The sequence below is a fragment of the Rutidosis leptorrhynchoides genome, chromosome 8, assembly GCF_046630445.1.
Source record: "Rutidosis leptorrhynchoides isolate AG116_Rl617_1_P2 chromosome 8, CSIRO_AGI_Rlap_v1, whole genome shotgun sequence".
Lineage (NCBI taxonomy): Eukaryota > Viridiplantae > Streptophyta > Magnoliopsida > Asterales > Asteraceae > Rutidosis > Rutidosis leptorrhynchoides.
In genome coordinates this window covers 50,285,468-50,429,646 of record NC_092340.1, presented here as the reverse complement: position 1 = coordinate 50,429,646, position 144,179 = coordinate 50,285,468, and the positions used below count along the sequence as shown (strand labels likewise).

The window sequence follows — 144,179 nt, the reverse complement described above, 5'->3', positions numbered from 1 at the left end:
CAATTAATCACTTATAACCTAAGTTAACTAGTGATATTAACACCCGAACATGATTACCAACTAATCAATTTCATCATCCAACCCAAAACCCACCAACAATGGTTATCAACACCATTTACTAGCTTAATCACCCATTTATCAACTAGTGGGTTTACTCAAGAACACCTAAATCAAAACCCCAATTATGAACACTAATCAAACTATGAAAACTCGGAGTTAGAACTTACCAACACTACTACAACATAGCTAGGAGCGAGATGAACAACTTTAACACTCGATCTTTTGATCGATTCAAGCTCCTTCTTCTCCAAATCAAGCTCTCTCTCTCTCTCTAACACTTTCTCACTCTAGGGTTGGAGGTTGAAGATGAGAGATTGAAGATAAGATTGTGGACTTGAATGAGTCCACCAACCTGCCATTTAGTGGCCTAAAACCGACCCTCAAGTGAAAAGACCAACATGCCCTTCATTAAACTTAATTAGAAAAAGCAGAATTCTGTCGCAGGAACAGTGCGCGGAGCTCATCCCTGAATGTGCGCGGCGCGCGCACACACTCAAAATCAGTCTGTGAGTTCCAGTTTAATACAGTTTGATTATTCGATGTTTATGTACACATGTACACTTGGGTTTAGGGTCTTACAACTCTCCCCCACTTAAATTGGATCACGTCCCCGTGATCCTCGCCACTTTACCAATGGACCCACGCTCTATGGTCCTTCGACATATGTCCAAACTCGATGTCCACCACCAATTCCATCAAATCCGAAGATTTCACACAACTCCTTTAGGCAACTTTACTCAAAAGTTACCCTTCCGATTTAAATCATCAATCGTGATTTTCCAAATATACCAAACCGAGCTCTAAGTCTCGCCTCAATTCTAAATCGGAACGAACTCACGACTCGATCGCGTGACAAACACATGCTAACATTCCAAATCTCGTACCGAGTTAGCAATCCTTTTAGCGTACCCTTACCATGTACATCGCTAAAATAACAACTCACCAATAATATGGCCGACAAATAACACAATGGAGCCGACGAAAAGTGAATCCTCACGGTTGGATACCACTTGCCCCACATCGTCACGCGTACGTGGCCGACGAAAAGCGGTAGATCAAACGTTAACCACTTACCACTACGCAACAAGAGGCGTACAACAAGCGCATCCTTACGGATCACACACTTACCTCTCCCCACACATGGCCAAACAAAAGCGATTCCTAATGGAAAACGAATTTCCCACAACAATAAGTAGCCGACGAAAAGTGAATCCTAACGGATAACACTTACTACTTATCGCACCTCAACCTTGGCCAACGAAAAGTGAATCCTCACAATTAGATAGCACTTGCCACAATACACACAACAAGCTAAGTATATACGCATACTTAGAATCATTCCACTCAACTTGGAATCTCCCGCACACGAACCATACGTATGCACAAACATCGCTATCACGATCGCGCAAATCATAACCTATATCACGCATAGGTTCAAGAATACATTTCTCTAAAAGAGAAATTGGCATACCATCCCTCGATTACGGGATCCTACCTTGCTCAACGAGCCCACCCATTTGTCTCTTAATGAGCTTAACCGCATTACCGCCTCAAGTAGTAATTAACATCCAAACCAATAAATACAATTTAACCAAAATTGTACTTTACCACAAATTGACCAATCTAGGTCCCGACACTAATTTCTGGATCTACCATGAGCATTATCCGAAATTTCACACTAAAAACTCCTCGTGTGGGAGTGTAACTCCCCCACTTGGAACTAAGTTCCATAACCACATCGTCGTGGTAACAACATCCGGCGATAATTATGAGATGACCCGTCCTAATCCATCTGGACGAATACATTACATTTGGTTACATCGCGAGGTACTTGACCTCTATATGATACATTTTACAAACATTGCATTCGTTTTCAAAAGACAAACTTTTATTTCATCGAAAGTTGACGGCATGTATACCATTTCATACTATATCCAACTATAAATGACTTAATAATATTCTTGATGAACTCAACGACTCGAATGCAACGTCTTTTGAAATATGTCATGAATGACTCCAAGTAATATCTCTAATATGAGCAAATGCACAGCGGAAGATTTCTTTCATACCTGAGAATAAACATGCTTTCAAGTGTCAACCAAAAGGTTGGTGAGTTCATTAGTTTATCATAAATAATCATTTTCAATAATATAATAGACCATAAGATTTCCTTTATTCAATAATCATACACTCGCAAGTGTTTAAAAATCATTCATATGGATTGAACACCTGGTAACCGACGTTAACATAATGCATATAGAATATCCCCAAAATAGAAATCCATCTGTATAATATAACTTGAAGTACTAAAGCATACCATTTTCCAGTATGGGGGGAGTTAGTGCCCGTAGATCTACCTTTAGGATTCGTGTCAATTAGGGTGTCTGTTCCCTAATTCTTAGGCTACCAAGATAAAAGGGGTGATATTCGATTCGATAATCCAACCATAGAATGTAGTTTCGATTACTTGTGTCTATTTCGTAAAATATTTATAAAAGCAGCGCATGTATTCTCAGTCCCAAAATATATATTGCAAAAGCATTTAAAAAGGGAGCAAATGAAACTCACCTAATGTATTTTGTAGTTAAAATACATATGACTATATTGAACAATGCAGGGTTGGCCTCGGATTCACAAACCATTTATAAAAAAAGCCATCCTAAAAAGAATTGCCCAAGGCCAGGCTCAAACCCGCAACCACTCGCTCACCCGCTAACAACCTAAACCACCCATCTGTTCTTGTTTATCTGATGAGATTTGTATTCAAGTTTTATTTATACCATCTTTTATGTTAACCACTTCTTCTTCTTCAAATTTACAACGAACAGAGAACAAACAGAAATCAAAACCAGAGAATTAGAGGTTCTACTTCAGACTAACAATTGGGTTATAATCAACCTGTTTGTGGGGTTTAATTAACAGCCAAACAAAAATAAGAGAAACAAAAAAAAACCGTCGTGATGAACATAATGGAAACTCATACATTGATTTTGAATTTTAGCTCGTTTCAGATTACGTTTCCAACATGAAAAAGGTTCTAAATTGCCATTGAAAACTTTCTGAATACTCAGTTTGACCAGAATCATCAACATGACTTCTTATTTGTGGATGAACAAATAAGTTGACTTTTTAATCCTAATCTTTGACTCGAAAATTCGTAATGAATATGAGGAATTGAAACCTATAAATTTGCAGATAGTTTTAGTAAAGGATTACTAACACTTCTGCATTTATGGATTTTGAGAATCAATTTGAAATCGAGCTTTTGCTAAAATGGGTCAAGAACAGGGAACGAGTCTGTTTCCTTTAGGATTTTTCTGTTTTTTTTTAAAAAATATTGCAGTAATGGGTATTGGTAGTTGATAATGTGAGTCAATTGGATTCCCTAAAACTGAATGTGGTCGTTCATAAATCGAATTAGTGGTCGACAGAATTGTACATCAGGTACAAAAATAAAATAAAAAAATAAAGGAGAAAGGGATTGTAAACCGATTTTGGTTGCTTCTGTGTTTGATTTCGAATATTATTATAGAATTGGAGACAAAAACAAAGTTTTGATACAGGTTGATAGGTACATCAAACAGATTAAATCCCTAATTCGCGTGATTTTATATAAATAATAATATTAATTGATAATTATAATTATATTAATAATCTAAATAGAATTAATACTGATTTCCTATATATTTTTTATATACTGTGTATGTACATTATATATTTTTGTATATACCTATCTCTATATATGTATATCTATTATATCTATGTATTTTTTTTATAGATTATAATTAATATTATTAATAAATATAAATATTATAATAATAGTACTCTTAATATTATACATAATAATAATACAAATTAATATTGATATAATAGTAATAATAATATTATTAATGATAATGATATCAATTACCATGGATGTATAGCAATAATATTATTAATAACAATAATACTAATAATACTAATATTATTAATAATAACAATAATATTAATAGTAATAATAATATATCAAATCAAATGTATCAATTTTCATATCCATATATTATCTTTTGAAAATAATAATAATTCTATCACTAAATTTTAATATTAATATTAGTATTAATATTGATATTAGTATAACAATCATATTTGTAATTACATTCATCATATTAATATTATATATTTTAATTATACCATGTATATTATATGATAACATATGTGTATTATTTATACATTTTAATATAGATACATTATATAATATGTGTTTGCATATTAAATATAAGTGTCTTATATATTCATAAGTATTATATATATTTACTTGATATATTATTTCCTTTTAGTAAAATAAATTTCAATATATAGTCTCTATAACTTTCATATATATATATATATATATATATATATATATATATATATATATATATATATATATATATATATATTCCAATATACATATGATAATAATTATTATAGAAATCATTTATACATAGATTTATTTTAGTAACAACTTATTTTGTATAATATTTTACATTTTTAATTTTAATGAGTTAATAATATTTTATAATTTCTAATACTTACGTTTATAATTATATATTTATTTATATCTATATATTTAGTTGTTTACAAACAATTGTTCGTGAATCGTCGAGTACAGTCAAAGGGTAAATGAACAGTTCAAAAACTTTGAGACTCAACATTACAGACTTTGCTTATCGTGTCGAAATCATTATAAGATTAAGTTTAAATTTGTTCGGAAATTTCCGGGTCGTCACAGTACCTACCCGTTAAAGAAATTTCGTCCCGAAATTTGAGTGGGATCGTCATGACTGACATTAAGTATGTTTTCATGACCCATATGAGTTGGAATTTAGAGTATTATCATCATTGAGTAATATGGATAAAACAATTCGATTACTCGAAGCGTACGAGTGAAGCTATTACAAAAGAGTGAAAAGTTTCGTCTTAACTTTTGACGTAGTCATGATTGAATTCCGGAATTCAAGGGTATTTCAAAGAAAATCTTCGTTATCTATATAAGATTTGATTCGTCAGTGATTAAGGAAATTAAGATCTCTTTAATTAAATGCGATCATCTGCCTCGATTGCCCTGTCGGATATTTCACTATAAATCCACTCCTTTCGTTTCTTTTATATTATGGAGTTCCGTTGTAACGACCCGGATTTTTCCAATCGTTTTATACTTATGAGATTAATATTTACATAAATTAAACCTTACCAACATGATAAGCAATAAAATTGTTGAGACTTGTGTTTTTGAAAAGAGTTTTACACAACGTTTGACCGTCCAATTTGACCGATGATATCACGAACTATATAACATACGATAATTATACGTTTGTGTATATATATGTATTTATATATATTTAACATGATCTAAGCATGGTTTAACATCTCATTGTGTACTAATGACAATGAGTTATAAGTATATTTTGAAACTACTAACTTAAGTTTTTAAAACGATAACTATACGTAACATTCTTTGATATATATACTTATAACCTATAATGCTTATACATGTATCGTATATATAATGTATTTAATCACTTTTTAAGGACTTAAATACATAAAACAATATAAGTATATTCACAAAAGATAGCTATATTTGAATTCTCATTCCGTTTCCTCAAGATTTCTATACGTATATCTAGGGTATATATACCCGTATCATACCCAGCTTCTATATGTATTTACTATTAGTATATACACATCAAATCAACATCCTAATCAACATTATTACTGCCCTAGATATGAGGTAACTAGAATTTGTCAAGTATCATGAATTATTAGTAAGAAAACAAAATTAGGAATCCTTTTCTTTCTTTATAAACTAAAAACGTTTTTATGAATGAACACCATTTCTTTACTCCATTTTCTCATACCTACACCCTCATTTCTCTCTCAAAATACTCCTAACTTCATACTTGATCATCTCCAAGCATTTTCCCCATCATTTAGTTTCAATTACAAGCCTTAAACACCATAAAAAAACTCTTTCAAGAAGATATCAAAATAACCACCCATTTGAAGAAGTATACTTCCAACCTTTTGATCTAACTCCACCACTCTTTGATTCCAAGATTTTTTCTTATCTCTTACAGTAACTTTGTCCAAGTAACTTGAGGTAGTAACCTTGTTCATAATCTTGTTCGATTCATAATTATATAGCTATCTTATTTTATGCTGTAAAATTTTAACAACAAGAACATAGTTTGAATGATTTCAAACTTGTTTGCAAACTAAATAGATCCTTCTAACTTAACTTTTAAAACAATTCAAGACCTGTAATATATCATAATGATATGCTAACTTAACAAGATATAACTTGGTTTTACAAAGAACACCTTAAACACTGAATCTACGTCGTCGGAGTGCAACCGGGGGCTGTTTTGGGTTGGATAATTAAAAACCATCTTGAACTATGAATTGGAAGTTTATATTCTGGAAAAATGATATTTCTTATGAATATGTTAATATATAAAAATCTCATGGTATAACTCAAAGTGTAAGTATTTTTATAAAAATGATCATCTAGATGTTGTTTTTACAACGGAAATGATCACTTTCATAAGATTAACTAAAGTTTGACCTATAACCTATGATTTCGAATGCAAACTAAGGTATTTACAGTTCATATTCATAAATAATAACTCGATCCAAGGAAGTGGCAAGTTGAACCAACAAAAACGGAGTTATATTGAAGAAACTACGGCTAAAACAAAATTGGGTATCCGAAGCTAGTTTAGCTACAAAAGTATTTGGAGATAAAGTAAATTAATCATATCTTTTCTAATTAATATGATATTTTATATATAATTACTTATGATTTGATTTTATATATTTCAGGACCACCCGTAAACAACACGAGAAGATTAATCATAAGACCTCATGATTGTACGCAACACGTCATTTGACAACACGGTACTTTATGTACGCAACACGTCATTTGACAACATGGTACCATGGGTCGAGATTAATTCTGATTAATACGAATACGATGGGGTCTTTATTTATTTTATTGAGCAACTAATTGTGGACCACTAACATCGGACTGCTAACTACGAACTAAGAAAATATTAAAAGTATTATAAGTATATATATATATATATATATATATATATATATATATATATATATATATATATATATATATATATATATATATATATATATATATAACGATTACTTGAAAAGAAAATATATTGATATATTATATATATGGTTAGGTTCGTGATATCTATCGGAGACCAAGTCGAGTTAAATACCTTCAAGGCAAAAGTGAGTATATAGTCTCATTTTTAAACTCTAAATATTTCGGGATGAGAATACATGCATTTTATGATTTACGTTATAGACACAAGTGACTAAAAATATATTCTACGTTGAGTTGTACCACTGGCATACTTCCCTGTAACTTGGTAACTACTATTTACATTCGGTATTGTAAACGCGAATCCTGTTGATAGATCTATCGGGCCTGACAACCCCAACCGGACTGGACGACCAGTATTCAACGGTTGCACAGTACTTCGTTTTGGTGACTACACTTGGTACGGTGTAGTGAGATATCATAATAAAGGGAATATGCGACGTTGATTAAATGTTAAGTATGGTTATCAAGTGCTCAACCACTTAAAATATTTTTATTAAAACGTTTATGTATATGAAATCTTGTGGTCTATATTTATAACGCTGCTAGCATTAAACCTATATCTCACCAACTTTATGTTGACGTTTAAAGCATGTTTATTCTCAAGTTCCTAGAAGTCTTCCGCTGTTTGAATATATATTAGAGAAACCATGTGCATGGAATCATACATGTTTTATTCAAGGAAGCATTGCATTCACAAAATCATCACCGTGTATTTATTTTGACTGCATTGTCAACGGAAGTATTCTTGTAAACTGTTATTTACGGTGATTGTCTATATGTAGAAATCATCAGATGTCAAAAACATTGAATTTTAAATATTCATTTATGGTATATCTTTTCAAAAGAATGCAATGTTTATAAAACGTATCATATAGAGGTCAAATGCCTCGCGATGTAATCATATGTTATTGTATTCGTCCCTATGGATTGGGTCGGGTCGTTTCATGTGGTATCAGAGCGGTGGTCTTAGCGAACCAGGTCTGCATTAGTGTGTCTAACTGATAAGTCGTTAGGTTGCATTAGTGAGTCTGGACTTCGACCGTGTCTGCATGTCAAAATTTTGCTTATCATTTTGTGTTGAAAATCATCTACTTATCATCCGTAGGAAATTACCTGCTTATCATCTTAAGTCTAAACGCGTCTTACTGCATTCATTGCATGAATGGTGTATAGACAAAATTCATATCTTAGCGTATTTGCTAATTCATATCTACGCGTATCTGTTACTGTAAACTTTGTTTGACATATTCCGTAAATCCCTCCATAATCTACGAGATCTTTTGTTCTATATATGTGGATATTCTATATAATTAGAATACCACCCGATAGCCGGAAAATCATTTCATATCGAAAAATCCTTTATTCAATCATATGAAATGGAACTCGTCACTAGTTGAAGTCCCTCGGATTCCGATATGGAATACCACTCAAGCTCCGAAAGCAGTGTGACCGGAATGGATCAACCAATCAGTCATCATCTATTTTGGATGGATTGGGGATGGGTTCGTAGCCTCCTCAATCATTGGAGACAAGAAGAAGGTGATCCCTTCCATCCACCAAATTGCCCTCTTGACGATGAACCTGAAGCACTTACCGGCGAACCTGTTCGAGAAACTATTTTCTCTCTCATTTCCAGAGTATCTCGTCACGATTATATACTACATCAAATTCTAAATTTTATTTATCCGCTCGTCCGAACCGACAATCACCCCGGTGTAATAGAAGAAGTCAACGAGCTTCGCACTCGGGTAGTGGCTTTGGAGAATACGGTACGAAGGTTACAAACACCATCAGCAGCATAACCAGTACCGTCAATAACATCAACATCGCAAGCCTCAATACCCTAAGCACCAGCAGCATCACCAGCATCAACGTTATCACCATCATCAACATCAACAGGATCATTACCACCACCAACAATCACATCTACATCACACGCCTCAATATCACCATCCGTACCTCGGATATCAACGTCACACGCACCATAGATACCAAGAAGTACCAACGACAACAAACGATGAAGTATTGATTCATAACTTCATCAGAGAAACATTCTATGGTGATTATGTAATCTCTAAAGACATAGAGATTACCTATTTCTGCCTTAACCATAAATCAGATGAGTGGACAGAAATGATAAAAGGAAGAGTAGAAACCCCGACAAGAATGATGCGTAAGGTACAAGCTAGACTTGTTTTACCAACAGCATCAGCAGTACCCTTAGCCTCACCAACACAGTCAGTGCTGTCAACATCGTTAGAATCATCAGCAACTTTAACATCTCAAGCTCCACCAGTTCAAGAATCACCGTGGACATCATCAATAACGCGTATATTGCATCAACGAGTTATGAAGTATTAACTCATTCTTCTGAAGAATTTATATAAATATTTTATATATATGAATTCGGAAACCAAAATAAATCTTTTCGTACTAAGCTATTAAGTATGAATTGAAAAAGGGTAGATACTACTCGTTTAAATTCATACTACAAATATGCAATGATATACGTCCTTCGTCAGCAACTTAATCATCGTTAACTACAATCCCTGTTTCAATTCAATGAATTTCGTTTTATAATAAACCAAGTGTATTATTCAATAATATGTTTGATTTTACACTTTCATCTTCAATGTACTCGAAGCTTACTGGGAAACAACATTCATATCTTGCGAAGTTAGCAAGAGTTCAATGAGTATCAGCATGATTTACTAAGGAAATATATATAAGAATAAATAATGAAGTATTGATCCATAACTTCATTAATATTCTGTGAAGAATATGTGGTTCCTAATCGTTTTAGAGATTACTTATTCTAGCTCAAACCGAAAATCAAATGAGTCTAATATTATATTGACTTATTAAATTCATGATTACATCTGAAGAAGATATATATGTACATATATTTTCATAAAGATTGTAATAAAATTCTCTGGTACAAAACATTACTTGTGAAATATTTTTTTTAACGGGTAGGTAATACCCGAGAGATATATAAATTCACAATTAATATGATTATATTCTTCAACTCTGATTCAACAATCATCAACTATACTCACTACCTTCACAATAATATACATTCTTTCATAGAAATCAAAACAACCATTCTCATCCAAATTTGATTACGACAAAACGAAATCCAAGTCAAGACTTAACAGAAGACATCACTCTTAGGACTCTTACATCTTTCAAAACTATACTTTTACTTCAAAACTATGCTAGAACATCATTCGATTCTTGGGACCCAGAAAAATATTTGTATCATTCAAAGTCCTAAAACATCATATGTATATTAACAATTACAATCTATGATCAAACCCTTCGAAATTCCTGAAGACACTTCAAATAATGGAAAATCGAGATGATGATCCAACCACACATTACCCGCAGTCTTGCACCTGAAAAGCTCTCGAAACCAAGGACATAATTTAACACGTATCCGCGTTAAATCTTTTAGCATTTATTAGCAAAAATAACCTTGCGATTCCTTTTCAAAATAGCAAATTTTGTCACAGTTTCAGCAAGTCAACCTCGACTTTCCATTCGAAGTAGCCTTATTATAACCTGTAGTACATATGATTACCCTTTTGTTACCAGGGAACCTTTTATATTCCACGACATTATCAGCAGATGTACCAGCAACTCGTTACCCCTTTGGCGGAATCAACAATTGGAATTTTGAAATCTCGTAGCATTTCTATTTCGGCAGTTATATATATATATATATATATATATATATATATATATATATATATATATATATATATATATATATATATATATACATCGTCTATCCACAAGAATTACATATTTCAAATGTGAAGTTTCTGAAAAATGCTCCAGTCTACGAATTAGTGCTATTAAGTTTTGGAAAAGACTGATAAAGTGGTAAAGACAGTAGACAACAATTACGGTCAGAAGTTTGACAATAAAGAATAATAGATTGGAAAAGCTCGAACGAAAAATTTGGTACTGGAAAACGGATTGAGCAAAGTATAAAGGAGGTCGTGGACAAATCACAATGACGAAATCTACCTTCAAAGGATTCAAATGATTCAGTGTGTGCTGAAACCGTTAGTAAGAACCTTACTCCTTATTCTAAACCTTCACAGACAGATTTTCCGCGTCATTCCCTGATCTTAGATATTCTAAGATATCATCGTATTTTTCATTATAAATATCTCCGATATTCTTGAAGATATATTCCCAACTATCATCATCAAAAATCATTTATCTCTTCACAATATTTGCGTTACAACATAAAAGAAACTGTGTTAGTTTCTAAATTCTAAAAAATTCGAGTTTAAAATATGAATGTTTTGAAGTAGTGTTGGAAACTGAAGCATGAATTAGTATAATATAATGACACTTGATCAACGTGATTATATTACAGTAATTCATGCTGAGTTTCTAAATGGAACATAATGATTCACAGACCATAACGTCATCATGTGCCATGTTACACAACTCTTACATTCTACCCAATCTCCAAACATATTAAGAACATATCTCCTTGATAATTCTATCTTTTTGGACATTCTGGTAACTTACCAAATCAAGATCGTGTAATTACTATTTCCTTCTTAGAACATTAACTATGTTTATTTCAAAATCCATACCTACGAATTCCGGATCATTATTCGCTTGACTCGAAGTCGGGAAGAGGAAACAGAAGTATGGAACTGTTGAATATAAAAGAAAATATAAAGCTCGACAACAACAAATAAATTACAAACCGTGTATATCAATACGTATTGCAACGTAAAGGCACGGGAGAATTAACAATACTATAACCCTAAGGTAATAGTAGAAATAAATAAAATCCTCCGGAAGTAGACGAAAAAGAAGAATGACAGAGATGAAAGTTAAGAGTATATCCAGGATCAGTACTGGATGAAGCATACTGATAAATGTTTTAAAGTATGAATTGAGGGAGGAAGAATAGAAGGTATGAGTTGTAAGGAAATGAAAGGAGGTGGATTTATAGTAAAAGATCAGACAGAGCAATTAAAATAGATGATCGCATTTAAAGCGAATTCTAATTTCCTTGATTATCGAAGAATCAAATCTCATTATGAAGATTTTACTCCAAATCTCTTGAACTTGGAAATCAATCCTATCTACGTCAAAAGATATGACGAATCTATACCTACTCATTTCACCCTTTGGTGATAGCCTCACTCGTACTCTTCACAAAAATCAAATTGCTTTATCAATATTACTTGATGATAATAAAACTCTAATTTCCAACTCGTATACGTCATGAAAACATACTTATTGTCAGCCATGACCATCCCATTCAAATTTCGGGACGAAATTTATTTAACGGGTAGGTACTGTAACGACCCGGATTTTTCCAATCGTTTTATACTTATGAGATTAATATTAACATAAATTAAACCTTACCAACATAATAAGCAATACAAATTGTTGAGACTTGTGTTTTTGAAAAGAGTTTTACACAACGTTTGACCGTCCAATTTGACCGATGATATCACGAACTATATAACATACGATAATTATATGTTTGTGTATATATATGTATTTATATATATTTAACATGATCTAAGGATGGTTTAACATCTCATTGTGTACTAATGACAATGAGTTATAAGTATATTTTGAAACTACTAACTTAAGTTTTCAAAACGATAACTATACGTAACATTCTTTGATATATATACTTATAACCTATAATGCTTATACATGTATCGTATATATAATGTATTTAATCACTTTTTAAGGACTTAAATACATAAAACAATATAAGTATATTCACAAAAGATAGCTATATTTGAATTCTCATTCCGTTTCCTCAAGATTTGTATACGTATATCTAGGGTATATATACCCATATCATACCCAGCTTCTATATGTATTTACTATTGGTATATACACATCAAATCAACATCCTAATCAACATTATTACTGCCCTAGATATGAGGTAACTAGAATTTGTCAAGTAGCATGAATTATTAGTAAGAAAACAAAATTAGGAATCCTTTTCTTTCTTTATAAACTAAAAACGTTTTTATGAATGAACACCATTTCTTCACTCCATTTTCTCATACCTACACCCTCATTTCTCTCTCAAAATACTCCTAACTTCATACTTGATCATCTCCAAGCATTTTTCTCATCATTTAGTTTCAATTACAAGCCTTAAACACCATAAGAAAACTCTTTCAAGAAGATATCAAAATAACCACCCATTTGAAGAAGTATACTTCCAACCTTTTGATCTAACTCCACCACTCTTTGATTCCAATATTTTTTCTTATCTCTTACAGTAACTTTGTCCAAGTAACTTGAGGTAGTAACCTTGTTCATAATCTTGTTCGATTCATAATTATATAGCTATCTTATTTTATGCTGTAAAATTTTAACAACAAGAACATAGTTTGAATGATTTCAAACTTGTTTGCAAACTAAATAGATCCTTCTAACTTAACTTTTAAAACACTTCAAGACCTGTAATATATCATAATGATATGCTAACTTAACAAGATATAACTTGGTTTTACAAAGAACACCTTAAACACTGAATCTACGTCGTCGGAGTGCAACCGGGGGCTGTTTTGGGTTGGATAATTAAAAACCATCTTGAACTATGAATTGGAAGTTTATATTCTGGAAAAATGATATTTCTTATGAATATGTTAATATATAAAAATCTCATGGTATAACTCAAAGTGTAAGTATTTTTATAAAAATGATCATCTAGATGTTGTTTTTACAACGGAAATGATCACTTTCATAAGATTAACCAAAGTTTGACCTATAACCTGTGATTTCGAATGCAAACTAAGGTATTTACAGTTCATATTCGTAAATAATGACTCGATCCAAGGAAGTGGCAAGTTGAACCAACAAAAACGGAGTTATATTGAAGAAACTACGGCTAAAACAAAATTGGGTATCCGAAGCTAGTTTAGCTACGAAAGTATTTGGAGATAAAGTAAATTAATCATATCTTTTCTAATTAATATGATATTTTATATATAATTACTTATGATTTGATTTTATATATTTCAGGACCACCCGTAAACAACACGAGAAGATTAATCATAAGACCTCATGATTGTACGCAACACGTCATTTGACAACACGGTACTTTATGTACGCAACACGTCATTTGACAACATGGTACCATGGGTCGAGATTAATTCTGATCAATACGAATACGATAGGGTCTTTATTTATTTTATTGAGCAACTAATCGTGGACCACTAACATCGGACTGCTAACTACGGACTAAGAAAATATTAAAAGTATTATAAGTATATATATATATATATATATATATATATATATATATATATATATATATATATATATATATATATATATATATATATATATATATATATATATATATATGTAACGATTACTTGAAAAGAAAATATGTTGATATATTATATATATGGTTAGGTTCGTGATATCTATCGGAGACCAAGTCGAGTTAAATACCTTCAAGGTAAAAGTGAGTATATAGTCTCATTTTTAAACTCTAAATATTTCGGGATGAGAATACATGCATTTTATGATTTACGTTATAGACACAAGTGACTAAAAATATATTCTACGTTGAGTTGTACTACTGGCATACTTCCCTGTAACTTGGTAACTACTATTTACATTCGGTATTGTAAACGTGAATCCTGTTGATAGATCTATCGGGCCTGACAACCCCAACCGGACTGGACGACCAGTATTCAACGGTTGCACAGTACTTCGTTTTGGTGACTACACTTGGTATAGTGTAGTGAGATTTCATAATAAAGGGAATATGCGACGTTGATTAAATGTTAAGTATGGTTATCAAGTGCTCATCCACTTAGAATATTTTTATTAAAACGTTTATGTATATGAAATCTTGTGGTCTATATTTATAATGCTGCTAGCATTAAACCTATATCTCACCAACTTTATGTTGACGTTTAAAGCATGTTTATTCTCAGGTTCCTAGAAGTCTTCCGCTGTTTGAATATATGTTAGAGAAACAATGTGCATAGAGTCATACATGTTTTATTCGAGGAAGCATTGCATTCACAAAATCATCACCGTGTATTTATTTTGACTGCATTGTCAACGGAAGTATTCTTGTAAACTGTTATTTACGGTGATTGTCTATATGTAGAAATCATCAGATGTCAAAAATATTGAATTTTAAAGATTCATTTATGGTATATCTTTTCAAAAGAATGCAATGTTTATAAAACGTATCATATAGAGGTCAAATGTCTCGCGATGTAATCATATGTTATTGTATTCGTCCCTATGGATTGGGTCGGGTCGTTTCATCCGTCCTTTTGTTTTCTCTTCCTGACTTTAAGTCAAGTGAATAATGGTCCAGAATTCGTAGGTAGGAAGTTTCGAATGAACATGACTAACGTTCTAAGAGAGAGATTGTAGCAGCACGATCTTGATTGATTAAATTACCAGAATTCCAGAAAAAAGATAGAACTATCAAGAAATTATGTTCTTGGTATGTTTGTATATTAGATAGAATGTAAGAGTCGTGTAACATGGCACATGATGACGTTATAGTCTGTGAATCATCACGTTCCATTAGAAACTCAGCATGACTTACTATAATATAATCACGTTGATCAAGTGTCATTATATTATACTAACTCATGCTTCAGTTCCCAACACTACTTCAGAATTCATTCATAGTTTATACTTAGATTTTACAAAAATTTCCAATATAATGTATTACAGATAGCACGAAGAGGTACATAATTTCGGACGAAAATATTTATGAAAATATCTTCAGAAATATCGAAGATATTTATGATGATATTTTGGAATTTATAAGTTCGAAAGTTGATAAGAAAAAATTTTCCGCAAGATTTTAACATGACTTCGGAGCAGGACATTCTCTAAAGATTTCATCTGATCCAGAATTACCTGGATTCTTTGAATATAGGGTTTGGTCCTTGTATTTGTCCTTGGTCTCCTTCATGGTTAGCTCAATATGTTTTTCAGTACCACATTTTCTATCGAGCGTTCCCAACATTCCATTCTTTATAATCAAATTTTTGGCCGTTTAGACCATCTACGATTTTGCTGTTTCCTCTGCATTTAATGCTACCATATCTGGATCATCGGTTATCAATCCGAGGTGGTTTCAAGAGAATTGTGTTTTTGGATGATTAAACGCTGATGGTAATATGGTGGAATATAAAAGGTTCCCCGGTAACAATAAAAGAGCACGCATATATATCAAAGTTATAATAAGGTTGTTTCGAATGAAAAGTCGAAGTTGATTTACTGGAGCTATGACAAAATTGACTAATTTGGAGAGGGATTGTAAAATTATTTTCGGTAAGAACAACGCCAAAGGAGCTATCACATATACTTGTTAATGTTTATTTAGTTTCCAAGAGTTTTTCAGGTGCATAACTATATGCATAAATCTTTCCTTCCGTAGATGAAGTGCGGTTGGTTCATCCTATCGATTGAGGTGTTTTCAAGAATCATGAAAGGTTTGAACGCAGATTGTAATCGTCAAGATACAAACGATGTTTAAGATGAAATCAAGTGGCAAACTTGAAGAATTTGTTTAGTTTCATGTGTTATAATCAATATTTTAATTCATTTTAATTGTCCAATATTGGTAGTTCACAGTTAGTAATTCAATAATTCATATATAGTTTAATATATAATATTTGAATTAATTAGTACGTTTTGTGACCCGTGTACATGTCTCAGACTCGATCACAACTCAAAGTATATATATTATTTTAGAATCAACCTCAACCCTGTATAGTGAACTCGAGCATTACATCATATAGAGTGTCTATGATGATTCCAAATAATATATATAGATGCGTCGATATGATATGTCAAAACCTTGTATACGTGTCCCGATATTTAAAGTGCGTAAAATAAATAACAGAAATTAAATGACGATAAATAAATTGCGAGAATTAAAATTGCGATAAATAAAGTGTAATCAGTTAGCTATGAACAGTTATCTAGGATTTTGTTAGCGTGGATTCTTAACAAAATTTCTCATAGTTAATTGGTTTGTTTCTAACAAATTTTTTTTTGTCCAATGTTTTCTTCATTATGCCACTTGTTGGATTATGATAAGTCAAAATTCAAATATGAAATTGAATGAAATTGGTTATTCTGTGGTGAACGGATTCGTATATCTATGGATGTAAGTAGGATAGTAAATGATCGTTGAATCAGATTTGAAGAATGTACAGTGTAACTTATTAATGTGGAATCTAAATATTCCTCGGGTATTACCTACCCGTTAAAATATTTTCATCATAACAGTTTGTACAAAAGAATTTTTAATTACAATCTTTATGAGAATATATATACATATATATTTTCTTCAGATGTAATCATGGATTTAATGGGTTAATATGATATTAAACTCATATAATTTTCGGTTTGAGCTAGAATAAGTAATCTCTAAAACTATTAGGAACCACATATTCTTCGCAGAATATTAGTGAAGTTATGGATCAATACTTCATCGTTAATTATTAGGTACCACATATTCTTTGCAGAATATTTCTTCAATGAAGTTATGGATCAATACTTCATCGTTCATTGTTGTTGGTACTCCTTGGTATCTATGGTGCGTATGATGTTGATGTTCGAGCTATAGATTGTGATGTAGAGACGTGTGATGCGGATGTTGCTGTTGGTGGTGGTGATGATACTGTTGGTGTTGTTGATGCTGCTGGTGCTTGTAACCTTTGCACCATATTCTCTAAAATCACTACTCGAGCGCGAAGCTCGTTGACTTCTTCTATCACACCGGGATGATTGTCGGTTCGGACGAGCGGATGAATAAGATCTAGAATTTGAGATAGTATGTAATCATGACAAGATATTCTGGAAATGAGAGAGAAAATGATATTACAAACATGTTCACTGGTAAGTGCTTCAGGTTCTTTGCCAAGAGGGAAATGTGCGGAATGGAAGGGATCGCCTTCTTCTTGTCTCTAGTGATTTAGTTTACTTCGAACCCATCCCCAATTCATTCAGAATTGATGATGACTAATTGGTTGATCCATTCCGATCACACTGCTCTTAGAGCTCGAGTGAAACTCCATTTCTAAATCCGAGGGACTTGATCTAGTGGCGAGTTCCATCTCGTACGATTGAATAAAGGATTTTTCGATATGAAAGGATTTCCGGCTATTGAATGGTATTCTATTTACATAATATATATATATATACATATATATATATATATATATATATATATATATATATATATATATATATATATATATATATATATATATATATATATATATATATATATATATATATATATATATATATATATATATTTATATAGAACAAAAGATTCCGTAGATTACGGAGGAATTTACGGAATATGTTAGGCAAAGTTTACCGTAACAGATACGCTAAGATATAAATTTTATCTATACACTATTCATGCAATCAATGCAATAAGATGTGTCTAGACTAAGAATGATAAGCAGGTAATTTTCTAAGGATGATAAGCAGATGATTTCCGACTAGAAATGATAAGCAAAACTTTTGACATGCAGACACGGTCGAAGTCCAGACTCATTAATGCATCCTAACAACTACTAGTTAGACACACTAATGCAAAACCTGATTCGCTAAGACCACCACTCTGATACCACATGAGACGGCCCGTCCTAATCCATCTGGACGAATACATTACATTTGGTTACATCGCGAGGTACTTGACCTCTATATGATACATTTTACAAACATTGCATTCGTTTTCAAAAGACAAACTTTTATTTCATCGAAAGTTGACGGCATGCATACCATTTCATACTATATCCAACTATAAATGACTTAATAATATTCTTGAGGAACTCAACGACTCGAATGCAACGTCTTTTGAAATATGTCATGAATGACTCCAAGTAATATCTCTAATATGAGCAAATGCACAGCGGAAGATTTCTTTCATACCTGAGAATAAACACGCTTTCAAGTGTCAACCAAAAGGTTGGTGAGTTCATTAGTTTATCATAAACAATCATTTTCAATAATATAATAGACCACAAGATTTCCTTTATTCAATAATCATACACTCGCAAGTGTTTAAAAATCATTCATATGGATTGAACACCTGGTAACCGACGTTAACATAATGCATATAGAATATCCCCAAAACAGAAATCCATCTGTATAATATAACTCGAAGTACTAAAGCATACCATTTTACAGTATGGAGGGAGTTAGTGCCCGTAGATCTACCTTTAGGATTCGAGTCAATTAGGGTGTCTGTTCCCTAATTCTTAGGCTATCAAGCTAAAAGGGGTGATATTCGATTCGATAATCTAACCATAGAATGTAGTTTCGATTACTTGTGTCTATTTCGTAAAACATTTATAAAAGCAGCGCATGTATTCTCAGTCCCAAAATATATATTGCAAAAGCATTTAAAAGGGGAGCAAATGAAACTCACCTAATGTATTTTGTAGTTAAAATACATATGACTATATTGAACAATGCAGGGTTGGCCTCGGATTCACAAACCATTTATAAAAAAAGCCATCCTAAAAAGAATTGCCCAAGGCCAGGCTCGAACCCGTAACCACTCGCTCACCCGCTAACAACCTAAACCACCCGTCTGTTCTTGTTTATCTGATGAGATTTGTATTCAAGTTTTATTTATACCATCTTTTATGTTAACCACTTCTTCTTCTTCTTCAAATTTACAACGAACAGAGAACAAACATAAATCAAAACCAGAGAATTAGAGGTTCTACTTCAGACTAACAATTGGGTTATAATCGACCTGTTTGTGGGGTTTAATTAACAGCCAAACAAAAATAAGAAAAACAAAATAAAACCGTCGTGATGAACATAATGGAAACTCATACATTGATTTTGAATTTTAGCTCGTTTTAGATTACGTTTCCAACATGAAAAAGGTTCTGAATTGCCATTGAAAACTTTTTGAATACTCAATTTGACCAGAATCATCAACATGACTTCTAATTTGTGGATGAACAAATAAGTTGACTTTTTGATCCTAATCTTTGACTCAAAAATTCGTAATGAATATGAGGAATTGAAACCTATAAATTTGCAGATAGTTTTAGTAAAGGATTAGTAACACTTCTGCATTTATGGATTTTGAGAATCAATTTGAAATCGAGCTTTTGCTAAAATGGGTCAAGAACAGGGAACGAGTTTGTTTCCTTTAGGATTTTTCTTTTTTTTAAAAAAAAAAATTGCAGTAATGGGTATTGGTAGTTGATAATGCGAGTAAATTGGATTCCCTAACACTGAATGTGGTCGTTCATAAATCGAATTAATGGTCGACAGAATTGTACATCAGGTACAAAAATAAAATAAAAAAAATAAAGGAGAAAGGGATTGTAAACCGATTTTGGTTGCTTCTCTGTTTGATTTCGAATATTATTACAGAATTGGAGACAAAAACAAAGTTTTGATACAGGTTGATAGGTACATCAAACAGATTAAATCCCTAATTCGCGTGATTTTATATAAATAATAATATTAATTAATAATTATAATTATATTAATAATCTAAATAGAATTAATACTGATTTCCTATATAATTGTTTATATACTGCGTATGTACATTATATATTTCTGTATATACCTATCTCTATATATGTATATCTATGTATCTATGTATCTATTTTTATTTTTTTATAGATTATAATTAATATTATTAATAAATATAAATATTATAATAATAGTACTCTTAATATTATACATAATAATAATAATAATACAAATTTATATTGATATAATAGTAATAATAATATTACTAATGATAATGATATCAATTACCATGGATGTATAACAATAATATTATTAATAACAATAATACTAATTATACTAATATTATTAATAATAACAATAATATTAATAGTAATAATAATATATCAAATCAAATGTATCAATTTTCATATCCATATATTATCTTTTGAAAATAATAATAATAATAATAATACTATCACTAAATTTTAATATTAATATTAGTATTAATATTGATATTAGTATAACAATCATATTTGTAATTACATTCATCATATTAATATTATATATTTTAATTATACCATGTATATTATATGATAACATATGTGTATTATTGATACATTTTAATATAGATACATTATACATTATATAATATGTGTTTGCATATTAAATATAAGTGTCTTATATATTCATAAGTATTATATATATTTACTTGATATATTATTTCCTTTTAGTAAAATAAATTTCAACATATAGTCCCTATAACTTTCATATATATATTCCAATACACATATGATAATAATTATTATAGAAATCATTTATACATAGATTTATTTTAGTAACAACTTATTTTGTATAATATTTTACATTTTTAATTTTAATGAGTTAATAATATTTTATAATTTCTAATACTTACGTTTATAATTATATATTTATTTATATCTATATATTTAGTTGTTTACAAACAATTGTTCGTGAATCGTCGAGTAAAGTCAAAGGGTAAATGAACAGTTCAAAAACTTTGAGACTCAACATTACAGACTTTGCTTATCGTGTCGAAATCATTATAAGATTAAGTTTAAATTTGGTCGGAAATTTCCGGGTCGTCACAAATTACCACTCCCCGATATACGTGACCAATCTCTCCATCGGTCGTAGCACTAGAATTTCCAAGAATTCATTTCGCACACTAAAAATTGACACTCACCGTCACCCGTTGGCGTCATTTAAGCAACGACAAAAAGTCAACACAACACGCACCTTGTACAACTGTACAATGCTACCAAAAGGTAGACTTTTCTAACCATTGGGTTCACACGGCTCATCACCACATATTGCTCCAACCTTGAGCATACAAAGGATCTTAACCTATCCTTAATCACTTCGAACGAAGAGTTCATCACCAATTACACAAACTTTATTCTTGCAATCCTCCGATTGCCATAGCTTGTTAAAGTTCCACCTAGTCACTACCTAAGGGTTTCTCTCCGGTACCCTAAGTACAATGTAACCACAACGTCGTCGGAGTCGAACATTACGCTTGCAGGTATGAAAGAGGCACCTGACATCGCGTCACATAGACTCCACTATCAACATTCATCGAGACCGAAAAGCTCGACCTCGAGGGTTCCATTCATCCGATGTCACCCATCACAACACTAAAGTGATCTTAAGTCATCCGTACCCGACGAAAGTCATGTTTCATCAATTACGACACAAAAGCGACTACGCGCAACCAAAACAACACCAAAGCCCATCCTCATGGCTTTGTAAAATCTTTCGCCCAACACTAAGGAATGCTTGGAAGCACCAAGTCATACGCCCTTCGCCCGTCAATCCGACCATCATCATAGGGTAATTCCATAAGGAACGATAACCTTCATTACACTACGCACTAACACAAAATGCATCAAACAAAATCATAAGTACATTTCGAAAGAAATATCGAAAAGTACCTGAACATCGTCGTCAGGTTCTCATGCATCACCAACTAGTTCCGGACACGCCGACTTTCAGTGTCCCTCCTTTCGACAATTAAAACATGTAACCTTGTTAGACTTCGCATTCGTACATTCACGCGATAAATGACCCCGTTGTCCGCAATTATAACACGTGGGTATTGATCAATCCATAATTAATGATGTTACTTAATTACGGATTGAGTGCAATAAGATTATAATGGAGGATGGAATGTTTGATGATTATTTTGGGCTCCGATGATCGTCTTTCACTTTAACTATCAAGTGATCAACCACCCCGACCCGGTCTTGATTGTTAATTAGCTTAATTCACCTTTGCGCGGTGTAAAAATCCCTTGGGCAAGATCACAAGTGGAAATTACAAAGGCTTAGGCAAAATGGCAGAGAATCAACAACCTATAAATGAGAGGCCAAGCTCTCTATTTATAGTATTCGAGATATCCGCGGTCTGTGAATTTCCTAACCGTCCGCGGAAACTCAGCGGATTAAACCGCAGTCCTTTATTTGTGCGGATATATAGCTGCTATTCTTATTTTCAGCGAATATTGCATATCTTGACTTTAAAGTCCGCGCAATTCTGCTTTTGGCCTGTAGCAAACAAAATATACATATACAATGCTATGTATATGATCAAGTCCCCCCAGTTTATTATGATACAATTTCGCGAAGCAAGTGTATCATGATAAACTCGTAAAATAAAGAAGTGCATATCTAAAATATCTCACAAGCAATATTTTATAATTTTTACCGTTCATTTATTACCGTTGCTTTTATTAAGCCCAACGCGTAATTACAACGGTAACTTTTCGCCCCTCTGTCAAATCAATTCGCTGTGACGGCTACAAAATTACCGTTTACACGTTGCGGTAATTTTAGCCGTTTAAATGTAATCATTACCTTTCCATCTTATTCGCCCTACTTCCATTTATAAATAACGCAATAATCCGCATAAAAACTTTACTCTTTCTCTTTCAATTTTCATCTGCAATCAAATTCGTCGAATCACAATCGTACCGTGCAATTAACAATTCCAACCTTTAATTTCTTCAATTTTATCATCCAATTTATCTTCCTTATTGCAAATGGCGTCGTCTTCTTCGATGCATACTCCCGGAGGCTATGTTTCCTATATGACGGAAGCAAAACTTCATACCCTGCAAGAATGGTATCCGCCACTTGCCCAATTTGTTCCTACCAGGCTGCGGCAGAACAGCGAGCCGATACTCCCCCTTAAAGGGATGATTTCTGTTTACGAGGCTGCCATTTCTCAAGGCAACCTTCGATTTCCACTTACCCGCTTTTTTCGCAGCGTTTGCGAATACTATAATATCGCGATGGCACAGTTGCATCCCAACGTGATTAACAAGATTGTGCTGTTCGAGATGTACTGCAATGCCACCAACTAACCACTACTGCTGAACGTTTTTCATATGTGCAATAGCCTGGTGCTATATGATGTGGGGTGGTTTTCTTTCCGCAGTAAACTTGGCGTTATGACTTCACCAAAAGATTCAATTGGGAATTGGCGCAGTTCTTTCTTTTATATTAACGATACCGCGTATGTGAACAGCAACATACCGAAAACGTGGTGTACAGAGCTTAATCCCGACCTCAATGAGAGGCCTGTACTCGATGATCTTGAGAATGACACTCTCAAGACACTAAAAAACGCGGGCATATTTCTGCGACCTTACTCGAATGTACCACTGTACATTGGCAGAGTGTCTATTCAATGGCCGTGGAGCGACCATGATGCGCTTTTGGTTGATCAATCAAAAAATGGTATGCAGCTTAAATTTATCGCAGTGTATTAACGTACTTACATTTTTCGCAATTTTTTTTTTTTTTTTTTTGCTTTGCATAACACTATGCGCTTTTATTTTTTCAGCGGTTGCACTTGACCTTGTCATGAGGTCCGCTGATATAAGCAGGATTAGCCCTGCCCGTCGTCTAAAGAATGGCGACGGTGACATTATTCTTATTGATGAACCGATCATCAATACATGCTACATCGCTGGAGGAGAGGACCGCGGTAAGCGTAAGGTTGCGGAAACTACCCCCACTCCACGCAAGAAACGTCTGCGCACTCATTCTGAACAAGAAACAAGTAAGCAAATGCTATTTCGCAGTATTTATTTGATTACGCATTGTTTGTTTTAGCATAAACTTGCTATATTTGCTTATCTGTTTATAGCTATTCTTCCAGGGTCATCCGCTGAAGCTACACCACTTTACAACATTAGAGGGAGAATCCCTACAGATGTTCTTAATAAACCCGGGAATGAAGATCTATCTCTTCCATCTGACGCAGAAGCATCCAACCAGGAAGAGGAAGGAGAAGCCGATGCGGAAGAAACTGCCGCAGCAAATCGGGCCTTTAAACTATACCAAAGGCTTTATAAATTTGTTCCTGCAGAAATAAGAGAGCAATATCGCAAATTGTCTTATCCCGAGGCTGCCAGACAACGACTGCATAATTGCTACAATGCAATTTATCTGACAGTCGACAACATGGAGCATTTCACGGAAATGTCAGACGAGTATGAGAAAGCAGTGAAGGGTGCCAACGCACAAGAGAGAAGGGCGCGAAAGGCTGAATCGCGTCTTGAAAAGGTGATGGAAGAGAACGCCTGACTTAAAAGAAGGGCAGAGGTCACGGAACACGAGTTCGCACAGCTAGTCAAATATCTCCCTACATTTGCGGATAAAGTGATGGACTCCGAGCCAGTCGCTGAAAAATTTCAAACATATGCTCAAGCAGCAAAGCTCGCCACTCGCTACGAGTGGTATGATTTATTATGCAAACTCGACGATCTTTCGCAACCTCTTCCTTCTGACATGGCGAAAGAAATATGCGCCACCGATGATGCCCGCGAAATACTCGAGAGGGCGAAGAAGGAGGTTGAGAAGATTAGCATACCTGTGCTTGAGGAGCTCAGTCAGCGGGAAGGCGTTTCATTTGCAGATATTAAAACATTAGAACTTTAGTTTTGCCTTGACTAATTTGTTTTTGAATGTATTTTCGCAATTACAAATTGCGTTTGCTGTAAGAATCCGCGTTGCGTACTCGCTTAATATTATTCACTTTTTTCACAGTCCGCAGTTGCAACTTCTTTTATTTATATAGCGCTTTATTATCAATATTCATAACACGGACTTGTCCTTTGCAATTTCCAACTTTTATTATTGTGCACAAAATAAATGTGTACTTTTGCGAAACAATCTGTATGCGTATATACTTATACATTATGAATCTTCTAAGTCCGCCATAACGATCCTTAGGAAAATTTAGCATTGCGAAGCATCTAAGTATTGGCAAGATCAAATACTTAGGAAGTGTTATCCTTTCGCAATTATTTTCAAATTAACACAAGTGGGCAATTTCATCACTTTGTTTTTAACAGATTCTGTCATAATGCATTCTTGCATTATTATATCATTTAAGTAGGCCACGCTTAGCGAAAATCATGCCACCTTACTTAAAATATCCGCAGAACAAACATTAACTTAGTGTTGTAAAAGACAAATAATTGTATTCTGCGAAAAAAGCACTACGCGTGGCCACACGCAGTGTTTTCGCTTTGTAAAGAAACAATTACTAACACTGAAATTAACTTTGCTTTATTCATTATTATTTTGCATTCGAAACATAAACACAACTATCAAATTCGCATCTTAATATCATGCATTTATAAATTTTGCCTTAGCATCTTATTACAACTTTTTAAATTTTCGCACTATTCAGGATTAACTGATCATCCTTCAATACCCAAATTCGCATTTGCCATAATCATAGCGCAGAATGGCTAAACTTCCGCAGAAATCAGCGAGCCAATGCCCTTGTTGGCAGAAAATTTTAACATACCATGTATGGTAGACGGTATAGCGCCAAACATGCGCAAAGCTGTGCGCCCAAGTATCATATTGAATCGCGATTGATATCACATTATGTACAGATTCAATAAAGCTTGGCGCCTTAGCGACTCATCGCTGTCATCAACTAACTCCATCTGTAATTCCAGCTGACCAACGGGCCAATATGACTCTCCTGAGAACCCGGTAAGTGAAACCGCAGTAGGTTTCATCAAAGCTTGAATGTTCACGGGCAACTTGCTAAAGCATTGTTCGTACATGACGTCGACACTGCTACCAGTGTCCACATGTACCTTCATTATCATTATTCCAGTATTTGCAATGCGACATGAAACCACTACAGGCTTATCATCATCCGCAGTCAAACTTGCAGGAGGAAACGCAATAGAAGGACATTTCCAACTGACAATCTGTTCTGAAATTTGCATTATCGACGTGTCGCCCTGCACTTCTACCACGTTGATTACCTGGATTCCGCGCTGATTTTCTTTTTTGCTCACCATTTTTACTCCCAGATTTTTTACTGCGGGAGCCTTTCGCTCAACCGCGTTTGACGCATTCGAGGTATTAGCTTCTGTAGGCATTAAAATCGCATTCGTGGTGTTTTGTGCGATTAAATGGTCCAGCTTGCCTTGCTCGTATGCTTCCGCAATGAATTCCGCCAAATCTCTACAACGATTGGTGTCATGACCGTAATCGTCATGGAAAACACAAAATTTTGATCTATCGCGCCTGCTATTTTCTCCCAAAGGCTACGGATCAGGAAAAGACTTGGCAACTCTTTCTTGCAACAAAATTTCCTTGGGCGTTTTTGTTAGCGTCTGAATGATGTTGAATGATTCATTGCTCCACTTTCGCGTAGAATAGCGATCACGGCGTCCATATCCATGGTTATCATTTTGGCTTTGAAACCTGTCATTTCGCGGGTATCCACCGCCGCCATTTCTTCGCTGAAAACCTGATCCGCGGTAATTATCACTGTTACCATCGCGAAAAGAGTCATTATCATCTCGCCAACTTTTATCTCTACCCCACCCACACGCAGGAGTTATAGTGCTATCCTATCCACCATGGAGGTAATCATATGTTTCCTGTTGAACTTTAGCAAAAGTGTGCGGAACATCTCTTCGCAGCCTTCGCACCAGAGTTGGATGTCTCTGCGGATTAATAGCATGCAAAAATCCAGAGATTTTTTGATCTTCATGCAGGCTTGGAATCTTTTAACATTCGTAGATGTACCGCGTAAGTAATGCGTTCAAAGTCTCCTTGTTGCCTTGCTTAATATCGTGACATTCTATGTGCGTCTTTTTCTGCGGTAATAGATTTTGAAACTGCAGCAAAAAAAAATCGCGCAAATCTACGAAGCCAATGATACTGCGAGATTGCAAACTATGGAACCATTCCCTTGCTGACCCTTGCAAGGCCATGGGGAATACTCTACACGCGACTGGTTCATCCCAGTTATAAGTGCTCACAACGCCTTCGAAGCGTTGTAGAAAATCCAAAGGATCAGTTAGACCCGAATAGACTCCCAGAGTTGCCGGCACGATCGGCGGAGAAACAATTAGATAGTCAGAAATATGCTGGGCAAACTTGTCCGCAGCAGTAGTGATTTCTGTTGCCTTCTTTGTGCGAGTATCTGCATTCTTCGCACAAAACTTGGTAAGCATGTCTTGCAAAAAGTTTGGCTGATCAAACTTATGTTGCATTGACTTTGGCGAAATGCTTCTGAAAGCATCCGCCAAAAAATTCTGGGCATTTTCTCTGCGAGCAGCGTCAGATGCATCGCCCTCTTCCCCATAGCGAGGGAAAGGTGTTGGTGGTCGCTTTCGCTTAATTTGTGGATTTTTAACAAACTCTTCTACGCTGTCCGAATCATCAGAAAATTCGCACTCTTCTCTTGGCATTTTTTCCATTTTTGATTTATACACAGAGTTCAAATGAATGCGATCTTCTGCATTATCACTATCACTATCATTATGCTCAATAACTAGACGATCAACTTGTGATCCTGAATCATTCAATGGCCAAAAGTAAGTGCGCGGTATGCGACATTCACAATTACGCTTAGCATCTCTCTTAGCTTGCTCGATTGCAGTACCAACAATCTTGTCAGTTCGTAAACTAGATTTTCCAGCCAAAGCTTTTGGTCGCTTCCCATCAGCGGTTATTTCACTGCGATTTTGTAGCAAATTTCTTCACGCAATCATTTTTTTAGCAGCAACTTCTGGCTGCGAGTCACTAGCATTGTTTTCAGCAGATGTTTTAGCGATCGGATCTTGAACCGATTTTCCCGCGGTTATACTACCATTTGTTTGTAATGGAAATATCACAACATTCTGCGAATCACCAGGCAGTGCATCAGCATTCGCAGAACCACCAGTTTGCTTTGCATTTGTCATCATGATTGTCGAGTAGATCGACTGATTGCGTATTGTAAAAGCACCTGCAATTCATCACAACAAAAACACGATTGCATTTAAACCGTCAAATTAATTGTTTAACGGCACGAAACAAAAAAATTTCAGGTTAATTTGTAAAACGTGTCCCACGGATGGCGCCAATTGATCAATCCATAATTAATGATGTTACTTAATTACGGATTGAGTGCAATAAGATTGTAATGGAGGATGGAATGTTTGATGATTATTTTGGGCCCCGATGATCGTCTTTCACTTTAACTATCAAGTGATCAACCACCCCGACCCGGTCTTGATTGTTAATTTGCTTAATTCACCTTTGCGCGGTGTAAAAATCCCTTGGGCAAGATCACAAGTGGAAATTACAAAGGCTTAGGCAAAATGGCAGAGAATCAACAACCTATAAATGAGAGGCCAATGTCACAATCCAACAATTTTATGGCCCAACCCACTAAGTTTATGGCCCAATATGTGAAAATCAAAGAAGGCCCAAGAACCTCATGGAAGTTCACTAGAACTTTCCCATGAGTTCTTCCATGGAATGGTATAGAATGTCCATGGAAATATCTAGATACATGAAGCTTCTAGTTCTTAGATCTTAGCCATCCATTGTATTTAATCCTAGCCATCCATTTTGTGATATGAGTAGTATAAATAGGGGTGGCCTCATTTGGCACAACACACCTCAAATCTCAAACATTCTCTCTTGTAAAGCATTCTCAAGCAATATAAGTATTTTCTTTAATTCCACTTGTTCTATAATATTTTCTCTTTTGGTTACTTGAATCGTTATAAGGTCCGAGTAAGGCTGACTTAGTAGAGACTAAGTGCCGCACGTGAGCTTATCGAGATAAGTCCGTGACATTTGGTATCAAGAGCAAGGTCGATTCAAGGAGATGGCAACCGAGACCGAGAAGAATGTGAGCGCAACAAGTGGTGTGATGGGTGATGAGACTCGTGGTCGGGTAGAGACTCGCCATGGAGCCAAGAAGAACCGAGGTACGTCCAAAGACTTTGTCACAAACTTAGACAAGAGGATCATGGATGTAGAGACATCCATGGACGACGTGAAAGCAAAGGTCGAAGACGTCCACCAACATTTGGATGGTTTGGACGGGGACTTTGACGAACTGAAAGATGATTGCAAGAGTGCAATCAACGTGCTAGACGTTGATATGCGACGTGAGATCCATGACTTAAGGGGTATGCTCATGGGTGAGATTACGAAGTTGCGAGGCGAAATGGAGGGGGAGGTCTCCACTATTCACCAACGCCTCGTGGATTTACAAACCAACATGAACTCTTGTTTGAGATTCATGGCTAGTGGGGGTAGCAACACTGGATGCAATGATCCGAAGGTGGACGTTCCCAAGCCGTCACCGTTCGTGGGGAAGCGGGAAGCCCGAGCGGTTGATGATTTTATATGGGAGATGGAACAATACTTGGAGGGAGTCAACATAGTGGATGATGCAATGAAGATCAAGACGGCAACCCGTTACCTGAAGGATACCGCAGCGTTATGGTGGCGTCGTCGATATGGAGATATCGAGAAAGGTACGGTTACTATTGATACTTGGGATGATTTCCTTACTGAACTTAAGAATCAATTCTACCCCAAGAATGCTCAAAAGGATGCGATGAGTCGTCTACGTAAATTACATCATTTCGGGACGATTCGGGAGTATATTAAAGAATTCACGAACCTTAGCCTGGAGGTCCCAGATATTCCCGATGATATTCTCCTCTTCTATTTTCTCGATGGTTTGCAACCTTGGGCTAAAACGGAGTTGGAGAGACGAGGAGTCCAAGACCTTGCCACCGCTATTGCTCAAGCGGAGGCACTAGTCGACCATGCTAATAGGAAAGATTCGTTCAAGTCAAAAGATAAGAAGGTGAGCCATGAGAAAGGTGGGGGAGATAAGCCCGCCCAATCAAGGAATAATAATACACGTAAGCCACCAACCGGGAATAACAAGAGCATAAAAACTTCTTACAAGAATGATGGATGTTTCATATGCGATGGACCTCATAGAGCCCGAGATTGTCCGAAGAAAGCTAGCCTTCATGCTATGGAAGCTCAAAAGGCGGGTTGTCAGGATGAGGAGCGGTGCATAGGATCAATGCATATCCTCAACGCAATCAAGGCCAAGACGGAGATACCCAAGGTAGTGGCTAAAGGACTCCAATTCATAGATATTAACATTTGTGGAGATCGGGTACGAGCTTTGGTGGATACAGGAGCAACTCATAACTTTATCTCCACCGATGAAGCCAAAAGGCTAGGACTTAAGGAAACAAAAGAGAGTGGCATGATGAAGACGGTGAACACGAGTGCCAGGCCGATTAGTGGGGTGGCTAAAGACGTATATGTGAAGATTGGAGAATGGGAAGGAATGATTGATCTCTCAGTCGTGCCTATGGACGACTTCAAGTTGGTACTTGGGATGGAGTTCCTAGATAAGGTACGCGGTTTTCCTATGCCGTTCGCTAATTCACTGTGTATCTTGGATGGTGAGAAGACTTGTATGGTGTCAACCGAACGTGGAAGCAAGAGTGCATCCAAGTCACTTTCGGCCATGCAATTCAAGAAGGGGTACAACAAGAATGAGACATGCTATTTAGCGGTAGCAAAGCAAGAGACGGTTGAAGATAAGGGAAAACTAGAGGTACCCAAGGAAATTGAGAAGGTCCTTGATGAGTTCAAGGATGTCATGCCCAAGGAGTTACCAAAGAAGTTACCACCTAGAAGGGAGGTTGACCATGTGATTGAGTTGGAGCCGGGATCAAAACCACCTTCCAAAGCCCCATACCGAATGCCACCACCCGAGTTAGAGGAGTTGCGAAGACAACTCAAGGAGTTGATGGATGCGGGATACATCCGACCGTCAAAATCCCCGTATGGTGCTCCGGTGCTATTTCAAAGAAAGAAGGATGGGTCCTTGCGGATGTGTATAGATTACCGAGCACTCAACAAGGTAACTATCAAGAACAAATACCCAATCCCACTTATTGCTGATTTGTTCGATCAACTTGGGAAGGCGAGATACTTCTCCAAGTTAGACTTGAGATCGGGATATTATCAAGTCCGAATTGCCGAAGGAGATGAGGCTAAGACCACATGCGTGACGAGGTATGGCGCTTATGAATTCCTAGTCATGCCCTTTGGTTTAACCAATGCCCCTGCCACATTCTGTACTTTGATGAACAAATTATTCCACCCGTTCCTCGACAAGTTCGTCGTGGTGTACTTGGATGACATAGTCGTGTATAGCGACACCATGGAAGATCATGTGAGGCACTTGAAGCAAGTATTTCAAGTACTAAGGGACAACGAGTTGTATGTGAAGCTAGAGAAATGTTCATTCGGATTAGAGGAGGTGGATTTTCTTGGACATAGAATTAAAAATGGGAAGTTACTCATGGATGGGGCTAAGGTCAAGGCAATTCAAGAGTGGGAGGCACCAACGAAGGTGACTGATTTACGATCTTTCCTTGGTTTAGTAAACTACTATCGTCGTTTTATCAAGGGATACTCGGCGAAAGCGGCTCCATTGACAGAATTGTTAAAGAAGAATAAAGCTTGGTTGTGGGATGAGAAATGTCAAGCAGCATTCGAGGAGTTAAAAGGAGCTGTCATGGAAGAACCGGTGTTGAGACTTCCGGATGTGACCATTCCGTTCGAGTTACACACAGACGCATCGGACTTTGCTATTGGAGGAGTTCTAATGCAAGAAGGTCACCCAATCGCGTTCGAAAGTCGAAAACTTAACGAGGCGGAAAGGAAGTACACTGTGCAAGAGAAAGAGATGACAGCGATTATTCATTGTTTGAGGACATGGAGGCATTATCTTTTGGGATCAAGGTTCGTGATCAAGACGGATAATGTGGCAACGAGTTATTTTCAAACCCAAAAGAAGTTGAGTCCCAAACAAGCTCGTTGGCAAGACTTCTTAGCCGAATTTGACTATGTGTTGGAGTATAAGCCTGGGAAAGCCAATGTGGTAGCTGATGCCCTAAGTCGTAAGGCGGAGTTTGCAGCGATCACAAAACCACAATTCTTCCTTCAAGATCGTATAAAGGAGGGATTAGAGCATGATTCTATAGCCAAAAACCTTGTTGGATTGGCTCGAGATGGGAAAACGCCAAGGTTTTGGCTCAAGGGTGATCTATTATTCACCAAAGGAGACCGGTTATATGTGCCTAGGTGGGGTGATCTTAGACGGACAATCTTGAAGGAGTGTCATGATTCAAAGTGGGCTGGTCATCCAGGTATCAAGAGGACACTGGCATTAGTAGAAGGCACTTATTATTGGCCAAGGATGGAAGACGACGTAGAGACGTACGTGCGGACATGCCTAATATGCCAACAAGACAAGATAGAGCAACGCCAACCAGGAGGACTATTACAGCCGCTACCTACACCGAAAGGACCATGGGAGAGTGTTTCCATGGACTTCATTACTTGCTTACCCAAGTCGGAAGGGTGTGGGAGTATTATAGTCGTGGTAGACCGGTTTTCTAAGTATGGTACCTTCATAGCCGCATCATCCGAAGTTACCGCAGATGAAACCGCAAAACTATTTTTCAAGAATGTGGTGAAGTATTGGGGGATACCACATGTGATAGTAAGTGATCGAGATCCGAGGTTCACAGGGCGTTTTTGGACAGAGTTGTTCAAGATCATGGGGACGGACTTGAATTTCTCCACGAGTTTTCATCCCCAAACGGACGGACAAACAGAAAGGGTGAATGCACTATTGGAGCTCTATCTTCGACACTATGTAAGTGCAAATCAACATGATTGGGCTAAGCTCCTTGATATTGCTCAGTTCTCTTATAACATGCAAAGGAGTGAGTCCACGGGGAAGAGTCCTTTTGAGTTGGTGACAGGACGCCAACTTTGACCCCAAATGCTTTGGCCGCTTCATATGATGGAAGCAGCCCAGCCGCTTATAGAACGATGAAGGAGTGGCACGAACAAGCCGACTTGGTCCGAGCATCACTAGATAAGGCGGCCAAGAAAATGAAGAAATGGGCGGATGAGAAAAGGCGACATGTTGAGTTCAAAGTTGGGGACCAAGTGATGGTGAAGCTTTTACCTCAACAATTCAAAACATTTAGGAAGGTGCACAAAGGATTGATCCGGAGATATGAAGGCCCATTCCCAGTAATTGGACGTGTTGGGAACGTATCTTATCGAGTCCAACTACCGCCCAAGTTAAAGATTCATCCAGTCTTCCACATAAGTTTTCTAAAACCTTATCATGGGGACGAGGAAGAACCAGAACGAGGAGTTTCCAAACGAGCACCAATGGCAGTTGCGACTTCGTTTGATCGTGAGGTGGAAGATATCTTGTTACATCGAACGGTACGAAGACGAGGTGTGCCGAGCTATAGAGAATACCTAGTTAAGTGGCGTAACTTACCCGATAGTGAAGCAAGCTGGGAGGCCGAAGACCTATTGTGGCAGTTCACAGACAAAATCAAGAAGTATCACGAGGATCACACGACGAGGACGTCGTGAGCTTAGGTGGGGGAGAATGTCACAATCCAACAATTTTATGGCCCAACCCACTAAGTTTATGGCCCAATATGTGAAAATCAAAGAAGGCCCAAGAACCTCATGGAAGTTCACTAGAACTTTCCCATGAGTTCTTCCATGGAATGGTATAGAATGTCCATGGAAATATCTAGATACATGAAGCTTCTAGTTCTTAGATCTTAGCCATCCATTGTATTTAATCCTAGCCATCCATTTTGTGATATGAGTAGTATAAATAGGGGTGGCCTCATTTGGCACAACACACCTCAAATCTCAAACATTCTCTCTTGTAAAGCATTCTCAAGCAATATAAGTATTTTCTTTAATTCCACTTGTTCTATAATATTTTCTCTTTTGGTTACTTGAATCGTTATAAGGTCCGAGTAAGGCTGACTTAGTAGAGACTAAGTGCCGCACGTGAGCTTATCGAGATAAGTCCGTGACACCAAGCTCTCTATTTATAGTATTCGAGATATCCGCGGTCTGCGAATTTCCTAACCGTCCGCGGAAACTCAGCGGATTAAACCGCAGTCCTTTATTTGTGCAGATATATAGCTGCTATTCTTATTTTCAGCGAATATTGCATATCTTGACTTTAAAGTCCGCGCAATTCTGCTTTTGGCCTGTAGCAAACAAAATATACATATACAATGCTATGTATATGATCAGGTATAAAACCACTGGTACCACTCTTCTTCACGCCTCCGACACCCTCGGAAACACTCTTACTCTTTTTGTTCGAAAGCATCGTATTTTCGGACTTCCGCTTACTAACATCGGAACCACTCTTCTTCAGGACAAGCGTCTCAAAACCCTTCGCCATGTCAAACAACTCGTCAAAAGTTTTCACCGAATTCCTACTAACCTTTTCTTGGTAATGATCGTTCAAGGTTCGATAAAAGTCTTCCTTCAACATGTGGCTATTCCCGACATATTCCGGGCAAAATTGGGTCTTTGATAAGAAAATTGATTTGAGAGTGTTTAAATCCATTGACCCTTGCCTCAAAGCACGCAACTCGTCTTTAAGCTTAGAAAGATCGGCCGAAGTTCGGTATTCCTTGAAAAATTCCGCTTTGAACTCGTCCCATGTGAACTCCATACATTGTTCCTCACCATAGAGTTGAATTTTCGCATCTCACCACAACTTGGCGCCACCCCTTAGCATACTGCTACCATACCTCATCTTCTTATCGAGAGGGCACTCACTAGTACGAAAGGACCCCTCCATATCGGAGATCCATCGAGCACTCTTGAGTGGGTCTCGTTCGCCCTCAAAAGTGGGAGGTTGAGTATCCTTGAAGTTTTTGTAGTAGAAGTCTCGCTTTCCCATATTATCTTCGTGAAGGACAATCTTAACTTGTTCCTTAACTAGATCAACTACTTGCTCGTTAATCGAATCTAGGAACATCTTCCTAACGTCCTCTAGAAAGGCCGCACGAAGCCTTTGTATAATGGCCTCAACCTTGGCCGTGAACTCGGAGTCTTCGCCTTGATCATCATTATCATGTCCGTTCCTCATCTTCATTCTAAGAAATGAACTCGGTTAGGAACGCAACACAAGTGAATTACATACACCGCCAAGATCTATATTCACAATCATATAAATATGCCACCGTTCGTACATCCCATCTAGTTCACACGCCATGCCGAGCTCATGAATACAACAACCATCTCGCTAGATGCTCAACACAAAACAACATGATTAGTAACAACATAACCAAAACATAGCTAGTTCACCTATTCTCTAAGGCACTAACTAAAACCCGAACCGACCCGTAATCCTACAAGTCCCGCAACAAATAAGCACACACAAAAAGTCTAAGTCTAGGCGCCTATCTCAAGTCTCCTAAATCCCTTAGACCATGCTCTGATACCACTTGTAACGACCCAACCCGTTACCAAACCGAAAACGCGAAATAATTTTTTTTATGCAATAAGGGTGCGCGGCGCGCAACCCCATCTTTGCGCGGCGCGCACAAGCCATTTCAGGTTCTGTCCGGATTTTCCATTTTTCGTTTAATGATCTCCCACTTCCCGACACTTTTAGACTAAACGCTTTTCACAACATATTATAATATGTAAAACTAACACGTTTCAATAATAAAACAAGATTTACGACATCGGGCCCACATCAGCCGTTTTACGACTTTCGTACAAAATACAAGTTTTCGACTACATGAGTTTAAGTTCCAAACAAAACTAAGAGCATGATGTTTGGGGATAAACTACCCAATCCTAAGTCGAAACCAAAAGTAATCCAAGCAAGAATCAAAAGGGAAATCGTCTAATCCCGAGCATACCCTTGCCACATCCGCTTCCGAACCTAAAAATGTAAACAACGAGAGGGTAAGCTAATGCTTAGTGAATGCAATACTTATATGCATACATACATAATTTAATCACTTGCATACACCTACACAAACAACACAATATCATTAGCAAACCGCAATAAACGTATAATCGTACATACAATAAGTCAATACCATTAGCATATAGACCTCAACAATAATACGTGCCAACAACAAAATACGTACAATGCTAGTGAAACTTACACACCCCAACATACACAATGTCGACATTCGACTCGATGGTGGCCGACGAAGAGCGGTAGGTCAAATACGTTAACCACTCACCACCCATCGCAACGCGTACGTGGCCGACAAAGAGCGGTAGGTCAAATACGTTAACCACTCACCACTACGCACCATGAGGCCGACGAAAAGTGCAACCGAAACGTTAACACTTACCTCAATCACAGGGATGACTGACGAAAAGTGTAACTGCTTACCATCCTATGATAAGTGGCCAACGAAGAGCGGATCCCTAAACGGATAACACTCACCACTTACCTCAACACACATATGTGGTCGACGAAGACCGATAGGTCAAACATTAATCACTCGCCACATAACCAAACAAACACATGTGACCGACGAAGAGTGATAGGTCAAGGATTAATCACTCGTCACATAACCAAACGCACACATGTAGCCGACGAAGAGTGATAGGTCAACCATTAATCACTCGCTACATAACCAAACACACACACACATATGTGACCAACGAAGAGCGATAGGTCAAACATTAATCACTCGTCACATGCCACACCTCCAATCGTGGTCGACAAAGAGTTATTCCTTCCGGATATCACTCACCACATATCGCAACCAAATATAGCCAACGAAGAGCTATCTACACTGATATCACTCACTATATTTTCCAACCCAATTGTGGTCCCCGAAAAGTGAATCCTAACGGATGTCACTTACCACGCCGCACACAAGCAATCAAATTATATACATAAACGTATAAATATTCCACTCACCTTGATTACTTGAAGAGCAATCCCGCTTGAGCTCCTAAACGTCCAAATGCAAATCACCTAAGTAATTTACAAACAAATAAGCTAAACACTCTAGCTTATGCCCAAAACACCATAAGTGCAATTTCGACCCATTAGCACTTACTTCCACTTTGACCAAGTCAAATCTCCCCTGAAAACCCTCATAATCACAATCGACTAATGATTATGTTCCAACAACTCATTTTACTCAAGGTTTCATCATCAAAACATATTACTTGCATCAATTTACACAAAATCCACTTTGACCTAATCTCAAGTCAAAACACCCCTTTTGCAAGCTTACACAATTAATCACTTATAACCTAAGTTAACTAGTGATATTAACACCCGAACATGATTATCAACTAATCAATTTCATCATCCAACCCAAAATCCACCAACAATGGTTATCAACACCATTTACTAGCTTAATCACCCATTTATCAACTAGTGGGTTTACTCAAGAACACCCAAATCAAAACCCTAATTATGAACACTAATCAAACTATGAAAACTCGGAGTTAGAACTTACCAACACTACCACAACGTAGCTAGGAGCGAGATGAACAACTTTAACACTCGAACTTTTGATCGATTCAAACTCCTTCTTCTCCAAATCAAGCTCTCTCTCTCTCTCTCTAACACTTTCTCACTCTAGGGTTGGAGGTTGAAGATGAGAGATTGAAGATAAGATTGTGGACTTGAATGAGTCCACCAACCTGCCATTTTAGTGGCCTAAAACCGACCCTCAAGTGAAAATACCAACATGCCCTTCATTAAACTTAATTAGAAAAAGCAGAATTCTGTAGCAGGAACAGTGCGCGGAGCGCACCCCTGAATGTGCGCGACGCGCACACACTTAAAATCAGTCTGTGAGTTCTAGTTTAATACAGTTTGATTATTCGACGTTTATGTACACATGTACACTTGGGTTTAGGGTCTTACAATCACTGAAACTGATACCTTTATTGATCTGATTAACCAATTCCTCATTATCATTCGAGTCAATATGCAATTTGGGTTCAAATTCATCACCAACCTCATGAACCCATAAAGAAATTTTTCTCTTATCTTTTAACTCAACCACCACCTCTCTGTCAATACAGTTAGCTTCAAATACCTCAATGAATACAAACATTGAGGCAACTTGTGTAAGATCGTATGAAACTTTAGAGATAAATAGGACATCTCCTAAACATTTAACCACCGCCGAGACATTCTCCATTCCACCATAGTCCACTGGAATGCCTGCAACTTCCATCCAGGTTGCCCCCAAGTACCTACCACGTCTGTCACACATGGAAGTAACTCGCAAAAACTCACCATTATTGAACCCCATAGCTGGACCATGGCATAATTTTTGAAAACTGTTATCATTAGCACATGTTACTACAGCTCCATACTTTCCCCAGAAGTATATTTTATCAACCAGTGCGTTTCTTCTACTAACCCATTCAACAAGCTTCTCTTTATCCAAATCCACCTTATCAATAATGAGGACCGACCTCACCATGGCTTCACTAATTTCTTCATTAGGTTGAATCTGAATGAGGTTACCATTTTCGTTCCTATGATGAAATTCATTCCTTTGTGGTTCATTAAAGTGCCCCCTTCTATTCGATTGTCTTGGAAATTTGTTGTGAAAATTCTCCTTTGAATTAGCCGGATTTGATTCCTTAATAAACTTTGCAAAGCCCATTCTTAATCTCTTGCCATGTAAGATCTTACCATTCATGGAGGAGACCGCATCCATGGCTTGTGTGTGGTTAGCAAATTTGATGAATGCATAATTTCTCCCATTACGCCAAGCTATATTTTGAATCCACCCTTTTAACACGCTTATCTTCATTGTTTGTTGACGTGTGTTGATCTCCATAAACTCAACGAGCAGGTACATTCGCCTTAACAAGGGAATTTCTTATGACAGCCTCGGCATAAGAATGGGCTAACGGCGAGGAATTAAGTTGTATAGTGACCGGAAATTGAGAATGATTGGAAACGGAAACGGAGTTTGGAATTGGGTATCGTTTTTCTACCTTTATGTTAAATGGGCCTTATTATTATAATGTGTTCAATAAATTAAAGGTGGGCCAAATATATATTAATAAATCACTACTCCGTAATAAATAAATCTTCTATCTTTATATATATTGAGTTCGAGGTTGGTAAATGAGGTGAGTAAATTATTCTATAATAAATTTTGATCCCTTAAAATATTTGATTATTCTATAGTTTTTTTTTTTTTAATTATGAATTTTTTTTATTAATCTAGATTTTATTATTTTTTTAATTAAAAAAACTAGTAAATATTTTTTTTAAGACACTAAAAACTGACACACGAAACTAACATTGAATGAATTCCTCTCTTTTATCAATATTAGCTTTTCAGTGTCAGTTCATTGAAACTGACAAGCTTTTAGCATGAATTAAATACTTGTACCGTACAACTTAATGCATAACAAATAATGAATTTATTAAAAATATTCGTCCATTCTCAAGTCGAACATTTAAAGCAAACCAAGGCATCGTTAAAGTGCATCATGGTTGTATCAAACTATGTTATCGTTTGAAAAGTCAAAAAATCGTGTAATAAAAAGTGAAAGGGTTTTAGAGGTCTCGGTGTCCATTTCTCGGTGTTCATTTCGGTGTCGAAAATTGACACTGAAATTGACTAACAGTGCGTAAGATGGAGGTGTCCACAGTGTCCATTTCAGTGTTCATTTTTAATTTTTTTTATTTTAATTGATTTTTAATATTTTAATTTTTAATTTTTTAAACTAATTATTAATATTTATATTTTACATAAACAATTATTTGTAAATAAAAATAACAAAAAATATATAAAATAAACAACTTTCATTAATTTAAAACACTATACAATTAAAAAACTTAAAAAACTACACTTGATTAAATTGAATAAATAGATTGGCCCATGTTTTTTTATTGTTTTGGCCCATAATAAAAGCCCAAATATAAAACAAAAAATTGCTCCATTTACCAAAACCTAAAAAACATACTCCGTATCATCTTCTACATAGCACCATCGCAGATTCAAAGCTTCTTCAACAATGCAACCTGCAAAAAAAAAAAAAATTAAATCCAAAAAATAACAAATGGCAACGGCTATAAATTCCAAAATCAAAAGGGCAACGGCTAGTTTTCACCACCGTCCGTGTCTCAACGTTGTAAACCGACGGTGTAACCGACGCCGTCCGGGTGTCCACCGACCGTCGATTCCGGCGTCGGTTTAAGGTGGACGGCGAGATTGATTGAATGACACCGTGTGCTCTTAAAATAAGTAAAGGGGAAAGGGTTTTTAAAACTACGAAGACTGATTAAGCCCGTACATCCAATATCATAAATACCAAATTTTGTCTAATGTCAATTAGGGAGTAATTGTTTTTAAAGATGCACTCATAGATAGGATCGCACGTTTACCGAACCGAATCATTGACACCCAACTACAAAGTCAGCAATTCTACTCACTCACAAGCCAGAATAAAGCACAACCAAAACAAAACAAGTCATAAATGAGTAAATTATCCATCCATACATGAGTTTGCAATACCAATTGACACATATAGCAGTATAAAGAAAAAAACACAACTACATTATTGTCTACTGGTTTGAGCCCATTATTGCTGTGCGCATTGCACTCTCTGAGCTCCACCAGGCATGTCTTCGTCTTCATCATATGCTTCTTGAGCTTGTTGATGCTGCTTCCTTCGCATCTCCTCCTCAATGTTAACATCATGCAGAGTTGTCTCCTCGCATTCATCAAGCTCCATGTCAGTCATCTGCATAGACGGCTTAGGCGGCAGCACCGCCTCTAACGTCTTGCACTGCTCCGGAGACAGTGAATCTGGGAACTCAACTGTAAAGTGGATGTACAGCTTACCCTTCATGAAAGGCCTTTGGTACATTGGCATACCTTCATCATTTATTGCCTTGAACGAATCTACAAGAACATGAAACCAAACAATCATGATATAATTATACTATGTCACATGGAAATATAACAATTTGGCGAAAGAATTAGAGAAATTACCAGGCTTGACAATCTCTCCGGGTTGAGATTTGATAAGAAGCTGCCTGTTGTCCAAATGGGTCAAGATAAACTGGAAACCACACAGGGCCTCGGTCAAGCTCAATGTGTGCTCAACAAATAAGTCATCACCCTTTCGCTTGTACTTCGGGTGCTCCTTTTGTTGCAATACGAACACAATGTCACCTGTAACTGTATCAGGCTGCAAACAAGAAAAACAAAGCCAATAAACCCTCGTATGTTCACACAAAAAACCAACAACAAATAGATTAAGACGGCAAAAAAGCTTACAGCTTCGTCAGCTTCTCCCGGGAATGTAATCTTTTGACTATTCTGCATACCCTTTTCAACATGGACTTCAAGCACCTTCTTTTCCTGTACAACCTTTTCACCCTTGCACTGTGTGCATCGATCCTTATCGTTAATGGTTTCTCCAGTACCCTTGCACTCATTACAAGGATGCTGCATTTGCTGGACCATAGATGGGCCAAGGTGTCTGATAGTAACTTTCATTCCAGAACCTTGACAACCAGCACACTTCATTGATGCACCTGACTTTGAACCCTTCCTGCAATATTAAACTTGCATTAGCACAATGCAAAATAAAAATCAATAATTATACTGAATTCAGATAATAACTAACCCCTTGCACTTAGAACATAGCACGTTTCGCGATAGAGAGAGCTTTTTGGATGTTCCATTATAAAGATCCTCAAGGGAAACTTTGAGAGGATGAACAACATCTTCTCCTCTTCGTTGCCTTCGTCCCCTGCTACCGCTACCACCTGCAAACAAAAGATTTCAATTTTATCAAACACTAATTACAACCCCATAACAGCCTAAAACCTGAATTGGAATAAAGGCAATAGGTACTCACCACCAAAGGGACCACCACCGCCACCAAAGAAGGATTGGAAGATGTCAAATGGGTCATGGCCACCACCTCCACCACCCATTCCTTCCTTCAATGCATCCTCACCATACTGATCATAAATCTCACGCTTCTCTGGGTCACTCAGAACCTCATACGCTTGTGCGAGCTCCTTAAACTAAAATAGACACAAATTTACAAACATATACACGATAAACATACAGATACCTGCCAAACACACCAAAAAATTGCACAGAAAAGAAACATAACTTACAGTAATTCTTACATCAAAAACCATATTTCCCCATTACTGATTAAAAACCTACTTTATTAGTTGAACAATCCACTATAGACAATACTAGACAAGCTTCACAATTTAAAGCCTTGACATTAGTAATCAGTTAAACCTTTGTTAACAACTCCTAATATAACTTGATCAGTCTGACAATTTCATTGACCAATTCAACATAGTGCATATCAGCATTATAGAATCTATACATTATATAAAGGCCGTGATGATTATCCTACATGTCAACAATGATTATCCTACGTGTCAACTTCTGGTTAATTCATAATCTAGGCGTTATTATTCAATACTAATGTTTTCGATATAAATCTTATCAGTAATAAAGGATTTTTTTATTGTAATTAATTGTTAATTGTAGTATGAACGATTCTGTTTAAATAATGTTACATATAAACATTTAATAACATGAGTTAATAGCAGATATCTACTTAATTGTTAATTGAAGTATTTATAATGTATTAGATTCCATAATTCAACAAAAAACACAATAGAATTCACAAAGCAATTGCAAAAAAATATAAGGAACGTAATAAATTAGGGTTAGAGTTAGTACCTTTTCAGGATCACCACCCTTATCAGGATGATTCTTAATAGCAGCTTTGCGATAAGCTTTTTTCAAATCATCTTGCGAAGCAGTTTTAGGAACACCAAGGATCTCGTAGTATTTCGTATTATCGCTCTTTTTAGGTGCTCTTCCAAACATCCTGTTATCCTAATTCGATCTTCAATTACAAATCAAACCAAATCGGATCGGGCGCGAATCGAAAAAGGAATGTAAGATGATGATCTCGTGTTTTTTTTTGTGATCGTCGATTGAGAGAGGGTTTGGAATTTGGGGGTTGATGGTTTGTTTGTGATGTTATATATATGGAGAGAACGAGGTGTATATATGGACGGTCCAGATTAATTTGATTAGTGATGCAATATACTCGTAATATTTAAGAAGGCTCTAGAATAGTCCGTATGCTTCTTCTATGTGCTTGCCTTTTTTTAACAGGTCAACTCCGCCTTTCACGTATTCTTATTCTCGTCAAACAATTACCACTGGATCAAATTTGGGCCTGGAGTCAAGTGGGCCTATATCAGATGCCACATAAACAATAAATGAGGCATAACAAAGCTTGATGGGCTAGTTTGTTGGACAGACATAAAGATGACCATGTTAACCGATCGATCTACTCATAAAATCAGATATTCAAATCTACGTGCAGATTAGCCCAAAAGCCCAATTAAATAGTTAGAGTTGTTTAGTTTTGAGTTGTTTGGCGATATTTTACTATTACTATTACTATATTAGACAAAAATGATGAATAGTGATCAACGATATTTTCATTATTTCACTTTTTTTTTAATTTTAAATAATTTTCATTACACCAATAAAGCTCCCTACACTTTTTTCAAAAATTCAAAACGACCCTCCAAATAGGGAGGTAAACTGTCAAATAACCATTTTCATAAAAAATCTTAAATAAACTCCACCCAAATATTCAACGGGTCTTATCTTCTCGCTCGCAACGAGTTAAATTTTTCCGACACCATCGTTAAACTCGAAATAATTTTAGGAACACGATGTCACTAACTATACGCAAAACGGACGCTTTTTAAAAAACGCTAAATATTTGAGGTACTTTCATACATGTTGATTTTGCGTTAAAAAGTCGAAAATTCCATAACGATACGCGGAGATGCACATATATTGTTAATTTAAAATAACATTTAAATCTTTCGTTGGTTATACCTTTTAGTTCGACTCGATTCAACGACATCGTCGTTAGCCACGAAATAATTTTACAAACTAAACGCAATAAAATATATTGAAAACCAAACTCCCGGCGCGAAGCGAGAGCTCGAAAACTAGTTGAAATCTAATCAATCAAAAGCGTATGGGCATAAATTAAATTTTATAACTCAATTAAATCGTTACTAAGCCATTTCTTTACATGACTTTTGTTTTTAATTTTTTATTATTTTACAAAATTAAGATGACTTAGGATAATTATTTTGGTATTTGTTACGACTTAGGATAATTTGTTGCTAATCATTTGCCTACACACATCTGCATAAATATTGAATCCGGGGAAAGGTAAATTTCAGCCCCACACATTTGTCGATGCATGTGAATTAAGGAAAAGAAATAGGTTTGGTAGCAACAGAAACGTCGACCACAGTGGTGGTGGGCTTTCTGCTATCCGGGGTGGTGGGTAGATTTTGATAGACATGTAAAGAAGTAGGTGGAAAAGCTTTTGTAGATGGAGGCCGTGGAGAGGGGTATTTGAAGAAGTAGATGGAGAAGCATCCGGAGATGAAGGGGGATAAGCATTTGAAGAAGTAGGTGATCAAGCGAGAGTAAAGTTGCTTTGAAGTCAACATTAAAAACATACTTAAAGAACCAATTCGAAGCTGTCACATTATCACCAAACCTATAATCAAAGGGAGTTAATCCTCACACACATTGACGATACTTAGTATAACTCAAAGGGGTATTCACCACACCTGAATTTTACGAGAAAAAAATTTTACACTAAAAAAAAAATTCCTAAAAATAAGATTTTTTTTTTTTTTTGTGTTTACCCTTCCTGACAATAAAGAATTTATTTAATTTTTACACTCGCCCCATCTGTATTCAGGTTCATGTTCCGTCACTGCTCACACACCACTTTTTGATCCATGTACACATAATTATCTATTTATACCTTTAATTGTATATAAGTTCAACTCCTTAGATTAATCTTGAGGTATAATTGTGAGTTCACGAGACAATATTGTACATAGATCAAAAAATGATGTGTGAGGATCAACTCCCATAACCAAACCTTTTCAAATTGAATATATGTATAATTTAAATTAAGTTTTTTTCACAAAAGGGGAAAAAACAAGTAATGGGGTGATTTAGTAATATACACCATAATGTGAGGACTAACTTTGAAAACATTTCAATTTCCTCTCGACCTTACAAAATACTCGTAAAGCAGAAAGTACCACACCGTCACCACGACATTTAACACATCCGTGTTTCCCTCCTTTTTCTTCTCCGGTACACCGGAAAATTCTGTAAAGACATGTTTAACACCCCCACTATATTCTCACTCACTCTATTACTTACACTCCCACTCTTATTCTTCTATTCATCTCATATCCTTCCTCCTAAACACCCCCTTATTCCACCACCAACCCACTCTTCACTTTTCCGGCGAGCCATCCTTTCTTCCATCCACCCACTCACTGAGTCAACTCGCGCTAACTCACCACCCAAAATCGTCTTCCTATTTCTCACCAACACCGATCTTCACTTCGCACCTTTATGGCAAAAATTCTTTAATCCCAAACACCAAAATCTATACAACATATACGTACACGCCTACCCTTCTTCCGCCGTTAAAAACCCCGGCGGCGTATTTCACAACCGTTTCATCGCCGCTAAAAAAACCCAACGTGCTTCCCCTACCTTAATCTCCGCCGCACGCCGTCTCCTTTCGGCCGCCATACTCGATGACCCGTTAAATTACTATTTTGCCCTCGTTTCACAAACTTGCATCCCTTTACATTCCTTTCATTACACTTACAAAACCCTTTTCCATGATTCACATCAACCCACTGAGTCAACTCGGTTAAGTTACATCGAGGTCTTATCGGAAGAACCCCAGCTGTGGGACCGGTACAACGCCAGAGGTGAAAACGTGATGCTGCCGGAGGTACCATTTGAAAAGTTCCGGGTCGGGTCGCAGTTTTTTATTTTGACCCGAAAACATTCGTTGATGGTAGTTAAGGAACGGAAGATGTGGAACAAATTCCGGCTGCCGTGTTTAAACGTTGAATCGTGTTACCCGGAAGAGCATTATTTTCCGACGCTTTTGTCTATGAAGGATTTGAAAGGTGTTAGTCAACATACGTTGACTCGGGTTAATTGGACTGATAGTGTGGGTGGGCACCCGCATACTTACAACCCGACTGAAGTGTCACCAGAGCTAATTCGGACTTTAAGGGTTTCGAATACGAGTTCTTCGTACTTGTTTGCGCGTAAATTTGCGCCGGAGTGTCTCCCGGCGTTGATGGAAATGGCGGATGATGTCATTTTCCGGGAGTGAATCGGGTTGGTTTAGGTATGTTTATTTTTGGATAAACGTTACTTATCTTTTTTGGCAAAGTGGACCTACACATTGTTGACTTTAAGCGTAAAGTGGGTCCAGTTGATCTATGCACCTACGCTTTCATCATGCATATATGTCCATCTAAATCTAAAAAGGAATTGATATTTCTGAATCACTATTTAATAAATTTACTAAAATACTTTTAAATTAAATTATGGATTACACAAATCTTTTGATAAAATACAGTAGGGTACTTTTGAAAGATAACATAAAATATGTATGGATCTGTAAAACTTTAAGGTAAAATATTCTAAAAAAGTACTGTATTTGTAGCATGAAATGTTAACCTCATCCTCATGTACTGCGTTTAAGGGTAGCTAGGATAGTTTACTAGTGTAGTGGTTTAACTACTAAACTTTAGGCTAACGTGTATGTTTGAATGCTTTACACAAAAAATATTTGAATTAAAACACTTTTAAAACTGCTTATTGAAGGTTTCGCTTTTAGATGACTCATGATAGGCATATAATAATGCCAAGTACACCTGTCAATTTTGTGAATCTCAACGAATATAAAATGTTTATGAAATATTATTATTCATGATTCATGATTCATGATTTTTTATCCTGTCTGTAATTTTTTATTGTGCCCGACAATAAAGGGATGTTATTACAATTTTTTTAAAGAAAAATTAACTCATGTATCAAATGGTTTTTTTTTTACATGGACTTTAACTTGAACTCATAACCATCACGTTACCGTCGATCAGGGTCATTTGTTACCTGCAGGTCATATTGGTATTTCTCTTGCATTGATTTTCGATATAATATTGATTACGAGTGTTAAACGATTGAAAATTTCAATGTTGTATGATAGAGGGTCATTCCTGAGAATTTACGTACCTAGAACGATGTGAAAAAAATATCCACCTCATGTCCTAACGAATAATATAAGCTATTTAAAAAAGAACCTTAGGCTCTAACCAGTGGCGGAACTTGAACCCGACCACAGAGGGGCGAGTCTAAAAATTTAATAAATTTATCATTGTCAGCAGGGCCAAACACTAAAAAAAACCTTATTTTTTTGGTAAATTTTTTTTTTTAGTGTACATTTTTTTCCCCCTTAAATCTAGGGCGCCCGCCCCTGGCTCTAACTATTAGTTATTTAAAATATGCCCAAAGGATGCCAGTTTACTTTGCTTTTTTTACACATTTGATTGTTGTTTTTGGGCTTGTTATGCTTCGCATTTCGCTGTTTATGTCGTGTCTTCCTAGTTCCCATGTTTTTCAAATCTCCACTTGTGTCTGTATATATAAAAAAATTGGGCCTCTGAAAACTTTGTGTACCGAGCGGTCGATCGTTTTGTCCCCCTCTGGGCCACCCATTATGATTCATAAAGTCTAATTGTGTGTATTATGTTTGGCAGGTTTACGCTCGATCATCGTATAAAAAGGGTGTTCGTGGAGGGGTTTGGTTTTAGATGAACAGTGTGAAGAATAAGGATTCTAAGGTCGAATTCTAGGTGAACGAACAACTCAAGCTCACTCTTAATTGTACATATCAGCTTGTGTGTTATCCAATTCGACCAAGTCCATATTTAATTCTCCATATCAACTTTTATGTATCAAGTAATTAAACTAGTTACCTACTTATGAAAAAAAAAAAAAATAGATGGAATGTGGTATTTGGTGTGTGGTGATTGTTTGCAATTTTTTAATGTATGTGAGACTGTGAGTGCTTAAATTTATGAGTTAATTAACAACCATTAAGTTGACTTGTGGGCGATTATAAAAGTTGACTTGATGAGGGCCATTAATTGATTTTGGAAAAAAGGAGAAATCTCCCTGGGTTGTAATGTCTTTTTTCTTCCATTAACTCCCAAGTAAAAGGATCTTGTTTGGTTTTTAGTTTCATTGTGGTCGATAGTAAACCTATTATTACCATTATCATTACCAATATAATTAATAGATAAAATTTGTCTTATTTATTCATAGTACTATTCAATTTTTCACTTTTTACAAACATAACCCCCTAACTTTCATTAAAATACAAATTGAACCCCATACTTTATACCTATATTATAAATTATTATTTATCTCATCACTAACACCAAAAACACCCACCACGCCCACTACTGTGCTACATTTTTTTTTTCTCCAACGATAAAAGAAGCAACTTTCTTAAAAGGAACAACCCTTCAATGCTACCAAAAGATGTCGAAAAACATTTTTTTTAAAAATAGATCAACTAACTTTAACGCTAAAAGAAGCAACTTTCACAAAAGGACCAACCCTTTATGTCGAAAAAAATTCTTTTTTACAAAATAGATTCACAAAAGGAAAGACTTTTTTTTTTAACTCGCATTCAAAACGGAGCCCCCGGCGCGAAGCGAGGGCTCCACAACTAGTTGAAGCTAAGATCAAAGATTTTTTTGGTGGATCGTAAAGTGCTCGTGTCTCATGCTAGCAAAATGGGTGTTTTCGGCTGTGTGTTTGGTCTGTTCGGACCAAGTAAACCTTGATAAAGCTCTTTCATTCGTTACAGTGTCTCCTTTTTCTCGCCGTACTTTTTGGTGAGATTATTCGCGTGGCTGACTCATTTATTCAGCTCGGGCACTTAGGTTCTCTTTTCGTCTTCACTGAAACTTCCCTTGTAAAGCACATTCAAGAATCCGTCGTTCGGATTTAGTTGCTTCGGGTGGTGTTTATTCGTAGACAAAAAAAAAAAAAGCCATACAGGTTGAATTTAATGGTCTAATAATCACCACCTTGACCAGCTTTTTACTAATTAGCAAGTCAACCAAATGAAGATAGTGATGCAGGTTGCAGTGGTAGACTTGTAGCAGTTTATGACAGTAATAAAGAGACGATAACCGTAGTAAAATTATGGTGGTTGTTTTGACAGATAAAAATGCAGAGGCAGTTGCACGAAATAAATCATCAAATACTCGGAGCCAACAAAATCAATTAAACTCACATGTATTGTGTATCCTATATGATAACAGATAAATGATATTATGCACACTATTTGTTTACACAGGTGAAAAAATAGTTGTAGCCATATCATGAAGAATAAACGAAGTAAAACAGCGGTTCCAACTTAATTACGAAGTGATGCATTAGGGACAGCAGGAAAACCAAACTCATCCACGGCCTGTACAACATACATAAATCAAACGATGTTAGGCTAAAATTAGTTTAGGAATTTATTTAATTACTGTAAAGGACAACATGTATTTCAAAGTCACCTGATTGTCAACTCTGCCAGCTGGCACTGCATGTCCACTTGGAGCTGACGGAAGGTTAAGTTCTTCATTAAGATCAGGCTCGTTATCAGGTTGAAGATATGAAGGGACACCTTCACCTTCAGTTTCCTGCCCCATGTCCGCCTCCAAAGCATCAAGTTCTACATTAACAAAGTATTCAATCATTAAAACTGATGATTTATAATAAGAGAAAGAAAAAGGTGATAATTAAAATGGGAAATTAAAATGTGTGCATACCACCCAAGAGATCATCTTCATCGATGTCGTCTGGCACACTGTAACTTCTACCAAGAGATTCTTGTATTTCATTACTAATATCCATCATGTCCATCATCTCATCTTGCAAATTCTACACAGAAATAGATTCAACGGTCCAAATTTAGTTTTAAGGAAAGTTATAATATATGGAAGAAATTAATAAAAGATATACTAACATCAATGTCTTGAATCTTAACGGTCTTCATCATTCCTTTCAACTCTTTGTTTGCTGATTTCAGAGCTGACATCTGAAAGATACAAAATTCATGAGTGTTTATCAATCGCGAATCTATTTGGCAGAGCACAATTTATGTATAACATCGAAAACCAGAAACATAAAGACTTAAAATTGCAAAACGTACTGTTTGCTGAGCATCTTTAATCCCCTCTGAAGCAAATGCAACTTGATCCAAGTTAAATGTTTGATTGTATAGCATGTCACGTTGCCCTTCATACCTACCAAATATAACAATATAAGCAAACAGATACAAACACACATGACAATAAAGGATGTATGTATATTAGGTATGAAAGTCTCTATTTATTTAAATGTTATATCTTGGTCATTAAAAGTACTCATAGTCGATCTTTTTCCATGTCTTTAAGAAAATGATATAATCTCAGCCTTCATTAGCTACATCTTTACAAATTCTATGGCATAATTGTTCCTTGTTATTCCTATTAAAGGTATCCCAGTACCCCATATATCATAAACTAATTCTCAATTTCTAGCATTTATATGTCAAAAATATATACTGATTGCCAAGCTTATCCTACAACTGTTATGTTCCTACCCTTAAAGGTACATAAACAATTTGTTAAGCATGTACAGCTATTTGAATATACGAATTAAGCAGTTGTAGTATGAAGTGACCTACATTCGTTTTTGCTTGAGAACTCTCATGGCTCGAGCCTTTACAGCTTCTTGAGCAGGACCAGGTCTTGTTTTCTTGATCTGTTCTTTATATTTTGCAAGCTCACCATCGAGCCGTTTGATCTTTTCATCCACTGTTTCACCTCTCTTATTGATCTATATAAAAATATAAAATTTAATCAGGCTGCAGGCATCCAATTCCATAATTTAGTAATAGGTACGTCAAGTATCAACACTACTGATATGATAGAAGAAGGTATGATTTGTCTCATGGCTAACACTGTGACAAGATAACTCAATTCATACGCTAATGATATCGAATACCGAACACAAACACTGATAATAATTGATAATTCCTTAATATAATAATCAGTGATGAAAATATAAAACACAATTATATAGAAAACAGAGTCGATTGAGGATATGAATACTATAAATACCCGATCGGATGCGTCATTAAGTGAAGGCGGCGGTTCTTTGTCTTTCTTAGCACCGAATACTCTCCTCATCGTTGTTTTTTGTTCAATTAAATTTTGTTGCTGATTTTCAGGGGTTTTTGAAACCCTAATTCGACAGAAGCAGAAGGAAGGAGAAGAATTAACGGGACGGATATTGTGTGGTCTGGTGGTTAGATTTTGTAAGGTGATTCGTGAGTAATTTTAATGAGGTAAAGATCGTCTTCTTGGGTGGATTTGGATTGGATTGGATTGGATTTCGTCAATGTTAATTGTAACCAACTATTAACTGATACATATACAGTCCTTGAACTTTTCGTGAACTACACATTCAGCTCTCAGTTTTTACTTTTACATTTTAAATTGGATTTTTGATTTTTTTTTTTTTTTTCAAAGGACTTCGATTTCGCTATGAATGTTTGGAATTGATTCCTGGTGTTTGGCTTAGCGTATCTAAATAACTTATCTTTTTGGTACAGTAGTAATTTTGTGAGTTCTAATTTGGTTCATAAGAAAAAGAAGTGGTGATTACTGATTATAGAAATTCATCAAATGTAAATGATAATGTTACGTTTTAAATGGTAAGCTAACTTTCAAATGTTTATAACCTATAATGAGATTATTTGAGGTATATAATATACAATGAGATTATTTGTGACTTTAAACATTGTTGTTATTGCCTTATTGGGTATAATTGTAAATATCTTTCTAAACGTGCAATCTTTATTACTTTGAAAATGACGTATTGATAGTTTGACACGCTTAAAATTGTTGTTAATTTTTTTTTTGGAAAATGTTAACGACAAATATAAAGGATATCGTTAAAATGCACAAATAACTTTTGTATGACGGTTAAGTTTGACTTTAATGTGACAGTTTATTGAATTGTATAAACTTTTTATGCATTTTAACATTTTAACGACAATTATAAGTCTATAACTGTTGTGTTAACATTGTATTTTTTTTTTTTTTCTAATTTGTTTACATGGATTTTTTTTCACTAGCTATTAATCACGTGACAACTAACTGCTTTGTGAGTCCACTAATATTAAAGTTTAATAATTTCACTCCATTGCGAACAGTGTTGTAAAAAACCCGATTACTTGCCGATTAATCCCCGGTTACTCATTTTTAAGAGCAATCCGTTCCGATTTTCCAAAATCCGTTTAATTAATAGATCAACGTCAATTGATGGGCTAAAATCGAATTTGGTAATCAAATTTGGTCAAAGTCAAATTTGATCACCATTTTAACATGATTTTAAACTAGAAAATTATAGTTTTTGAATAAAATCAACAAATTTAGACAATTATGTTAAAATTTATGTTTATATTTATGATTTTCTTAGGTATTTAAACATATAATTTTTGAAATTTAATATTTAATGCAAAAAGTACAATCTGATTAATCGTCGATTAATCTCTGAATTGCCGATTAATCCTTCCAAAATTCTGACGGATTAAGCCCAGAATAGCCAATTTTGCAACCTTGATTGCGAATACAGACAGCTAATTTCAAAGTGGTATATTCATCATCCACGGTTTTCTATTTATTAATTATTAATTATCTATTTGTAAAAACACCTCTGAATACTGATCGCTTAATAATTTCAAACCCTTTTGATTGCGAATACAGACAAGAGAGCTAATGGCAGCAGTTGATGGATTCAATTTGGAACAACAACATGGAAAACAGCGTGTTAGAGTAGGCAGAGTATGGCGATCAGATGAAGATGGCCGTCACTATTTCGTCGAATGGAACGTCAGTATAAGTCTTCTTTCTGATTGTATCAACGCTTATGTTCGTGCCGATAATTCCGATATCGTCGCTACTGATACCATGAAAAACACTGTACGTTTCTTATTTTATTTATTTATTTTGATTGATGATTAATAATTGGCATGTAATTTGATTCAATTTTGGATCTAGCTTCAGATCCAACTAGGTTTAGTTTATTGCGTGTGTTAACTGCTAAACATATCTTTATGGCTTACTATTTTTTAACAAAATATATGTTATTATAGAGAATTATACGGAGTACTAATTTAATTGTACTCGTGTTTTACATGAAATTACTCTAATCGTCGGTAAATTACACCGATTAATTGATTTAGTAGCGCAGGGTGGTCGTTTGTGGTTTTCTTGAAATTACACTATTGGTCTTTATCATTTAAGTACACTAATGATTCATGACTTACTTAAAAGTGTATGTTGATCAAGCATAGATAATATCATGAGGGTTCGGTCTATACTTAAAGGCTCTAGTTATTGAGTGACAGCTAGCGTCGATTTATTGGCGACTTGACTGACTCTAAGAGTCTAAATCAAATTTCAGGCAGGATTTAAAACCCATGGAAATTTGATTTTACCATTTTCATGACGTCTCAATTTTAATTTAATTTAATTTTTTTAAAAACTTTTTCCTACTTATTGGCCGGAGGTCCACTCGGAAGCAATCTCTCTATCCGTCGAACAGAGAGGGGATGACTTTCTCTACTTTTGAGAGTGTTTTCACTCTGGGTGGAGAAATGACTTGTCTTTATTCCCGGATAGGGGAAGGATTGTCTACATCTCACCTCCCCATACACCACTTATGTGGTATTGGGTTTTGTTGTTGTTGTTGTTGGTTCGGTCTATACTTGTCAACAAAAGAAAGGGATTTAAGGGTGTTTCGGGTTTAACTCTACAGTTCCGTGCACCGTGAATAACCTCATTGTTAGATGATGATCTCAACAAGGTGGTTAAACGTTTACCCACCATCATCGGGCCAGCCGGCGTTGATGGCTCAAAGGGGGTATTAGGATTTATGTTCAGAAGATTACTCGTAACCGTTAAGTAGAGCTTAAGAAGCTGTCAAGATTCCGATAGTGCTGGTTGATTACCAGATGATACCATAATATGTTATTATATTTCGTGATGTATGCATGCAAATGTGTGTGTGTGTGTGTGTGTGTGTGAAACATGAGAGAATGTCCAGTTTGAATGAGGGTTTGATGCATTAGTTATAGTCAAGAATCTTTGTCCCTTAGTGTCACGTAATAGGACAAAGGGAACTTGTTCTTGCCAAGTTGTACTATTTGGTCTGTAAACTTGAAAAAGTGCAAGTGATCCCCGCGTAGTCCGGCAACTGTCTGCCACAACCGTCCTGCAGATTGCCGCACGCTTGGGTGATCGTACAGTGTTGGGATCGTGTCAACCACCTATGGTGTCTTTTATTCGTTTGTGCTCTGCCTATAAACCGTACGTTATAGTCTTTGGTTCAGCTTTTTTTCCCTTGTAAGCTTAGCGCTTGTAATGCTAGTCTTCAGTAGCGCACTTGTTAGTAACGCCTAACATTATCATGAGCGCGCCCTCCTGGTGGAGCATGATGATGTGTGTGGCCCTTGATGGCATACTTACGTTTTTCGATTAATAATCTGTTGATTATACATTGTTAGGTATGTGCCAGTCACGTGTGATGCGTGCATGTGAAGCATGCGAGTATACGCATCATTATGCATGTTAATGGTAATGACAATCAACGAGCATTTTAGTAAGTCAAAGACCATTGAACGTAAATTTTTTAAGTAAGCCATGGACAATCGGTCTAATCTTCAAAAGATAAAGGACGATAAATATAATTTCACCACATGAATGATCAATGTAATTTCTAAAATATAAGAACGATTGATGTAATTTCATATAAAACCACAAGGACGATCGGTATAATTACTCTTTATTATAGTAAAATCATTTTAATATACATATGAATTTACGTTTATGAATTTTTCAATTATGTTGCAGGTATATGTGAAGGCAAAGGAGTGTTCACAAATTGTGTCTGTGGAGGAATTTGCAATTATACTTGCAAAGCATTTTACATCATTTTATCAACAGGTTAATTGATAATTGATTGATTCTTGTTTTAGTAAACAGTAACATGTGGTCTTTGATGCCTAGCTATACTAATTATATTGCAAACTAGATTATCTAATTACTATATTTGAGCCCTAAATTTTAGAGATCCTTTATGTTGTAATTTATTTATTTGTAATGCATGAGCATTCCGAAGCACAAGATACAAAAAAGGGTTATGTCTTAAGAGAGTCAGAGATTGACCATGCGATAGTTCTAGATAAAAAAAAAAAAAAAAAAAAAAAAAAAAAAAAAAAAAAAAAAAAACTAGATACAAAGTAGTACTAACATGTTTTTACATTGCACAAAACGAAGCTTATCCTCTAATCAGCCACCCATTATTTTGTTTTGTTTTGTAGGTTACAACTGCAATCATCAAGATAACCGAAAAGCCGTGGGAGCGTATCAGCATAGATGGTCAACCCCATAATCATGGTTAGACATCACCATACTTTACATATTCAAGTTATATACTTCAACAATACCCCCTATTCCATATTTACTTCCCATTAATATATAATCATTTGTTAAAAATATAGTCAGGCTCATAAATTTTATACAATAGCTGTGAAGAAATCTGACAATTTGTATTTTGAAAGGTTTTAAACTTGGATCTGAGAAACATACAACTGAAGTAATTTTAAACAAAAATGGCGCCTTGATAGTGACTTCCGGTGTCGAGGGATTGGCATTGTTGAAGACAACACAAGTAGCGTACTTCCTCCCTTGAACGTTATCTGTTTATGTAGCACTTTATTTCTGCTAAAGGGTAATTACGTAAATTGTCTAATTAACAGTCGGGTTTCGAGGGTTTCATAAGGGACCAAAATACAATACTCCCCGAAACACGAGAGAGGATGCTTGCTACCGAGGTATCTGCATCATGGAGGTAATTTTTTAATACATCATAGGTGTAACAAAGATGTTTCTGTTCATTATATCTTTTTTTATGTCAATAATTAATAATTAATGGTTTCAGATACTATTTTGAATCTCTATCGAGCATTAGCAATCAGTCAATTGGGTTCACCGAAAAATACCTCGATGTCAAGAAGACTTTAGTCAACACTTTCTTTGGTCCTCCTAAAGAGGGTGTGTTCAGCCCTTCTGTACAGGCTACTCTTTATTATATGGCAAAAGCTGTACTTGGCAGGTCTATATTTTCCCACAATTTATAATATTTGTATATAAATAATAATTATATATATGAAGGTTCATAGTTCACTGTTCGTACTTTGGACTTGCATATAATTTCAGGTTTCCAGATATATCAAAGATCCAATTGAAAATGCCCAACATCCATTTTCTGCCGGTAAATTTATCAAGCAAAACCAATCCACTAATTGTGAAGGTATTATTGTATTTTCTCTAAAGATGTACATGTGTGTATATACATTATACAGATTATTTTCGTGCTTATGTGTAATCTGTTGGTTGATGCATTTCGACAGTTTGAAGATGATGTGTACTTGCCAACAGATGAACCACATGGATCAATTGAAGCAAGCTTAAGCCGAATTCAGTCCAAAATGTAATTATTTGATGGTTCGTGTTTCGTACTCTTATCTAATCTTAGTAAGATGATGCTGTTTTAAAGAATGATGTGTAAATTAAGTGCACTTATGCTCTGTTAAATTCTAATAATCAAATTTGAACATTTACCGTCCCTTTGTCGCCATTCTTTCTCGTGTCTTTTTGAGATACTGGTCATGATTGGTTTACATGAGTTGTTTAATACGTTTACACTAGACGTTATAAAACAAAATCAACTGAACTAATTTACCAAAAAAATGAAGAAACAAAGTTTTGTTTCTTATTTTTTATCAACTGTTTGTAACTATCACTTTATGTTCTACTTATACTATTAATATCTGCAAAAAATAATGTAATCTGGTGCTTGTGTTTTCGCTTAACCTATATGCTATATGAATGAAAGGGTCATTCTTTTATAGTACTGTGATTATACAAAATTGCAGACTTTGTACTTTATCTCTATATAATCTACACACATTCACTGAAACTCACAATAAGCAGATATAGATTCAGTTTAAAAATAAAAGTCCAAACTTTTGTCACAAACACTTTATGAACTCAACAATCTCAATTTTCAAGCCCTATTTTCTGCTCTCAATTGTTGTTATCTTCATTGCAATTTCTATCATATACATCACACCACAAACAAAGAATCCCCTAAAAACAACCATCTCACCACTTATTATCCAAATCCGATGTGAAACTGGAACGAGAAAATGAAAACTGCAACGCGAAACGTGAAATTAAAAACTGAAACGCGAAACTGGGAACTGAAAATGGGTCTCGATCCAACCCTACACTACCCAAAACATTTAAGATGAAAGATAGGTCTCAACGTAACCATACCCAACCCGTTTAACCTTTTAAATGCTGACCCGTTTTAACCCATGACTCATTTCGTCTCAGAACCATTTAATGTTAGACCCAACCCATGTTTTTCAAGTATAGAAATAAAGGTGTAACGTGTAGCCTTCATCATATTTGCATTAGTGTTCATAATGGTTGTGGGGAAAAATGGAGTGCTAGATCTCACAAAGTGGTTGAAACGTAAAGAGAGGTAGAGAAAATGGTGGAGGGAGTTTAAGTGTGATTTAATTAGATATTAATTCTTATTAACTCTGAGAAAGTGATGTTTTATAAGGAAGTATGTGTCCAGTTCGGTACCCTAAAATGTGGTGACAAATATTTTAATGATTATACCATAATCAAAACATTCAAAGGTCAGGATTAGTTCTTGTAATTCTGCAAATAGTTATATTAATATCTTCAAAAAGGAAAAGAAAATGGACAATTTAATGATTAAATTGTGATTGTAAATAAAAAAATTAACACCATCACCTATATCACCTATGAAGACTTTAAATACAATAATAATGGAGGTGGTGGAACATGAACATCTATTTTGCCTTATAGATACGTTAGTTACCCATAAAATGATAATGAAACTGCTGACTGTGTACTTGGTATCTCTATATATATGCAGATATAGACTCAATCTAAGAATAATAAAAATCTAAACTTTCGTCACAAACACATTATGAAGTCCAATAATAGCCAAAACCCAACTCCAGCAATCTCAATTTTCAAACTCTTTTTTATGCTCACAATTTTAGTCACCTTCCTTGCCATTTCAATCACATATCTCATCCCACAAACAGATTACATCAAAATCGAACACCTAAATACAACAACCAACACACCACTCAATTCTCAGATTTCAAGAATTTTCGGATTCAATCACTCAATTTCAGACCCTACTCAATTTTCAAACTCTACACAATTTTTGAACTTTACACAACCTGCACTGTCAAAGCCTTATGTGGGTCCTCATCAGTGCGTATTATGGATGGCTCCTTTCATTTCTGGTGGTGGGTATTGCTCTGAAGCTTGGTCTTATATTTTAGCTCTTAATCGGTACAATCAAGATGCCAACTTTACAATAAGTATTGATCAACATGGTGATAATGAAAATCTTTATTTTTGGGAGGGCTTGCCTACCTATATGAAAACTTTAGCTTTTGAGCTTTATGAAACTAAATGCAAGTTAGAAGAAACAATTGTGATTCTTCATAGTGAGCCTGGTGCTTGGAACCAACCATTGTTTCAAACAACACCTGGCCCGCCATTTAACACTAGGTTTACTATTGGTCGAACAATGTTTGAAACAGATCGAGTGACTACCGAGCATGTGAAACAGTGTAACGCTATGGATATGGTGTGGGTTCCTACTGAATTTCATGTAGATTCATTTGTAAAAAGTGGAGTTGATCCATCTAAAGTTGTGAAAGTTGTGCAGGCTATAGATACTGAGTTTTTTGATCCGAATAAGTATAAACCATTAAAGCTTGCATCTTTAGGGAATTTGGTACTTGGGTCAGGCTTAACGGGGGTGGATACGCAAAACCCGTTTGTTTTCTTGAGTGTTTTCAAGTGGGAGTACAGAAAAGGTTGGGATGTGTTGTTACAATCATATCTTAGAGAATTTGATTCTTTGGACAAAGTAAACTTATACATATTAACTCATCCTTACCATTCTGGTAGCAATTTTGGTAATAAGATAGTGGAATTTGTTGAGGATTTTGGGTTGGAAAAACCAATTAATGGTTGGCCTGCAGTTTATGTAATTGATTCTCACATTGCACAAGCTGACCTTCCAAAACTTTATAAAGCAGCTGATGCGTTTGTTTTGCCATCGAGAGGTGAAGGGTGGGGCCGACCAATTGTTGAAGCAATGGCTGTGGCCTTGCCTGTTATAGCAACAAATTGGTCAGGACCAACGGAGTATTTGACTGAGAAAAACAGCTACCCGCTGCCCGTTGATAGAATGAGTGAAGTTATTGATGGACCATTTAAAGGGCATCTATGGGCAGAACCTTCTGTTGATAAACTAAGTTTCTTAATGAGACATGTGCTTAGCAATCAAGAAGAAGCTAAGAGTAAAGGAAAGAAAGCGCGTGACGATATGATTGATAAATACTCTCCAAAGATTGTTGCGAAAGTTGTTTCTGATCAGATACATCAGATTATTAACAAGAGATACCTTTCAAATTGATTATTTTATGAGAGTTTTGCTAACGCGTGTTCATATGGCATAAGTAAAGTTGTATTCAATGAACTTATATATCGTTAAAATAATTAATATTAATACATGAATACAAAAGACATGAATTAACGGCTTGTGAGTAAAAAAGTCCAGGGGACTGAGCTAAAGAATTTTATTGCAGATGGCTTGTGAGTTTTTCTTTGTTGGCGGTTTCGAGCTTTGTTGGTTTAGGGTTGCTTGTTGCGGTAGATGGCTTGTAATCTTCCTTGTGTGGGTTTGATTGCGAGCCCTCTTTTCGCCTTTTGGTAGAGGGTAGTAGTGTTTGTTGCTTTGGTTTGTTGTTTAGTTTCGTCTGGTTGTGTCGTTTCGTTTGGTTGTTTTCTCTTTTTAGGTTGTTTCGTTTTGTGGTTGCGATGTTGCAGCTTTGTTGGTTCGTCTTGTTAGCTCTCGTTTTTGTGTTTGTGTTGTTTGCATTTTGATAAAGTTTTTATTTTTTCGCAATAGAAACTCATTGAATCAACGTGTATTAAATGAAAATGTTAATATTTTAGGAGTTTCCGATATCATTAATTGCACTTTAGCATAAGCATCACTTGTAACACACATCATCCTTGTGTACAATGTTGCACCTCACGGGAGTCGAACTCTTGACCTTTCACTAAGAAATATAGGTCACTACCACATGAGCTACAATTAAGTCACTGTTTGTAACTATCACTTATGATCTATTCATCTTTTTTTGTTTGCAGATAACAATGTAATACTCCGTATGATATTTGAATGAAACGATTATTCTTTGTATATGATTAATATGATATATGAATGAAACGGTCATTCTTTTAATGTAAGATAATAAAATTATGGAATTTTCCAAATATGATCTTATAAGCTATGTTTAAGAAAGTAATGTATGTCTGTAAGTAATGTTTGTAAAGTAGTACTATAGTTATTAAGAGTGGTTATTAACAATTTACAGATAAAGAAAGTTAAACGTAAGGCAAAGAAGGATAAGGTTTTGTTTGTACTTCGGGATGAAGAGGAAGTGGACCATTCGGATGACAATCAAGAGGTTTACGTTCAAGGATTGGCGGATTGTGCTCCGGGTACAACGTGTTTAAGATGGGGTATTGAAGTATTGGCGATCTTAGATTACGTCTGTGGTGTTGAAGTGGATCAGAACGTTGATTTTTCCAGATCTAGAGAATGAGGTTTGCTCCCTCCTATCGTGTCGGGTATTAGGATTGGTAGTTCTTCGACGAAGGTTTCATCTTATGAGATTAAAAATAGGGCGGACAAGTTATTTAATCGATTGAAGGTGGATGGTGTGGTTTTTAAGCCGATCATAAATACTTGAAAAAGTAAAGAGGTTGTCGGGTAGTTTGTGAACGGTTTGTTGTTTTTTATGTTGTTTGTCATTTATTAGTTAGATTTGGATTATTGTATTGGTTCTTGTTTTTTACCGTGTTCCGAGATCAGTTTAGTGATCTGGTTGTTCAAGGCTCAGACTTAATTAGTTTTTGCTCTTTGGTTAGTGATAGGCTTGGTTTACTGTTTTCGAGTCTTGCTGTGTAAATTCGTCCTTTTTCCCTCATTTAACGGACCTATTTAACGGAAGTTAGATAGAGGGATGTTGATTGCAAATTTTTAATAAATAAAGGATTCTAAAAGAAGAAGAAAAAAAACCTGAGACTGTGTTAGCTATATATTGGGTATAATAGAAGGGACTAACGTAGCAACAAATTCTTTGATGAAAAGAATGTGTTTTAATGATATTGTTATTTTAGAAAAAAAAAGAAAAAAATCCCAAAATTATTTATACTGTGTTATAATAATAATAATAATATAGATATGGATAGTCAATTTTGGTGTATACATATAGTCAATTTTGGTACACAAAGTATGTATTTTTATATTGAGATTTTAGGCTATAAATACTCATGAATGCAAGCATTAAACTTGTACCATTTCTCACACTTACAAAGTGTTTCTTTCTTTCTCTCCATTATCATCTTTGTTCTTACACTTCATTATTAGTATTCTTAATCAAGAATCAAATCACTAAAGGTAGTTATAAGCCTACTGAATTATAACATCAAGAATCAAACCACTAAAGGTAGTTATAAGCCTACTGAATTATAACACGTTATCAGCACGATAATCTTAATACTAAATATGGTTGGCTCTGCCACCAAAATGATATATGGTCGGTTATACCACCAAAATGATATATGGTCGGTTATACCACCAAAATGATATATGGTCGGTTATACCACCAGAATGATATAGGTCGGTTATACCACCTGAAAAAATATATGGTCGACACTGTCGCCAAATTTTCATTTATGTTTACTAATATTTATATTTTTGTTATATAACATTTATTTATGATTACTTACACATGGTCGACACTGTCACCTACTTATCATTTATGTTATATTAAATTTATGTTTAATGTTTATATACTTATGAATATAAATTGACTCTAATTTATCATGATGTTTGTTTTAATTTTTGATAATAGAAAATGTCGAATCTGGAAAAGCTTAAATTTACTCCTTTAGAATCAACTGGAAACAACTACATGCCATGGGTTATAAAAGTAAAAATGCATCTTAAATCAATGGGCATTCTTGAAACCATAAATGAAAACAACACTTGTTCTGAAAAAGAACAAGCTACGGCATGTTGCTTTATTCATCAACATATTGATGAATGCTTACAAAATAATTATGTGACTGTAGAAGATCCCCATGTTTTATGGGAAGGTCTCAAAAGCAGATTCAATAATCAAAGAGAAATTTTACTTCCAGCTGCAATGGAACAATGGAGAACATTAAGGTTCCAAGACTTTAAGAAAGTAAATGAATACAGCTCAGCTCTGTATAATACATGTTCACAACTTAAATTCTGTGGACATGAAATTAGTGATGCAGACATGATGGAGAAAACTTTCTCCACAATGAATGCTGCAAACATCACAGTGCAAAGAAATTTGAGAATGCTAAAGTTCAAAACATTTCCTGAACTTAATTCATATCTCTTAGTTGCAGAGCAAAATGATGAGCTATTAATGAAAAATCAGCAATCCCGTCCTACTGGTACACTTGCAATCCCTGAAGCAAATACTGCAAATAATTATAAACAGGGACAAGGACGCGGGCAAGGTCGTGGTTATAATAACCATCACCATCATCATGCCAAAAGCCATAACTATGGTAGAAACCATCCTTATGGTAATGGTAATGGGCGTGGACGTGGTCGTGGTCGTGGCCGTGGTGGTCAAAGAAATAGTAATCCACGAAAATATAAATATCAACCACAAAACAAGCCCATTAAACAAGATGTTGAAGAAAATTCTTCTAAAAATTCTGAAGAATCTTGCTACAGATGTGGTAGAATGGGCCACTGGGCTAATACTTGCCGAACATCTAAACATCTTGTTAAGATGTATCAGGATTCGCTGAAAGGTAAAGAAAAGGAAGTAAATTTTGTGGATAATATTGATCCAACAGTCACTGAGAAACCATCTGATTTATATGAAGATTTCTTGAATGTTTAAGTTGTGTGTCTTTTGAAAAATAAACGATTTAATATCGTCTGTCTTTGTCATTATGTTTGCTAAATGTTTCAGTACTATCTATTTGCGTTTAAAATATTGTGTAATATTAATGTACTCACTATTTATTTCTTATATATGAAGTTCAATATGAATTTTGCTGGAATACAACATCAATCAAGTGGTGGAGATCTCTGTATAGCAGACAGTGGAACTACACACACTATACTTAAATCCGAGAAATATTTTATTGATCTAAAACCAACGGAAGGAACTATACATACAATATCAGGACCTGCTAACTTGATAAAAGGGATAGGAAAGGCAAATTTCATACTACCAAATGGTACAAAATTTTTAATAAATGATGCCTTATTTTCTCCCAAGTCAAGCAGAAATTTATTGAGTTTCTCCGACATATACCTTAACGGGTATGATTATCAGTCAGTGACAACAGAAAATGAGAAATATTTAAGTATCACTGACAAGAGTCATGTGGTTGAAAAACTGCCAAGACTTAGTTCTGGATTACATTATACACATATAAATGTACCAGAAATACATATGGTAGTTAACGAAAAATATATTGATCCTGGTGTATTCAGTTTATGGCATAACAGATTAGGCCATCCAGGATCAACAATGATGAAAAGGATTATTGAATGTACTCATGGACATCCACTAAAGGATAGAAAAATCCATCATGATACAATGGTTCCATGTACATCTTGCTCTCTTGGAAAATTGATAACTAGACCCTCACCACTTAAGGTTGAGAAAGAATCACCAATGTTTCTTGAAAGAATTCAAGGTGATATATGTGGACCAATTCATCCACCATGTGGACCATTTAGATATTTCATGGTTCTAATAGACGCATCTAGCAGATGGTCTCATGTTTGTCTGTTATCAAGCCGTAATGTGGCATTTGCAAAATTTCTTGCCCAAATTATTAAATTGAGAGCTCATTTTCCTGATTACACCATTAAAAGGGTGAGACTTGATAATGCTGGTGAATTTACATCTCAAGCATTTAATGACTATTGCATGTCTATAGGAATTGTTGTTGAACATTCTGTTGCTCATGTGCATACACAAAATGGTTTAGCCGAGTCATTGATTAAACGTTTACAGTTAATCGCTAGACCATTGATAATGAGAACAAAACTCCCTGTATCTATATGGGGTCATGCAATTTTACATGCTGCTGCATTGATTCGCATCAGACCAAGTGCAAGTCATAAATATTCCCCCCTACAACTTGCTTTTGGTCAAGAGCCAAATATTTCCCATCTTAGAACATTTGGTTGTGCAGTGTATGTTCCAATTGCGACACCACAACGTACAAAAATGGGTCCTCAAAGGAGGTTGGGAATATATGTTGGATATGAAACATCTTCAATATTAAGGTATATTGAACCTATGACAGGTGACGTTTTTACAGCACGTTTTGCTGATTGTCATTTTAATGAAACATTGTTCCCTAGATTAGGGGGAGAAATGAAAAATAAAGAAAATGATGTTTCATGGTGTGAACCTCAATTAAAGTATCTTGATCCTCGCACAAAAGAATGCGAGACAGAAGTTCAAAAGATAATGCATATACAAGAACTTGCAAATCAATTGCCTGATGCATTTACAGATACAAAAACGGTGACAAAATCATATATACCAGCAGTAAATACTCCAGCTCGAATTGAAATTCCAAAAGCTGGCAATAACGTCACTCATGAATCTTTGCCACGTCAGAAACGTGGAAGACCAATCGGTTCAAAGGATAAAAATCCTCGAAAAAGAAAATCAGCTGATAATGAAGTAAAAGAAAGTGTTCAAGAAGAACCACAAATCAGTACTCCTACTGCAGAGGAGATTGATGATATCAATACAGAAATTGCAATCAATTATGCATATTCAAAAATATTATGGAACCGAAATGAAATGAAAAATCTTGATGAGAAATTTTCATTTAATGTTGCATATGACATCATGAATAATGATGATGATCCAGAACCAACATCTATGGTTGAATGTCAAAATAGACATGATTGGGCTCAATGGAAAGAAGCAATACGAGCTGAATTAGAATCACTCAATAAAAGAAAAGTTTTCGGATCCATCATTCTCACTCCTAAAGATGTGAAACCTGTAGGATACAGATGGATTTTTGTCCGAAAAAGAAATGAGAAAAATGAAGTTACAAGGTATAAAGCTAGACTTGTAGCTCAAGGTTTTTCTCAAAGACCGGGAATTGATTATGAAGAAACTTATTCTCCTGTTATGGATGCAATTACTTTTAGGTACTTAATCAGTCTGGCAGTTTCTAAAAATTTAGAAATGCATCTCATGGATGTTGTGACTGCTTATCTATATGGATCACTTGATAGTGATATATATATGAAGATACCTGAAGGATTTAAGGTACCAGAAGCATCAAATGCAAAACCCAAAGAAATGTATTCGATTAAATTACAAAGATCTTTATATGGGTTAAAACAATCGGGACGTATGTGGTATAACCGATTGAGTGATTACTTGATAAGCAAAGGGTATACAAATAATCTTACTTGCCCTTGTGTTTTCATTAAGAAAACAACATCCGGATATGTGATCATAGCTGTTTATGTTGATGATCTTAACATCATAGGTACAAATAAAGAGATCCATGAAGCCATTCAACTTCTAAAGAAAGAATTTGAAATGAAAGATCTCGGAAAAACCAAGTATTGCCTTGGTTTACAAATTGAGCATATGCCTAATGGTTTACTTGTACATCAAACAACATATACTGAAAAGATTTTGAAACGTTTCAATATGGACAAGGCAAAACCATTAAGTACTCCTATGGTTGTTAGATCACTCAATGTTGAAGCTGATCCATTTCGTCCATGTGAAGATCAAGAAGACATTCTTGGACCAGAAGTACCATATCTTAGTGCAATTGGAGCTCTTATGTATCTTACAAATTGTACAAGACCTGACATTTCTTTTGCAGTTAATTTGTTGGCAAGGTTCAGCTCTGCTCCTACCAAAAGACACTGGAATGGGATCAAACACATATTTCGATACCTTCGAGGAACTACTGATTTAGGATTATTTTATTCTAACGAATCAAAACAAGATTTGGTTGGTTATGCAGATGCAGGTTATTTATCTGATCCACATAAAGCTAAATCTCAAACTGGATATGTATTCCTAAATGGAGGTACTGCAATATCATGGCGTTCTCAAAAACAAACACTTGTTGCTACATCGTCAAATCATGCCGAAGTGATTGCATTACATGAAGCTACTCGAGAATGTTTTTGGTTGAGATCAATGACACAACTCATTACTGATTCTTGTGGACTAGAACGCGATAAAAGTCCAACAACTATCTATGAAGATAATGCAGCTTGCATAGCACAGATGAAAGAAGGGTATATCAAAAGTGACCGAACAAAACACATACCACCTAGATTCTTCTCATACACTCAAAATCTCATTAAGGACAACCAGATTGAAATGAGATATGTGCAATCTAGCAAAAACTCTGCTGATCTTTTCACGAAAGCACTTCCAACTGCTATTTTCAGAACACACGTTCATAACATTGGCATGAGACATGTTCAAAAGATGTAACAGCTGAAGCGATGTCTACTTGAGGGGGAGTCAACTCCATGCTGCACTCTTTTTCCCTTAGCTAAAGTTTTTTCCCACTGGGTTTTCTTTAGCAAGGTTTTTAACGAGGCAGTAATTTATAGTTGATCTTCAACAAAATAAAATTGCTATCCAAGGGGGAGTGTTATAATAATAATAATAATATAGATATGGATAGTCAATTTTGGTGTATACATATAGTCAATTTTGGTACACAAAGTATGTATTTTTATATTGAGATTTTAGGCTATAAATACTCATGAATGCAAGCATTAAACTTGTACCATTTCTCACACTTACAAAGTGTTTCTTTCTTTCTCTCCATTATCATCTTTGTTCTTACACTTCATTATTAGTATTCTTAATCAAGAATCAAATCACTAAAGGTAGTTATAAGCCTACTGAATTATAACATCAAGAATCAAACCACTAAAGGTAGTTATAAGCCTACTGAATTATAACATACTGCAGATTTTGTACTGTGTTTTTTATTTATTCTACACAACACATACACTGAAACTCGCAATATGTAGAAATAGATTCAATCTAAGAACAAAAATCCAAACTTTCGTCACAAACACATTATGAACTCCAATAACCCCCAAAACCCCACTCCAACAATCTCAATTTTCAAACCCTATTTTCTGCTCTCAATTTTATTCATCTTCATTGCAATTTCAATCACATACATCACACCACAAACAAATTACGTCAAAATCCAACACCTAAAAACAACTATCTCACCACTCATCTCTCAAATTCTAAGAATCTTAGGATTCAATCGCCCAATTTTAAACCCTACTCAACCTGCACCATCAAACCCTAATGTGGTTCCTAATCACTGTTTATTATGGATGGCTCCTTTCCTTTCTGGTGGTGGGTATTGCTCTGAAGCTTGGTCTTATATTTTAGCTCTTAATCAGTACAATAAAGATGCTAACTTTACATTAAGTATTGATCAACATGGTGATGGTGAAAATATATATTTTTGGGAGGGCTTGTCTACAGATATGAAAGAATTAGCTTTTAAGCTTTATGAAACTAAATGTAAGTTAGAAGAAACAATTGTGATTTGTCATAGTGAACCTGGTGCTTGGAACCCACCATTGTTTCAAACAACACCTTGTCCGCCATTTAACAGTAGGTTTACTATTGGTCGAACAATGTTCGAAACAGATAGAGTGAATACCGAGCATGTGAAACGGTGTAACGCTATGGATATGGTGTGGGTTCCAACTGAATTTCATGTAGATTCTTTTGTAAAAAGTGGTGTTGATCCATCTAAAGTTGTGAAAGTTGTGCAGGCTATAGATACAGAGTTCTTTGATCCAAATAAGTATAGACCATTAAAGCTTGCATCTTTAGGGAATTTGGTACTTGGGTCAGACTCAACGGGGGTGGATACGCAAAACCCGTTTGTTTTCTTGAGTGTTTTTAAGTGGGAGTATAGAAAAGGTTGGGATGTGTTGTTACAATCTTACCTTAAAGAATTCGATTCTTTAGATAATGTAAGCTTATACTTATTAACAAATCCTTACCATTCTGATAGCAATTTTGATAACAAGATTGTGGAATTTGTGGAAAATTCTGGGTTGAAAAAACCCGTTAATGGTTGGGCTGCGGTTTACGTGATTAATTCTCACATAGCTCAAGTTGAGTTTCCTAAACTTTATAAAGCAGCCGATGCGTTTGTTTTGCCATCGAGAGGTGAAGGGTGGGGCCGACCGATTGTTGAAGCAATGGCTATGTCTTTGCCAGTTATTACAACAAATTGGTCAGGACCAACAGAGTATTTGACCGAAAAAAATAGTTATCCGCTGCCCGTTGATAGAATGAGTGAAGATATTGACAGGCCGTTTAAAGGGCATCTTTGGGCAGAACCTTCTGTTGATAAATTAAGGTTTTTAATGAGGCATGTGATTAGCAATCAAGAAGAAGCTAAGAGTAAAGGGAAAAAAGCGCGTGACGATATGGTTGATAAATACTCTCCGAAGGTTGTTGCGAATGTTGTTTCTAATCAGATACATCAGATTCTTGAAAAAATGGGCTGAAAAGGTGGAACCTTTTGTATGGGTTAGTCAATATGATTATACTGTTAGTGTAGATGTAAAGAAAGATTCAACACCCGAATTGAGTTTTGTTGTGATAACTATAAAATTAGTCTTTTTTAATGTGGAGATTTAGAAGTGCATAAACAGATACTAGGTCACCAGTAAAACGTGATTTTCGTCTGAAATCAAATTCAAATTACAATATTATTACATCATCTAGATATGGGTACAAATTATTTGTTAGCTTCAAGCCAATCAAGAATACCCTTCTCTGCTTCAGTTAGTTCTTTTTTCTGTCTTAATGTGCCTTCTTCAAATGCAAAATAGTCCTTGTAATTGCGCTTGTAATAGCTGTCTAGTCTCTGAAATAAAAGCAGTTTAAACTTAGCAGTTAGCATCATTATCATTATACTTGGAAAAAGTCTCTTTAAATGTTCCTAAACTGTAACTAGAACTGAAAAATCTGCAGTTCAATTGAAAACCAACTCCATTGTGTATACCTCTTTATCATTCTTGATCTTGTTGTCCTCTGATTTCTTCAAGTACTCTGAGTAAAAGTAATTACATAAATCATGTTAAACCGAATCATGCATTTGTGCAAGTATCTGTTTTAGAGGTTGTAATTCCGACCCATTTACTTGGGTTGTATTTTATCTCTATAGGGAAGGAAAAAATGCTAAAAGAGGAACGAGTAACAGGTTGAACATCTTATACGGCTCTATTGAGTCGACAACAATCGTCGATTTATTGGCGAATTGACTGACTTTTAGAGCTTAAATTAAATTTCATGCAGGATTAAAACCCATGGAAATTTGATTCTACCATTTTCATGGCGTCTATTATTATTTTTATTTTATTAAAAAAAAAAAAAACTTTTTCCTACTTAAAGGCCGGAGGTCCTCTCGGAAGCAATCTCTTTATCCGTCGAATAAAGAGAGGGATGACTTTCTCTACTCTCGAGAGTGTTTCACTCTGGGTGGAGAAATGACTTGTCTTTATTCTCGGATAGGGGAAGGATTGTCTACATCTCACCTCCCCCATACACCACTCATGTGGTATTGGGTTTCGTTGTTGTTGTTGTTGTTTTTATATTATCTTATAACCATTACTATCACATACCACCGGCCTCCAGTTGAGTGGTATTGAGCCTTAGTAGGGCGGGCCCGTGATTAGTTGCCAGGCAACCCGGGTTCGATTCCGAGGAGGAGGAGGTTTTCTTCAGGATTCTCGCGATTAGTTACCAAGCAACCCGGGTTCAATCCTTGGAGTTTCCTACCTAGCGTGCGTGGGTGCAAATGAGAGCATTCGATGCCTCTCAAGCCGTTAAAAAAAAACCATTACTATCACATTTAACATCTTTACAAAATGGTAAATTAAAAAATACAGGTCAACCCAGCCCGTTTCGACTCGATACCTTACCACACTGACCCACCCATCTTGCCACCTCTAATATATTTCACAAACCAGTCTGTGTATTTGTGAGTTAAATTCAGAAAGACATACTTTGAAGAAGCTGAGTTTTTGAGTCGGTAGCAGCAGCAACTATAGTCGAAAGAAGGAGTGCTCTTCTTCCTTCTCCAAATTCACCATCAGTCTCAGTAACCTTTTTGGTTCTTGTGAATTTTAAACCTCTGTGTTTTTCATCAATATTTTCAGCTGCTTGAATTGATGAGACCAATGTAGTAATGTAAGCTCTTATTGCCATTACAACAATGGATTCTATTACCTTATCCTCCTTTTTGTTTTAAATATTTCATGTGTGTGTATATAATCAGTAGTTTCTCTGTTTTCTTGGCCACTAGTTTTATTTATGAAGGATATGAATATATAATATCATATATGATGATAATGACTTGCACATTTGTCTGTTTGTTACCTGTGACTTACATTTTTATTATTTGATATGGGCAATCTTAGTAACATATTTGGCCTCTTGGTGTTTAAATGTTGATTAGATTATTTTATGCTGATTGCTAACATATGATTAAGGAAAGGAAAAATAGCTAATTGTTTAGTGTAAAAAAATCAAACATGGTAGATCCCTATTTCGCGGATCTACTTATACAACGAGCAAGATCAAAAAGGTAACAATATAGGAGCAACAAAAAAGCATGTCTACGCTAAATTGAATGGTTTATCGATTGATAAACGTTATACAATTGTTACGTAAGATTTACAACATAGAAACATGAGTTTTCCAAGGTTCAATCGAGCATGAAATCGCCCTGGAACTTTTGCATCCACAGCCACAAAGGGTGGAGTGCTCAACCTACAAATGAACAAGAAAACTAATATTTATAACTAGTTTTCGAACCCTCGCTTCGCGGCGGGGGTTCGATTTTTAATGTATTTTATTGTGTTTAGTTACGGAGCCTGCGAGTGAAAAATCAACATATATGAAAAGTACCCTAAATATTTAGCGTTTTTTTTAAAAGTGTCCGTTTTGCGTATAGTTAGTGACATTGTGTTCATAAAATTATTTCGAGTGTAAGGATGGTGTCGGAAAAATTTAAATCGTTGCGAGCGAGAAGATATGACCTGTTGAATATTTGAGTGGAGTTTATTTAAGATATTTTATGAAAATTTTGATTTGACGCTTTAACCTCCTGTGTTGGGGGCCGATTTTAATTTTTGAACAAAGTGTGGGGTGCTTTTGTGGTGTTACTTGAAAGAAAGAAGGGAAAAAAGAAGAAGTGAAAAGACGAAAATACCCCTGGTACTATTCGTAAGTTTTGTCTAATAGTTAATATGGTAATATGGTAATTCCCGACTCACTTCTCACACACTTGAGTCTCACATATGCGCGTTAGTATCACTTAGTATCACACACGCGAGTAATTCACACCCGCGTGAGTTAGGATTCTCACTGCACGTGCGCGAGTCTATTGAATCACATATGCTCATGTGACATCTGATTTCATGTGTTCCAAACAACCAAGGTGTACAACATAAACGTTTAGGTTCCTAGTTTATTCGTCCAACGACGAACATAAATAAAATGCACCAACAAAACAGTTGAACACTTGAACTGAAGGATCTTACACACCTAAATAAATACCTTAAGAGAATAAGGAAACCTAAATACCTAAACTTTGAGATTACTTTTTATGTTAATGATAAATATGCTTAAAATACATACTTAAAGATGAATCTAAGTCTTACTAGACTTATTCTTTTTAATTTCAGCCCTCATTTTGATATGTGTACAAAATGAAATTTTAGGCAAATATGATTATTCTCTTATTTAACCAAGATATGGGCTACCAACAATCATTAGAAATTAATCTATTTACTGAATTTATTAGGACAGCAACTCAACAATATGATGTCTCAAATTTCAACTTCGTACTTTTGTTTTTTGCCTTCCAAACTCCAAAGAGAAGCCTATCAAAGGCCCATATGCATCTTTTATACCCAAAGTAATCTGGACAAGTCTACTTTCATTGTAAGTTTGTGACCAGCCCATAAGCCTAATTCAATTTCAGTTTCATTCTTCTTTGTTTAATAAATAAATAATCATCACTCAGCTTTAAGAAAAAATGTTTACAACTCTGGCGCTTAAAATTCTTGTGAAACTGGTTACATAGTGAACATTCTTTTGATATTCTTCAGACATTTTAACCTTTACTGCTAATGCATTACTCCGTATGATACAAGTTTTTCATTGTTATGCGTTTAAATAAGTAGAAAAATGTCACATAGTTTTTAACTTTTAATAGTGAAAGACTGATAAAGTGCAGTATATGATCAACTTGTAAAATGTTGTTAGTTAAAGCAGGTAGTTAATTTGTACATCACTTTATTTTTCATCAAAATAATTTTTATAGATCATTTAATATTTCTTCTAATTTCTATTTTTATGATGAAGTGAATTATTTTCATCATGGTAAAATGGTTGTAATAAATTATTTTAGTGGGTATATGTCAAGGCTAGGTGGTTTGTATGAGTTATTTTGTTTTGTTTATGTTTGATGCTCAAGGTTCGGTGTTTGCTAGTTTGAGAGTTTTTGTAGTTCCCGAGCCTTGCTGCGATTCGTTTCGACTTTGTAACTTTCGTATGTCTTTTCATCTTTCGATGAAGAGGCTATGTTTCTATGTTATCGTTTTTTTGCCAAAAAAAAAAAAAAAAAAAATTGAAGTGGTATAAAGAATTAAAGATCACATAATGCAAATGAGTCAAACTCTCATGGTACGTAGCCGGGCTGTTAAAGGGTGTTCCGGCAATGTACATTTCGTCTGAGAACATCCATAAGGTAGCCGGGCTGTTTGGTTAGATCAAACCATCACGTTTGGTTCAGTTTGATCCCGGTTGTTGCTAATAGAGCTCCTTTGACGCATGCTAATTCGAGCATCCCGGTGCCTTCGTTTTACTCCAATCATCTGCATTCGATCCAAGATGCCCTTGTCGAAGAGGCTGTTAATCGTAAAGTCTTAGGTGAGGATGTCGGGGCAAATGTGGTTGATTTAGTTGTCTTGGCCTCTGGTTGTCTTGATTCGGATTAAGTTCCTGTATCTAATAAAAGGATCGAAGTGGATTATGTTGGCTTAAAGAGTTCGGTTGGTGTTGGTCATGAAGAAGAAGTGGAGAAAGAATTTAGGGAAGGTGTTGTCAAGGGGTTTAATGCTCCTGTTATTAGTGAAGGTGGTGCTGTTTATAATTATGATGGTGGTTTTTGATGTAGGGTTTTAGCAATTGCAAAGGGAAACAAGTGAAGAATACTAATTCTTTAGGGTTGAAAGATCATTTCGTTGATTTATGTTTCGGTGAGGCGATTCAACGTTTATTCGAAGATAATCAAGGTGGTGAGGGTTTTGTGAGTTCATCCGAATGCATTCCTGATGTTGGTTCTAATGATATTGGGGCCTCATCGGGAAAATATGCCGGTTGTTTGAGTCGGTTCAAGGGGTTTTGAGCATATTCGAGCTGAAGGAAAGCTTATCGATTCGAGGGCGTCATCCAAGCCGACAATACTTAAGATCAAGAAGACCTGAAGGTCCCGGAGCTGAGTTAAGAGACTTTTTTTTTTTGGCATCAGTAATCATTTATTTCAACGACCCTCATCATTTGCACGTAACACACACGTTCGGGCGGGAAACCCGAACCCGATCGACGGTACCCGGGAACACATCCATTCGGGCAGTGTTCCGGGTAGAGGTCCGTGAACGAATCCGGTAAAACCTCCCTATAGGGTCAATATATACCACCATTATTGATGTTCAATTGTTTTAAAGAAAATCATGCCATCCGTAAAGATCGAATCCATGACCTCTCCCGATCCCATGACTCAAAGGACATGAGGGGAACCGTTGGGCTATGCCCGCAAATGTGAGTTTTGTGTGTTCTTGGTTATTTGTGGGTCTGATGTAATGTCGTTTTTCTCTTATTGTTTCGGTTGTGGATGTGTTTCTTTTAGGTTGCGTTTGTTTGTTCAGTTTCTTCGATGTGTTGCGTTTGTTGGGTTGTTTGTTTGGTTTCGTAATAAAGTATTCGTTTTATTTTCCCGAGAAAAACAATTCTCATCAAGATATCTGAGCTCGAACTCCAACAATAAATTAGCACAATTTTTTGTTACCATTTTCATCAAAGACAAAATAATATACACATCTGTTCTGTTCGTATCTATATTACCCAAGAAAAAAAAAAAACATAAGTATTAAATAATTTTGTACCATGTTTGCTGAGTGGTCAGTTCATTCGAAATCAAAAACGATAAGTTAAGTGTTATTGTTATTTGTAATTTTGTATGGAATAGTATTGCATTTGGAACGTGGTTAAATAATTGTTGATAGTAATTGATATTCACTATTCTAACAATCGATCATTCAACTACCCTTATAATATCACACACATTCTAAGCCACCGCATGTGTACAAACGGTAAACGAATAAAGTATTCATTGTTCAGTTTATTTGGCAATAATGAACATTTCTACTCAAATGTATGCATTCTTAATCCGGTTATATCATGACTATTTACATGCATTTTTCAGATCGCCTAAAGATTTATTTAGTGGCAGAACTTGAACGTCTTTTTTGAGAGCCATAATTCTCTGATGTGTAAAGTGTACTTTAACAAAAAAAAAAAAAATAATAAATAAATAAATAAATAAATAAATAAATAATATTGTAAATTTTATGATCCTTTCACTATTTTGGTTAGATCTTGGACTATGATTTAGTTGATTCAAAAATTCAAACGTTCTTAACTCAAACCGTTACAAATTTCATTATTTACTCAAATTATAGAAAATTTAATATATCATTTGAGAATTTATTGCATATTAGTATCCACTGGTAGTTTTCCATTACAATTTACAACCTTACTTTAGATCTTGCAATCAATTTTATCATTTAGTAAAAATGTTTGTTCTCTATATATTTACACTCATGGATTGTAAAAATTCCCGTAAAACACATCAAGTCATTTAGGTTTGTGGGTAATAAACTTTCTTGCTTAAATAATGTGTATGACAGAACTAAATAAAAAAGAACTGGACCAGGGGCTCACTTTCAGCAGTTGGTGCAACTACAAAGCCATTTGAATGCAAAATATAAACAAAATACTGTTACATCTTACAACCATGTGGTCCAGATTTGTTAAGTAGATATTTACTACTTAACAGTCACACAGAAATAATTACAATATACAGGTAAAGTAGATTATTGCATAAATTGATCTTTGACTAGCTAAAAATTCATATACAATGTAATTTGTGAATCCGAATTCATGGTTGACTGGACAATTCATGTTTGACTGGACAGAGGTTCATTAATCACTATAATAGGCTTACTTATTAGAGCATCAGGAGTCGGCCTCTTTTTTCGGCGTTAAACGATTTTAACGGTGGGGACGGTGGCGCCACCCACTCCCCGCCGGCGTTAAACCACCGTTAAAGGTGGGTAACGGCGGCCACCGTGACCTGGGCAACGTTGGGAAAGTTTGGCCGTTGCTGATTTTTGACCGTTGGCAACGGTCAAAAATGTATTTTTTTTTTCAATACTCTATAAATACTCTTCATTTTTTCATCATTTTTCACATCTTTTTCATATATTTTTCTCTCAATTTCACAACAAATAAACATATTTTTTTTAAATAATGTCTTCAACATCATCGTCTAGCGAAGAGTTTTTGATGCAAGTGCTCGATATAATCAATAGCGAGGCGTTAGAAAGTAAAAATGAAGCGGAAAGTTCACACACACTTCGTTATATAGAACGTGAACATGAAACCGCACATGTACGTCTTATGACCGACTATTTTGTTCAAGGTTGCAAATACTCCGACGATAATTTTAAAAGGAGGTTTCGAATGCGGCGTCGCGTATTTCTCCAAATTATGGAAGATATTCTCAACTACCACAAAGATCCGCTACCGGAATACTTTAAGTATTTTCTTTTACGATTTGATGCGCGCGGCAAGTTGAGTATTAGTACATACTTAAAAATAACTGCTGCTCTACGACAATTAGCTTATGGTGATACACCCGATCTTTTTGACGAGTACTTGCAAATGTCGGAACGAACATCTCGTGAATCATTAATGCACTTTTGTAAGTGTATTATTGATTTATATAAAGATGAATATATGCGAGAGCCTACCACGGAAGATATCAAAAGATTGTATGAAGCTCACGAAGATATTCACGGTTTACCTGGAATGATGGGAAGCATAGATTGTATGCATTGGGCATGGGGAAGATGTCCCGTTGCATGGAAAGGTCAATTTACTCGAGGCGATCACAAAGTTCCAACTATTATGCTAGAAGTTGTAGCCTCATATGATAACTGGATTTGGCATGCTTTCTTTGGGGTTGCGGGTTCAAACAACGACTTAAACGTCTTGAACGCTAGTAATCTCTTCAACTCAATGCTTAATGAAGAAACAGAAGATATTCCTTTTACTGTAAATGGGGTTGAGTACAAAAGAGGATATTATCTAGCGGACGGTATATATCCCGGGTGGGCATCATTTGTGAAGGCGTTTTCAAGTGCAAACGATGAAAAACGTAAGTACTTTTCGAAGAAACAAGCAGCGGCACGCAAGGATGTTGAGAGGACTTTTGGTATTTTACAGGGGCGTTGGCATATACTACAACAACCAGCAAGGGCATATAGCGTCAATGTAATGAAACAAATGATGTATACGTGCATTATCTTACACAACATAATTGTCGAAGATAATGGTTTTGCTCTAACCGAAAATGATTGGGTTTACGAACCCGTTCATAATATGCAAACAACTTGGATCGAGAGGTGCGAAACTTACAGGAGGAGGACGAAAGAATTACGAGATAAGGAAGTGCATGAGGGCCTACGATCGGATTTGGTTGAACATGTATGGGCTAATCGTGAGACGTCGGAGTCAGAGACGGAGTCGGATTAAGTATTGTGTTTTTTATTAAGTAATGTATTTTTGTAACAGACTGAAACCCGGGCTAGTTGTAAGCTGCATATTTTGCCCTTAGAGCTTGTGCTTAGTCTTAAGTGCTTTTATTTTAATTATTTTATTAGTGTTTTATTATAATTGTGTTATGACCAGTTTGTGACAAGGGTCCCAGAACATGTTGTTTTATTTAATTTGGATTCCGTTAGGACAGCCTAAGGAGATACGAAAGGTTATCAGATAAGATAACTGGTAAATACCCGTGTGTGATGGGGTATGGGTTTTTAACCCTTTTAAGTGTATAGTACAGCTCATTTCCTTTTCCTTCTTGAAAATTCTACACACACACCCGTACCTAAACTTCATCCTCTTCACAAACCCTAATTGATCTAAACTTGAAATTGGATTAAGAGACTTTAGAAACTGATTTCTAGCATCATTGTGAGCATCATCTCAGGTTTGTCTTGTTGAATCCATGCTTTGATTGTTAAAAATTGGGTTTTTATGTTCTTGAGTTAAAAGGTGTGATTTTGGGTTTGATTCTTGCTTAAATGTGTTGGTTATGCTTAATTGATGTTAGAAATAGGTTGTATATATGTTTAGTAACTTTCTTGTGCTTAAAATTTGGTCAAAAACACTTAGAAATCGAGTTTTTGGGGAAAATATATCAAAATCAGCGAACTTGTTCGAAACCCAGTTTGCTACAGTGTCACTATTTGCTACAGTACCCCCGAGTTGCTACAGTGTCACTATTTGCTACAGTACCGAGTTGCTACAGTGTCACTATTGATACAGTACCCGAGTTGCTACCGTGTCACTATTCGCTACAGTACCGAGTTGCTACAGTGTCACTATTTGCTACAGTGCCGAGTTGCTACAGTGTCACTATTTGCTACAGTACCGAGTTACTTCAGTGATACTATTTGCTACTGTACTTTTATGAAATTGAAACGGGCGTAACTTTCAAAACGTAACTCCATTTTTGATGAATAAACTATCGTTAGAATCATAATAAAGAATACTTTTCAATGGTGAACTTTTAAGAAACTAGATCAAACTTTTTTTGGGCCAGAAAAGGAGTTTTAGTGTGTATGTCGTGTTTTGCACGCACCTGTATGCCATTATTGAATGGAGTCATGATGTAGACTCATAAAATTATGAATATATGGTGTTATGACCTAGTTAATCGTATGAAATAATTATATTATTTATTGGATATGTATATTAACTTTGTTTGTGTTGCTCTCAGGTTATAAGGATAAGGAGGAAGCTCAGAAATAATAACTGAGCAGTTGCTGGTAATTGGTGAGTGGGTCTATCTCCGGATAGAGTTTAAGTAGCATATCATGCTACTGTGGTTGACTCTTTTACCATGCATAGTGTAGAAATTGCCATGTTAGAATAATATAGTATGCCTGATGTTGTATGTGATTTATGTGTACACTGTGTGAATGGCACCAGTCGGGGCCTAGGGAGACTGGGGACTCGAAACCGTGCCTAGGAGAGGTTATAGTCCATATGAGGTCAACCGTGCCTAGGGGAGGTTGGGTCCATAGGCTACTAATTGTGGAGTATAGTGTGAACGATGCATCACCTGCATCTGGATAATTATACTGCGAATTGAGTAGCAGGGACTATCGGTAGACTCAAGTCCGATCAACTAGGAGTCGTGTGCTCGTACAAGCCACCGATCCTCGTATTGTCTTATTGTATGCTAGTTGGTAGTTAGCACGTGTTGTTGTTAGTATATAGCTTGTGTGAGACTTAAGCTATATCTGTTAGATAGATTCCATTCACTTAGCGGTGCGCTAATTCCCCACATAATTACCCCTTGTAGGTTTAGGTACTGCTAGTCGGGATGGGTGCTGATGCAGAAGACATGTTTGACAACCCTACTCTGATGTGGACTTTTGTTTAAATCATGTTTTGTAATAACGTAACACTGTTGTGTAAACTTAAACTTAATTACTCAGATTAATGTAATGACGCGACTTATAGTGTGTTTGTTAATAAAGTCTTCCGCTGTGTTTAAAAAAAAAAAATTGTCGGTGTTACAAGTTGGTATCAGAGCATGGTTTGGCAGCAAATACGTGCGCGTATTTTGTTCCCAAACCCTGAGGCAAGTCAAACATGTCTGTGGGAGTGGGGGCTAAGTGAAAATAGGATATACGTGTGTTAGTTGTGATTGAACTAACTGTTATCCACTAAGCTTTTGTGTGAGATGTTTTGTAGCACAGGTATGGCTGATAGAAACGTAACTGGCCCCTCCAACTCCGGAACATTCAGAGCACCAGAAGAGGGTGTTGAGTCGGATGATGATCAGAGTAGTTACATCCTTCAGTTAGAAAGTAAGCTAAAAGAGGCTGAGGACAAAATTAATGAGCTTGAATTGGCGAGGCATTCTGGAAATGATGATACACCACCCGGATTCCCAACCGCGCAATCCCAAACGATACCTAATGTGCCCCAGAACCAGTTTCAGAATCAAATACCTAACCAATATTATATGCCACCACAAAACACCTTTACTTACCAAAATCCCATGATGATGAATCCATACCAAATGCAAATGTTCCAACAACCTTACATGCAACCATCCAAAAGGTGTACTTATAAAAATTTTCGTGATTGCAAACCCTCCGAGTTCTCTGGAAGTACTGATCCGACTGTAACTCTCAATTGGTTGCGAGAAGTTGAAAGGGTATTTGAAGCGTGTTAGTGTGAAACCGAGCTGAAGGTAACATATGCTAGTAGACTGTTGAAAGGTAGGGCTATGATTTGGTGGGATTCTTTGATTTCCAGTATACCGAAAGAGTAAGTGAGTATAATCACATGGGAGCAGTTTTATGGGAAGGTGTGTGAATAGTATTGTAATCCGTTTGATATGAACCGAATCAAGACTGAGTTTCTTGAAATGAAGATGACACCTCAAATGACGATCGATGAGGTAGTAGAGAAGTTTATGGATAAACTGAGGTTTGTACAACAATGGGTGCCAGATGAAGCATCTCGTATTCAGCATTTTGTTAATATTATTCTGCCAGAGTACCGAACTTTTGTTAGAACAGCTACATCGTTGTCTCAAGCTGTTGTGATGGCTAAGATGGTAGAAAGTGATGTTCAGTCCGCCAGAAACAGAATGTTTGGTAATGTGCTACAACAAGGTGGGCAAGTATCTGGTCAATCAGGATTTAAATCCAAGAAGTCTAGTGGGTTTAAATCGAAGGGTAAAAGTGGTCAGAGTAGTACTGGATCTGGATCAGGTAAAGGGAATTGGTGTCACACGTGTCGATCTTCTCACAGTGGTCAGTGTTCTGAGGCTACAAGAAGATGCTTAAAGTGTGGTGTTGTTGGGCATGAGTCTTCAGCATGTCCGTATCCGAATAGTGTGTGTTGGACTTGTCGCAAACCAGGGCATCGTGCAGTTAGCTGTCCGTCGAAGAGTGGTAGTTCCGGGGCAGGGTCAGGGGCGCGTTCAGCATCAGCTGGAGGGTCAACTGCCTCGAGTGGGCAGAAGAGGAAGAACCCTTCAACAGCAGAGGCTAGAGCTTTTCAGATGTCGGTTAAGAATGCTGTAGCAACCGACGAAGTGATCACTGGTATGTTTCTAATCAACTCAATACCTGCTCGCATATTGTTTGATTGTGGTGCCAATAGGTGTTTTATGTCACTAGATTTCTGTGCTAAGTTGAATTTACCAGCTACTGTGTTACCCAAGCCGGTTAGTGTAGAAGTAGCTGATGGTAAGACCACATCCATCACAACCTATGTGACTGGGGTTTGTATAGAGATCGAAGGGAAGTCTTTCCCGGTGACTTGTTTAGTGTTACCTATTCCTAGCTTTGATGTAGTACTAGGAATGGATTGGTTGAGCTCGCTTAGGGCTAATATTAAGTGCAATAGGAAAATGATTACCTTTCGTCCGACCGATGGAACCCGTGTTGTGGCCCGAGGGGATCGGAGTGGGTATAATCTTCCGTTGATAACCATGATGAAAGCGAAAAAGTCGATGGGAAAGGGTTGTGAATCATTTCTTGCATATGTAATTGATGCGAAGAAAGAAAAGAAAAGAGTGGCTGATATTCCGGTAGTATCAGAATTTTCCGAAGTGTTCCCAGATGAGTTACCAGGTCTGCCGCTGGTAAGGGAAGTCGAATATAAGATTGAGTTGGTTCCTGGAACAACTCCAGTTACAAAAGCTCCATACCGATTAGCGCCGCCTGAAATCCGTGAAATGATGTCACAGATTCAAGAACTATTAGATTGTGAGTTTATTCGACCGAGTTCTTCACCGCGGGGTGCTCCGGTATTGTTTGTTAAAAAGAAAGATGGGTCAATGCGTATGTGTATTGATTATCGTGAATTGAACAAAAGAACAGTGAAGAATAAGTATCCGTTACCTCTAATAGACGATTTGTTCGATCAATTACAGGGTGCTTCATTCTTTTCTAAGATAGACTTACGATCCGGATATCATCATGTTCGTGTTGCTGAATCAGATATACCGAAAACAGCGTTCAGAACAAGGTATGGTCATTATGAATTTCTTGTCATGCCGTTTGGGTTGACGAATGCGCCAGCAATCTTTATGGATCTAATGAATAGAGTGTGTCGTCCGTTCTTAGATAAGTTTGTGATTGTGTTTATAGACGATATACTAGTGTATTCAAAGACCGAAAGTGAACATGCTGAACATCTGAGACAGGTTTTGAACTTGTTGAAACGTGAACAACTATTTGCAAAATTTTCAAAGTGTGAATTTTGGTTACGTAAAGTGTAGTTTTTGGGTCATGTGATTTGTGCCGAGGGTATAAAAGTTGATCCGACAAAGATAGTAGCGGTAATGAATTGGAATTCTCCGAAGACTCCAACTGAGATTAAGAGTTTTCTGGGATTAGCCGGTTATTATCGCAGATTTATCTAGGATTTCTCGAAAATAGCGGGTCCGTTGACTAAGTTGACCCGTAAAGATGTAGCCTTTCGATGGACTGATGAACAGGAAAAGGCTTTTCAGATTTTGAAACAGCTACTGTGTCAGGCACCAGTATTAGCTTTACCAGAAGGTTCAGACGACTTCGTGGTATACTGTGATGCGTCATTTGCTGGGTTGAGTTGTGTATTAATGCAAAGAGATAAAGTAATCGCTTACGCCTCGCGACAGTTGAAAGTTCATGAGAAGAATTATCCAGTGCATGATCTTGAAATGGCTGCAGTAGTGTTTGCTTTGAAACTGTGGAGACACTATTTGTATGGAACCCATTGTGTTATATGTACAGATCACAAGAGTTTGCAGTATATCTTCTCACAGAAAGAATTGAATATGCGTCAGAGACGATGGCAAGAGTTGATCAAAGATTACGATTTTGAAATTAAATACCATCCGGGTAAGGCAAATGTGGTTGCAGATGCGCTAAGTCGTAAAAAGTCAAGTGAAAATGTGAAATTTCTTCGTTTGAATATAACTTCAGATTTGATTAACAGCTTAAAAACCATTCAGGCCTGTGCTTTAGAGGACGAACATATTAAATCTGAACAAATGACCAAACGAAAAGTGGACTTAATTGATGACTCACGTGGACTAAAGACCTTAAACAATCGTGTTTGGGTGCCTAAGCTTGGAGATTTGAGGGATTTAATCATGACGGAAGCTCACAAATCTAGATTGACAGTACATCCGGGTAGTAATAAGATGTATCATGATTTGAAAACAGTGTATTGGTGGCCAACAATGAAATCAGATATCGCTCGTTATGTCGAAAAGTGTCATATATGTGCTCAACTGAAGGCAGAACATCAGAAACCTTATGGTTCGTTACGTCAGTTACAGATTTCAGAGTGGAAATGGGAACATATAACGATGGATTTTGTGACCAAATTACCTCGAACTCAGAAAAGACATGATATGATTTGGGTAATAGTGGATCGTCTAACTAAAAGTGCTCATTTTCTTGCTACTCGTGAGACAGCTTCGTTAAGTGAGTTAGCCGAATTGTATGTGAAAGAAATAGTTAGTCGTCATGGTGTGCCGTTATCGATCATTTCAGACAGAGATTCCAGATTTGTGTCAAATTTTTGGAATAGTCTTTAACAGAATCTGAGTACACATGTGAATTTAAGTACAGCTTATCATCCTCAGATAGACGGACAGAGTGAAAGAACGATACAGACTTTGGAGGATATGTTAAGGGTTTGTGTGTTAGAATACGGTGGTTCGTGGGATACACATTTGCCGTTGGTTGAATTCGCGTATAATAATTCATATCATTCGAGTATAGGGATGCCGCCCTATGAAATGTTATACGGTCGTCGTGAAGAACTCCGACTTGTGGGTTAGAAGCCGGGGAGAAACAGTTTGCAGGTCCCGAAATTGTTCAAATAACAGCCGAAAAAGTTGCAATTGCGAGAGAAAAGTTGAAAGCCGCTAGAGATAGGCAGAAAATGTATGCTGATCAGCATAGACGTCCGGTAACCTTTAATGTGGGTGAACGAGTGTATCTAAAAGTTTCGCCATGGAAAGGGGTTATCAGATTCGGTAAACGTGGTAAGTTAGCACCGAGATTTATTGGTCCGTTTCCGATCAGTGAAGTGTTGAATGATCAGACTGTGGTGTTAGATCTTCCGCCAGAGTTAGCTGGTATTCATAATACATTCAACGTATGTTATCTTCGTAAGTGTAAAGTCGACGATGAAACAGAACTTCTTCCTTTAGAAGATTTAAGGGTCGATTTGAATAAGAAATTGGTGTAAGAGTCGGTCCGTGTGGTTGACCAAAAGGTGACTAAGCTGAGAAATAAAGAGATTCCGATGGTGTTGATTGAGTGGAAACACAGTTTGGGTTCTAACTTTACGTGGGAGACAGAAGAGTTGATGAGAAATCGCTACCCTCGTTTGTTTGACCAAGACCAGATTTCGAGGACGGAATCTTCTTAAGGGGGTAGATTTGTAACAGACTGAAACCCGGGCTAGTTGTAAGTTACCTATTTTGCCCTTAGAGTTTATGCTTAGTCTTAAGTGCTTTTATTTTAATTATTTTATTAGTGTTTTATTACAATTGTGTTGTGACCAGTTTGTGACAAGGGTCCCAGAACAGGTTGGTTTATTTAATTTGGATTCCGTTAGGACCGCCTAAGGAGATACGAAAGGTTATCAGATAAGATAACTGGTAAATACCCGTGTGTGATGGGGTATGGGTTTTTAACCCTTTTAAGTGTATAGTATAGCTCATTTCCTTTTCCTTTTTGAAAATTCTACACACACACCCGTACCTAAACTTCATCCTCTTCACAAACCCTAATTGATCTAAACTTGAAATTGGATTAAGAGACTTTAGAAACTGATTTCTAACATCATTGTGAGCATCATCTCAGGTTTGTCTTGTTGAATCCATGCTTTAATTGTTAGAAATTGGGTTTTTATGTTCTTGAGTTAAAAGGTGTGATTTTGGGTTTGATTCTTGCTTAAATGTGTTGGTTATGCTTAATTGATGTTAGAAATAGGTTGTATATATGTTTAGTAACTTTCTTGTGCTTAAAATTTGATCAAAAACACTTAGAAATCGAGTTTTTGGGGAAAAATTCACAAAATCAGCGAACTTGTTCGAAACCCAGTTTGCTACAGTGTCACTATTTACTACAGTACCGAGTTGCTGTGTCACTATTTGCTACAGTACCCGAGTTCCTACAGTGTCACTATTGCTACAGTACCGAGTTGCTACAGTATCACTATTTGCTACAGTACCGAGTTGCTACAGTGTCACTATTTGCTACAGTGCAGAGTTGCTACAGTGTCACTATTTTCTACAGTGCCCGAGTTACTTCAGTGCCACTATTTGCTACTGTACTTTTATGAAATTGAAACGGGCGTAACTTTCAAAACGTAACTCCATTTTTGATGAATAAACTATCGTTAGAATCGTAATAAAGAATACTTTTCAATGGTGAACTTTTAAGAAACTAGATCAAACTGTTTTTGGGCCGGAAAAGGAGTTTTAGTGTGTATGTCGTGTTTTGCACGCACCTGTATGCCATTATTGAATGGAGTCATGATGTAGACTCATAAAATTATGAATATATGGTGTTATAACCTAGTTAATCGTATGAAATGAATATATTATTTATTGGATATGTATATTAACTTTGTTTGTGTTGTTCTCAGGTTATAAGGACAAGGAGGAAGCTCAGAAATAATAACTGAGCAGTTGCTGGTAATTGGTGAGTGGGTCTATCTCCGGATAGAGTTTAAGTAGCATATCATGCTACTGTGGTTGACTCTTTTACCATGCATAGTGTAGAAATTGCCATGTTAGAATAATATAGTATGCCTGATGTTGTATGTGATTTATGTGTACACTGTGTGAATGGCACCAGTCGGGCCTAGGGAGACTGGGGACTCGAAACCGTGCCTAGGAGAGGTTATAGTCCATATGAGGTCAACCGTGCCTAGGGGAGGTTGGGTCCATAGGCTACTAATTGTGGAGTATAGTGTGAACGATGCATCACCTGCATCTGGATAACTATACTGCGAATTGAGTAGCAAGGACTATCGGTAGACTCAAGTCTGATCAGCTAGGAGTCGTGTGCTCGTACAAGCCGCCGATCCTCGTATTGTCTTATTGTATGCTAGTTGGTAGTTAGCACGTGTTGTTGTTAGTATATAGCTTATGTGAGACTTAAGCTATATCTGTTAGATGGATTCCATTCACTTAGCGGTGCGCTAATTCCCCACATAATTACCCCTTGCAGGTTTAGGTACTGCTAGTCGGGATGGGTGCTGATGCAGAAGACATGTTTGACAACCCTACTATGATGTGGACTTTTGTTTAAATCATGTTTTGTAATAACGTAACACCGTTTTGTAAACTTAAACTTAATTACTCAGATTAATGTAATGACGCGACTTATAGTGTGTTTGTTAATAAAGTCTTCCGCTGTGTTAAAAAAAAAAAAAAAATTTGCCGGTGTTACAATTTTTTTTAATAAGTGTGTTTTTTTAATTAAGTATTGTTTTTTTAACTTAATGTAATTTTTTAATTAATGAAATTTATTATTGCATTTGTTTTTATATTTTTAATATATAATTAAACTAAATAATATTATTAAAATTATAAAAAAATTAATTAAATAATAATTTAACACTGAGATTTAACACTGAACCATTTCCCCTGTTTTGGCGTCAGTGTTAAATCCAGTGTTAAATTTAACACTGAGATTTAACCCCGAACGACTCCATGTGCTCTTAGAAGGCTAGAGGTCGGTTCGATTCTGTCTTCTAAGAAGTGAAGGTTTTACTGACCATATTCAGGATCCAGGTTCGACCTGTCTGCCATTCGAGATGGTTTAAGGTTCGGATTCCTGTAATACAGTTCAAGTTTTCTTCCCGAAAGTGCGTACGTGCGTGACAAATGTTCACAAAGGTGGTTAATACCCTGTAGGTGATTCGGACAACTTGATTTTCAAAAAAAAGAAAAAGAAAAACAATGTAATTTGTGATTATTAAGCTTATATTCGTAATTTGATTAGTTATATTATCAATCAATAATACTAAGTCTGATGAGCTTGACACTATTCACGAGGGTAAAAGACATTATTACCTTCCGTGACACATTCGATGGATTAATCGGGTTATTGGATATCCATTGGATAACTCATGGTTAGATAAATTTTTTCCAACTTAATAATGTTAAAAGTCATATCTTGTTATAAAATTGTATAATTACTCAAAAATAAGTTGTAACGACTTAACTTACTTGTTCCAAATCACATAACTAGCTAGTCTATCGTAACATATGTACATGGAGGGAAATATCTCGAAGGATAATTTGACTGATCAGTGAAATATGTATAAGTTCACAGTAATTGAACTATGAACACCAGACTCTCAATTGAACAATAAATAAGAATTATAAGAACAAGAATTAAGAGAACACGATATGAAATATATGCTTTATAATATTGATCGTGCCAAAAGATACAATCAGAAAGCAAACCGTACATCCCTATTTATACAGATTAACACCAAATCTAGAGATTTGGTTTCCAAAACAACTTGGCTAAAAATAAGGAAAAGATAAACTTAATATTTAACAAATATGCAAATCACTTCTAAGTTTAATCTTCTGGAGATAACACCGAATCAAAACATATCTTCTTAATATTTAAACATATCTCCAGAATCTTCCTTAGCTTAGCCATCAAGAAATCTTCAAATCGTTGACTTAAGAAACACCAGAGTCTGCAACCTCAGACTCTAAAACTCCAGACTCTAAAACTGCAAAATACTTTGACTCATCAGATTATAATTCTCAACAATCTCCCCCTATCTGATGATGTCAAAACAACCTGATCACCTACTTCTTCAACTTTGCATACTCTTTTTCAATCAGATTACACTTGCTCTTCATAAAATGAATTTTCTTCAACATGGACAGTTTGCTGTATAAATGATCCAACAATTTGACTCTAAAAGGATAAGTCTGCTCTATCACACATCTGGTTAACAAACTGATCAACAACTCAATACTAGCTCCTTCAAACTGTTCAACCCTAATCAACATCCTTTGATTTCCATTTGTCTTGATCATCAAAGCATCCAAATACTCAACATACTTATCATCAACAAATTCTAAATGTTCAGGGACAGCATACCTTTCAACATGTCCCTTAGCTCTCCTCTCCTTCATCTCAAGATCAAACATCCCACAAAATATTTCATAATCCTTGAAACTTATAAACCCTTTTTCAAATACTAAGTATACCAACATAGATACCCTCTTCAACACTTCTTGCACTATAGCTTGATCATCTGCACACTCCTGGATACACACAGCTAACCCTTTCCATTCACAGAACCCTAAACGAACAATTTGGTTCAACTTAACTCTTAACCTCCTATCAGGTAAGTGTGTCATAGTTAGCAACAAAGTTACACCTTCAAACTCTGATTTATCAACCTCAACCTTGACCACATTACCTTCATACCTTCTGAACTTAAATCTTTTATTCATCTGAGCTCTTAAATTACCTTGTATAGCAGCAACAACAACAGCATTCTCCTGAACATTACCAACACCACCTATTTGAGTATCACCATCACCAGCAACAACCATATGAGAATCAACACCTCTATCAGTATCCTCCCCCTCAACCTGAGCTCTCTTTGATGACTCCCCCTCAATGCCTTCACCATCTAATCGTTTCCTTTTCTCCCCCTTTTTGACATCATCCAAAGGGAGAGTAGACAAAAACTTCCAAATCTCAGTTTGTTGTTCTTGAAGGGACTTAACATCAGAAGCAAAACCTGTAAAACATTCCTTAATTTCATCAACACCTGCCATCTTCTTTTCCATAGCATTCAATCTGTTACCAATATCTTTCACAACCACTGCATCACTTGAACCATCTAAACCCTGCATATCCCCAACCATCCGCCTGACCTCCAACAACTCATCTTTAGAAACAAATTTATTATTCAAGTGGAGATTAATTTTATCAAATTGAGACTGCACACCCAAAAGCTTGTCATCAAACTTCTTAGTCAAAGTAGTCAAAGCATGGTTCAGGCCAACCACATTAACTGGTGCCTCAGCCTGTGAAGTGGTACCAATGGTTAGGGGTAATGTTGGCATGTCCTCACAACCTTCCTGTTAAAAAGTAGGGCGATCCTTGGACATAGAAGGGTTGGAGACTTGTATTTTCATCATGTGACATGGATGAAACATTGGCAGCCTGTGCAAGTAAATGTAAGGATGGAATATTTGGAGGGAAGAGTGGCAGACTTGTGTCTGTGGTAATAGTAGGCTTGGCCATTGTAGCTGAGTTTTGGATTTGGTTGCTTGAGTCCAGGATTGGGACTTCTGTATTTAAGTTAACTGAGTGGGTTTTCTCAGCAACTGTAAGATGGGAATCCAAGCTTACTAACCTAACAGGTTTAGGTTGGGTCAAAGTACTCCCCTCATCGACCCATAGCAGAGGTGATGGAGCAGCACTAGTAGCACCTTGCCTAATGGATTGTTGATGTGAATCCATGAGTGCTGAATCATCTAGGTTTTCAAGTATGGAGACATTCTCAATATGAGCTGGTGAGCTCATAAGGTTGGTTAATTAGAGATTTTGTTCATTAGCAGTGGGAAAAGGTGGGTTAGAATTAAGTTGGTTTTCCTCATTCATACCTTCAGCCTGCTTAAATTGTGGAACAACATGGGGTGGAGTTTCTGGGGGGTAGAATCTGATTGCTCAGACTCTATAATAGGTTGACCATTGTTGTGATCTTCTGCAGACCCTGATTGCTCAGACCCTGAAGAAGATGCCCCTGCAGATCCTGATTGCTCAGGAACTATAGGTTGGTCAGCATTGCCAATATTAACCCATTGTATCATAGCTGGTGTGAGAGAAACTTCTTCATCATTGACAATATGCCTGTGAAACATTCGTGTACTACACTCTGGAAAAGCTGTATACTCATACACACGAAACACCTTAAGCCCATCATATAAAGCTGGAGTCATGGCTTGTTCAATCATAAGACTCAAAATCCTGATAAATGGCACATTATGATCCCTAGGAGTCTTTTCAGTAAGAACCAACAACTCATTAAAGTACAAACGTGCAAAATCAATATTTCTTCCTGTTACTATGGCATGAAATAAATAAGCCTCAAAATCATTAATCTCAGTCAAGCTCTCACACTTAAAACTCAAGCTTCTAAGTACATTAGACAACACAAACATCCATCTGGGTGAAAACATACCTATCTTAACAGATGAGTCAGTCAAAGGTTGACCAACCAAAGTAAAACAAGACCTCCCAGCAGACCTTGATACAATTCTAACAAAATCATCTCGCATAGGAAGATTCAAAGCTAATCTTAAATGATTCTCAGTAAGAACTAAAGTATTGTTACCATTGCGATAAGTACCAGTGATTGTTCGTGCTTCCCTGTTTCCAAAACAAGTATACCAGAATTCTGCAAGCAACTCTGGAAACATAGTCGTCGTTTTAAAGAAAGCATCCTTCAGAGGATGATTGTGCATAAACTGAATCAACTCTTCATAACCTTCGTTAGCAAAATTTTCTGGAATCGTATCACATGCAACCCTATTGTTAGCCGAAACCATAACATCCTTGTTCCCTTTGATCTCTGTAGCTCGAACCATGTTGGCAGTGGGCACAAGAACGAATGGAATGAACTTTGATCGAGTCATTTAGCTTTATGGAAAGGAGAGAATTTTGAAGTTTTGAGGGAATTTTGAAGATGATGATCGAAAGAGGGATTAGGGTTTGAATTGAAATCGATTTGAAGAAGAGGAGGGATATTTATACTCCTGGAAAAATTTCAAAAAGTTACTTTTAACCCCCAAAAGAAGTTACCTTTTACCCCCTTTAAAAATAACCCTTTTACTTTAGACAAACATAAGTAAGGAAAGTTTTAAAGACCAAATAAGGAAACCAATATACAATAAAAATACAACAATAGAGTAAATATTTCCAGACTCTGAATAATTTGATGTCATCCAGACTCTGAAAATGAAGTAATCCAGACTCTATACACATTTTTTTTTATAACAACAATTTAGAGAGTATCATCACTGGACAACATTTCAGTTGATGAATTTAACATTTCAAGTTGCCCAAGAAGATAAAAATGCCTTTCTTCAGGAAGTGCTTTAGTAAAAATATCTGCCAATTGATCTTTAATACCAATATGCTTTAGAAACACTTTGCCCTTCTCAACACAATCCCTTATAAAATGATGTCTGATTTCAATATGCTTGGTTCTGGAGTGAAACACTGGATTCTCAGTAATAGCAATTGCACTTTCATTGTCACACATTATTGGAGTTTTGGTTAATGTTAACCCAAAATCCAAAAGTTGATGTTGCATCCAAAGTAATTGAGCACAACAACTTCCTGCAGCAACATATTCAGCTTCTGCTGTGGACGTGGCCACAGAATTCTGCTTTTTACTAGTCCAGCTGACCAATTTTCCACCTAGCAATTGACATCCACCAGAAGTGCTCTTTCTGTCTAATTTGCAACCTGCATAGTCTGCATCTGTGTGACCAATTAGATCAAACCCTGAGTCTTTGGAGTACCAAAGACCCAGGTTAGGGGTACCTTTTAAGTACCTAAAAATTCTTTTCACAGCTTTATAATGAGACTCCCTAGGATCTGATTGGTAACGTGCACAAAGACATGTAGCAAACATTATATCAGGTCTACTAGCAGTTAAGTATAGCAAAGATCTAATCATACCTTTATAGGTTGATTGACAAGTGAGTTTTCCAGATTCATCTTTATCAAGCTTTTCAGAAACACTCATTGGAGTTTCCAAAGTAGAACAATTTTTAAAACCAAATTTAGTTAACATGTCAGAAATGTAGTTACTTTGGTTAATAAAAATGCCTTCAGAACTCTGTTTAATTTGTAACCCAAGAAAATAGTTTAAAGTACATAAATTGCTCATTCTATACTCTTAAGACATAATGTCAGAAAACCATTTTCTTAAGTGTGGATTAGTAGACCCAAAAATAATGTCATCAACATAAATTTGAATAAGTAACACATCACCTTTGTCCTTTTTGATAAATAAAGTTTTGTCAATGGCTCCTCTGGAAAAATTCTTTTCTAGAAAAAATGTTGACAAGGTATCATACCAGGCTCTGGGAGCTTGCTTCAGACCATACAAAGCTTTCTTCAATCTGTAAACATGCTTAGAAAATTTCTTACTTACAAAACCAGGAGGTTGTTTCACATACACCTCTTCTTGTAATTTACCATTCAGAAAAGCACTATTCACACCCATTTAAAACACCTTAAAATCTTTGTGTGCAGCATATGCCAGAAACACTCTAATAGCTTCAATTCTAGCAACAGGAGCAAAAGTCTCATCATAATCTATTCCTTCTTCTTGTCTATACCCTTGAGCCACTAACCTTGCTTTATTTCTAATCACAATACCATCTTTATCAACCTTGTTTCTGTAAACCCATTTAGTGCCAATTGCAGTTTTACCATCAGGTTTTGAAACCAACTCCCATACATCATTCCTTTCAAATTCTGTCAACTCTTCAGTCATAGCCTCAACCCAATCATTGTCAGCCAATGCTTCATATACATCTTTGAGCTCAATTAGTGAAAGAAAATAAGAAAATAAGCAGTAGTTTGCAATAGCAAAGTCAGACACAGGTGTCTGAGAAGAAGAGCTAGGTTTAGGCAAACCAATAGGATCCACAACATAATCCTCAAGATGCTTTGGAGGAACTATATTTCTAGATGATTTTCTAGTAGGAACAGTAGGATCCAAGGTGGAATTTGATGACTGATCACCCTCTTGAATAACAACAGACTCATCTTCTTGTGGAACTTCTTCTGTATGAGAATTATCTGCAGAATCATTTTTCAACCCGGAAAAATTAGGTTCATCTGACTCAGACTCTGAATCCAGAGTCTGAACACTATTTCCAGAAATTAAATTTGACAATTCACCAAGTGCAGATTGCTCAGTGCTGGATGACTGATCCATTTCTATAGAACTTTCATCAAAAGAAACATTAATGGATTCTTCAATCTTCATTCTCCTCTGATTATATACTCTATAAGCTTTAGATACAGAAGAATATCCCATGAACATACCTTCATCAGATTTTGGCCTCATCTTTTCAAGCTGATCTCTTTGATTTAAAATATAGCATTTACACCCAAATACATGAAAGTAATGAATAGTAGACACCTTTTTATGGTATAACTCATAGGGAGTTTTGCAATGTTTCTTCACAATCAAGGATCTATTTTGAGTATAACATGCTGTATTAACTGCCTCTGCCCAGAACCTTAGAGCAACATTTGATTGACATAACATGGTTCTGTCTGCTTCAATAAGGGTTCTATTTCTTCTTTCAGCAACTCCATTTTGTTATGGAGTTCTAACAGCAAAGAAATTTTGACCAATTCCAGACTCTTCACAAAAGTCAATTAATGTAACATTTTTGAACTCAGTACCATGATCACTTCTCAACTGTTTAACAAGAACACCTTTTTGAACCTGCTCTCTCTTGATCAAATTAATGATTTCTTCAGGAGCATCACTTTTTGCAGCTAAGAAAATAACCCATGTAAATCTAGAATACTCATCAACAATTGCCAGAGTATATCTTTTCCCACCCAGACTACTAGTGTTCATTGGACCAAACAGATCCATATGAAGCATGTGAAGTGGATCACTAATAGTAGCTAGGGTTTTTGAGGGAAATTTTGTTTTGGTCTGTTTACCCATAATACAAGCAGAACAATGCTTATCTTTCTTGAAAGGCTGTTGAGGCAGACCTCTTACAAGCTTCTTTTTGGAAAGCTCATTAATGTTTTTGAAATTGAGATGTGACAGCCTTTTGTGCCAAAGCCAATTAAGTTCAGGGACAGTCTGAGAGTACAGACATATTTCAATTCTTGCATCAACAGAATCTAGATCCAGCATATACACATTTTGAAATCTCCAGGCTACAAGTGTTGGCCTTCCTTTAGGATCATAAATAATACCAGCTTTCTTCCTTAATCTGATCTCACAATCTTCATCAGCAATTTGACTCACACTTAGCAGATTATGCTTCAACCCTTCAACTAAAGCAACTTTCTTAAATGAAACACTTCCAGCTATAACAGTACCATAACCAATAGTCTTTGCAACTGAATTATCACCATATCTTACAGAAGGACCTTTCTCTTTAACAAACCCTACAAGATGCTCTTTGCATCTAGTCATGTGTCTTGAGCAACCACTATCCAAATACCATATGTTACCCTGTTACACAAGACACAAGACAAAAGAAAATGGTTAGTTTTTAAGGGAAACCCACTTTTCAGTGGGTTTAGTTGGAGTGCTCTTTACTCTCCAAACAAAAGCCTTGTTTCCAATCCAAATCAACTTGTCCTTAACAGATTGTAAGACACTTTTATTTTCACAAACTTTGAGTTTCCATATCTTCTTAATTTCCTTAGGAAAACAAGATGATCTTTTAACTGAAGGTTTTTCTTGACTCTTGATTTTTTCATTGAGCTTAGAAATTTCCTTTTTGAGTTTTTGAATTGTCTTAGCTTGTTTTGACTTTGACCTTCTTTTAGTTAACATTTTTGGATCTGGACAGGTGTCAGTTTCAGAGGATGATTCAGAGTTGTTATTGCAACTTGACTTTTGGGTTTCAGACTCTAGGTCAGAACATACACTGTTATCTTTAGAGACTAAAATGCTAGAGTCTGAAGGTTTCAAAAGTTCAGACTCTAATGGATTTTTTACTTTCAAGTATTATAGTCTCAGAAGGTTCAACTGGATCTAATGACCTTACAAAAGCATTGGTTAAAATCTTTTTGTCACCATCAAATTTTACAAATGTGTTTGGTAGAATGTCAGGTTTGAATATACTTGGATCAACTTCCACATTATTATCTAATATGTAGTTTTCACCTAGTATAGCTTTGACATCATTTGGAATTTGTTTGGCAATAGCATCAGAATTCTTTTTGGAAGATACACACCAAGATTTACAAATTGATTCATAGTGTTTTGATCTTTTCATAGATCTCCCTTTCAGTATTTAATCTTTTAGTTTCTTCTGTGTATGCCATTTTATATGTGTCAAGTTCTACCTCACATTTTTTCAAGATTTTAATTTCAGCTTCTTTGTCTTTAATAGTGTTTTTTAGATAAAAAATTTGTGTTCTTAACCTATCAATATCATCTAAACACCATTGAAAGTCAAGCAACAAGTACTGAAACATTATCACTTTTTCATTATCAAGATAGTTCACAAAGTTTTGTACCTTATAAGCAGAAACTTTATTACAAGTAGAGTCTTTATCCATCTTCTCAATAGCTTTCAGATCTTCCTCAAACTTGCTAGAACTACCATCAATTATAGCCATAAGACACTTATCCCCCTCCTCATCAGATGATGAGTCTTCATCTTTCCATGCTTCTGTGTACAAAGCCTTTTCCTGTTCTTTGCTCTTTGATTTTTCTGCTTCACTCTTCAAATTCATGTACTTGAGCTTATACTTTCTTGCTTTGTCAACAGACTTGTTGGTATTTGAACCTCCTTCATTCTTAGACCAGCAATCAGCAGCTATGTGACCTATCTTGCCACACTTAAAGCATTTAGCTTTCTTTGGATCAAAAATACCCTTGCCTTTACCCTTCCTATAACCAAACTTTCTCTGCTCAATCCTTTGAGTCAAAAGAGCCAACTGGACCTCCAGATCTTTGATCTCCTCATCTTCATCAGATTCACTATCATCATCAGAAGTTTCATCACTTTCAGATTCAACTTTGCTAGAGTAACTAGAGAACAATTGCTTATTCTTCTTTGTGGTAGCCACCAACGCAGCTTCTGGATCTTTAACAATTTTCTTAGTATTGATCTTGTTCTTTAATTGTGTTTCCTCAAAGTTTGACAATATGCCAAACAGTTCACTTAACTCATAGTTATCTATCTTCTCACTGATTACCATAGATGTAATCACAGACTCAAAATTTGAAGGTAGCAACTCAATAAACTTTTGACACAACACCTGTTGTGTTTTCTCTATACCAACACTTTCAAGATCATTAATCAGAACCTGAAATCTTGAATGGAGATCACTCAAAGTTTCTTTAGGCTGAGCAGCAAAATTTTCATAACATCTTATCAGATTCTTCTTCTTCTGAGTCTTAACAACAGTGACTCCTTCATAGTCATTAAGCAACAGATCCCACATAGCTTTAGCAGTCTTGGCATGACTGATCTTTCTGAGAATTGGAACAGTAACAGCATTCCCAATAATACTCCTTATTTTGCTATCTAGTTTGTACTTGATAGCTTCTGCTTCAGTCCACCTTTCTCTTGGTGTTTCATAAAAATAGGCAGGTTGAGCAGCATCAGTATCTGTGGCAGGAACAGCAGATATCATAGAACCAGGAATAATGGGTCCTGTTGTAAGAACATGCTCAGCTTCTTCATGAATAGATCCTAAAAACCATAGGACTTTCAATTTCCAAGTTGCAAAGTCTGTGCCATCGAATATAGGCACACCTTTTCCAGCCATAACTGGGGTTGGAATGGTACTGGTAGACATCTTGATGACAATATGGATCGTTTTAAAAGATTATCAAGAATGGATTTACACCTTTCCCGCTCTGACACCAGTTATAAGTTCACAGTAATTGAACTATGAACACCAGACTCTCAATTGAACAATAAATAAGAATTATAAGAACAAGAATTGAGAGAACACGATATGAAATATATGCTTTATAATATTGATCGTGCCAAAAGATACAATCAGAAAGCAAACCGTACATCCCTATTTGTAACATCCTCCCAATAGGGTCTGGAAGGAACGTCACTATTATCAAAACATACCAACATATTATAATAAACGAGAACAATACTAAATGATGAATTTAACTTTAATGAGTACGCAGCGGAAAATGAAATATCGTTACAATGACAGGAATAACAATATCGTAAATGTTCACATGCAGAAGTAATAAATGCGATATCTCTTGATCCTATGTCCAAGTAGCATCACATAAGCAGTAAGTATAAGAGCTTGAATCAAACAGCACCTGAGACAAAACATGCTTAAAGTGCCAACCAAAAAGGTTGAGTGAAGTTCATAGGTTTAACAAAAAGTTTGTCGTTGTTTTAGACCACAAGATTTAGTTTGTAAAGTTGATCTCCCGCAGGATCAAAAAGTTATGCCAATGCGTGATATTTAGACTAAACGTTCAAGTTTTGCCCCATGACAAGTTGTGTCTGTCCTTGTCGGTTTAATTTCATTATTAAGTAATACAATGACTTGGTCAAATGTATCGGGGACGTTACTCCCGATAGGCCTACCCCCAATAATTAAGCATGCCGCGGCAATTAAAAATATCACTGTAGGGACTTAGTCGGACATAGCCGGGTATAGCATAGTTTAACAGTTTGGTACTTGTGTCTAAAGTATAAAAAGTAAAAACAGCATGTGTCTCACTCCAAGTAAAAGTAAGTAAGTTTGCTAGCAATAAAGAGGGGCTATGAATTCACCTTAGTAAGTAGAGAAAGAGTTATTCCTCAGAATAAAGAGTTGAACGAGTGAGCAGGAAAGTCAACCTATTGACATTTAAGAGTAGTTAAGTGTTTTGCCCATGTTTAAGTTTAAGTATGTGTTTAAGTATAGTTTGTTTTACTAAGTTTCTATTCCTAGTAAGTTACTATTTTTATAAAGTTTTCATTTTTAGAAAGTTTCTTATTTTACTAAGTTTCTATGACTAGAGAGTTTCTACTTTTATCAGTGTTTTCCATTTTAGGATACTTGCCGTATTAGATAAGCTTCCAATCACCCCTTTCCATTCGAATGGCTAATTTAGATCTAGGGGCTTGAGCCATAAGACCCTTTAAATCGGAAATCCAAACCCTTTGCCTAGAATCTCATAGAAACCATTCGTCAAGAAAGTTCGGAGATCTATACATCTCTAATACATATCCCAAAATGTTTTTATGTTACAATATAAGTAGTAGGTTATAGGTGCTAGTAATAGTAATAGTGTATACATGTTATTTATTTTATTTTTAATTGCATATAATTTATAACTTTATTTACATGTTTCGGTAAAAATAATAACCGAAGTAAAAAGTAAAAAGTAAAAAGTAAAAAGTAAAAAAAATAAAAAGTAAGAAAAGAATACTTACTAGTAGTAATTCTTCAAAGAGAGAATGAGAGAAATTTTGGTGTGAGTTTGAATGAGAAATGAGGGGTATTTATACTTGAAAAAATTAGGTAAAAAGAATAAAATAATTAAAATAAAAAGAAATATTTTAATTCTTAATGGGATTTTAAAATTAAAAAATATTAAATGTTAGGTAATGGGATAATGCACAAAATAAAATAATAAAAGTAGTTTTTCTATTACAATTTTTAATTAAAAAGTAATTTATTTATTTATTTATTTTTTTTCATTTATTTTAAGGATTTTTTTATATAAATAAACAAATTGATTTAATGATTTTCCAAGAATATTTGTCAATAATATTTTATTTTTATTTTTTTATTTAATTAATAAATACAAATTTTGCATAAAAATAATAAATAATTCGGTATTTTGTATTTTTAATAATAATTATGATTTTAATTATTAAACTATAGTTTTAGTAAGTTTGTAAATATTATTATATTTATATATAATTGGATTTATTATATAGTTAAATATATAATACATTAACTAAATAATAAAAGTGATACAAAGTTTATATACTTAGTTAAATTATGTCAAATTATATAAATTAATAATATATTATTTATTTAAGCGTACATTGTTGACTAAAAATTACTATTCGGTCAATATTTAATTGTATATAACAACCCTTAATACATATAGTCAGACATATAACCCTAGGGTTAATTCAGTAATTTAGAAGTCGAAAAGTGAGGGTTGTTGCAGTACCTCCCCGTTAATAAAAACTTCGTCCCGAAGTTTTAGGTAGACTTCTCGGATGCATCAGCGGTTGAGAAGAGATGGGGATATTTTTGTTTCATTTGGTCTTCACGTTCCCAGGTATACTCGGGGCCACGTCGTGAATTCCAACGGATCTTAACAATAGGTATGGTGCTTTGTTTTAAGCGTTTAGCAGATCGGTCCATGTCTTCTACGGGTTCCTCTATGAAGTGCATTTTATCATCAATGCGAATGTCATCCAAAGGAATAACGAGAGTGTCATCAGCGAGACACTTTTTAAGATTCGAGACATGAAATACATTGTGTACACTGCTAAGTTCAGCAGGTAATTCTAATCGATAAGCCACGGGTCCGATCCTTTCAGTAATCTTGAAGGGTCCAACAAAACACGGACTTAGTTTGCTTCTTTTACCAAAACGAACGACGCCTTTCCAAGGGAATACTTTCAACATGACTTTGTCACCAACTTGGAATTCCAAATCTTTCCGACCTTTATTAGCATAGCTCTTTTGTCGGCTGCGGGCAGTTTCTATTCGTTTCTTAATCTGAACTATCTTTTCGGTTGTCTCGTGTATGATTTCAGGACCAGTTAACTGTCTGTCCTCTAATTCATCCCAGCACAGTGGGGATCTACATTTTTGTCAGTATAAGGCCTCAAAAGGTGCAGCCTTAATACTTGAGTGGTAACTATTATTTTAAGAGAATTCAACCAAAGGCAAATGTCTATCCCAGCCTTTGCCGAAGTCGATAACACAAGCGCGAAGCATATCTTCCAATGTTTGAATGGTTCGTTCACTTTGACCATCGGTTTGTGGATGATAAGCAGTACTCATGTCGAGTTGAGTTCCAAGAGCAGATTGTAAGGATTTCCAGAATCTGGAAGTGAATCTACTGTCGCGATCGGATCTGATTGATATAGGAACACCATGACGAGAGACAATTTCTTTGATATACAGTTGTGACAATCTCTTCATCTTGTCGGTCTCCTTGATCGGTAAGAAATGAGCAGATTTAGTAAGACGATCTACTATGACCCATATAGTATCATTGCCACTAGAAGTCTTGGGCAATTTAGTAATAAAGTCCATAGCGATACATTCCCACTTCCACTGCGGAATATCGGGTTGTGTCAACAGACCAGAAGGCTTTTGATGTTCAGCCTTGACTTTCAAACAAGTGAGACACTTACTAACATAAGTAGCAATGTCGGCTTTCATATTAGGCCACCAGTAGAATTCCTTCACATCATGGTACATCTTACTGGAACCCGGATGAATAGAATACCTAGTCTTATGCGCTTCATCCAAGACTAGTTCACGGAGATTACCGAAGCGAGGAACCCAAATTCTGTTGCCAAAGTACCGTGTACCATTAGCTTTCACTTGGAGTTGGTTCTCGAAACCAATAGGTCCTTCACCTTCGATAAGTGTTGGTTTAATAGCTTCCATTTGAGCTTCGCAGATTCGTGATATAAGATTTGATTTGATTTTCAGGTTTAAGGCACGAACACGTTTAACATCGTCTTTTCGACTGAGGGCATCAGCAACTACGTTTGCCTTGCCAAGATGATATTCCATCTTACAGTCATAATCGTTCAATAACTCGAGCCATCGGCTTTGCCTCATATTCAGCTGTTTTTGATCAAAGATGTGTCGAAGACTTTTATGGTCAGTGTACACCGTAAACTGGGTACCATATAGATAATGTCTCCATATCTTTAATGCAAATACCACGGCACCTAACTCAAGGTCGTGTGTAGTATAGTTCTCCTCATGTTTCTTCAACTGTCTAGATGCGTAGGCAATAACCTTTTCACGTTGCATTAAAACACAACCAAAGCCTTGCTTTGAGGCATCGCAGTAAACAACAAAATCGTCAGTACCTTCAGGTAAAGATAGAATCGAGGATGTGGTCAACTTCTCTTTTAGAATCTTGAAAGCAGATTCCTGTTCTTCGGACCACTCAAACTTCTTCCCTTTTTGAGTTAGCTTCATAAGAGGTTTGGCAAGAAGGGAAATATCCTTTATGAATCTCCGATAATAACCGGCAAGTCCCAAAAATTGACGAATATTCTTCGCAGTCTTTGGTATCTCCCAGTTCTGGATAGCGGTAATCTTAGCTGGATCGACATGTATTCCATTACTATCAACAACGTGTCCGAGGAATTGTACGGTTTTGAGCCAAAACTCGCACTTAGAAAACTTAGCGTAGAGTTGTTCCTTTCGTAAGAGTTCAAGAATCACGCGCAGATGTTGCTCATGTTCCTTCTCACTCTTGGAGTAGATCAAAATGTCATCAATGAAAACAATGACGAATTTATCGAGATAAGGTTTGCAGACACGGTTCATGAGATCCATGAAAATGGCAGGAGCATTGGTCAAACCAAAAGGCATGACACAGAATTCATAGTGCCCATAACGAGTGCGAAAAGCAGTCTTAGGAATATCAGATTCCTTGACTCTAAGTTGGTGATATCCGGACATCAAATCAATCTTTGAATAAACAATTGACCCTTGAAGTTGGTCGAATAGATCATCAATACGTGGCAACGGATAACGGTTCTTGATAGTAAGCTTGTTAAGTTCGCGGTAATCAATGCACATCCTTAACGTACCATCCTTCTTTTTAACAAATAGAATAGGAGCTCCCCATGGGGACGAGCTTGGACGAATGAAACCTTTATCCAATAGTTCTTGGAGCTGGTTGGAAAGTTCCTTCATTTGGGAAGGTGCTAAACGGTATGGTGCTTTAGCAATAGGAGCAGCACCGGGAGCTAAATCAATTTGAAATTCAACTTATCGAGGAGGTGGAAGACCAGGAAGATCTTCGGGAAACACATCGGGAAAGTCTTTAACCACGGGTACATCTTCAATACACTTCTCTTTCGATTCGATCATCTTAACGTGGGCTAGAATAGCTGGATAACCTTTCTTAAGGTATTTACGAGTTTTAATACAGGAGATGATGTTGAGATTGGAACCACTCTTTTCACCTTGGATGATGAGAGTCTCTCCATTTCCCAATGGAACATGAACAGTTTTATCGTAACACATGATATAAATAAAACACTTTATTTTATTAAGAAACTAGGCATTAAATAAGCCTTAATACACGATTCAGAATTAGAAATAGTTTTAAGGCATAGCCTTTACATAGATGGAAAAATAGGAAAGATAACTAAAGATTATTAAGATTGAAATAATCTTCATATCTCTTCTTTTCGTCCTCAAACTGCTTCATCACTTTTTCCATGTTATTCTTCACAAGTTTCTCTAACCTTTCGGTTTGAGAGTCGGGAGACTCTTTGATAAACTTATCATATCACTCGTTCTTCCCTTTTTGCTTTTCGTAGAGATATTCGAGATTGTCATAAAGGTTGGTAACACGACTGTTAATGACATTGATGTCGTATTCCCTTAGGGCAAGTTGCTTGTCGACTCGGCTTCTCTCCATTTTCATTCGGAAGTTAACATCCTCCTGGAGATGAGCAAGTGATTGCTTTCCCCAACGAGTGTTGCGTTCTTCCTCGTACTTTAGGAGCCTTAATTCTTTTCTTAGTTCAACATTTTCCTCCACCAACTTCTTAATTTCGCGGTCCTTCTCATCCATACGGACCTCCACTCTCGCCATGTGGCGAAGCAAACCCTCATACTTAGTAGCATCATTATAAGAAGAAGATCGGAATCTTTTCGTTGACGGGCTAGTTTCCTCAGGACGTTTCCCCTTGTCTTCAGTTTTCGGGGTCGGGTAGTGATCGGGAGAATTAGGTAAAGTATCCGGACTATAGTTTGGTGAACGAGGACCACCAAAGCCATAAGGTGGACTTTGGGCTGGTCTTTCAGTGGAAGACCCTTTAGTATCTTCTTCGGTCGGCTTGAAAAGAGTCATTTTGTTTGTTTGATGAAAATTAGACATCCTAACATTAGGAAAGAGACTTTGATTAGCATTTTAAGCCAAGATTATCAAAGCAAGGTTGTTAAGATTATAAGGTAATCCTAAGTGCTTTAAGTCTAAGGCAGGAAAGGTTATAGTTTCCTAGATTGCTAAGGCACCCTAGCTAACACATAAGGCACACACAAAAATGCAATCCTGGTTCTCTATAACAGCCTGGTTATGCTCTGATACCAATCTGTAACATCCTCCCAATAGGGTCTGGAAGGAACGTCACTATTATCAAAACATACCAACATATTATAATAAACGAGAACAATACTAAATGATGAATTTAACTTTAATGAGTACGCAGCGGAAAATGAAATGTCGTTACAATGACAGGAATAACAATATCGTAAATGTTCACATGCAGAAGTTATAAATGCGATATCTCTTGATCCTATGTCCAAGTAGCATCACATAAGCAGTAAGTATAAGAGCTTGAATCAAACAGCACCTGAGACAAAACATGCTTAAAGTGTCAACCAAAAAGGTTGAGTGAAGTTTATAGGTTTAACAAAAAGTTTGTCGTTATTTTAGACCACAAGATTTAGTTTGTAAAGTTGATCTCCCGCAGGATCAAAAAGTTATGCCAATGCGTGATATTTAGACTAAACGTTCAAGTTTTGCCCCATGACAAGTTGTGTCTGTCCTTGTCGGTTTAATTTCATTATTAAGTAATACAATGACTTGGTCAAATGTATCGGGGACGTTACTCCCGATAGGCCTACCCCAAATAATTAAGCATGCCGCATCAATTAAAAATATCACTGTAGGGACTTAGTCGGACATAGCCGGGTATAGCATAGATAACAGTTTGGTACTTGTGTCTAAAGTATAAAAAGTAAAAACAGCATGTGTCTCACTCCAAGTAAAAGTAAGTAAGTTTGCTAGCAATAAAGAGGGGCTATGAATTCACCTTAGTAAGTAGAGAGAGAGTTATTCCTCGGAATAAAGAGTTGAACGAGTGAGCAGGAAAGTCAACCTATTGACATTTAAGAGTAGTTAAGTGTTTTGCCCATGTTTAAGTTTAAGTATGTGTTTAAGTATAGTTTGTTTTACTAAGTTTCTATTCCTAGTAAGTTACTATTTTTATAAAGTTTTCATTTTTAGAAAGTTTCTTATTTTACTAAGTTTCTATGACTAGAGAGTTTCTACTTTTATCAGTGTTTTCCATTTTAGGATACTTGCCGTATTAGATAAGCTTCCAATCACCCCTTTTCCTTCGAATGGCTAATTTAGATCTAGGGGCTTGAGCCATAGGACCCTTTAAATCGGAAATCCAAACCCTCTGCCTAGAATCTCATAGAAACCATTCGTCAAGAAAGTTCGGAGATCTATACATCTCTAATACATATCCCAAAATGTTTTTATGTTACAATATAAGTAGTAGGTTATAGGTGCTAGTAATAGTAATAGTGTATAATGTTATTTATTTTATTTTTAATTGCATATAATTTATAACATTATTTACATGTTTCGGTAAAAATATTAACCGAAGTAAAATGTAAAAAGTAAAAAGTAAAAAGTAAAAAAAATAAAAAGTAAGAAAAAAATACTTACTAGTAGTAATTCTTCAAAGAGAGAATGAGAGAAATTTTGGTGTGAGTTTGAATGAGAAATGAGGGGTATTTATACTTGAAAAAATTAGGTAAAAAGAATAAAATAATTAAAATAAAAAGAAATATTTTAATTCTTAATGGGATTTTAAAATTAAAAAATATTAAATGTTAGGTCATGGGATAATGCACAAAATAAAATAATAAAAGTAGTTTTTTCATTACAATTTTTAATTAAAAAGTAATTTATTTATTTATTTATTTTTTTTATTTATTTTAAGGATTTTTTTTATATAAATAAACAAATTGATTTAATGATTTTCCAAGAATATTTGTCAATAATATTTTATGTTTATTTTTTTTTATTTTTGTTTTATTTAATTAATAAATACAAATTTTGCATAAAAATAATAAATAATTCGGTATTTTGTATTTTTAATAATAATTATGATTTTAATTATTAAACTATAGTTTTAGTAAGTTTGTAAATATTATTACATTTATATATAATTGGATTTATTATATAGTTAAATATATAATACATTAACTAAATAATAAAAGTGATACAAAGTTTATATACTTAGTTAAATTATGTCAAATTATATAAATTAATAATATATTATTTATTTAAGCGTACATTGTTGACTAAAAATTACTATTCGGTCAATATTTAATTGTATATAACAACCCTTAATACATATAGTCAGACATATAACCCTAGGGTTAATTCAGTAATTTAGAAGTCGAAAAGTGAGGGTTATTACACTATTTATACAGATTAACACCAAATCTAGAGATTTGGTTTCCAAAACAACTTGGCTAAAAATAAGGAAAAGATAAACTTAATATTTAACAAATATGCAAATCACTTCTAAATTTAATCTTCTGGAGATAACACCGAATCAAAACATATCTTCTTAATATTTAAACATATCTCCAGAATCTTCCTTAGCTTAGCCATCAAGAAATCTTCAAATCGTTGACTTAAGAAACACCAGAGTCTGCAACCTCATACTCTAGACTCTAAAACTGCAAAATACTCTGACTCATCAGATTATAATTCTCAACAATATGAAAAGAAATATCTCGTCATTAAAAATACGAAATATTGAAAATATAATGCAATGAAAAGTGAAATTTAGAAGTAATGCAATGAAAATGAAAAGTGTAATATGGGCTGTAAAGTTCCGTTTTATTTTTATAAGGACAACATCTCAGCATCCTAGTTTTTGCAGTATGTTTTTTGCTTAAATCCTTGTGGCTGTATGAATTTGGTCACTTGCTGTGCATATTGCCTGTTTCTTTCCCTTTGTACTTCTATTTTCTATTACTCCGTAATACAATGCTGCCTTTTCTAAATAAAAATAATTATTATTCGAAAAAAGAAAATATACATATTTAATGAAACTATTATAGTGATATATTTATTATATTATAATGAATTTCATTCAATAAGTCAAGTAAGGGAGTGTTTGGGTGACGAGCTTGTTGGAGCTTATGGGAGCTTATAGGAGCTTGAGCTTATGATTTTAATAAGCTCCAAGTCATAAGCTTCGTTTGGTAGAGAAAAAAAGTAGAGCTTATGAAAATCATAAGCTCTGAAAAAATAAGCTACTTTTAGTAGCTTATGAAAAAAAGTAGAGCTTATGAATTGGAAAATAAGCTCCAGCTAGTTTACCAAACACTTATAAAAAATAATAAGCTCCAGCTCCAACTCTATCTCATAAGCTCCAGCTCCAGCTACAAGCTCCAACTCCAGCTACTTTCATCCAAACACACCCTAAGACTTCATCAGATATTCAGATATGCCTAACTATCATTCACAATGTATGACTTACAAAAATGTTTATCAAATAGCAATAAAAATAGATAAATTAAATTCTAACATTGATACCAGGTCAGAATGATGTTTGTGGGATGGAAATACTGAAATATATCACAAAATTAGTCATATATAAAATATATTTCGGGTGTAATCGAGTATATCCATTGATTACAAATTGTTATCCATATCCGATTCAATAAACATCCATATCCATATCCATATCCAATATTCATCTATTTAGATCATCCATATCCGCTTTAAGCGGATCGGATCGGATGGATATCCATCGGATCGGATGCTAATTGTCATCCCTACTTGTATTACATTAAACAAAAAATAACGCAAGATTTGATTAAAAGTAAATCATATAATAGTGTAAAGGATTACAATTTGTAGGTACATCAATCAATGATTATGTACCCCTTTTCTTTAATCATACTATTTTTCTCATAACACATGTGACTTGGATCGTACCCCCCAATTAATTTCGTACATCGTATTATTTTTAAGTGCTTTTATTTCATCATTTCATATCAATTAAGGTTGGCAGATGTTTGATGTTTTAATCCAATTCTTTTTGTTTTTTTAAAATACTTATTGGCATATATTGTTAAAATCACCTCATTTTTGTGGAGGAAGTAATGTGCTTTTTATTTTTCATAGTGGAGTTTCCTTGCTTACTAAAGGAAAAAATTTGTCAAACTTAATTTAATTTTGAATTAGGGTTTAAGCTACTCAATAGTCATATACTTTTTCATTTGTTCAAATGTAGACTGTATACCCAAAAAATATCAATGTATGTACACATACTTTCAAAAAGTGTATCGATGTATACAAAAGGTAACCTGCTAAACCGGTCATGTTCATGTTCATCTTCTGTTCAAAATTGCTTCTGTTCAAACGTCGTTACTCTCATAATATACTTATACAGTTAATTTCCCCAATTTCAGCATCTATCAAGAATATAACTTTTTACAGAACTTAAACTTATTACAATCGTTTTCAATTTTGCTATCGAATTGAATGTTGACTCGACAATTAATATTAGACGTAGGTTAGTTATCCATATGTTTGTTAAAATTGTTACACATTGTATCAATTAATCGTTTTAATCGGATTAATTTTTGTCATAACAAAAAAGCCCTCTTTTTAGATGATAACAAGGGTTCTGAGTATTATTTATTAACTTTATGCTTTTGTGATTAGATTAAATACGAGTGAAGAATAATGGATTGTTGTAGTGATATTGAAGATGATTTTTATGACACACGCGAAGTGCTTAATGTATTGTATTATTAAGAGTCTGAACGTTCATCAGATGATAGTTGCTCTACTTCTGGGTTTAATTATGATCCCTTTTTGGTTGGCAATCTTGATAGTGTTGATGAACGTCGTAATAGATTGTACTGGTGTTGATAGTGTTGAAACCGAATACGATTGTTCTGGTGGTGGTTTGGATGATTCGAAAGAAGTTGGTACTTACTTCATTTATGGGTTGTACTTTTTTTTACTTCTAGTTTAACAAATTTTATAAGTTTACATTTGTATATCACTTGAGAATTTATGACTTATATAGGCTATATTGAATTGATATTGATATTGATATTTTGTTTGGTATATTGGTTACATTGGAACAAATGAAAAAACATATGACTATTGAGTAGTTTAAACAATTTGAATTATTGTGTGTCACATTGGACAATGTCATTATTTTTTATATTTTCTATATGCTCATTGAATTTGAGGTCAATTTGGTAAACATGGCTGTGAAATTAATGTTTGTCGAAGTTGTACAAAAGTTTGTGAAGAATCTCTTTCCGGCTCTTTTTGGCATATAATTACAAACTAAAGTTTATGTTACAAAAATTTAGAAAAGCTACATAAAGCTCTATGCTTTTTTTTTTTTTTTATTTTATTTAAATCATGCAATTATTAGTCAAACATTTTCACATATATTTTGTACAACATGTCACATTCATAGGACTCACTTTTCTATATATCAAAGACTTAAAGTTCACATGTACAAAAGTGTCATAAAATAATCTTTATACAACATATGTATATGTTATATATATCTTGAGTAATTGATCATTACTTAATTAACTACATTAAAAAATGAAACACCCAAACAAAAGTATGATTGATTAATTAATTATTAATCAACTAATTAAACAAATATACAAGAAAAGCATGTTACCCTTTTTTATTAAAACTATAAGTTACTACCATTTTTGGAGATGGTATAGGAGAAGAAAAAGTAGAACCAACAGAAGTAAAAGAACATGTAGAATGATCATTTAACCACTACCACTGTTACTGCCGCCGTCGTTATGCCGCCGCTACCACATACTCCGGCAAGCAAATCAACAAAAGCTTCAACAATAAACTCATAATTATTCTTCTCATTCATCTTCAAATACCACCCTAACAATTCTTCCAAACACTCCCATTCTTTCAACTCATGAAACTTCACAATTTCCTCCATCGATTTCTTGAATTCCATATACGGATTCTCAGACTCCATCACAACCGCCACAGTCTCATCGTACGGTAACCGACCACCATCATTATCATCATCTGAAGTACTACATTGTCTACCACTACCATGTGTTTCAAGAATAGAACTTGTTGCATCAGGTTCAAAAAACAACCGATCAGAACGGGCCCCACGAACGATTGATTCGACAACTGAAGTTTCAGACTCAGTGGAAAAACTTGCTGATTCTGATGAGTTAGTAAAGTAAGAACCAAGTGTAGTAATCTCAACTTGATCTGGTTGATCATCTAATGACAAGTCCTTGAAATTTAGCTTGAAATCGTGATCATGGTCAGTTGTGGATCGAAAAGACAGGGTTTTGGTGTGGTTACATGAAGGCCAAAGACATAGTTGTTGTTTCTGCTTGTTGAATAACAATAGAGATGGGATTAGATTCATGTTCATGCCCATATAGTCAAAAGCGAAGTAGCAGCTTGAGTGTTTGAGATGAAATAATGTTTTTTTCTTTCTTTCTTTTTTATGTCAGTTTGTATCTGTAGTTGTTTGTGGTGAGTTTTGATATTATGGAGATCACAAAAAGAGGAGGAGAGGTGCTTAATAAATACGGAGTAGTGGAGTGCTAAATACTATTGGTATGCGAAATTTAATTACTTACTATTTTCGTATGTACGTGCTAAAATACTATTGACTATTGGTATGCTAAATACGGAGTAGTGGAGTGCTAACTACTACGGAGTATTTGTTTAAGGTATCTTGTCCATCCTACTAAATTTTCAACTTTCGTATGTGTATTAACATTTTAGTTTTTTTTAATAAGCCGAGGAGTGGCGTTTTTAATCTGTCAATGGGGTTAGCTATTTGACAGGTTTCACGTACGAATTATGAGGAGTAATTTATGTGCAAAGTGAATTATCCTTTTGAGGTCACAAAGCTTCACCATGCATGATTCTGGGCAACTCATAAAGCGAGTTGTTTCCTGAAATTTAGACAACTCACATAGTGAATTAGATTACTCGGGTTTGGGTCTGAAAAGAAAAAACGTATTTTAGTCATTTTCTATTTTATGTATGTTATTATATTATGTCATGTTGTGCTTTTCTACAACTTTTTATGTGCTTTTGGATCGGAAGAACTTCCATCTTTTCTTAAGACTGGGGATTTTCAAAATTTAAATCGAACTTTATTGTCAAAGTGGAAACCGATTTTTCGGTTTGTTCAGTTTAACTAGTACAATTATTTTCGATTTTTGAACTTCTGAAAGCAAAATCGAAACCAACAAGTAAATAGGATTCAAATGTCAAAATTGAACCGAAACCTAACCAAATTTAAATTCGGTTTGGGTTTCGATTCGGTTTTGGTTGAAACCGAAATTAAACGAACTTCTAATTTTACAAAAAAAAATCCAGTCAACACCAGAACGTACAAAATATGCATGCGCATACGATAAAAACTACTTATATATAACTATCAATACGTTTTACTTCATAACCGATTATAATTCAAAGAGCAAGAAAATATCAATATAAATGAATTTTTCCATACAAATTTTTTATATCTCACAGTCACATTATAGCTAAATTTCTAAAATTTTCAAAACGCTAAACTATACAATTTCTTTAATCAAATACGAAAATTGCCCCATACTAATATATTTATAAATAATATTATTATTATTATTAAGTTGAATTTGGTATTAAACTCGATTGTCTAGTTTAACCGAATTTGAAAAATTCAAAACAGAAAATCGAATAAAAAATTGAAGTCGATTTCAGTTTTAAACGACATGAATATCGTTTTTCCAAGCCGGTATAGTTTTAACTAGTTTGGATTAGTTCAGTATTCGTATTAAACGGTTTAAAACCAGATATTGAACACCTGTAGCTAATACCATGTGCATATGTTGTACCAAGGTTTACCTCATTTTGAAATGATCTATAGTCTTAGATTATAGAAGATGAATGCACCAAATAATTGATGGAGGTGAAATTTCGTTAAATAGCGGCAAGTGTGTATTTCATCACACACATTTTGTATCTGGTGATGTCCTTGAGTAAGTTTTATGTTTTACTTTGTTTTTTCACTGAGTTTAGGGTTTTGACCTCTGTTTTTATGTTCGACAGCGTTCTTTCGGTAGCTTGTCCATCCTACCAAATTTTCAAATTTTTTTATGTGTATTAACATTTTAGTTTTTTTTTATTTAATAAGCCGAGGAGTAACGTTTTTAATTAATCTGTCAATAGGGTTAACTATTCGACAGGTTTCACGTTCGTTTTATGAGGAGTAAACTTATTTGAAAAGTGAAATATCCTTTTACGGTCACAAAGCTTCACCATGCATGATTCTGGGCAATTCACAAAGCGAGTTGTCCCCTCAAGATTAGATAACTCAGATAGCGAATTAGATTACTCGGGTTTAGGTTAATACTTTAGTCCTTTTCTATTTTATGTATGTTATTATATTATGTCATGTTGTGGTGCTTTTTTACAACTTTTTATGTGCTTTTGGATCGGAAGAACTTCCATCTTTTCTTAAGACTAAGGATTTTCATAATCTAAATCGAATGTAAATGTCAAAGTTGAAACCTATTTTTCAGTTTGTTCTGTTTAACCAGCACAAGTTTTTTCAATTTTTGAACTTCTGAAAGCAAAATCGAAACTGATAAGCAAACCGAATTCAAATGTCAAAACCGAACCGAAGCCCAACCAAATTTAAATTAGGTTTGGGTTTCGATTCGGTTTCAGTTGAAACCGAAATTAATTAAAATTCTAATTTAAAAAAAAAAAAAAAAAAATCCTGTGACGACAAGAACGTATAAAATATACATGCGTTACGATAAAACTACTTATATATAATTATCAATACGTCCTACTTCATAACCAATTGTAGTTCACAAAGCAAGAAAATATCAATATAAATGATTTTTCAACTTCCATACATAAATTTAATATCTCGAAGTCACATTATAGCTAAATTTCTAAAATTTTCAAAACGTTAAACTATGCAAATTTCTTTAATTAAATACGACAATTGCACATCTATAGTTTCTATTAAATCTCTAAAATGATGATGTCATTAATATGCTAATTCCTTTGTTAAGAAAAAATAAAAAAGAAAAAGAAAAAAATCTAAGAGCTTTAGCTGATGTCATTGACATTAATTAATTAAATTTTTCAAAAATTAACAAAAAAAAAAAAAAAAAAAAAAAAAAATCAAGTATGCGTGCAAATCCAGACGGTCAAAAATACTCTGTAACCCTAAAAGAACTGGCGAAGAATGGAGACGAAAAGCAGGCCAAATCTTCAGCATCCAGACGATTGAATCATCTTTTCAAAAATCAAATTTAATGTAGCATTATGAAGCGGTAGAATGAAAATATCTTTAAATCGTCTTTGCTTAAGGTAATATGAAGCGCTAAATTGGTTATTTGTGTAGTATATGATAGATATCTGTATCGATTTTGTATGACAGGCGGATTTGATCCGTGGATCCAAGGTCAAGAAATTGAGGGTAAAGTGACCCGTAAAATGCCAACCAAGGTTCTTAACATCGCTACCTTTGAAATCTCCATGTGGTGAAGGTATTTTAACATCTAAACTTTCTAGGATGATACAAAATCGCTTTTATTTTGTTTTGATAATGATTGGAAATTGAATTGTATTTTAATTAAAATTGATATCAAATTTTATGCTTTCTAGGAACGAACATATGGGATAGATTTGAGCTTCGTGTGCACAAGCCTGTTATCGACCTTTTCAGCTCACCAGATGTTGTGAAGCAAATCACCTCAATTACAATTGAACCTGGTGTTGAGGTTGAGGTTACAATTGCCGATTCCTAGATGCATAATTTATTATGTATTTTCTCTATTTCTTTTGTCTGATGAAAAAAATCTTTCTGATAGCATGTCTATGTAGGACTTCTGAAATTATGATTTTGAAGTTATGTATTTGACTGCAATGGTAGACTGGTATTTATTTTGAATTTTGTTTGTTCTAAAAGCACTTGAGTTCTTTAGGCCAATCAAAATTTCGTCATAAATCATTGGTCTAGGAGTTGTTAACTTTACTATTAACAGCACATTCTTGTTGTTGGATCTGAATATGTTTAAACTTTACTATTTAACAGCCCATTAACATTTTTGAAATTATTGGATTCTTTTTCGTGTTCGCGAATCTCCTCTTCTTCCGTCCCGAAAAGTAACTGTAAGTACTCCCTTGCTGAATTGAATTGGACCCCATGTAAATATTTCATTTTTTGTGTTGTATGGAGGTATGCTCCATTGTGTTTCTCCTATCAAATATGCAACATACGGAGTGATATAATTCTATCTTTGAGTGGTAATATAATTCTATCTTTTAAAAAAGACAAAGCAATTAATGATTTTATATAGTAAATTTTTCCATGTGGTTATGATTCTGTAATAAGTTATTAACATGCTAATTGTTGTCAATTTATATTCTATTGACCAACTTAAATATTCTATTGACCAATTTATATTCTTTGGGCTTTGCTTTAAGTTATCATCACAAATTTGGAATTTCGGCTCTATATCCCAATTTTTGGGCTTTGTCTGTGGTAAGCAAGCAATAGGTTGCAGCTGCATAGGTGGAAGAAACAAGTGCAGTGATGATGTTTTCATGTTTGTGTTTCCCGGCTTTGACGATGCTACAAATCAGGATTTATCTTACTAATTAAACTGTAATTTCTTGCAACTATATAAAAATTTGTGTTTGTTGGTTTAGTTTGTTAAGTTTTTTACTATTCAGAAGTTGTGGTCCAGAAAGAAATGAATAGTGCGAATCTGGGTGAGATGTAGTTCAGTCTTTCTTGTGGATAATGTGTGTTATTAGTATATCAAGTTTAGTTTTCTTGATCTCATTTTGGTCTAATTCCGTGCATTTATGTATTTATTTTGTTAATAATGAATTTTGTGTTCGAACAGGAGATTTATATGAAGCACAATTGTGAGATGTGAAGCATTACATAGGTATTCCTTAATCCTAATGATATTTTGTAAGTTGTGTTTTGTAAGTATAAGAATTCATTTGCTATCTATGTTTATGTGTCAATAAAGTTTTAACTGTCATTTTAGTGTGCAAATGGGTGTTACATGCTTATTTGGGTCAGAATTACCCCTGTAGTCTTGGTTTGGGTCAAAGTTGCTATGTGATAGTTAATTTGGGTCAAATTTTATACAAGTTGAATTGTTATGTACAGAATTTGTAAATGTATTAGTGCAGAATAAATGAAGCCACATGATGATATTCATGCGAAGTGTATAATTGGTTTGATTTTTTGTTTTGGGTATGGTTGCCTAACTTTAAATATTGTTAGCTGTTCTATGACTGCTAATGCTATGTAAAGTTGTTCAATGTCCACAGGGCTAAGAGTTTTGCTAGCGGGTTTTTAGTTTATATGCATCGGTAATAAACTTTGCTATTGAGATAATTCTATTCGAGTCTATCTTTTATATTAGGGCTAATTGAAACTGTATTGACCAGGAGAGTAATTTACTATGATTCTATTAAATGCATGTTCCAAAATAATGAAGATAAACTATCATTGTGAAAGCGCACCAAAGGTGTTTGATGATATGTCTTAGATTAAAATATTAAAAGCGTTCTCTTTTGAGTAGTTAAGAATAAATTATGATTATGCCTTTTTACTATTTGTGTATGTCTTATTTTTTGGTTTATGTGTTGAACTGTTGAAGTATTTCCGACTTGAAAAACCAAGTGCGTAATATAAGAGCATTTCATACCATGCTCACAAATGTTGTAGTTGTCTTGATTTGCATGTAAACAACAGACATAGAATTGATTTTGTTTCATTTTATTTTTGTTTCCATGTTATAGTTTCTTGATTTTCCATGGGTGGAATTGGTTATGATAGTTAATGTGTTTTGTTTGCTTTTAGATGGTCGAATATCAGTTGGTTGGAGGCTGTATTGATACAGGAAGTTGAAGATGATAAAGAGTCAAAAATGTACTTTGAGTACCAACTTTAGAACTTGATCGATAGGGAACTTGATCATGATATTTTTGTTGCTCAAAGTGAACCAAAAATATAGTGGAACTAGAAGATATAAATCACTATTTTAAAGAACTGGAAGCAACATTTCTCAATCTAAACTTCAACTAGCAAGGTACCCTCTTTTAAGTTTCTGAACGTATAGATCACTACTGATTAATGTAGACATCAATTCCAAAGGGAAATGTGTTTTTACATATATTTAATTACTTTAAATAAGTGTTTGATGACTTTGATTTCATCTATTTCAAATGTTTGATTATTTGATATTAGGTACGATTTTTTAATATTTGAGTTTGTTAAAGATGTGGATTGGGTCAAAAACATGGATTGGTTCAAAAACATGTTATAAACATAAATCCCTTTTCTATTTTAATTTATTCAAAAATGCTATTTCAGAATTAGTTTGGGTCATGATTACCCCTGCATCACTGGATTTTGTATATACAATTTTTAAATAACCGTATTACTTTTCATTTACATTACTTGATACGTATAACATATCATTAAACTGTTTCGCTTAAACAAACTCGTGGTTCCACGAGTCATTTCACTAGTATATACTAATATATTTATAAAAAATATTGTTATTAAGTTGAATTCGGTATTAAACTCGATTTTCTAGTTTAACCGAATAATAAAAATTCAAAATAGAAAATCGAATAAAAAAATGAAGTCGATTTCAATTTTAAACGACCTGAAAATCTTTTTTCATAGTCGGTATAGTTTTAACTAGTTTGGATCAGTTCAGTATTCATATTAAACATTTTAAAATCATATATTGAACACCTGTAGCTAATACCATGTGCATATTTGTACCAACGTTAACCTCATTTTGAAATTATCTATATTCTTGAATTATAGAAAATACAACAGCAGCAACAAAACTCAATACCACATAAGTGGTGTATGGAGGGGGTGAGATGTAGACAATCCTTTCCCTATCCGAGAATAAAGACAAGTCATTTTGTAGGTGCATAAATCCCCAGCCGTTATTTGCTTTTATGTTTAACACATTTCGGTTATGTAATAATGGTTACTCGAGACTATTGATTATATTTGTGTTTGTGCGTACTTAATTTATTAAATGATCAATATGTTAAACTGCACACAGTCGACCGAGTGTATATAGACACTCGACCAACTGTGTCAGTCAGACGACCGAGTGTACACAGACACTCGACCGAGTGTGTCTGTGTTCACTATATATACGGGTTTAGACTTCTTTGATGAGGTTACTCATCCCATTCACCCCAAGTCATAGGTTTTCGTCTCCAGAGAACCCTAACACCATATACCACCGAAATATATCATCTAGGAGTCGATCTAATCTAGGTTTTGCTCTAGGTTTGACCAATTCGATCCCAAAACGACCCATATCTCGGTTTAACCCTATTCTAGTATTTTTCGCCTCTAGTTTAGAGTCCAAGCGACATAAGATCCTAAGAATAAACGTCTACAAAGTGGTATCAGAGTCTCTGGTTTTGCTTGATCAAATCGTTTGTGGGTCAAAATTGGTGTTTTTGGTGTTTTTAGGTTTTTAGTCAATTAATCGGTTTCTCTACATTATTGTTGGTAGTTTTATTGTCAAAAGGTGTTTCTGGAGTCATCACTATTGTTTTCTACGTGTTGGTTTTGTGTTTTTATCCATAATCGATTGCAAAATCGATTTTTGTCTAGAAAACCCTAATAGTCGACCTGATACTGTCAAGAACACACTCGACCGTGTGTGTACTGACAACCGACCGAGTGAGTCTTTAGATCGACCGTGTGAGTAGTTAAACTGACCGTTTGAGTTTTACCAGAGCCGTGTTAGCTTCAAAAGGTCAGTCGGCCGTGTGAGTTTGTCACTCGACCGTGTGAGATAGTGAACCGACCGTGGGAGATAGACAATCGGCCGTGTGAGTTTGTAATACCCAAGGCTCATTTTGTAACGAAGTGCTGCCAAAATTTGGTCAGAAAATCGACCGTGTGAGTCATACACTCGACCGTATGTCTCAATCAATCGACCGTGTGTCTCAATCAATCGACCGTGTGTCAAGGACAATCGACCGTGTGAGTTTAAAACAGCTCATAATTAACTTTAAATTTAACACTTAATCAATTAAAATGTCCGACACAAATGAACAAGTGACGAATGAATACAGTGCATTAGTTATCGTACCTGGACTACAAAAACTATTACTGAATGAAAGTGAATCTGGTTCTTCGAATAAAGTACCTAGACTTGACAATCTTAAGAACTTCTTGGACTGGAAAGGTAGGTTTGTTATTTACTTAAATGGTGTCGATTCTAGACTTTGGGAATGTATTGAGAATCCGTATGTATGGCCATGTGGAGCAGATGGTGAACCCAAAGAAACTTCACAGTTTAGTCCTACAGAGCGTGAAGAGTACAATCTTGAGTGTAGATGTTATGCTCAGCTAACCTAAGCTTTGTCAAAGGAAATCTTTTAGCAATTTAAGAACCGAAACAAAACCTCGTATACTATCTGGTTAGCTCTTCAATCTGCAACAGAAGGTACTGCTACTTATCGTGCAAATAAGGGTAAGGTTTTGAAGGATGAGTGGAGGGTGTTTGCAGCTCTTCCATCAGAATCTCTAGGACAGACTTTGGAGAGATATCGATTATTGGTTGCAGAGATGGCAGATTATGGGATTGAGGTGCCTGATGAAAAGGCAGTAAGGGTGTTGAAAGATGGTCTTCCAGAAAAGTGGGATCAAGAGATTGAAAAGATTCAGAACAGGTACAGCTCATCAGGTCGTCCATTGACACTAACAGCTTTTACTTCGAAGTTGATGGAGAAGGACATTCAAGATGAAGCAAAGAGAAAGAGACTTGGTTCTATAGCTGCTGCTGCATCATCTTTAGCTTCATCTTCTGGTACTCATGCTCCACTATAGATAGCATACATATCAGCCAATGCTTCACAAATGTCTGCACCATCGTCTCAGTCCGGCTACTTTAATGCTAAATTACAAGCTCAAAATTCTACAATTAAGATGATTGAAGATTCTCCGATTCAACAGACTCAGACTCAGACTCCTGTGTTTCAAACTGAGAATATCAAGAAGAGATCTCGCAAATCTATTCAGGAAGATATGGCATTGGCAGCTATCGTTGTTAACTCATACAACGATATGATTGGTGGACAAGTGCTTAATAGTCATCTTGAAAATGAAGACTATGATCAGATTGATGAGGACGAGCTTGAGAGAATGGATATACTCTACTGTATGGGTAGCATTGTGAGACGTGCTAGAAAGTACTTGAAGAGAACATGACAAAGATCGTTGAGTTTGAATCGAGATTCGAAATTCGGTTTTGATATGTCAAAGGTTAGGTGCTACAATTGTGATGAATATGGTCATTTTAAGAAAACTTGCACGAGACCACCCAAGCCTGGTTTTCATGATCCTTTTCACCAGACAACCATCTCAGTTACACCACAACATGTAATTGTAGAGAAAGAATCTTTGGGTTCTGTTCAATCTAAGGCTTTGACTACAACGTATGCGGATGAAGTATGTGACTGGTCCATCTCGGTAGATACACAGAAAGCTAACGTTGTGTTTGTAGGTAAAAGCGAAGCAGAAATTGAAGAGGAAAGAATTGTTCGGAAAAATGCAGGTTGTACTGGTAAGGATAATCCGAATTGCACATGCTATGTGTGCAAATGTGATGCTAGGTTGAAGAGAGCAGAAGAGCTGATGAAATTTTGCTTCAGGAAGAGGATTAAAGATAGGTTGTATGATAAGTTTCGCAAAGCTAAGGACTTATCAGATCTTGAGTTTACTACTGACTCGTCTGATGAAGAAGAAGGGATGAGTTGTCATGTTGGTACTTGGTTCAGAAAAGAGCTGGAACATTTGCTCAACTGTGATCTTAAGAGTGGTGATGAGAAGATTGTTACTGTTCAGAGTCCAGTTTGTTCAGATCAAGGTGAGGGTAAAAGAGGTTATGAGGCTGATTACTCGAATAGTACGAGCTCAGAGTCAGAATCAGAATCAGATGCAGGTTCTCAGGTTGGAAGAAATGAGTATGCATTCATGCCCAACAAGTCCGGTAATGATAAGGTATGTATTGACTCAGTTTCTAATTATTCTAAATGCATTGGTTTTGAACAGGAAATTGAGAGGCTTGAATGTGTTATCACTAAGCTTAATGAGATATCTGTTACATGTGAGACTTGTCCTAAGCTTAGAATTGACCTTAAGAATCTAAGTTTGGAGAATCAGACTAATAAAAAGAACTATGATGATGCGCTTTTCTACCTTAATAAACAGAAAGACTATGTTGATGTGATTAAGTCTTTAGAAAATCAGGTAGCTCACTTAAAATCAACTGTTATAGATGATGGAAAAGTGATTACTATGTATTTGGGACAGATAAAGATTCTTAAGGCAGAAAGGGATTCATTTAAGTTGAAATACGAGTCTGAGAAAGCTAGGATTGACAATTGGTAGAGGATGTCTTATGTGAAACAAACTTTGAATCCTCCTAAACAGTAGGGTTTAGGTTACAACCAGGTTGCCCCACCACTTTTGGGTGAGTATATTAACAAACCGGTTGAGAAATGTAAGGGCCCAGTTGTAGAACCAGGATATGGTAAGCTGAAGGAAACAACTGTTGAGAGTTCTGGTAAGGTAGTTGAGTCAAAGAAACCTTTAGATGTTGTCTATGAAACAGAGTCAGATACTGATATCGACACTGAAAAAGGCAGCAAACCTTTTAAGCTTGTCACTAAACTGGTTAATGCTAGTAAGATGACTGAAAATCAAAAGGCTCAGTCTAAGAGCACTGTGACTCCCAAACAGAATAAGAAGAAGAACACTCAGGGAGTGTCACCTAAGCTTGTCAGTAAGGGAAGGATAGACAAAACAGGTCCTAAGGTAGAACAACCACCCACAGGTGCGAGTTCCAATTATGGTAATGTGTCCAAGTATGTTTTGTCTGGTCGTCGACAGACTGTTAAGCAACAAGTCTCGTCACCCCCTACGACTGGACAACGTACTGAACCACCTAGGAGACAGTTTTCACCAATAAGACGCAAATTGTTTAACTCTCATGATGTTGATAATGTTAAGTGCTTCAATTGTGGGAGGTTGGGACACAGGGCTATTGTGATGACCCGAAAATTTCTGACCAAATTTAAACTTAATCTTTAACGTTTCCGACACGATAAGCAAAGTCTATGAAGTTGAATCCTAAAATTCTTAAACTATTCAAATACCCTTCGATTGTTCTCAACGATTCGCGAACAAATATATGTAAATAGATACATATATATACTATAACTTGAAAACGTAACAGAATGTTATGAAAACGATACTGTGCATTAACTTTATTGGTTTGATTATCTGATTGATATATTTAACTACGGAGTTAAAAGATTATGCCAAACGATTGAATTAAAAGATATTTATTGAGTCCCTTAAAGATTATGATATTATTAAGAGTCTTTGTTGTGAGGTCCACGTTGATTTGGGAAATCGTTCATTTTTAACGATATTCGAAATAAATGGTAAAGTGTTTGTTTAAATAACGTAATTTGGAGACATACAATAATAAGGAATATTAACTGTTGGAATTAGATATATGAATAACTTGTGATATGTATTTTAAAACGTATATATTAATATTGAAAATATATAAAATATAATATTAAACTGGTCATAAAACGAATTGTTATTATATATATATATATATATATATATATATATATATATATATATATATATATATATATATATATATATATTAACAAATAGCGAGACAATGATTTATAGAAGTAAATGACCAAAACACTCGAAAGTTTAATATATATTTTGAGTAGTATAGTTTAGGGATAATTTAAGGCTATATTTTGACAAAGGTGCGTGACACGAAACGTAAAATGCAAGTTTTCTAAGCGTACGAAAATGCGTTCGAGAAACCGGAACCGGGACATGAGTCGAGTGATGACGTACGACTTATTGGAACAAAAAATACAAGTCAACTATGCACGTGAATTTAATATAATATATAATTAATTATTTAAATTAAATATATTATATATATTATATTAAAATATGTCAACAAGCTAAAAGTTAAAAAATTGTGAGCTGGATTTTGGGGCCATGCGATCGCATGAGAAATAGGCATAAAACCCATGCGATCGCATGGGGTTCAGTTTCAGCAAATGTACTATAAATTCTCCAGTTTTCTGCGAATATTTTTCACACACATCTATATCTCTACTCTCTATATTTATATTATTATTATTAATATTATTATTATTATTATTAATATTATTATTATTATTAATATTATTATTATTATTATTATTATTATTATTATTATTATTATTATTATTATTATTATTATTAATTCTAATATTATTATTAGAAATATAGTAGTAATATTAATTAGTATTATACAAAAAATACTACGACGAGGTCATAAGCGTGTCACTTTCAAAATGGGTTTTCAAGCGGGATAGAGCTAAGGAAACTTTGGGTTATAGCTATGAAGGTTATGGGTAATATTCGTGGGTACTATTCGCAAGTCAAATCTAGTGTTTATCATCTCCGTTGTGTGTGTGTATATATATATATATATATATATATATATATACGTACTTTCCTGCAATATTGAATCACAATATTGATACGTGAGCATTCATATCTTATCTTTTATATATTAATTGTGTATCCATGTCTAGTGCTCGAGTATATATGTTTATGCATGCTTGTATACTAAATTTTGTCGTTAAACAGTTTATAATGAATCACGAATTAAATACATATATTACTAGTAAAAGGTATATGATATACATGTTTTTGGAAAGCTGACGAAAAATCAATAACTTTTCATTTAGATATCGAATAGTTTCGATGAACGGATTAAAAGATATGATCAACTGAATTATGATTGACGTTAATTGAAATTGCTTTTGAATCTGCAATTAAGATTTAAACAACTTGTTTACGAGATTGATAAAATGGATTTTTAAATATTACCAGCCGAGTAAATGTATTCTTATATAAAGCACGTCTCGTTTTGTTGAACTATTGTCAAAATTGACTTTTTGAAACAACTTTGGATAACTTTTGTATGTCGATCTCGAGCATTAGGATTATGATACACTATAACCAGACCTAGCTTGGTAGACATTTATTGACCAACATATGCTCTCTAGGTTGAGATCTACGGTTATTTGGTATTCTGAGTTTCGATCACATTTCGGTGAACAACTTTATGTACTGCTAAGGTGAGTTTCATTTGCTCCTTTTTTAAATGCTTTTGCAATCTATATTTTTGGGCTGAGAATACATGCACTTTATTTTAAACGCAATGGATACAAGTACATATACTAAATTTTACACCGAGTTTGAACCGAAAATCCCTTAGCTTTGGTAACTAGTAACTGTCGGTTATAAGAACTGGTGGGCGCGAGTAGTTATATATGGATCCATAGGGCTTGACATCCCCATCTGTTCCAGGTATAGAAACCCTAGCCTGAACTATTAAACAGACGTATGTTATTTGAGTTTAGTACACGTTGGTTTGTGTGTATTGTACATGTTGGTTGCATGTATGTTAAAACAGGGGTACTTATTATATAGACGTTAAAGTTTAGTTACCAGGGTGCTCAATCTTGTAGAATATTTTGATAAACGTTTCTGGATGAAACAACTGAAATCTTGTGATCCACCTTTATGTATAGATTATGCAAAACATTAAAACTATGAACTCACCAACCTTTGTGTTGACACTTATTAGCATGTTTATTCTCAGGTTCCCTAGAAGTCTTCTGCTGTTTGCTTATATGTTAGACAAGCTATGTGCATGGAGTCTTACATGGCATATTTTTCAAGGAAATGTTGCATTCACCAAATCATCACCATGTATCTTATTTTGACTGCATTGTCAACGGAAGTACCTTTGTAAACTATTATTTACGGTGATTGTCTATATGTAGATATCATCAGATGTCGAAAATCTTTGATTTAAATATTCATTTATGGTGTGCCTTTTCAAAAGAATGCAATGTTTACAAAACATATCATATAGAGGTCAAATACCTCGCAATGAAATCGATGAATGATGTGTTCGTCCATATGAATTTAGAGCGATCGTCACAGTTGGTATCGGAGCGTTGGTCCTAGCGAACCGGGTCTTGCATGAGTGTGTCTAACTGATAGTTGCTAGGATGCATTAGTAAGTCTGGACTTCGACTGTGTCTGCATGTCAAAAGTTTTGCTTATCATTTTTTGTCAGAAATTACCTGCTTATCATTCCTAGTCTAGACACGTTTCACTGCATTGATTGCATGAATAGTGTATAGACAAAATTCATATCTTAGCTTATCTGTTACTGTAAACTTTTCCTGATATCTTCCGAAAATTTCTCCGTGATTTATGGAATTTGGTATTATATATACATATGTAAATTATGTATTGAAGAATACCAAACTAAATTCTATAATCTAATTCATATCAAAAATCATCTCCCTAATTATACAAGATGGATCCCGTGTCTAGTTCAAATTCCTTAAACTCTGACAGCTATTCCGATATGGATATTCACCTGAATTCCGAAGACAGTGTAACCGGAATGGATCAACCAATTAGCCATCATCTATTCTGGATGAATTGGGGATGGGTTCGTAGCCTACTTAATTATTGGAGATAAGAAGAAGGCGATCCCTTCCATCCACCACATTGCCCTCTTGGCGAAGAACCTGAAGCACTTACCGGCGAACCTGTTCGAGACACCATTTTCTCTCTCATTTTCAGAGTATCTCGTCACGATAATTTACTATCTCAAATTCTGGATCTTATTCATCCGCTCGTCCGAACCGCCAATCATCCCGGTGTAGTAGAAGAAGTCAACGAGCTTCGCGCTCGGGTAGTGGCTTTGGAGAATATGGTGCAAAGGTTACAAGCACCAGCAGCATCACCGGCATCAACAGTACCACCGACAACAACACCAACAGTACCATTACCACCACCAACAATATTCGCATTGCAAACCTCAACTCACAATCTGTTCCACGAGCATCAACGTCATACGCACCGTAGTTACCAAGAAATACCAGCAACAATAACCGATGAAGTATTAACTCATTTCCTCTGAAGAAATTTTATGTATATTTAATATATATGAATTTTGAAATCAAAATAAATCTTTTCGTACTAAGCTATTACGTGTGAATCTTAACTGGTAGGTACTACTCGGTTAGTTCATATTACTAATATGCAATGATGTACATCCTTCCTTAACAACTTAACCATTGTTAACTACACTCTCTATTTCAACTTAATGAATTCCATTTCATAATAAACCAAGTGTATTATTCAATTACATAATTGATTTTACATTTTCGATATACTCGAAACTTTCCAGAAAACATCATTTTTATCTTGCGAAGTTAGCAAGAGTTCCATAAGCACCAACATGATTCACTGAGGAAATATCAATAAAACTGAATAACGAAGTATTGATTACATTAGTAAAATACTCCACGAAGATTATGAAATCTTTAATGTTTTAGAGATTATTCATTTCTAATCCAGCCAAAAATTAAATGAGCTTAATATGATATTAACTCATTAAATCTGTGTTACATCTGAAGAAAATATACATACATATATTTTCATAAAGACGGTAATAAAAATTCTTTTGTACAAAGTATTAATTGTGAAATCTTTAACGGGTAGGTAATACCCGGGAAATATATAAGTTCGCAATTAATATGTTACACTGTACATTCTTCAACTTTGATTCAAAAGTTATTAACAATGCTCACAACGATATACAATCGTTTTCATACAAATTCAATTACATATTCTGATATTGACGGATCAGAATCCAAGTCATAACTCTGAACCGGTGACATCATTCTTAGATCTCTACATCTTTCAAAGCTATACTTTGACTTTAAATCTGTGCAAGATCCATTAGCATTGTTTTTACCGAAAATAACCTTGTAATTTCTTTTCAAAGTATCCAGTATTATCAACCGTTCAAACAGTCAACGACGACCTTTCAGACTTGTAACTTTGGCATATACATTTTTGTTACTGGGGAACCTTTCATGTTCCACCACATTAACAGTAAATGTACCAGCAAATTCATTAATCTGTGACTAAAAGTCTCTCCAAAAAACCATTATAATTGTTCATTGAAACCCTATCATGTACTCATCCACATCTTGTAACGGTAATTGCCATACCAACTACCAGGAATTAGCAATCAGTATTTTGAATTTCGCAGCAATTCTACGCCAACAGTTATATATATACATATAATGTCTATCTCTTAGACTTATTTACTTCGAAGGTGAAGTTTCTGAAAAACACCCAAACTGCGAAACTAGTTCTCCAAATTTTTTGAAAAATGCTGATGAAGCAGTAAAAACTGTAAACGACCTTAACAGTCAAAAGTTTGATGATAAAGAATAGTATGGTGGTAAAGCTGAGAAAAAGAGAAGGTTTGGAACTGAAAACGGATTGAGCAGACCATGAAGGAGGCTGTGGATAAATCACAAAGACTAAACCTGCCTTCAAAAAATACAAATGATTCAGTATCTGCTGAAGTCATTAACGAATACCTTGCTCCTGACTCAAAATCCGTTACGAACAAATCTTCTTCATCATCCTTCGATAATAGAAATTCTAAGATATTATCATATCTTTCATTATAAATATCTTCGATATTTCTGAAGATATCTTCATAACTATTATCATCCGAAATTATTTATCTCTTCACGCTATCTGTGTTACATCATAAAAGAAACTATTTTAGTTTCTAATTTCTGAAAATTTCGAAAAATGGATGTTTTTGAAGTAGTGTTGGGAATTGAAGCATGAGTTAGTATAATATAATGACACTTAATCAACGTGATTATATTACAGTAAGTCATGCTGATTTTCTAATGGAATGTGATAAAGGTTCACAGATCATACCCTCATCATGAACCATGTTACATAACTCTTTCATTCTATTTAACCTCTAAACATATCAAGAAAATATTTTTCTTGATGATTCGGTCTTTTTCGAGGTATTCTGGTAATTTGACAAGTCAGATTGTGCCATTACCATTTCTTTCTTAGAATATTAATTATGTCCATTCCAAAATTCATACCTACGAATTCTGGACCATTATTCGCTTGACTTAAAGTCGGGAAGAGAAAACGAAAGCATGAAGCTCCGAAATATAATGGAAAATATAAAGCCCGAAAACAACCCTGAAATTACAAACCGTGAATATCAATGCGTATAGCAATATAAAGACACGGGAGAATGAAAAACAATATAACCCTAAGGTAATAGAAGAAGAAAATAACCTCCTCTGGTGGCAGATGAAAAAGAAGAATGAATGATATGATAGCCAAGAAAATATCAAGAATCAGAACTGGATGAAACATTTTCACAAATCTTTTGTAAGTATGAAATAAGGAAGAAGATTATAGGAGTGGTGAAAATAAATGAAACGGAAGAGGTCAATTTATAGCAAAATATCAGACATAGCAATCGAGGCAGATTACGCATTTAATCAAAGGAAATCCTAATTTCCTTAAATTCAAAAGAATCAAAATCTTATTTAAATTACGAAGATTTTCTATTCCTTAAATTTCGGAAATCAATCGTTACTACGTCAAGAGATAAGACGAATCTCTATTCTCCATTTCACCTCTATTACGATAAATTCCCTCATACGCTTCAAGTAATTGGATTTTTTTATCCATATTATTCAACGGTGATAAAAATTCTATTTATCAACACAAATTTCGTCATGAAAATATTTTTATTGTTAGTCATGACGACCTCACTCAAATTTCGGGACGAAATTTCTTTAACGGGGAGGTACTGTGATGACCCGGAAATTTCTGACCAAATTTAAACTTAATCTTTAACGTTTCCGACACGATAAGTAAAGTCCATGAAGTTGAATCCTAAAATTCTTGAACTATTCAAATACCCTTCGATTGTTCTCAACGATTCGCGAACAAATATATGTAAATAGATACATATATATACTATAACTTGAAAACGTAACAGAATGTTATGAAAACGATACTGTGCATTAACCTTATTGGTTTGATTATCTGATTGATATATTTAACTACGGAGTTAAAAGATTATGCCAATCGATTGAATTAAAAGATATTTTTTGAGTCCCTTAAAGATTATGATATTATTAAGAGTCTTTGTTGTGAGGTCCACGTTGATTTGGGAAATCGTTCATTTTTAACGATATTCGAAATAAATGGTAAAGTGTTTGTTTAAATAACGTAATTTGGAGACATACAATAATAAGGAATATTAACTGTTGGAATTAGATATATGAATAACTTGTGATATGTATTTTAAAACGTATATATTAATATTGAAAATATATAAAATATAATATTAAACTGGTCATAAAATGAATTGTTATTATATATATATATATATATATATATATATATATATATATATATATATATATATATATATTAACAAATAGCGAGACAATGATTTATAGAAGTAAATGACCAAAACACTCGAAAGTTTAATATATACTTTGAGTAGTATAGTTTAGGGATAATTTAAGGCTATATTTTGACAAAGGTACGTGACACGAAACGTAAAATGCAAGTTTTCTAAGCGTACTAAAATGCGTTCGAGAAACCGGAACCGGGACATGAGTCGAGTGATGACATACGACTTATTGGAATAAAAATTACAAGTCAACTATGCACGTGAATTTAATATAATATATAATTAGTTATTTAAATTAAATATATTATATAAAAATATGTCAACAAGCTAAAAGTTAAAAAATTGTGAGCTGGATTTTGGGGCCATGCGATCGCATGAGAAATAGGCATAAAACCCATGCGATCGCATGGGGTTCAGTTTCAGCAAATGTACTATAAATTCTTCAGTTTTCTGCGAATGTTTTTCACACACATCTATATCTCTACTCTCTATATTTATATTATTAATATTATTATTATTATTATTATTATTATTATTATTATTATTATTATTATTATTATTATTATTATTATTAATATTATTATTATTATTAATTCTAATATTATTATTAGAAATATTAGTTGTAATATTAATTAGTATTATACAAAAAATACTACGACGAGGTCATAAGCGTGTCACTTTCAAAATGGGTTTTCAAGCGGGATAGAGCTAAGAAAACTTTGGGTTATAGCTATGAAGGTTATGGGTAATATTCATGGGTACTATTCGCAAGTCAAACCTAGTGTTTATCATCTCCGTTGTGTCTACGTACTTTCCTGCAATATTGAATCAAAATATTGATACGTGAGCATTCATATCTTATCTTTTATATATTAATTGTGTATCCATGTCTAGTGCTCGAGTATATATGTTTATGCATGCTTGTATACAAAATTTCGTCGTTAAACAGTTTATAATGAATCACGAATTAAATACATATATTACTAGTAAAAGGTATATGATATACATGTTTTTGGAAAGCTGACGAAAAATCAATAACTTTTCATTTAGATATCGAATAGTTTCGATGAACGGATTAAAAGATATGATCAACTGAATTATGATTGACGTTAATTGAAATTGCTTTTGAATCTGCAATTAAGATTTAAACAACTTATTTACGAGATTGATAAAATGGATTTTTAAATATTACCAGCCGAGTAAATGAATTCTTATATAAAGCACGTCTCGTTTTGTTGAACTATTGTCAAAATTGACTTTTTGAAACAACTTTGGATAACTTTTATATGTCGATCTCGAGCATTAGGATTATGATACACTATGACCAGACCTAGCTTGGTAGACATTTATTGACCAACATATGCTCTCTAGGTTGAGATCTACGGTTATTTGGTATTCCGAGTTTCGATCACATTTCGGTGAACAACTTTATGTACTGCTAAGGTGAGTTTCATTTGCTCTCTTTTTAAATGCTTTTGCAATCTATATTTTTGGGCTGAGAATACATGCACTTTATTTTAAACGCAATGGATACAAGTACATATACTAAATTCTACACCGAGTTTGAACCGAAAATCCCTTAGCTTTGGTAACTAGTAACTGTCGGTTATAAGAATTGGTGGGCGCGAGTAGTTATATATGGATCCATAGGGCTTGACATCCCTGTATGTTCCAGGTATAGAAACCCTAGCCTGAACTATTAAACAGACGTATGCTATTTGAGTTTAGTACACGTTGGTTTGCGTGTATTGTACATGTTGGTTGCATGTATGTTAAAACAGGGGTACTTATTATATAGATGTTAAAGTTTAGTTACCAGGGTGCTCAATCTTGTAGAATATTTTGATAAACGTTTCTGGATGAAACAACTGAAATCTTGTGATCCACTTTTATGTACAGATTATGCAAAACATTAAAACTATGAACTCACCAACCTTTGTGTTGACACTTGTTAGCATGTTTATTCTCAGGTTCCCTAGAAGTGTTCCGCTGTTTGCTTATATGTTAGACAAGCTATGTGCATGGAGTCTTACATGGCATATTTTTCAAGGAAACGTTGCATTCACCAAATCATCACCATGTATCTTATTTTGACTGCATTGTCAACGGAAGTACCATTATAAACTATTATTTACGGTGATTGTCTATATGTAGATATCATCAGATGTCGAAAACCTTTGATTTAAATATTCATTTATGGTGTGCCTTTTCAAAAGAATGCAATATTTACAAAACGTATCATATAGAGGTCAAATACCTCACAATGAAATCGATGAATGATGTGTTCGTCCATATGAATTTGGAGCGATCGTCACAGCTATTAATTGTAGACCCATTCGACAGACACCCAGAAGGAAGGTTGATCTTAGTCCAAATCGTTTCTTTAATAGGAGATCACCCTCAACAGTGTTTAATTCTTCTTCTGTGAAAACAAATGATAAAAGGGTTTTTCTAACTAATGATTACTATAGAAAACCATTACTGAATAACACAGTTTGGAAACCTAAATCAGAAGTTAAGGGTGTTCAAAATCCTGAAGGTCCTTCTGGATCTAAAGGACAATGGGTGGAGTTGCCAGTTGTTGGTGTTGATGGGAAACCCACTGCCATTAGGGCATGGGTGGCCCTTTCTAACTAATCCTCTTACTTTAATATGCAGGTCGTCTACAATCCACGCTGCAGTACTTGGATTGTTGATAGTGGGGCATCCAGGCACATGACAGGGAACTTGTCTTTGCTGTCTAATGTGAAAACAGTGGATGGAGGACCAGTTTCTTTTGCAGGTAGTGAAGGAGGATTTATTACTGCCCAGGGTGTTATTGTTAATGAGAACGTCAGCTTTGATAAAGTTAATTATGTAGAGCAGATGTCGAACAATCTGCTTTCAGTTTCACAAGTTGCTGACAAAAAGTATACCATTGCGTTTGATGATAAGTTTTGTTATATTTTGAGAAAAGAGTTTGTTATTCCAGAAGACATGATTCTGATGACGGCTCCAAGGTGCAAGGATCTCTAAATCCTTGATATGCGTAAGGCTCATGTTAAAGCAGCTACAGGCCATCAGGCATTCGTTTCTAAGGCTACTGAACTGGAGTCGATTATCTGGCATAAGCGTATGGGTCATCTGAGTCTAAGGAAGATGAATCACCTAATCCACAATGAATTAGTTGAAGATTTAAATGTTAAGATTTTTTATATTCCTGAAGGTTGTCTTCCGTGTAAGTAAGGGAAACAGACTAAGAAGTCACATACTGCCAAGAAGCATCACTCAGTTAATATTCCTTTGGAATTGCTGCACATGGATCTCTTTGGTCCAGTTAACTGTAAAACTCTCACCGGAGAGTCTTATTGCTTGGTAGTTACAGATGAATATTCCCGTTTCTCGTGGGTTGTGATGTTGAAACACAAGTCAGATACTTTCGATCATATTAAAGTTTTGATTCTGAAGCTCGAAAGTTTGTATAAGCTGAAGGTTAGAAAGATTCGTACTGATAATGGTACAGAATTTAAGAACAATCAGATGCTGTTGTTCTGTAATAAGAAGGGGATACAATAACAGTTCAGTCCTGCTTATACACCTCAATCAAATGGTGTTGCTGAAAGAAAGAATAGGACTCTAATTGAAACTGCAAGAACAATGCTAGCAGATTCATGTCTTCCAATTGTTTTCTGGGGTGAAGCTGTGAGTACTGCATGCTACGTGATCAACAGAGTTCTGGTGGTGAAGAGACATGGTAAAACATGTTATGAACTGTTACACAAGAGAAAGCCGAACATTAAACATTTTGAACCCTTTGGTGCACCTTGTACTATTCTGGCACGAGACGCTGGAGGAAAATTTAATTCAAAGGTGATCTCTGGTATCTTCTTGGGATATGGGAATCCGAACAAACGGGTGTATAATACTGAGTCCAAGTGTGTGGAAGAACGTTATGAGGTTGATATTCAACGCAATGCTCCACCTCGTGTTAGTAAAGGATTCGCATGGCAGTTTGAATATGATAAGTTATTTGATTCATTCAATCTTCCACCAGATGCTACAGATGAAGAAGTTCTGACTCAGATATTGTTTGATTCTCAAAACTCTTCTGAGAATGTTTTCACTATTCCAGCGCAGGTTCAGAATCCGGTTTCTAGCTTGCAACCAAGTCTGCAGAGTGTTAGAGGTGATTTTGATTCTAATGAGGATGGGGTAGTGTATACAGATGAAGATAGTTAGCTTGAAGATGACGAGGTTAGTCGAACACAACTGATGGAGGAACATCTTAATCCTCTATATAATCAACCACCAACTATAACAGTGACTGAACCGCCAACTAAAGCAGGAGGTGTACGTAGATCCAATCGTGTTATTCTGCCACCTAAACACCTTGATGATTATTATGTAGATTCAAGAGGCATTCCTCACATTAGTATTCCTCAAGCGAAGTCTAATGAAGCCTCTACGTCTGGAGTTCCGACTACATCAGAGGTTCCCGTGACTAGTGTAAGTTCAACAGTAGCAGAAGATGTTCAGACAGAGAGTGCGAATGTGGTAACAGCCTTTTATTCAACATTGAATAAGACAGGAAGAATATTTGTGCATGCTCACTCATGTTATGTGTGTCAAATCGAACCTAAAGATGCTTATGAAGCGTTGAAGTTTGATGAGTGGGTTAGTGCAATGCAAGAGGAGCTGTTACAATTCAAACATTTAAAGGTTTGGAAGCTAGTCAATCCACCGCATGGTTGTGTGCCCTATGGTCTTCGATGGATTTTGAAAAATAAGAAGGATGAACAGGGTATTGTTATCAGAAACAAAGCTAGACTGGTGGTAAAGGGATATCAACAGATCCCTGAAATTGACTATGATGAGGTTTTTGCTCCAGTTGCACGACTGGAAGCAATTAGGATTTTCTTGGATTTTGCATCCTTCATGGGTTTTAAAGTTTTTCAGATGGATGTTAAAAGTGCGTTTTTATACGGAGAGATCAATGAAAGAGTGTTTGTTGAACAACCACCCAGTTTTGAAGACCCGCATTTCCCAAAAAAGGTTTATCGACTTGAAAAGGCACTTTATGGTCTTCACCAAGCTCCTAGAGCATGGTATGCAACATTGTCCAACTACACGATTGAAAATGGTTTCAGGAGAGGTGTCATTGATCAGACACTTTTCATCAAGAAAAAGGGACAGCATCATATGTTAGTGCAGGTTTATGTTGATGATATTATCTTTGGGTCAACAGATCAGGGAATGGTTGATGAGTTTGAGAAAGTCATGTAGCAGAAGTTCAAGATGAGTTCAATGGGAACGATAAAGTTTTTCTTAGGTCTGCAGGTAGCTCAGATGGATAAAGGTATCTTTTTGCATCAGACCAAGTATGTTGCTGATATTCTGAAGAGGTTTCAAATGGAAGCAGAAAGACCAGCTAAGACTCCGTTGTCTGTGAATCATGGGATATCTCCTGATTGTGAGGGTGCTTCAGTGGACCAAACGTTATACAGGGCAATCATCGGTTCTCTAATGTATCTTACAGCTTCTCAACCGGATATCATGTTTGCAGTTTGTCTGTGTGCTCGTTATCAGGCAAATCCTAATGTTCATTATATGTTAGTGGTTAAGAAGATTCTGAGGTATTTGAAAGATACACCAAGTTTAGGGTTATGGTATCCGTGTGAGGATGAGTTTGATCTCACAGATTACAGTGATTCTGACTATGGCGGATGCAAGAAGGATTTCAAGTCAACATCAGGAGGTTGTCAGTTCCTTGGTAGCAAACTAGTTACTTGGCAGTGTAAGAAGCAGACAGTAGTGGCTCAGTCCACTTGTGAAGCAGAATACATTGCCGTGGCCAGCTATACATCTCAGGTCATCTGGATTCAACAGCAACTACGTGACTACGATTTGTAAATTTCTAACACTCCTATTTATGTTGATAATACTGCTGCCATAGCTGTCACTAAAAATCCCGTAAATCATTCTAAAACGAAACATATAGGGATTAAATACCATTTCATTAGAGATTGCTATGATAAAAAGCTGATAGATGTAGTCCAGATAGACACTACCGCCCAAAGGGCTGATCTTTTCACAAAAGCTTTTGATAAACCACGCTTTGATTTTCTGTTAAAGGAAATAGGTATTAAATTGCTTACTGACGTGGTTCCTGAGACTGAGGTTCCTGACACAGAGGAACCTAACCAAGAGACTGAGTTGTGAAGGATTTGCAACTGTGTGTATAGTATATGTAGCTTTGCAAGGTAGTTTGTAGATCATCTGCATGTTTACTTTCCATTTTCATGATAGATTAGTTTTTGCTGATATTTCTGCATGTTTGCTTATGTTTTTAGATAGTTTTATGCTTTTGTACAGAGAAAATCAAAAAGCCATAAAAATCAGAAAAACCAGAAAAACAAATAAAAAATTGAAAAATAGAAAATCCATAAAAAATTGAAAAACCTGAAAATTAGTTGCTTATTCTATGTTCTGAGGAAGTGATTGCAATACTGAACTGACATGTAAGTTGTGAACAACGAGTAATACAGGATGACTGATAATGTGTTATTGGACTTTATTGGCCTAATTTTAGATAGAGATGATCACATTAACAAAGTGTAAATATCATGATGAGGAAATCATGGAAAGATTTATAGCAGTTGAGGGTAGTCACCTACTTATCACTGAATATGTACTGAGAAATGGTTGTTCAAAAACTCAACAGTCGGTTGAGGTCTCCCCTACTACGATTTATACTCGGTAGCAAAAGGATAATTTTGTGAGTCCCCAAGGTGAGCATACTTTGTCTAAGATGCATACTTGTTTCTATTTACCTTTATTACTTAGACCGAAATTCAACAACATACATATCGGGTACTCAATGGGAGGTGTTTTCTCTAAAAGGGTTAAGAAGTGCAGTCTTGTATCATATACACGGAATGATTTGTATATTGCAACGTCATCGGGTTCTAGATTTCGACATCAGAAATTTGGTTTTCCGTGCAGTTACTTCTAAAGTCAAAGACAGTGGTGCATCATCTTCTTGTATAGTTGTAGTTATTTATTTATTTTGTTTGTTTTATGGAGAAAAGGCAGCATCAGAAAATAAAAAAAAAAAAAATTTGTTATTATGCTTATGTTTATTTAGTCCAAGTTGAGACAATAAATAAAATGATGCACCACATTACTGCAAGAGAATCATGGATCAAGGATTGAACACAGCTTCAGAGATTCCTATGTTATCTAATTCTGAGACAATAGATAATACCATCGGAGATTTATTTGGAAGATTTAGTTATCTACATCCGAGGGGGAGAAATTTATCAGATCATCAGATATAGAGAACTTAAATCACATTCTGTTCATATCACATTTGGTGGACTTTACATCTTTTGTCTGTGGTAAGGGATTGTACCTATTGACCTGGATAGGGGGAATATCTTCTGGAGAATATCTTAGCGTTCCATCACTCAAATATATTTATCACTTCTATCCATCAAACATCATACATCATATGATTTCCGTTTAAGTATGGGGTTTATAGCGGCCGTTATGCGTCTTTTCAAAGTATGCAATAAATTTCAGATTAACAATGTTATCTGAAATGAAAAGTGTAAGTTTAAGGTAGAAGCTCATGGCTGACAAGGTTGCTAGAAACATCATGAGATGGTTCTGTCCAATCAGATTGAAAGTACATTAATGTGATAAGAGGACAACGTCAACATGTTGTGCTCAATTGTTCTACCTGAAACATCGTGCGATCTTAAGTGAGGACTGACTTCGTGATCTAATTCAAACATTGAAAAATGTTAATGTAATTAAATATAACGTGGTCATCTAAATCTAGGGTGAAAGTTGGTAAACGTTCACTGATATATTTGAAAGTTGTTCTGTATATGCTTTATCAAATAAGTTAATGAATGAACTGTGGTAAAACATGTTAATATATTTCAGTTCTGATCTCCGAATCAAAAGATTTAATCAATTTAATATGTCAACTCACAAAAAGATGTGTTATTCTCCTTGTAGTGTGATTCATGATAAGCACTTTTATCTGTTCCTATGCTGATAACATCATATATTCTTCTTATGCTATTGTTTAATGAAACTGATGTTAGAAGTTGATTTATTGAAGATCTAAAAGGTTAACTGTTGCTGTTATAATGTTGATAATCATGACACACTGGATCTTGTACAGTAATTTGCTTTGTGTATTTGCATATGCATGCATATCTGAGATTGTTTGCATTCATAAGATTAGTTGCATGTGCATTTCTGTTTATGTATTAAGCCAAACAACTCAGTTCTTGGAAAGGTTTACTGTGAAAGGATCCTATGTGTTTCGTTAAATTAGAGAATAAATTGTTTAGAGCTTAAAGGAACAAAGTGGGTTTTGTTTTTATACTGTGGAGATCAGTCCCAGGGGGAATGGACAAGGAAGGTGTTGTGATATTGAAATCAAAATTTTCTATGTTTTCAACCCTAAAGACAGTCGACCGAGTGAGTGAACACACACGACCGTGTAAGCTACTCGAATGACCGGCTGACTTGGTGAAATTATGTGATGTGTTTAAAACACACTTGGTCGAGTGAGTATTCATTCACGGCCGTGTAGACTACACACTCGACCGAGTGTGTCTGGGGGTATAAAAAGGATCTGAGTCTCAAACGGCTCAGAATACTTGTGTGTTTTTGGGATCGAATTTTACCAAGTTTTTCAAATTTAAAGAACGAGTTTTTGATCGCTAGTTTTAGATACATCTTTCTCTTATGATCACAGTGCCACTAACCAGGTATCATAACTCGTTTTCGTTTACTCATAATCTTTGATTTTGTATTCGAAATGCAAAACACGAATTGAATGCTTTTTAGACTTAATCTGTCAAAATTAGTTGTTTGATTATGTTAATCGGCATGTTTAGAGACTTTTGTGACCAAACATTGAAGCAAAAACAACAGATTTGATTGATTTGCAAAGTTAGGGTTCTCAGATCCGATGAACACGCTCGACCGAGTGTGTGACACACTCGACCGAGTGAGTTCACACACTCGACCGTTCTAAGATACACACGACCATGTGTGTATACACTCGACCAAGTGTATATAAACCCTAATTTTTGAAATTTGCTGTGTTTTGATTATTTTGTTGAGTTCGTATCATGTTATACTGAATGTTTTGTGTAGTTTTGATCTAAGGATGTCAGGTCCAAGTAGTAGGATAAGTGGAACTTGGGAATATGATCTTGAATGTAAGAGAGCTTTGGCCAAACACAGGCCTATCCATGTAGAGACCAAAGTTGTTGCAACCCAGTTCACTCAAGATCAGTGGAAAGGTTTAGATTGTATAACATTTCTTCAGATAGGGAATCATTTCTGTCCTAAGCTTATCCGAGAGTTCTATTCTAGTGTGGCCATAGAGAAGAAGCATGTTCATGCTAATTTCTTTGGTAATGCCTATAAATGGACCATAGATGACTTCGCAGATCACTTACTATTGAATTATTGGGGAGCCAAGGTATATTGCCCTAGTAAAGATATTAGAAAGATTTCTAGCAAATTTGATGCTGGTGGGGTGGCAGCTCACATCACCAAGCCAGGGTATGTAATTGGTTCCAATAGAATTGAGATCAGAGATAGTGATGTTAGGGATGATTTGGTGTCTAACTTGAGGATTATCAAAAGAAATGTGGTGTTTAGAGATCCATCCGACGATTTGTTATCTGGTACTGAGGCTGTTCTGTTGTACTGTCTTATGGAACGTATCAAGGTGAATTTTAGTCAGATTGTTATTAATATCATGAAGGATGCTTTGGATAATGAGGAAAAATCATTTCCCTATGCCGTCCTTTTAAATCATTTGTTTGATGAGATTGATCTGTTTGAGGACACGAATTACAAATTGAAGCCAGTACCAGAGGATGTTATTGAAGCATAATCCTTATGCTTGTGATTTAGTGTGATTATGTTTAACTATGGTTATTATGTAATTTGATAAGGCTAGCATGTTAGCCTTTGTACTATGGTGTGTAATAAACAATAACTTGTGAACGATATAAATGTGTGGGTATTAGTTAATGTGCTTGTTATGTTTGTTTATTCGTTGATTCATATGATTAACTAGATACCCCATGATACATGGTGGTAAATGCTTATTAGTTATATTGTTTTGAGTGTTTTTCAGATATTCGTTATGTCTCAAGAGCAACAGCAGATGTCTGATGAAGAACGTGAACCACGAATTCCTTTATCTTCTGAGTTACCAGGTCTGATTGGTCAAGAAGATACAAACGTACTTGCATGTGTTGACGAAAAGGGTCCTGAGGCCCAAAGAGGAGGATTTGGTCCTATTATTGCATTTTTGAAGCGTTCCAGGATCTTTAAAGCTATTACTGCTGAGTGTACTCCATATTATTCTCATCAGAGAACATTCTGGGAGGTTGCTCAAGTTGTTACAGAAGATAACAGAAAGGTGATATTGAGTTCTGTCAACAACACGATTGTTCGTATTTCGGCACAGACTATCAGGGAAGATCTGGGGTTCCCGGATAATGATGACATGCCAACTGATTTGCCGATTCTAAAAGTTAGAAGGTGCTTAAAGAGATGTGGTTATACTGGTGATATAACCAGAGCTGTTAAACGTACGAAGCTTCCAAGGCAATATCAATACTTTACGTACGTTCTTCTTAGATGTTTGAGCCCGATGCAGGGCGGTTTTGACGAGATGACAACTAAGTACAGCTCTATGTTTGTTGCGTTGGTTTTGAACGCTGATTTTAACTTTTCTCAAGTGATTTTTGATGGAATGGTTCTGAATGTTAAGAGGAAGATTCATCTGGTGTTCCCAAGGTTTCTACAAATTATGCTGGAGAAGCAAGTTCAGGGGTTAGTGAAAATTCCCGAGGATGAGCTAAAACAGAACCATTTAAATGATCAATCATTCAACATGTTTTTGCAGAGCCGGGTTGAGGTTCCGGAGAAAGGATTAATCGGTCATCTGATTAATGAAAATTACGTGTGTCCCGAAGGTTTGAGTTGTCGTCATGAGAATAGTACTTCTGGGGATGAGACAGATATTACTATTGAAGGAGGAGAAGAGGTGAATCAGCCACCGCAAGACATACTGGTCCTTGATTAGTTGATGAGGAGAATGTTACAGCACTTGATGAGAGTCAGGTGGATTTGGTTAAAAGGAAGCTAGCTGAAACTCCCAAGGTGTCGACAAGAGGGAGACAAAAGCGTTTGAAGATTTTGGTTAAAGACGGAAGTTCATCTTCCACAACTAAATCTCAGCCAAAGGTTTCTCCAACTGTTCAGGTTACTGGTGCTTCTACTCAAACTCCACCCACTCAATTACAACAAACTACATCTTCTTAGCAAGTTCAAGCTTCTCAACGTCCTGAGGTTGCATCAGGTGATTTGTCGGAAATAGTTAACAGGAGATTGATTCAGTTGTCTGCTGATTTTGCTAAATTTTAAAAGGCTGCCAACGAAGACAAAAGGAAGATAGAAACTGAAATGTCTGAGTTGAAGAAGTTAGTTGATCGACAACAGTTGAAGATTGATGAACTAGAGAAAAATGTGGCAAGTCAAGCTAGTGAAATTTTGACTCTTCAGACTCAAAATCAAGAATTGACTGAGAGGTTAAATGAATGGGAGAAAAAGGTTGTGGTTGAAGAGGAAGATGGAGAACCAGATCCGCTTGGTACTTTTGGTGAAGCAGAGGAAGACAGGGCTGTTGAAGTTGCAAAAGGCTACACGGAGGATATCTCGCTGTATGTAACTCCTCTTCAAGTTATAACAGTTTCTGAATTTTTAGCTATGCAGGATCGTCTTAATCACACTACTGTTTACACTGATTTAGAAGAAGGGGAGATCCCTCCGGATCTCACCGAAACTGAGCAGAAATTAATGGAGCGTCTAGAGCGAGAAGCTAAGGAATCTGCTGACGCTACATCAAAAGCTTCAACTGAAGCTTCGACTTCAGGGGCTCGTAATTTTGATGATGATATGAGTGATACTGATGTTTTTGATGAAAGTGATAACAGTTTTGATGAAGTGGTTATTGAGGATGAGCCAACCGAGCCTTATCCTCGTTATGAAGGTGTTGGTGATGAATATCCAACTTTTGCTGATTATTTTCAGATGAATGATGAGCTTTTGAACAGACAGTGTAAAGAAAAGGAACAAAAAGAACAAGAAAGTGTGTTACCAGAAGGTTTCTTGCCAGTGAAGATCAACAAAGAAAATGTTTAAGCGTTGGAAGAAGAATGGAAGATTATGATGCGGATTAGGCAGTATGTGATGAAGCCTAAGGTGGAGCCGTAATTTTTGAAGTTTATCGAGCACTGTGAGAGTTTACGTGCTAAGGGAAAGATAATTCCTGGGCTTATATTAAAGAATTTGATATATATGCGATCAAGAAAGATCATGGAGTGGATTATATCAAATCTCCATATGAATTTAAAACGTTACCTTATTTTGAGTTTATGCAGGTGGCCAGGCTTAAGATGTTGTATCAGGATTATTGTAGAGTTCCTGATATTTTGGTTCGTAAGATAAGAAGATCATATCAGTCACCTAATTTCATAGGTTTTCGTCCTCAAGTTCCGAAGATCTCTTATCGAACGAACAAGAAAACAGGGGTTAGAAGGAAGATAGTAAAATATCAACCTGTGAGGTATATGCGGAAGGTTCCTTTGAGGAAGATGCCGCAACACTTCAGTCCTCGTTTTCGTTGGTGGTATTATGATGAACGCTCGGAGGAAGCGGTAATTGTGTTAGACAAAGATGGAGGAGATGAAAATGATAGTATAAGGGTTCTAGATCCAGTTTGGTTGAGAACTGCTGTGAAGAAGATATGTTTACCCTTTACTACAACATGATGCTGTATCTCCCAGAGAATCGTGTGCAAGCTGAACAGTATTGCAGAGTTGTCAAACTTTGCTATCTGAAGAACTGGGTGACAGATCCTTATACGAATTGATAACCGAATGCTTTATTGTAACGGCTAGGTCTTAGGGGGAGTTTGTAGGTGCATGAATCCCCAGCCGTTATTTGTTTTTATGTTTAACACATTTCGGTTATGTAATAATGGTTACTCGAGACTATTGATTATATTTGTGTTTGTGCGTACTTAATTTATTAAATGATCAATATGTTAAACTGCACACAGTCGACCGAGTGTATATAGACACTCGACCGACTGTGTCAGTCAGACGACCGAGTGTACACAGACACTCGACCGAGTGTGTCTGTGTTCACTATATATACGGGTTTAGACTTCTTTGATGAGGTTACTCGTCCCATTCACCCTAAGTCGTAGGTATTCGTCTCCAGAGAACCCTAACACCATATACCATCGAAATATATCGTCTAGGAGTCGATCTAATCTAGGTTTTGCTCTAGGTTTGACCAATTCGATCCCAAAATGACCCATATCTCGGTTTAACCCTATTCTAGTGTTTTCCGCCTCTAGTTTAGAGTCCAAGCGACCTAAGATCCTAAGAATAAACGTCTACACATTTCTCCGCCCAAAGTGAAAACACTCTCAAAAGTAGAGAAACTCATCCCTCTCTCTATTCGATGGATAGAGAGATTGCTTTCGAGTGGACCTCCGGCCAATAAGTAGGAAAAAAATTTAAAAAAACAAAATTAAATTAAAAATAAAATTGAGACGCCATGAAAATGGTAAAATAAAATTTTCGTGGGTTTTAAATTCTGCCTGAAATTTACTTTAGGCTCTAAGAGTCAGTCAAGTCATCAATAAATTGACGTTTGCTGTCGACTCAATAACTAGAGTCGTATTGAATTAAAGAAAATGAATGCATCAAATATTTGATGGAGGTGAAATTTAGTTAAGTAGGTGGCAAGTGTGTATTTCATCACACATATTTTGTATATGGTGATGTCCTTGAGTAACTTTTATGTTTTCCTTTGTTTTATCGCGAGTTTAAGGTCTTGACCTCTATTTTTATGTTCGACAGCGTCCTTTCGGTAGCTTTTCAGGTCGTTTAAAGGCGCTAAGATCCTTATGGAGCTCTGTGAATGTTTTTGTTTTTGTTTATAGATCGGTATTTTGTTAGGTCGCCTATCCCGGTTCTAGTCTTCAGATCTTTAGTGTCGATTTTCCGACCAGTTTTGCTGGAGTTTCGTGTCGGTTTCCTAATATATATATATTTTTTAAAAGCGTCGTTTTTTTCTTCTTCGGATGTTTTTGGTCCTCCTCGTTGGATCTGGGCACTGGAACACTTTTTGACTTTCTCTTAATTTTTTCGTGTCTCCTTTGTTCCCCTGTTAGGCTGCCTCGGTTTCATGTCAGATCTCCTGCCCGAGGCTTAGTTGGTGGTTCTGTCTAGTTGACTGGATGGCTTATTTTTCACGTTGGGCTGGCGTTGTTTCGTTCTCTTCCCATTTCACTGGTGTTTCCGACGTTGTTGTCTTCCGTTGTGTGTTAATTTATGTAAGGGATGTTTAGCATTGTTGTCGTGTTAGGTTGTCATACGCGGTAGTTTGGTGTCGTTTGTATCTGCAAGCTTATGACTAGTTTTTAATTAATAAAATTGATTGCTGTATAAAAGAAGAAAAAAGAAGACAAATCCTATATCACGAGTATCTTCTATCTATACATTATATAAAGCGCGTACAATTATTCTTACGTGTCACAATCATATTCAATTATGCCACATGTAATTACCTCCTTTAATTATGCTACGTGTAACTACCGTATTTTTCTCTACAATAAATTTACCATAATTTTCTCTACACCATATTTTTATCTAGAATATATACTTACCATATTTTTCTTTAGAATATACTTACAATATTTTTCTCTAAATTAAATTTATCATGTTTTTCTTTAAAATAAACTTACCATATTTCTTCAAAATAAACTTCCTTTTTAACATATAAAATGAAACACATATAATATAAATTGCCAAACGTTTTACATTTTATAATTTCTTAACGTGACTATCGAAAAGATTCCGATAGTCTAATTTCACAAACTTGATTGACTAAGAGTCAAACACATATAGGAGTAATATGCGTAATTAAAAAGTAAAATGAAACAATTTTTGACATATTGGTTTAAAAAATGAAACAAAGGGAATGTATATGTATATCATTAATCTATATAATTTTAATGTATCTCTTCATGTTAATGCCTTAATTATATAATTTTAGTTGATGTATATTGTTGTACGCACATCTTGATCAACCACTGACTTTTTATGTTCTATGTCAGAGACCATAATTCATATGACTACTGATATATATTGTAGTATACATATACATGTGTTAATGTACTTTGCAAGGCTAGAATTCTGTATAATAATTAATTTTCTCTAATAGATTTATTTATAATACATGTCGAGAGGAAATGTCTTGAATTGGACTACATCAGTAGAGCATTTAAAATCTTGAAGAGTAAAAAGTATAAGTGGCTTATGATCTTAAATTGTAATGCAGGAAACTCTTGGGAAAGGGATTAGGAACAAGTACCATTGAAGAACCGTTTTCGATTGTAGCTAACTTTTTCTTTTAGTTTTTTAAGCTTTCTTAAAAATTAAAAATATATGATATTAGTTATGTCATGTACCTGTTATATGTATTACAACTAATGTTGATTTTATTGTTTACTGTATTTACATGAGGTTATGTCATGTATGTGTTATATTTGAGAAAATTTTATATTAATATAAATTATAATATTGCAATTGATGTTGTTGTCTTCATATCACAACCGCAATTGAAGTCCTTTTAAAAGTCACTGTGATAACGTGAACCCTAATTTTTTATCTATTGATTTAACAAGTTGTTTTACTGCTTTTTGTTTTTCGGCCAATTCAAGATACGTTCGAACTAGCGAACATGTCTGCCAAAGAAACTTCACAAAACTTCACGGTATGTATAATTTTTAGTAAGGTTTGATATGATGAAATCACCTTTTTAAACTATATGTATATTTGAGGGTGAACTTCAGCCGATTGTAGTTACATGTTCACTTTATCTAGAGTGTCGACTAGAGGTGAAAAATGTTGTGAAGTTATCTCACATCGGCCATGAGACAAAACAAATGTATGCATATAAGTCTAAAAGGAAGTCCCTCTATCACCAATTGGTTTTAGAAAAAGATTGACTCTTGGACTTATACGTTGAACATGTTGTTGGGCGATACAATTTATTAATTCTGTCATGGTATCAGAGCTCAGGTAAGCAGTTTTACAAAGCGAGTCCGAGTCAGACCCCATGTGTGTGCCGCCGTCGCTACAAAGAGATCGAGTAAGGCCGCTATCATGCCGC

At 35.3% G+C, this 144,179-nt stretch overlaps 8 protein-coding genes, 1 long non-coding RNA gene and 1 pseudogene across 12 annotated transcripts; 6 read left to right on the top strand and 4 right to left on the bottom strand.

Moving 5' to 3' along the window:
- Positions 1-40,825: 40,825 nt before the first annotated feature.
- Positions 40,826-43,929, bottom strand: LOC139862622 (dnaJ protein homolog). Of its 2 annotated transcripts, XM_071851237.1 has the most exons (7): positions 43,641-43,929; positions 42,787-42,958; positions 42,553-42,694; positions 42,201-42,477; positions 41,913-42,111; positions 41,475-41,822; positions 40,826-40,939 (listed from the first exon to the last, which is right to left on the bottom strand). In XM_071851237.1, exons 1-6 carry the CDS (start codon positions 43,788-43,790, stop codon positions 41,500-41,502), a joined length of 1,263 nt encoding a protein of 420 aa, XP_071707338.1. In that variant the 5' UTR covers positions 43,791-43,929; the 3' UTR covers positions 40,826-40,939; positions 41,475-41,499. The 2 variants fall into 2 exon arrangements, with proteins under 2 accessions (XP_071707338.1, XP_071707337.1); XM_071851236.1 differs by lacking the exon at positions 40,826-40,939 and having other exon boundaries at positions 41,364-41,822.
- A 2,103-nt stretch (positions 43,930-46,032) lies between these two features.
- LOC139861482 (glycosyltransferase BC10-like) lies at positions 46,033-48,949 on the top strand. Its single transcript, XM_071849877.1, has 2 exons — positions 46,033-47,187; positions 48,602-48,949. The coding sequence occupies exon 1, from the start codon at positions 46,147-46,149 to the stop codon at positions 47,170-47,172; it is 1,026 nt and encodes a 341-aa protein (XP_071705978.1). The 5' UTR covers positions 46,033-46,146; the 3' UTR covers positions 47,173-47,187; positions 48,602-48,949.
- A 1,188-nt stretch (positions 48,950-50,137) lies between these two features.
- Positions 50,138-52,280, bottom strand: LOC139862492 (vacuolar protein sorting-associated protein 60.2-like). The gene is made up of 7 exons (XM_071851100.1): positions 52,013-52,280; positions 51,577-51,728; positions 51,061-51,154; positions 50,875-50,946; positions 50,678-50,789; positions 50,423-50,580; positions 50,138-50,328 (listed from the first exon to the last, which is right to left on the bottom strand). Exons 1-7 carry the CDS (start codon positions 52,079-52,081, stop codon positions 50,275-50,277), a joined length of 711 nt encoding a protein of 236 aa, XP_071707201.1. The 5' UTR covers positions 52,082-52,280; the 3' UTR covers positions 50,138-50,274.
- Positions 52,281-53,441: 1,161 nt separating this feature from the next.
- LOC139862275 (uricase) lies at positions 53,442-57,583 on the top strand. Its single transcript, XM_071850851.1, has 9 exons — positions 53,442-53,549; positions 53,663-53,878; positions 55,811-55,903; positions 56,281-56,356; positions 56,521-56,630; positions 56,719-56,810; positions 56,901-57,074; positions 57,179-57,272; positions 57,373-57,583. The coding sequence occupies exons 2-9, from the start codon at positions 53,675-53,677 to the stop codon at positions 57,454-57,456; spliced, it is 927 nt and encodes a 308-aa protein (XP_071706952.1). The 5' UTR covers positions 53,442-53,549; positions 53,663-53,674; the 3' UTR covers positions 57,457-57,583.
- A 1,408-nt stretch (positions 57,584-58,991) lies between these two features.
- On the top strand, positions 58,992-60,506 carry LOC139863385 (uncharacterized). Its single transcript, XM_071852022.1, has one exon. It carries the CDS (start codon positions 58,992-58,994, stop codon positions 60,504-60,506), a length of 1,515 nt encoding a protein of 504 aa, XP_071708123.1.
- A 7,935-nt stretch (positions 60,507-68,441) lies between these two features.
- Positions 68,442-69,785, top strand: LOC139864926 (uncharacterized). Its single transcript, XM_071853491.1, has one exon. It carries the CDS (start codon positions 68,544-68,546, stop codon positions 69,738-69,740), a length of 1,197 nt encoding a protein of 398 aa, XP_071709592.1. The 5' UTR covers positions 68,442-68,543; the 3' UTR covers positions 69,741-69,785.
- Positions 69,786-69,876: 91 nt separating this feature from the next.
- On the bottom strand, positions 69,877-71,526 carry LOC139862910 (uncharacterized). Its single transcript, XM_071851535.1, has 3 exons — positions 71,244-71,526; positions 70,241-70,287; positions 69,877-70,102 (listed from the first exon to the last, which is right to left on the bottom strand). The coding sequence occupies exons 1-3, from the start codon at positions 71,443-71,445 to the stop codon at positions 69,974-69,976; spliced, it is 378 nt and encodes a 125-aa protein (XP_071707636.1). The 5' UTR covers positions 71,446-71,526; the 3' UTR covers positions 69,877-69,973.
- A 5,310-nt stretch (positions 71,527-76,836) lies between these two features.
- On the top strand, positions 76,837-78,123 carry LOC139863384 (protein ALP1-like). The gene has a single exon (XM_071852021.1). It carries the CDS (start codon positions 76,837-76,839, stop codon positions 78,121-78,123), a length of 1,287 nt encoding a protein of 428 aa, XP_071708122.1.
- Positions 78,124-91,317: 13,194 nt separating this feature from the next.
- Positions 91,318-109,837, bottom strand: LOC139863383 (uncharacterized; annotated as a pseudogene).
- A 2,799-nt stretch (positions 109,838-112,636) lies between these two features.
- LOC139862500 (uncharacterized) lies at positions 112,637-123,345 on the top strand. Of its 3 annotated transcripts, XR_011764206.1 has the most exons (6): positions 112,637-112,760; positions 112,868-112,976; positions 113,095-114,097; positions 114,342-114,386; positions 115,316-115,544; positions 123,210-123,345. It is a non-coding gene; the product is annotated as an uncharacterized lncRNA (long non-coding RNA). The 3 variants fall into 3 exon arrangements; XR_011764205.1 differs by lacking the exon at positions 123,210-123,345 and having other exon boundaries at positions 115,316-115,606; XR_011764207.1 differs by lacking the exon at positions 123,210-123,345 and having other exon boundaries at positions 112,672-112,797; positions 115,316-115,606.
- Positions 123,346-144,179: the final 20,834 nt, after the last annotated feature.

Excerpts from the sequence above, each read along its gene's own strand:
- LOC139862622 (XM_071851237.1), bottom strand. The coding sequence starts at position 43,790 with ATGTTTGGAAGAGCACCTAAAAAGAGCGATAATACGAAATACTACGAG. Across the intron at positions 42,959-43,640 it reads AGGGTGGTGATCCTGAAAAG|TTTAAGGAGCTCGCACAAGC; the intron begins GTACTAACTCTA and ends TGTCTATTTTAG. Across the intron at positions 42,112-42,200 it reads CGGGAGAAGCTGACGAAGCT|CCTGATACAGTTACAGGTGA; the intron begins GTAAGCTTTTTT and ends TCTTGTTTGCAG.
- LOC139861482 (XM_071849877.1), top strand. The coding sequence starts at position 46,147 with ATGTTTAACACCCCCACTATATTCTCACTCACTCTATTACTTACACTC.
- LOC139862492 (XM_071851100.1), bottom strand. The coding sequence starts at position 52,081 with ATGAGGAGAGTATTCGGTGCTAAGAAAGACAAAGAACCGCCGCCTTCA. Across the intron at positions 51,729-52,012 it reads TTAATGACGCATCCGATCGG|ATCAATAAGAGAGGTGAAAC; the intron begins GTATTTATAGTA and ends ATTTTTATATAG. Across the intron at positions 50,790-50,874 it reads TTAAGATTCAAGACATTGAT|AATTTGCAAGATGAGATGAT; the intron begins GTTAGTATATCT and ends ATTTCTGTGTAG.
- LOC139862275 (XM_071850851.1), top strand. The coding sequence starts at position 53,675 with ATGGCAGCAGTTGATGGATTCAATTTGGAACAACAACATGGAAAACAG. Across the intron at positions 56,357-56,520 it reads TGGTCAACCCCATAATCATG|GTTTTAAACTTGGATCTGAG; the intron begins GTTAGACATCAC and ends GTATTTTGAAAG. Across the intron at positions 57,075-57,178 it reads GCAAAAGCTGTACTTGGCAG|GTTTCCAGATATATCAAAGA; the intron begins GTCTATATTTTC and ends ATATAATTTCAG.
- LOC139863385 (XM_071852022.1), top strand. The coding sequence starts at position 58,992 with ATGAAGTCCAATAATAGCCAAAACCCAACTCCAGCAATCTCAATTTTC.
- LOC139864926 (XM_071853491.1), top strand. The coding sequence starts at position 68,544 with ATGGCTCCTTTCCTTTCTGGTGGTGGGTATTGCTCTGAAGCTTGGTCT.
- LOC139862910 (XM_071851535.1), bottom strand. The coding sequence starts at position 71,445 with ATGGCAATAAGAGCTTACATTACTACATTGGTCTCATCAATTCAAGCA. Across the intron at positions 70,288-71,243 it reads AAAAACTCAGCTTCTTCAAA|AGTACTTGAAGAAATCAGAG; the intron begins GTATGTCTTTCT and ends ACTTTTACTCAG. Across the intron at positions 70,103-70,240 it reads AGATCAAGAATGATAAAGAG|AGACTAGACAGCTATTACAA; the intron begins GTATACACAATG and ends CTTTTATTTCAG.
- LOC139863384 (XM_071852021.1), top strand. The coding sequence starts at position 76,837 with ATGTCTTCAACATCATCGTCTAGCGAAGAGTTTTTGATGCAAGTGCTC.